At 41.4% G+C, this 143,005-nt stretch overlaps 8 protein-coding genes across 11 annotated transcripts; 3 read left to right on the top strand and 5 right to left on the bottom strand.

Annotated features, from left to right (window-relative positions):
• Positions 1 to 165: 165 nt before the first annotated feature.
• Positions 166 to 1,948, bottom strand: LOC119718826 (15-hydroxyprostaglandin dehydrogenase [NAD(+)]-like). Its single transcript, XM_038188245.1, has 4 exons — positions 1,347 to 1,948; positions 939 to 1,065; positions 685 to 791; positions 166 to 318 (listed from the first exon to the last, which is right to left on the bottom strand). The coding sequence occupies exons 1-4, from the start codon at positions 1,479 to 1,481 to the stop codon at positions 166 to 168; spliced, it is 522 nt and encodes a 173-aa protein (XP_038044173.1). The 5' UTR covers positions 1,482 to 1,948.
• A 7,815-nt stretch (positions 1,949 to 9,763) lies between these two features.
• Positions 9,764 to 16,598, bottom strand: LOC119718740 (15-hydroxyprostaglandin dehydrogenase [NAD(+)]-like). Its single transcript, XM_038188137.1, has 7 exons — positions 16,218 to 16,598; positions 15,647 to 15,773; positions 15,009 to 15,115; positions 14,163 to 14,259; positions 13,306 to 13,382; positions 12,710 to 12,861; positions 9,764 to 10,154 (listed from the first exon to the last, which is right to left on the bottom strand). The coding sequence occupies exons 1-7, from the start codon at positions 16,515 to 16,517 to the stop codon at positions 10,043 to 10,045; spliced, it is 972 nt and encodes a 323-aa protein (XP_038044065.1). The 5' UTR covers positions 16,518 to 16,598; the 3' UTR covers positions 9,764 to 10,042.
• Positions 16,599 to 18,946: 2,348 nt separating this feature from the next.
• On the bottom strand, positions 18,947 to 29,005 carry LOC119744605 (phospholipid scramblase 2-like). Of its 2 annotated transcripts, none has more exons than XM_038220633.1 (9): positions 28,626 to 29,005; positions 25,786 to 25,954; positions 25,176 to 25,253; positions 24,749 to 24,825; positions 23,361 to 23,491; positions 22,993 to 23,113; positions 22,365 to 22,467; positions 19,769 to 19,827; positions 18,947 to 19,614 (listed from the first exon to the last, which is right to left on the bottom strand). In XM_038220633.1, the coding sequence occupies exons 1-9, from the start codon at positions 28,809 to 28,811 to the stop codon at positions 19,555 to 19,557; spliced, it is 984 nt and encodes a 327-aa protein (XP_038076561.1). In that variant the 5' UTR covers positions 28,812 to 29,005; the 3' UTR covers positions 18,947 to 19,554. The 2 variants fall into 2 exon arrangements, with proteins under 2 accessions (XP_038076561.1, XP_038076562.1); XM_038220634.1 differs by having other exon boundaries at positions 28,638 to 29,005.
• A 973-nt stretch (positions 29,006 to 29,978) lies between these two features.
• LOC119744604 (phospholipid scramblase 2-like) lies at positions 29,979 to 48,354 on the bottom strand. 3 transcript variants are annotated; one of them, XM_038220629.1, is made up of 10 exons: positions 48,199 to 48,354; positions 39,334 to 39,578; positions 37,517 to 37,676; positions 36,723 to 36,800; positions 36,398 to 36,474; positions 35,529 to 35,659; positions 34,430 to 34,550; positions 33,571 to 33,673; positions 32,985 to 33,043; positions 29,979 to 31,978 (listed from the first exon to the last, which is right to left on the bottom strand). In XM_038220629.1, exons 2-10 carry the CDS (start codon positions 39,547 to 39,549, stop codon positions 31,934 to 31,936), a joined length of 990 nt encoding a protein of 329 aa, XP_038076557.1. In that variant the 5' UTR covers positions 39,550 to 39,578; positions 48,199 to 48,354; the 3' UTR covers positions 29,979 to 31,933. The 3 variants fall into 3 exon arrangements, with proteins under 3 accessions (XP_038076557.1, XP_038076559.1, XP_038076560.1); XM_038220631.1 differs by lacking the exon at positions 48,199 to 48,354 and adding an exon at positions 43,118 to 43,259; XM_038220632.1 differs by lacking the exons at positions 39,334 to 39,578; positions 48,199 to 48,354 and adding an exon at positions 38,075 to 38,092.
• A 2,790-nt stretch (positions 48,355 to 51,144) lies between these two features.
• On the top strand, positions 51,145 to 56,417 carry LOC119744603 (serine/threonine-protein kinase pink-1, mitochondrial-like). Its single transcript, XM_038220628.1, has 8 exons — positions 51,145 to 51,836; positions 52,275 to 52,718; positions 53,451 to 53,575; positions 53,700 to 53,894; positions 54,150 to 54,316; positions 55,029 to 55,153; positions 55,515 to 55,757; positions 55,967 to 56,417. The coding sequence occupies exons 1-8, from the start codon at positions 51,405 to 51,407 to the stop codon at positions 56,270 to 56,272; spliced, it is 2,037 nt and encodes a 678-aa protein (XP_038076556.1). The 5' UTR covers positions 51,145 to 51,404; the 3' UTR covers positions 56,273 to 56,417.
• Positions 56,418 to 58,449: 2,032 nt separating this feature from the next.
• LOC119744602 (ubiquitin conjugation factor E4 B-like) lies at positions 58,450 to 91,197 on the bottom strand. The gene is made up of 28 exons (XM_038220627.1): positions 91,019 to 91,197; positions 86,631 to 86,898; positions 86,065 to 86,188; positions 80,807 to 80,897; positions 80,383 to 80,512; positions 79,553 to 79,694; positions 77,974 to 78,115; positions 77,055 to 77,155; positions 76,000 to 76,108; positions 74,802 to 74,885; positions 73,906 to 73,962; positions 73,596 to 73,712; positions 73,109 to 73,207; positions 72,716 to 72,829; positions 71,208 to 71,297; positions 70,658 to 70,763; positions 69,674 to 69,912; positions 68,913 to 69,040; positions 68,252 to 68,353; positions 67,269 to 67,386; positions 66,742 to 66,859; positions 66,266 to 66,392; positions 65,798 to 65,942; positions 65,200 to 65,334; positions 64,876 to 65,067; positions 63,544 to 63,712; positions 62,526 to 62,672; positions 58,450 to 61,064 (listed from the first exon to the last, which is right to left on the bottom strand). The coding sequence occupies exons 1-28, from the start codon at positions 91,040 to 91,042 to the stop codon at positions 61,006 to 61,008; spliced, it is 3,477 nt and encodes a 1,158-aa protein (XP_038076555.1). The 5' UTR covers positions 91,043 to 91,197; the 3' UTR covers positions 58,450 to 61,005.
• A 64-nt stretch (positions 91,198 to 91,261) lies between these two features.
• Positions 91,262 to 113,217, top strand: LOC119744601 (beta-mannosidase-like). The gene is made up of 17 exons (XM_038220626.1): positions 91,262 to 91,327; positions 94,262 to 94,421; positions 96,504 to 96,650; positions 97,574 to 97,722; positions 99,087 to 99,289; positions 99,848 to 99,921; positions 100,141 to 100,319; positions 101,257 to 101,416; positions 102,488 to 102,792; positions 103,974 to 104,053; positions 105,426 to 105,616; positions 107,434 to 107,613; positions 108,667 to 108,764; positions 109,475 to 109,619; positions 110,343 to 110,551; positions 111,451 to 111,642; positions 112,479 to 113,217. The coding sequence occupies exons 2-17, from the start codon at positions 94,307 to 94,309 to the stop codon at positions 112,710 to 112,712; spliced, it is 2,661 nt and encodes an 886-aa protein (XP_038076554.1). The 5' UTR covers positions 91,262 to 91,327; positions 94,262 to 94,306; the 3' UTR covers positions 112,713 to 113,217.
• An 8,927-nt stretch (positions 113,218 to 122,144) lies between these two features.
• Positions 122,145 to 133,261, top strand: LOC119746060 (histamine N-methyltransferase-like). The gene is made up of 3 exons (XM_038222832.1): positions 122,145 to 122,572; positions 130,800 to 131,126; positions 131,813 to 133,261. The coding sequence occupies exons 1-3, from the start codon at positions 122,311 to 122,313 to the stop codon at positions 132,181 to 132,183; spliced, it is 960 nt and encodes a 319-aa protein (XP_038078760.1). The 5' UTR covers positions 122,145 to 122,310; the 3' UTR covers positions 132,184 to 133,261.
• Positions 133,262 to 143,005: the final 9,744 nt, after the last annotated feature.

Here is a 143,005-nt window from a genome sequence, read left to right as displayed (position 1 = left end):
GATCGAGGCAGGGCATGTTTAATGTTTGTTGTGGATATTTATTGTCATAACCAAAATGGTGCGGTCGAGGGAGGCGTCGTTCTATACTAAGTCTGATTCCCTAACCAGACTTGTCCTAACGTCCCTTATAAGATCGTATAGGTCAGATAACCGTCACATCTTTTGTCACGAACAGACAAAATCTTTTGGTCTGGGAACCGGACCATGAAATAATAACAAACCTGCAACGGATGCAATGTTGATGATTTTGCCTCCTTTACCGCCCTCTGCCGGGCTCATGTACTTAATGGCGGTGTAGGTCCCATACGCAACCCCGGTCTATGAAAAGCAAAACAATAAACGAACAAACAACACACAAATACAAACAAAACACTACAAGTGCAATGGTCGGCCGACCATCATTTGAAAAACAAACCTAGCTTTTTTTTCCATATTTTGTTTGCAATCAGTTATCCTTCAACGGGTGCAAGCCGGGTTGCCTGGTTCCCCGACCTTACAATTCACCAACAGCTATGAATTGCTCCGTTTCATCTGAATGTAGGTCAGGGAACAAGACAAGAACATGATTTTTTTCCCTTGATATTTTGCCAGCATCTATGCACACAAAACTTTAAACGGCTCGAGGGTCGTGTTGTCGGCCAATTGCGAGTTAGATAAATCATAATTGACCTTAATAATACTTACAACATTTACGTTGATTGTCAGTGCCATGTCTTTCTCGTTGACAATTCCTGCATTGTTTACCATCAAGTTAATGGCGCCGTATTTCTCCTTTGTCTTGGCAAACACGGCTGCATGAAAGTAAAAGGAACATCGGTTGGAGATTCGCTAATAGCAAGAATGAGACCTGTAGAACAGGTTAATACAACTTTCGAATCAATTTTCAACTAAAAATCGAGTGTGATTGTCCTAGACGTCGTCACTACATCGACACTGACCTTCGACCTCCGAAGCCGACGTGACGTCACACTTGACGAAGATGACCCGACCTCCACCAAAATGATCCGAAAATTCCTGAACCGTTTTCAACCCCAGTGGCTCGTTCACGTCCGCAATGCATACACCCTTCAAATCAATAACAGTTGAAATATATCAATAAGCTCTGTTCGTCAAATAAAATTTCAAAAAAAGTAATCCTAACGTAGCTTTTGAAATTAACAATTAAATGGTCCATTACTTTTCGTAAAAAAAAAAAAAAATTTCAAAAAAACAAAATTAGTAGAACAATTGTTGAAGTCAAAAGTCTTTCCCAACTTTGCCTGCACTCCCCCTTTCCCATTCCCAAACCAACGATGATATCGAAAATATCTTGTGATTCAATTATTTCTTGACCTACTCATCTTTACCTTTGCACCCTTTTCCAGCAATCCCTCCGCGAAGCTTTTTCCCAGTCCCTCGGCGGCCCCCGTGACGATAGCGACTGTGTCTGGCGGCAGTTGGGCCCGGCCGATATCGAACGTGTCGGTGCTTGACGATGACATGGTTTAATCCAAACCGTACTGGATCTGGACGATTTGACACGAATGTCGACAACAATTCCGAGCAATTTGTGTGCCAAGTTTAGGCCGTGTGTGCCACTTAATAATTTATGGTAAGATGACAATAGACAAAACTATCTTTACACGAAATTATTCGACTGTTTTTGTGATTACCGTGACTTCAACCACCGAAAATCTGAAAGGTGAATGTTTTGAGTGCAACAGATCGCAAGGGGTGGTAGTATGGTGCCTTAATACTGCTACACTTAGCAAGTCTTCTTCTTTTTCCCCCATCATTTTTGGTCCAATCATGGCACTGGTAGCAAAGTACGCAAAGTAGTACAAACAAAACAGTCACCACTTTGGTAACTGAGTGCTTGGTAAGTCCTGGAGGTCAAAGGAATTGTGAACACACGTTTAATCATTAACCACTTTGGGGGATTGCAGACCTGATGTCAGATCGTTTACATGTATAATCCAAGTGACAGATGGTAAATCAAACAGAACAGAGGGCGCTGTTCAGCAACAGACGCATCCAGGCACGAAAACGAACCAGGCCAACTTCGATGGAGACACCATTGCGATTGAACGATTTGTACTTACGAATTACGAAGTGCCGGATTGTCTGAACAACAGCAATACCATTGCTTTTTTTCCATTGAAGGGGGCATGCTACGTGATAGAATTAATGGCGTGGACGTGGCCATACGGAGCTATCACTGTGCACTCGCAGAGGCCCTCTTTGATGGCGAAAGCCATTGAGCAGCTACTGTTCAGATACTTGTTCAGATACTCCGTCATGCTATTGGTGCTTTGTTCAAAAGCTGGTGCATGTATATGCTTTCTACATCGAGGGGGTCCTCCATTAATGCACATAATGATAGCGTACAATGGTTGTTTGTGTATGGTCGATATCGAGAGAAGTTCGACATTCATCACTTTGGACACCCTTTTGGGTCCAAATCAGCTCGAATTTCGCACACAAATTTCTCTCTACGATAAATAGAATTCCAGAATCTCATGACAGAGTGTTATCCCAAAACGAGGCATTCATAAAGGCTGTTTAATTCAAGTTGGTTGAGGAAAATTGAATTAAGAACAGAAGTCTGAGTGAACCATATAAACACGATTCGCACTCATCGTCCCGTGACGTGCATGCACTAATACTTTTGGTTTCTTACTCTAATAATTCCAATGGAAATAAAGCATGTCGCAGCTCCATTATCACCTATCATTGTCGACAATGTCGGTGCTTTCGCCTTTTTTCTCAAAGACCGTTAAAATTGTCAACAAGATATTTCCATAGATTAAATTGATAGGCCTACAGAGAAATACATTTGTAAAAGTTATAAGATTTTTCTGTGAGTCCATTATTTGCTTTCATAAAAACTAGAAATCAAAGTCTTAAAAAAAGAAAGATCGTCCATCTGAGACCGCCGCAAACGAGAGATACATGCATCTAGACAAGGTAATACAATCCGTCACTGCATTTTGTACAAGAGCTCAGAACAGTCGTTCATCCTTGTGTGCAGGCTCCGTACGTGCAGACACTGGTAGAATTTGACACAAACCAGGTGGGCGGAGCTTAGTGCCGAACCGGAGGGGTCCATTTTGCTTTCTCACAATTCAAAAGGTAACCAAAGATTTATTACACTTCTTTACCCACGGTATGCCCAAACAGTTTAAAACAGATTTTCATTGTTGTGCCCTGCAAATAATACAAATGACTACGTGCATGTACAAATAAATTACGATGCAATTAATACAATACAAAACATTGAAATGAAAGCATGTTTATAAGCAACTATTACAAATATTGTAAAACTTTTACAAATGCATGTAGTCCTACAGTGTGAAAGCAACATCGCTATCAGGCTAATAATAATAATTATAAACCATTCTTGTAAAGCGCATTCCATCAATAAGTCCCCAGTGCGCTGTACAGGCATAATAACATACAGGAGTACAATTAGAGTAAATCTTTCAAATTACAAATTATACACAAAAACACGGCATAATGTAAAACAAAAACCAACACGAGTTGACGAGAATGATTGGCTGGAGAAATGTTCAAAGTCAAAGGATAAGCAGATGGGTTTTGAGTAGAGTCTTAAACATCTCCAGGGATTTTGCATTTCTGGAAGCCGAGTTCGGGAGCTGTATATGAGAATGATCGCTGGCCGCACCTTACTATCAGGTGAATTAAGTGTGAACACAAACCAAATTAGACACATCTTGTAACATCAAAAAAATACATGGCCATATATTCGCTGATTACTTGAGGGCCGAAAACCCCGCCAAAAAAAAAACTTTTGGGAGAAAACACGGTGAAATTCCCATCCGGCTTCTTATTATTATGACAACCAAGTTTGTTAACTCCGTAGATCAGCACAGATTTAGATCCAATCAATAAAGACAGCGAAAACAAAATATTAACATATTTGCAGAAATATTACTGACTGAACGTTTTACGTAGTTCACATTTGAATGGGGTTAGAGAAGTCACGGTTCTCAACTGTACATGCAAATGATTCCATATGATTGTACCAGTTACAGCAAAGTTTGAGGCATAGCATTGTGGGGTTTTTTTGCAAAAGGAATCGTCAGTGCCATGTCAGTGGATTGGTTCGTTTCACGAATCTGGTGTAAACAAATTTGTCATATAAAAAGGAGTAATTTTGATTGTACATGTGAACAAGAATAACCTTATTTATTGTATTAAATAATTTCATAAAAGCTTCCGTATTGGAAATGCTATGAACCAATCATTCAAAGTAATTTTTTTTTTAACAAGTGCATTTTAAGGCCTGTTGGCTTGTACTGTTTCCATGTGCTCGTTTGACAGGTGTTCCGGTCGATTTGGTCAATATTCGTCCCCGAATCAAAGTGGATATACATTTGGAATTGTCCTGGACATAATCACGATACTGACCTTCGACCTCCGCAGCCGACGTGACGTCACACTTGACGAAGATGACCCGATCTCCCCCGAAGCGGTCCGACAGTTCCTGAGCCGTTGTCGAACCCAGCGAATCGTTCACACATGCACACACCCTGGAATATCATGGAAAACAAAGAAACGGTGAGCGTTAAATCTGCCCTAAAGCTATGAAAAACGTTTCAAAAACTTAATAGACACTTAATTTGTGATGGAAATTAAAATGAAGCACTAAAAAGTTTGGGAATTAAAATCGAATGCACAGGCAAATAGGCTTTTCGAAAATAATCTGAAGGGACTTTTGTCATGCAGCTACCACCCCCACACCACACAAAAGACTATGAAATATATATTTAACTTTGACCTTTTAATTCTTGACCTACTCGCCTATTGTAGCAGATCAAGTAAAACACACGTCAACAATTATTAACTTTTCGGAACCCAGCCTAGCCCTCCCTTAATATTTCTTCGAAACAGTTCCTGTGATATATTTCTCATCGCACGTCGGTTCGCGTTACCTTAGCTCCCTTGTCCAGCAAGCCCTCCGCGTAGCCCTTGCCGAGTCCCTCGGCAGCCCCCGTGACGATAGCGACCGTGTCTGGCGGCAGTTTAGCCCGGGCAATATCGAACGTGTCGTTGGTATGGAAGTGTAGATAGGACATGGTTAAAAATAAAACTAATTCGTACGTACGAATTACTAAACCGTACGTACGAATTAATAAATCGTACGTACGAATTACTAAACCGTACGTACGAATTACTAATTCGTACGTACGAATTACTAATTCGTACGTACGAATTACTAAACCGTACGTACGAATTAATAAATCGCACGTACGAATTACTCAGTGGCGTAGCCACAGGAGGGGGGAGGGGCGTGGGTGCAGTGGCGTAGCCAGGAATTTTTCAGTGGGGGGGGGGGGGGGCGCTGGGGGGCTGGAACATTTCATGGGGGGGTATCATTTCAATGATAATTTTTTTAGAAACTCAAAATCTCAGTGGGGGGCGACTTGGGGGGGGGCGACAAGGTTTCATGGGGGGGGGGCTGTCGCAGTGGCGTAGCCACGGGGGGGGGGGGGAGGGGCGCGTGGGGGTGACAGCCCCCCCCCCCCCATGAAACCTTGTCGCCCCCCAGTCGCCCCCCACTGAGATTTTGAGTTTCTAAAAAAGTTATCATTGATCTACATGACACCCCCCCCCCCCATGAAATGTTCCAGCCCCTCAGCGCCCCCCCCCCCCCTGAAAAATTCCTGGCTACGCCACTGCCCCCACGCCCCCCCCCCTCCCGTGGCTACGCCACTGAGTAATTCGTACGTGCGATTTATTAATTCGTACGTACGGTTTAGTACTTCGTACGTACGGTTTAGTAATTCGTACGTACGAATTAGTATTTCGTACGTACGGTTTAGTAATCCGTACGTACGAATTAGTAATTCGTACGTACGAATTAGTATTTCGTACGTACGGTTTAGTAATTCGTACGTACGAATTAGTTTTATTTTTAAGCATGTCCTATCTACACTTCCATACGTTGGTGCTCGGCGAAGACATGGTAGAAAATGATGGCAGACGTAACACGAGCAGACGGCACAGTTTAAATAAACGGCTATCAGCACTGTAGGTACCGAGTAAGTTGTGGTATAACAAAAATGGAGACTGTTAGGAATGTTTTTCAGTGCGACGGAACGGAACAATGACGATCGAATTCGGCCTTGAACTTTAACACTGTCAATCTATTATGCACGTCACGAGAACATTTCTGTTTACCATATACATATAGGCATAGACAGCAAATAGTAAAAAATATTCACTGTGCGTAGGCGGGTCAAGGATTTTTAAAAGGGGGTCCAACCAGGGAAAAATACAAGGGCGTCAATCACTGCTGAAATGGGTGTGTGTGTGTGTGGGGGGGGGGGGGGGTGGCCAATTTTCCGGGACGGACACACCGCGGGCCCAATGCTTTTTGTTTTCATTGAAGGGGGCCTTCGTGATAGAATTGATAGCGTGCCAGGATTGGTCGATATACAACGTACGGAGGACGTCAAGTCGAAAGTGGCAAATTCTGAAAGTGAGTTTATATTTCGCATGGCGTTTAAATCTCACCCTCTTGCACAAAACTAATGAAACTCACTCCATAAAATTTGCCATGCCTTATTTACATGACATACATTTTGGTTTAATTCCATTGGAAAACAACAGAGTTATTTATGATCAAAAGTAGGACTTTTTTTACACGTAGGGTATGTATTGTCAAACTTGGAATCGAGCAAAATGGACTGGTGTTACACTAATGGTCTTTATTTCAAAACCACTAAACCGAATCCAACAAAAAACTTCACACAATAAAGAAAAATGTTTGGGCTCATCATCATCATTCTATTATTGAATTTGAATTTTCTTCATAAATTACGAGAATTCTGAACATTCTTCAGAGGGACATTTTTTTAAGGACCCCCTGTACAGTGACATGAAGTTTCATCCCTCGAACTGCCTGGAACCCCTTGCTACAATGGACTCTTCCATATTTTCTGAGAAACACAACGTTCAAAATGCCATGTTTTTGGGGTGCATGAATTTCACTGCTCTGTTATAGCATCTAAGTACGTAATCGGATTAACTTTGTTTAACAACGGCGACGCTTAGGCCTTCGCAACCACACGACTGTAAAAGCAAAAGGTCACGCGGCAAGCTTTCAGAATCCTTGCGCGACCCGCCTATGGGTCCAGACCAGTAAATAAACTGCCATAAACCTTAGTGTAAGTAACGCGCAAAAAAATACAACTCTCTGAGGTGTTCACGACACGCACTAAATAAAAGCTTATTTCATAATTTTTCATTTTCTGTTTAATTTTTTCGGGTTAACCCATGATATTTGGGGAGAAAATTACATCCAAAGAAGATTACCCCTTAAAGCAGTCCTGAAGCCCATCGCCATTTTGAAAATGGACGCCTACGCTCCTATGCAAAATAGTGCCATTGCAGGGCCTAATTACATCAAAATTTCACATAAATACGAGCTCGCAGCCCTCAAAATGCTCTCCTACCGGATAAATTGAGGGCATGCACATCGTGGTTTGGCCGGCGTAGGCAATTTCGGACCGATTTACTGGTCTGCACCCCTATGGGCATTTTACATTGGGTAGCACCCTCTCACCTTCTATAATTTTTGGCAGAATGATTTCTAACTGTAACCACCCCGAGAAACACTCCGGTCGGAATTTTATCTTGGTATTGTTCAAGTAAAGGGTGCGATCGTCTCAACAGACAATATGTTTTTTCGTAAATACTAACGAGTAATTTAAGTTTATTTGAGAATTTTAGAAGACATCTTGCTCTTCTATTGCACTTGTAGTTGTGACCTAATGACCACCACACATTTCAGAAATTCTCATCTACGCACACCGATTTAGGGGTATATGCATCCGTAAGTTCCACTAGTCTGCATGTTTTTAAGATTTTCGGAAGCGAGAGGTCAATTGTTGGCACGATATTTTTTCCATAAATTGACATGCTATAGTGAACATTTGACGAAGGCCTTTTCTGGGGTTGATTTTCATGAGAAATAAATGAACCAAAAGATAACTGCACATTCTGGCATTTTTGCACTATTCTAGGGTTCCGGAAGCTCGCCACCAGGGTGAACTTTGGGCGAGGCTAATGGCTAAAGTCCGGAGCGGTCCATTTTACTGTTCCCGTCCAGTGTTGGAGCAAAGGCTTTGACCCTCAAGGCCAAGGCTTTGACCCTCAAGGCCAATGCCAAGGCTTTGATCCTCAAGCCTCGAGGCCAAGGCCAAGGCTTAACCCTCAAGGCTAAGGCCAAGGCCAATGCCCTGTTTTATAAAATGACCACTAATATAGAACTAATTATAGTCACATATGACACATCATCACGAATCGCTCATTAAGAAGAACAACTTGTCTTTAATTTCAATCAACATGCTCGCATACACTGTTTTATTACTGCATTGTATCTATTAAAGTATAAGTTCAGGTCTTCATGAATATGGTTTAACTAAAACAAAATAACGATATATTGACGCACACTTCTCCCGAGTGTAACAAAAGGGGGATCCAAGAAACTGATTTGGGAAATTTTTATTTGCTGGGCCAATATGGTCAGAAATATTAGCATTACCTAAAACAGATGTATGCAAATCTTTAGCACTTATCAGGGAGACATATACAACCAATCAGATCTATTCCATAATTGTATACAATTTCAGTGATCATCTCATTAGCCCCACAAGTGTACAGAATATTGTTGCAGCAAATCTACTACAATGGTAACAAAATACGATGCTATAAAAGTGGAAGTGTGCCCAACACACAAATCTATAGGGTGTTTCCCTCCTCCATGGTAACACGATTAAAATGGTAACAGCAAAATTTCAAACAGATTTATCTGAAAAATGCAAAAATCTATGGGCCTTGAAGAGCCTTGACTCAAAATTGCAAGGCACTGATCCCTCAAGGCCAAGGCCAAGGCCAAGGCTTTTGCCCTTAAGCCTCGAGGCCAAGGCGAATTAAGGCCCTAAAGTCCAGCCTTAAGGCAGCCTTAAGGCCAAGGCCCAGCATCAAGGCACTACATCACTGCAATCCCGTCTTTCTCTTTGCTTCACACAATTCAAACGTATGGAGAACAAATAATCCCTAAATTTATAACAAGTAAATAAAGCTGCAACCTAAAACCCTTATAGAACCCAAAGATATACAGGGTGTATTAAAAAAAAAAGGAAACCCAGATGTTAATGTGAATTATTAAAGAATCTAATAAATATTTTCAAATAAGTTCACAATCATTGGAAATGCCAATGTGTCCTCTTTCCAATGAAACCTTGATTGTGTGTCTGTGGCAACGGATGACTAAGCATTCATTGTTATTCTGTCAAGGGTCAAAACCTGTACTGGGCCAAGTTTTATCTGGCAAAGATTGCCGGCTGGTTTGTTATGCAAAGGTTGAAATGGACTAGACTTCGTGCAGAGCTTTGTGTGGGAAGAGGTGGTGGCCACGTTGAAGGCATTGGGCCATGAGGGGTTAACCATGAGAGTGGTGAAATCACTGTCAAAATTGAATAAATTGTTTTAAAGAAAAGGATGTCTTCTTTCTTTAAATTAAGCGTTCCACATGCCCAGAATTCCACTTACCCTTTTGCACAAACTTGGCCCAGTGCAGGTTTGGACCCATGACGTACAGAATAACAATCACTGTGGCCACAGACACACAATCAAGGTATCACACACAATCAAGGTATCATTGGAAAGATGACACATTGGTGTTTCACATGATCTTCAACTTATTTGAAAAGTTTTATTATATTTTTTTTTAATAATTTACATTTACATCTGGGTTTCCTTTGTTTAAACACCCTGTATCATCCATGAATTTAACATGCAGATACAATAATGACTATATAGGAATACATGTAAATCTGTTGTAGCAATATAAGTACGACAAATTTAAAGCGGTTACAATTAGGATTACACTCTTGACCAAGTACAGAATAATACTCCCATTTAGAACTAAATCTCTAGGAAAACTCCATTGACGACAGACATATATTTATAATAGTACCTCTTGAGCTCCTTTTTCAAAGCTAGGAGCCCAAGCATATGAGAGAGCAATTCTTCACTGAGCTAAGGGGTCGAATATGCCCTGCGACCTGTCAACGGCCATGACTTTTCCGCACCAGGAGTCATCGAGGACCAGCCGCAAAAAGGCGTCCCGGATCGTGGAGACGCTGTAAAATCAAAACGTTGCACGAAATGATGATTAGAATATACCAACAAATACATGGCAATTCGAAAGCAAAACTGTGTCCACTCCAACTGAGGTCTGAGAAAAACGCCGACAATCGACGTCATAAAAGAAGGTTTAAACCATAAATGTTGTGTACACTGCGGAAATTGCACTGTTTATCACTCAATATTCACACCAATGGGCCGATTCGGCTTAATGAAACAGTGCGCACCGAGTAAGATCACGACTTTTGGTCAGGAGACTTAACAACAGTTGCTATAGGCGTGTCCGCCATTAGCTCGGTCAAACTCGGCCACATGCGCTGTGAAAAGTGTACGTTGGGCTGAATGGGCTCTGTGGAGCCGCGCACTGTGTTTTCGACATAAAATGTGGCTTCATATGCCCCATCTGTGTACGATTTCTAATAAATGGACAAAATATGCTGCAATGGAACATGTAAATCAGACACCAGGTAGTCCTACCAACATCTACTGAATGAATGATTTTTTTTTTCATTTCCGAAACTTCAAATACATGTTCAGCAAACTTTGAAAATTTTAAATGGTCAAAGCCTGCTGACGTCAAAATAAACAAGGGTTTGCACGTCGTCAGAGTTGTAACGAGTCACTGATTTTTGTGACTCGAGTCGAGTCGAGTCATTTTAAAGAAGTGACTCGAGTCGAGTCGAGTCATTAGAACAACAAGGTCGAGTCGAGTCGAGTCGAGTCACAGAGTGTGGTCGAGTCGAGTCGAGTCGAGTCAAGTATTAGCTCGAGTCAATTCGAGTCACAAATATTTGAACACTAAATTACAATAAAAAGCAACAAACACAAGAGAGAATGAATACAAGGCACCAGTCTATTACGGAAATCCAAAGACATAAAGTATGCTGTATGGTACCCAACCAACAGTTTCCATAGTTAGCTCACGTCACAGATAAGAAGATGTGAAACTTCGGTCTTATAACTGGTTTGGCTTCGGGTCTAGATTTTGTTGTTCGCTGATCGCTGACAACGTTAAAACCTAATTGCATTATACAAAACTGTTTCTGATTATTTAAAGGTGGGCCCGTCCGTATCCATTTTTTTGTGTGAAATCGGGACATGAATTTAGCCAGCGTTCCACCAAGAACTTCAAAATCGCCCGAAACCAATGATGAAACCACGGATTGAGAAATGCGGCGTTTTAAGTCTGGTTCCGGGTTTAGCATTACATGCTATAGAACCACAAGGTGGGAGTCCGCGACACGGTGTATGTTTGTTGTTTCATTATGGAGGAAGGAAACAGACTGCCGCTGTATATAAACGTACATTATTCGCGAACATTAACGTGACGTGAACAAAAACTGGCAACGCGAACGGCGCAGCGTAAGTCATTGCAAATATTTTTCGCAAGTAAGTTTTGCTTTTATTTTGGGACTCGAGTCTTATTAGCCTTCCTCGAGTCGAGTCGAGTCATTCTGATGAGGGACTCGAGTCGAGTCGAGTCATTTGCTCGCAGTGACTCGAGTCGAGTCGAGTCATTTACCCGTCGGGACTCGAGTCGAGTCGCCAAAAAATGTGACTCGAGTCGGACTCGAGTCGAGTCATTGACTCGAGTCATTACAACTCTGCACGTCGTACACAGACACGTTTTTGCATAAATAGCATTGTCGTTGACAAGGGACAGGATATTTATTGTCATTAATTTATCAAAATAAAAGTAGGCCTAGGCAGTATCAGCATGGTCATGTTCAGAACAACCAGGCATAAGGTTAGTAATACGTTTCACCCGAAACTTTTGAGGGATCTGAAGCTAGTGTGAAGGACATAAGCTCTTCTTGATTATGTTTTACGTTTGTCACGGTCCCATACAAGCAATTTATTTCAAAACTTATAATGAGCCCAGAGATACGACTCTAAGAATCTCTTTGTAACTGCTAAGTATTATACACATCTAGCATGGTTTGAGGTGAAGTAGCTGACCTACACCGAGGGACCAGTAATTCCAACTTTTTCCCAGAAATAAACCATGCTGTTTTTGTTTTACTGTACACCTCATAATATTTAGCAGCATCACTGCCTTCTAAGTAGCCTCGCTGCCTGTCAATAACGGCCTTCGTAGATTTTGCGTCTTTATTCAGCACAAGATATTCAAGTTCTTCGTCAGGCAATGAAATAGTCTGGTGCCAACCCTCTTTAATGTGTGTTTACTGCAGTAGTTACAAGGACTACAACAACAGACTGGTTCCGTAAAGATTACACGCGTACGCCACAGACTACATGTCTACGAGGCGGGTTCCAGAGGGAATTTTTTTGTGCTACCAGTAAATTACCGCACGGCAGCGAGCTGAATACTCACCGCCTCACGTGTCACCGGGATGACTAAACCTGGGAGCGTATCATTTTTACTTCCCAGACGCGCGGCAGAATCGGCCAATGACGTGCTCCAATTTGATCATGAATATTTATGAGGTGCAGTAAAAGAGGATACCGTTACGATACTTGTGCACTGAGTCCATCCTCAGCCCTAAGTCTGTTAAGAGGTTCATTAGTGACACTTTTACATCACACTTACTCCATCTTGCCCATGATTTGGGAATTGTCGTCAAATTTTTTCTGGTCCCCTTCCGGGTGTCGAAGCACCAATTTCTCGAGAAGTCTAGTGTCCACAAGACTTGGGCACAACGCGCCGAAAGTTATCCCTTTTTCTTTCAAACGTGGATCAGCCTTAAGGAAGCGAAAACATTAATTTTGATGATTGAAAAAAGAAAGATTTAACACAAACTATAAATGGGACCAGATTAACAAACAGGCATATACCATCTTATATTTTCATATATGGACTTAATTTTTACATCACGTAAAAGAGAAAGGTTCAAGGAACTAAATTTACACACAACCCCTTTGATTTTATCACTCCTTGGCAGTGGAAAGCTGGGTTGGAAAAGTGAGTGTTCGACTTGTGGTCATTTTTACACACTCTAGTGATTTCCGCATGACCGAGCAAACTATTTGGTCCTGAGGAGACATGTCGATAAACAATGTGGTATTATTACTACACTACATGACAGTTCTTTGCTATTGCTCTAACTTACCACGAATGCCTACTTATTTTGTGATTTTATTGTTCAGTGCCCAATGAATTCCAATATCTATTGATAGAAAACTTACCATAAGAGATCTTGTCAAGCCCACGACAGCAAATTTGGAAGCTGTGTACACAGGTACTATTTCAAACGGGTGGAAGCCTATACGCGGTGTAAAAATTAGGGTAGAGAAGCTATGAGCAGTGAATAATTTCGATTGAAACAGAAAGTTTTATGATTTTTGTGTATAGATTTTACGCTGATGTCTGGACCTATACCAGTATACAGGGTGTATAAAATGGTAATCCCAAAACAATAGGTTTATAAGTAAAAGCTCCGAACTTGACTCTTAAAGTGGCTCCATCTTAAAGTGTAGCTCATAAGCTTTCTATATAGATACCTTACTTGCATTTCTGCAGCCACGGATGACCGAGCATCACTCATTTTAAAACAATTAGCCCTAATAAACCGGAACCAATTATTGCAAGTACAAAAAGAAAGTCACCGGTTTGATGTACCCGTCTGTCAGATATTTGGAATAATTTGAAGTCTGTGATTCAACGCATCTAAACTATAGCCTCTTCCTAAATACACACAATATTTGCTTGGATATATAAAGGAGATCTTGTCTGAAAAATAATGAAGCTGCTGCAAACTGCTCACTGACTGGATTGACCTGAAATATGTAAATCAACAAGTTAGAGAGGCCTGATATATTTCGTCTTTAGCAAATACTTCTTCAGAGGCAAATGACACATGGACAAGAAACAAACATGCAGGGAACGTGCACGGACTTCAACTTTAATCCCATTATATAGGTAGAGGGGTACATCTAATCGATTATTTTAGACTTGATGCAAGTGGTTCCGTTTTAGTAGTGTCGAATTTTTAAGTCTTGCCGTACACCTTAGAGGGCGTTCTACATGTATAATCTTTACAAACCCGCAACGGATGCGATGTTGATGATTTTGCCTCCTGTACCGCCCTCTGCCGGGCTCATGTACTTAATGGCGGTGTAGGTCCCATAAGCCACCCCGGTCTATGAAAAAGAAACAAACAACACAAAGATTAAAACTATTATTATCATGTCTAAGACGGGTGATTCTGTTCAAACTCATGTTTCTGACAGCGTGCCAAACTCTTTCAGCTGGAGGCTAGATAGGAGCTCAACAAAAGTATCATGTCTCTCCGTTTGTCCGTTATATAGTTACGCTGACATTGTCTATTGCTCCTACATATTGTGACCGATTTCAAACAAACTTTGTCAAAAGTATCAGTAGCTCAGACCCAACATGCCACATGACCAAACTGGGGTCAAATGTCATCATGGGGTCACTGGGCCAAAATCCAGATTTAAAAAAAAAAAATTTTACCTCAAAACACTACTCCTTCCAGATTACATGGCACAATCACGTGACTCATGCTTGAATACGAATTCGTTGGCCCGTAGCTTTCGAGATCTGATCGAGCTGGTTTTTTTTTTTTTTTTTAAACAACTCACTGTAACAACATTCCATATTTTGTAAATTTCTGGCAGCAAAATACAAGATAACTTTGGAAAAGACTCTTACGCTACACACACAGATTTTGGTTAACTTGACTTAGATCAACCCTTGGCCTTCATTCACGAACTTTCCAACTGAGACCCTATTTTTGAGCGAATGGGGGTCTGATGTTCAATTGGCGATAATCCATTTGCGAGTGAAATTTGAAAAACATCTAGTACACTGACTTGATCCTATGCTGTGCACGTAATTGTGTCACGGTTCAATGAATGTATCTACTCACAACATTTACGTTGATGGTCTGTTCGATCTCTTTCTCGTTACAAAGTCCCGCGTTGTTTACCACGAGATTAATGGCCCCAAATCTCTCTTTTGCCTTTGCAAACACGGCTGCAATAAAGAAAAACAAAAAAACATCGATATGAATTTGGTTTGTGCGAAATGGGACTGGGATGCGATATTCTAGGAAAAATATTTGTTTTTACCAGCGGCGTGATTTTTCCAGTTCTTCGAAAAGAGCAATCGTCTTGGATGATTGAACTGTCCGTCCGTGTAACCATTGCTAATTGCTTGCGATTTGTTTTTTTATTCTATTTTAAATATCAATTGTGTTATCCCCCCCCCTATTTATTATAGGTACTTATTGCTCAATCCTATATGCATTAAAAAAGTATTTACGACATTAAATCATTTTACGTTTACGAATGAAATAAAAGCAAGCTGCTATCGTAAAATTGCAATAAATAATTTTATAAAAGCACCCGTCCGGAAAATTCACTTTTAAGGCCATATACTCTGTCAGTTTGGAATGTTTGTGTGTGTGCTCGGTTGACAGTTGATTTCGGCCGATTTGGTTAAATTGCACGAATCAATGTGGAATTTTAAATTTTGAATTGTTCTCGACATCATCCCGAGACTGACCTTCGACCTGCGCAGCCGACGCGACATCACACTTGACGAAGATGACCCGATCTCTCCCGAAGCGGTCCGACAGTTCCTGAGCCGTTTTCAAACCCAGCGGTTCATTCACGTCCGCAATGCACACACCCTGGCACATGATTGAAAACCAAAGAAACGGTGCGCGTTAAATTTGCCCTTAAGCTATGAAAAACCTTTCAAAAATTTTGACTCTTGTGATGGAAAAGTCTTAAAAATCAAATGAACCGCTAAAATTTTGGGAATCAAAATGGAACGCACAGGCCAATAATATTAAGCTTTTCGAAAACTATCTGACGGGTTATACAGCTCTATGGACGGGACATTTGTCATGCAGCTACCATGCACTCCCCAACCACCCCCACCCCCACCCCCCAAAAAGACTACCAAAAATATCTTACTGTTACCTTTTAATGCTCGACCTTTTGTTGCACGTCAAATGTAACACACGTCAAAATTGATAAGCTTTCAGAACCCAGCCTAGCCCTCCCTTAATATTTCTTCGAAACGGTTCCTGTGATCTATTTCTCATCAGACGTTGCATGGTTCGCTTTACCTTAGCTCCCTTGTCCAGCAAGCCCTCCGCGAAGCCCTTGCCGAGTCCCTCGGCAGCTCCCGTGACGATAGCGACCGTGTCTGGCGGCAGTTTGGCCCGGGCAATATCGAACGAGTAGGTGCTTGGCGAAGCCATGGTAAGGGTAACAATATGCTGGTTATCGTGACATGAGCAGACTGGTCCGATTCTACGACTATCAACACTGTTTAAAGACTGCGTGACTCCGAGTAAGTTGCGGTACAAGTACAGGGCCCTTTGAATGATTGTTATGAGCACAATGTTCATACGTCGGCCTACCATACAATAATGGTTTTGAATCACTGATTGAAGTGGTGAATGTAATTCAATGCGCGTATTTGGAACGGAACAAAAAGCGGCCACGCACCAGGAACAGAGTAGTAGGAACAGGCATTCAACTGATGTTTGGACCCAGAAAATTGCGCCGTTACTACGTTACTGCGCCCTCTTTCGCCAAAAATATGAATCCGGGTCTGTAATTTAACTTCAAGATCGAATCGGATACGTGATGCGGTGGATAAAAAAGCGTAGGCATTTGGTACAACAAGCTGCATTTAACTTTTTTTCAAATTTGGCAGACACAACGGGAGGGGTCTTTGGCTCGGGTAAACTCTGTTCATAGGCGTAGCCAGCGGGGGGGGGGGGGGGGGTATTTAACCCCCCCCCCCACAATATTTTGTAAATTAGACTGCCTTTTTCCATTCAAATGCCCTTTTTCAACGGGCTTACCCCCCCCCCATCATTTTTAAAAAGTGCCTTATTTTTATGAAGTGCCCTTTTTTCTGAACAATTGCTCTTTTTTCTAAAAAGAAGTGGTGCCGTTTTTTGTGGCACCAGCTGTTTTTGGTTCCTTTTACTGAATTTCGCACATGTATGGCCCTGAAAAGCACCATATATTGACAGTTTGAGTGCATAATCGTTGGTTTTGAACAGCGCCCCCCTCGACAGATGGTTCCAGCCCCCCCCCCCCCCCTTCCCGCTTTTTGATTTTACGGAGCCCAACTGTCCGGAGAAAAAAACCCTGTCTACATTTCACCACGGATGTGCAAGGCTTAGTGCCCTTTTCACATTTTTTTTAACCCCTCCCCAATAAAAAATCACCGTGCTACGCCACTGTTTACATTGTATTACGTGTGACACACACACAACGCGACCGTACATTGAATAGACACGGCTGGAAATACGTATGCGTATGCCAAAATGTCCGCCGCGCCGATGGAAACAACCGAGTTTTTTTCTTAATTTTTTCTCGGGAAAGGTATTACATTAGGTTAGTTTCCTTTCAACCAGACCTTTGAAATAGGATAATTAAACCATCCAAAGCATACAATTATCGGTGATTTCAGGTCGTAGTACATCTTTAACAGCAGTCGTCTACACCTCTCTTTTATTTTTTATTTTATTTTTTTTGAATGACACTTGGAAAGGGAGGTTTATTTTTTAATTGTTATTTTCTAGAAATACAAAATTAATGCACATATTTTGTACGAGACATCGACTTTAATAATTATTTACAATTTCCGACTTGTTTACTTTATTTCTTACTGTGCTGGCCGGACCCCGTATAACATAATTTACTATTTCTACTTAGACCCCTTAAAGGTAACAGCTTGTGGACCCAGTTTACGTATGTAGACCTATATTACAACATCTATGCATTGGTTTTGATAACATCATTAAGTTATTTTTAGGTGTTGGGCCTTGATTACAAAAATATCACAGGTGACGTCATAAAATGTGACAGCGCCCACTAGCGGCATGTTGACTAAGTTAAACATGGATTAAAACATGCATTTTGAGTTGATGTATTTGGAAAAGTTTGCGGTAGTCCATGGCCAAAAACCGTGTGGTTGTTCCTACAACCTCTAGTTTGTTTGTTTTGGTATTGTACACAACTAGATTATATTCTTGTTTACCACGACAATTCTATTAAGCCAAATATAATTTCAAGGATTCATTAGACTTTGCTCAACGAAACCCTCATTTTAACCTGGATTTTCTTTCCCAGCATAGAGACAATAATCCATAGAAGTTCCACTGAACGCCAGAATATTTCAGCGATACACTAAGTCAAAATGGACCAGAATTGGACTTTAAGAAAATCAATCAGCAAATTATATGTGGCATTCAATATCGGTAGCAAAATCAATGCATTAAACAAAATTATGTATAACTCAAAACTTGCAAAATTACCAATAAATCCTATTCCTCCTAGAAAAAAAATCCGTACAGCAAAACATTAATGTTCAGTTTGAGTAATGACCAAATATTTACATTCATATTGAACTATCCAAGCTTGATAAATGATTATACAGCTTTGTTCCTGAACTCCAATTGTGAGATTACACTAAATATAACTTATTTATTCCGCCCCCGTAAGATCTCGGCCATCGAGTGACGAAAAATTATAAAACTCGGTACATGCATAGAGCAACTCTTCATAAACATACCCAAGAAATTTCATCACTATAGGTCAAAGGGTTTTGGAATTATGGCCAATTAATTATTCATATGTACGAATGGTAATTCTGGTCTGTGTACACGACGTATACGGGAAAATTCAGTCCTCACGGCGCGTAGCACCGGAAGATTTTTCGCTGCGCGACAACCCCTGGTCCAATTTTTATATTTTTGGTGTCAAAAGATGCGCAAGGCTTGAGGCTAAAAAGTCATAACAGCTTGGGCCGCGAAAAAATTTTTTTAAAGGCTATCGCGGAAAAAGTCGGGGGGGGGGGGCGGATTCCGCCCCGGCCCTTTTAGGGTTAAACAAGAAAACCCGTTCGAAAATCAGTCAGGTTAAATCAATTGCAGTCTACAGACACAACATCCGTAAACTTCAACATAACACGATGGAGTAGGGTAGCAGCCTATACGCATTATTTACAGTGTGGAATATAATATATTTGTGGGCTAATATCTCAATTCACAATGATTTTCTTGATTCAGAAACACTAATATTTGCGCTCTTAAATTCATGCACGCGAACGAAAGCGTTTTTCTATATACACCTGCGAGATCAACTTTATCTAACCTCTCATCGTTTTGATCAATACACCCTTTTAAGATTCAGCTAAAAAAATATTTAAAAAAAAAAAAAAAAAAAAAAGATGTGTTGATCCTCTCTTCAGATCAGCTGATCAATAAGCCAATTGCGCATGTGCACAATGATATAGGGTCACGGGTCATTCGGGATAATCGAAGGCGCGCGGAAACGTCTGCGTAACATCGCGTATCATCACTTCAGCGATTTTATCCCGAATAACCTTTGACCTGGACTACTTCATCGAGATTTCTCTCATATCCGGCTCTATGGCGCCCTCTAGTGGTGGTGATGGTGGTGATCGTCCTGTTGCTGTTGCTCCTCGAAAAACATGAAATCCTGTGGATAGAAAAAGTAAAATGTTAAAAGTCGATAGAAAATGTGACATGGTAAAGCGATAACTATTTACCATTATCGATACTGTTAATCGATTACTTAATCACTTCAATGTTTAAATGGATCGATATTATTATGACAGCATAACGTTACTTACGATTAGGAAGACAGCTCCCAGCATGGTTGCTTTCATTTTGACGTCAAAATCCATGGGAACTGAAAATAAAGATTTAGTAAACGACCTTGATTATTAGAAGTCTTCACATCCTCCGAAAAAGTATAGGGGTGCAGACCAGTAAATCGGTCCGAAATTGCCTGCGCCGGCCAAATTACGATTTGCATGCCCTCAAAATCTTCGGTATTTGGGCATGCTTTGGGCCATGAACTTGAGGGTTTGTAAAAAATATGGGTGGAAGCCGTGCACAGGACTGGGAGCTTGCCGTTCTGTGTAATTTTGATGTAATTTGGACCCTAAAAGCGCTCTATTTTGCAATGGAGTGTAGGCATCGTTTTTCAAAATGGCGATGGGCTTCAGGACTATTTTCAGGGGTGATCATCTTCAGATGGAAATTTCTCCTAAAAGTCATCAGTTGACCCCCCAAAAATTGAAAAGAAAATGAAAGATGATGAAATAAGCTTTAATTTGATGTGCGTCTCGAACACCTTGGAGAGTTATGAGTATTTTTCCCGAATTTTTGAAGTGGGAGCATTTACCATTGGGGTCTATGGAAGTTTATTTACTGGTCTGCTACCTGTATATAGGGTGCAGACCAGTAAATCGGTCCAAAATTGCCTGCGCCGGCCAAATCACGATTTGCATGCCCTCAAAATCTTCGGTATTTGGGCATGCTTTGGGCCATGAACTTGAGGGTTTGTAAAAAATATGGGTGGAAGCCGTGCACAGGACTGGGAGCTTGCCGTTCTGTGTAATTTTGATGTAATTTGGACCCTAAAAGCGCTCTATTTTGCAATGGAGTGTAGGCATCGTTTTTCAAAATGGCGATGGGCTTCAGGACTATTTTCAGGGGTGATCATCTTCAGATGGAAATTTCTCCTAAAAGTCATCAGTTGACCCCCCAAAAATTGAAAAGAAAATGAAAGATGATGAAATAAGCTTTAACCCTTTCCTTACCATGGGCGACTTTTGTCGACAAGAAGTAGCCCCCTGCTGGTTCCCATGGGCGACTTTAGGCGACCAGGAAACCATAAACAAAACACCCTCAACACAGATATATTCACTACTTTTCAGAAAGGCGGCATGTTGATATGTTTGGCCGCCCATACATCAACTATATACCCGCTGAAAGAGTGTTTTCGGATCTTTCTATTGGTGTGGTTTTTTCATAGTGTTACCATACAAAAAATATGAGAAAAGTGCTTCAGAAGTATCCACGCACAATTTGAGGTATGGAGTGCCATTTGGTCATGTGGTGAAATGGCTTGCAGTTTGATAATTGGGACCAGATGAACAAAAAGGCATAACTTTCTTATATTTGCACGTATGGACTTCATTTTGACATCACATAAAAGAATAAGGTTCAAGGAACAAACTTTACACACAACATTTATGATTTTAATCACTCCTTGGCAATGAAAATCTGGGTTGAAAAAAAGTTAGTTTTTGACTTGTGCTCATTTTGTTCACGCTCTAGTGATTTCCGCATGACTGAGCAAACAATTTGGTCCTGGGGAGAGCCTAGTCAATAAACAATGTGGGCATGAAAGGGTTAATTTGTTGTGCGTCTCAAACACCTTGGAGAGTTATGAGTATTTTTCCCGAATTTTTGAAGTGGGAGCATTTACCATTGGGGTCTATGGAAGTTTATTTACTGGTCTGCTACCATAGCTGCATTGGCATTTTGAGACGATAGGTAGACACAACGGAGGCGCTATTTGGTTCAGGTAAACTTTGTAAGCTCTGGCAGGAGCTTCTTCATGTCACTTGGTCGGTCGGTCTGTCTGTCTGTGTGTCTGTCCCCGGAAAATTGACCAAATATAATTGACTATAATTGAGCAAATGCCATGCCGTGGTCACAAAATTGCACTCTTGACGACGGTTTTCGGAACCCCGATTTTATTCGATCGGTGCGCATGCGCGTCTATTTTGCATATGTCCGTTTCCGAAAATTGACCAAAACATGCCCCATCAGTTTTTCCAAAATATAACTGCCAAATTTTAATTTTGAAAAAAAATTGCAAACAAAAGCAAATAAATACTTTACAAAAATTGTTTATAGCGATTCGGAAAGATGACGTTTATGAAAAGTTTGTAAATGGAGGCAAAATATGTGCATAAATGTTATAGTCACGTGGTATTCATCACAAATCGCTATAAATCTAGGTATACATCTGAAGCATGGTGTTCCATTTGTCACATCGGCGTCGCATTTTCGGCGTCGCATGTTTAATATATTTTGATATATCCTGGCATGTCAATTTTATGCGACCCCGTGCGCCAGCCAATCGTAGTGGTCTTTAGAAACTCTGACGTCATTTCGAACAGAAATGTGTACTAAGCTGAGGATGGCCAATTTGGATGCCATGTTTTGTAATGCAACAACGGGTTACTCGTATACGGAAGACCTGATAGAAGTCGCCCGCTGAATGGTCAGAATCTCGAGGTCAAGATGCAGTCTTGTCTAATTAGACGCTGAATCTGCACGCATATCATAGACTCTTGCTGTGTAGGAGGATATTCCATAGACAAGGCAGGTCAGTACAATGATCTAAACCGAATCCATCGATGAACTTACACGAGATGCCGAAATTGTCTGCCTTTGTGAAGTATTCCTTGACCAGTCCAGACCACTGCTTGCTAATCTTTCCAACTTCCTGAGTTTCATCACTGTTCATTATCTGTTCAACAGGGGAAAAAACAACCGATATTTAAAATTCATATTTAAAAGAAATATTTCATTCAAATTGTCTCTTGAGGAGTAGTAGCGCCCTCGGCCGGATGGCTGCCGGGTATGCGGATATTAGCTTCATTTGTACACTGCCTTATTCAAGAATTAGTGATGTACACCAGCGAAGAGCTAGCACTGAGTCTTTGCGGTGAGTGACATCATATCAACAACACTCACACGGGATATAAACAGCATGGAAGTGGTTGGTGGAACATGCACATTGTTTCGTTTTTATTTTAACAAAAGAAAAGGTGTCTCTTCAAACTTTACAATTTCATGCAGAAACCAGAGGCGTGTAAGCTTTAATTGTGCAACATGACCCAGCTATCAAAGGTTCCGAAAATAAGTCAAGTGAAATTACCAAACCCTCGAGCTAAAACAAATACAAGTCTGCGCTGGTATGCAGTACTCAGGAAGACGATCGACAATTAGATGCCTGACTTTAAAGTTCAGTAGTTGTTAAAAGTTAACCCACCACGAACTCCTGGTCTCCCGTACAGAGGGCGCCCTGACATATGCATATGGGACCCTTGATGGAAAGGACATGCTCCTCTTTCTCGTTCAGGACGTTGAACTCTGGCGCCATGAAGCTCGCTCTAGAATTGTCCATGAAAGACAGAAAATAATCAAAGTTCAAAATTAACATCCGTTCGGAAAATTATAAATTAAAAAAAAGGAAAACGAAAATGCGCACGCGCGTCGCAACTCCCTGGATCACCACGCACTTTAAAAGCTCCAGATCAACTAAAGAACACATACACAACGAAAACACATTAGCAGACAAAATAAAAATGGCAGCCCTGATTTTCACCAGCTTACATATGTCGACCAATTGGAACTCACGATTGTTTGACGTAGCCGACCACATGACCCACAGGAGCTTCTATGGAGACTTCCATGGAGCAGGGTTCCGCGCTTGCGAACCAGCAGCAACCTCCAAAGTACTTGAACTCACGATTCACACGTATCACCTCCTGTGAAATATAATACTTTGTGTGGTTAATGATTGTGAATTTGTGATAAATATTGGTTTTATTTCCATTTTAACAGTGAATGATGACACTTATTTGTTCTTGTGAGAGTCAAGGTGGTTGCAGGAGCGAAGTAGACTTGTTTCAAGTGTGGCCTTGTAATTTCTAAAGGAAAGCAACTAATGACCCACATGTATAGAAGAAAGGGTACTGCAACATTTATATGAACAATTTCTTCATAATTATTTTGTTTACTTGGAAGAAAATTTACATATAGCAACTGTAACATTCTATGCACTCTCTACTGTTTAATAATAACATGCGTTCAAAAACTCAGGGATGTAGTAGAGTCCATCACAAGACCTCCAGTCCCAATTCAGCTCACAAGCTATTAAAATGAGCTTTGACAAAGACATTCCTTTGTTATTGTTCATCCAATGTTACTTGTGACTGGACTGGACTTGTGATTATTTGTGACTGGACTTGTGATGGCCTCGATTGCATGCCTACAAAAACTCTTCAGAACTGTTGAATATATTTTTCACCGACAGCTATATACCTTCCCGTGGTGATCCTGTTAAGAAAATACTTCTCGAACTAAAGCTGTCAACCCAGACACCAGCGGGTGCGAACGAGCCGTATAATTATGTGAACTCTGAATACCTCCTGATAGGAACCGTCGGGTCTTTCTTGTATCGGCACTTCCAGAAGTTGCCACTTTAATTTGACCTATTTTATAATGAGGTGCATTTTGCCCTTCACCTACGTAGTTGCACGGATAAGCACCTTATACTCAAGCGCTGTCTGAGAACTAGTGAGAAAGGCTGAAGAACTATCTCGGGAAGAAGTAACAACTCCCCGATGCTAGATTCCGTCAGAATGAGCCCGTTGTTCCCATCCATATTGATGATGTTCCAGAGATGTTGCTACAAACTACGGAGTGTCATATGGCCGGCCTAGCGGTTAAGAACACCGGACTCATGCTCTGGTGTTACAGATGCAACAGTGGCGTGGGTTCGAGCCCGCCGGGTGGACACTTGTGCCCTTGAGCAAGGCACTTAACCATTATTGCTTCGTCCTTCGGATGGGACGTAGAGCCGTAGGTCCCGTGTGTTGTGTAATCCAATGCAAGTAAAAGAACCCAGTGACACTTGTCGCTAAGAGAAGGGGTTTGCCCCGGTGTTTCTGGTCTCCTGTATAAACTCCAACGCGGAGTATTTAGGAGATGAACCAACCAAGAACCAAGAACCAAGAACTTACCGTGTTTTGGTTGTCCGTAACGTGCATGGTGAAACCACGCTTTGGTCCGCAGCACTGCCGCTGGAACGCATCCGATTCTGGACGGGGTATTCGAAAGAAGAACAAATCCTCACAGTCAGACAGAATGTTATTTAGTCACGAGAAAGAACTTTTAATTTTTTTTAATCCGTTCCTTTGGTTTCAGTGGAATTCAAGTCAGTGTTTGTACTTTCAAATCTTACGTTTCATATGTACCGATTTAGTTTCCCAGAATTGATGGAATATGAAGCTGTAGCTTGTCCTTTGTTGTAAGTGGCTCCAAAAACCACCCAAGTATCTTAGCACTGCCATTAGGGCTTCCCTTATTACACAGGGGCATTTTAAAATAAATCTTGTTGCAAAAGTCATTTCAGTTTGTTGTTAGTGTAAAAGCAGAAGCTAGGTTTACCTTCGTGGGCAAAGTACACCTGCTGTCCCAAGCTGTTCTTCACTTGGTACCGGTTTGCAGTTTCCCAGTTGGTGAGAACTGTGTGTGTGTTTAACGAAATGAAAGTGTTTTCGAATTAATAATTGACTTATTCGTTGAAAGCACTGAAACAAAGCGTTGTTTGGGCATCACTAGCAGAACTATCCAGCTACAATAACAAACATAGCAGAGTAGCAAGCACTACGGCAGTATAAGTACGAGCAGCAAAATAATATACTAAAGCAGCAAAACACAAACCAAACCTGAAGCTAATATGGCTGTAGAGCAGGTACATTCCTTACAGTAGTAGAAACATATGAACCGTAAAAGTTTGGGGGAAATGTTACTTATTTGTAACATTATACTAAGAAATTACCTCAAAATTATGTTGGTTAATTCTAATACAAAATGGCCAACTTTTGGGGATGAGTTGCCCAAGAGAGTAAGAGTTATGTTCAGCAACATTGGGCAAAAGACCGAGTTTCCCGAACTATAATGAGGGTGTAACAGCAGTTACATCAACTGCACTACAGCAAGCACCCCCATAAATGACAGAGGGATAGAGTTAACCAGAATGTCCCAGTTGTTCTACCTTCAAACAGCTCCACTTGTTGATGGACCAGTAGTTGGTCGATCTGCGAGAGATACTCCAGACCGGGAGGACAGTTGCTGACGGGTTGAGGGGCGGGCATCCACTGGGCAGGTGCCGGCTGGCCCGGCTGGCCGGGCTGCTGGCCGTACGCTGGCTGCATTTGCACCATCTGAGAAGAAAAATAAGTTGGAACAGATTTCTCTTGATACGTGAGGATAAGTTACACTTGTTGTACTCGAGTTAAGAGATAGCCTACAAGGACATAAAGGTGTAATTTGCACTATAGATTCTGCCAGGAAAACAAGCGAGACAAGATTTGGACAGAAAATGAACTGGCGTGTGATGAAATTGATCATCGGGCTATCTGTACATGACCCCGCAAGACACATTTGTTTTCATCTCGATTTCAGTTGACCCCAGTAGACATGGTCGTCGCCATGATTTGTTTCTAGATGAGGGCAAAGCTAACACCAGAAAGCAGTGAAGGGAAACAACACCGGCCGTGGAGATATCGAAAGGGAAGGGAGTGCTGGACATCACTCGACGCTTTGTACATTGTTCAAGACTACGATACACTGGTAATTCAATATCAGGCCTAGCTGATGCAACGCTATGAGGTACTGTTTTTGTTTTCAGTATTTGGACCCCATAAGACACGCAACCAGATTGAATTTTATGGAAGATTGGAACGACTCCATACAAGCTCAAAATGATAGGCGAGTGTTGGAGAGGTGGATGACCACGAAAAAACCTTTTTCTTCTTCTCAACCCCCAACACCTCCCCCCCCCCCCAAAAAAAGAGGGTTAACAATCAACTTTCTATTGTAAGGGTTACAGCTTACAGGTATGTCATCTTTTTGTTATGTATCATTGCTCTGTAGTCATTTCATGGAAAGTAAAGTTGTGCTTTTATATGGTCGGAAAGTTTCCTGAGTTGCAAATGCAATGTTGCCAAATGAACAAACCGAGGGCAGCCTCCAGAGCTCTTGCACCGCTGGCCATACATGCCAACCGTATATCGGTAACTGTTATCAAAGAAATTGCCTACGTGACGCCGTCGTGACAATGAACGTGAAACCCAACAACCGACGTCACCATCCCAGTCATCAGTAAATAGCGGCAGATGGCCCGACCCAGCAGATAAACACGCGAAGGTCATTTAGTTCAGCACTCACGCGTACTGTCGTCCGGAGATCACCAACATTGTAATCTGTGTTTACTAACAATATTTCAAAAGTCTGAGTCGCAGACAATCCACATAATGCCTAACATAAAGCTGTTGAAAAAAGTCCGACTTGATTACACGCGTATTTTCATGTACTTAAAGGGATATTACGACCTGGAGGCGTCCAATTGGGATACAAAATGTGTTTTAAACGACCCGGTGATATCAAAGGGAAAGAGCATTTAAAAGTAGAATATAAACATCCACACAACCGTCCTTTAAAAGCTGGACGTTTTGTGTTATTCTTGCGAGAACCAAGCGGAGGTCACAATTTTGTCTCCGAAAAATCGAGCTGTTGAGTGCTTGTGAATCCAGCCGCACAGTGGTTCGCATTCTGCGGACGTGTAAGACATAACAATTGCGTGCTGGGTGCTATGTGTGTTTTATAATGGCACACACAACGTGTACGGTACATTGAATGGACACGACTTGAAACGTGGGCCATCATGCTTCAAAATGTCCGTCGCGTCCGATGTCAACAACCAGGATTTTTAGGTGTGTTTTCCCCCGTCTTTTCTCGGGAACGGTAAGACATTAGGTTTGTTTCCTTTCAGTGCCTTTTCGGAAATTTCAGGCCGAACTGCCCCTTTAAGCTGCTATCAACACAATTAAGACTGTTGCTGCATAACGTTTACCAAAGAGACGGTTCACTGTGTTACAACAACAGTGAGAGTAACGTTTGTGAAAACGAAACCACGAAAGCTGAAGTGAAACTATACGTGTTCGTTTGTTGTTAGGATCAAAATGTATTACATTCTTTCGAGCGATAAAATGATTGAATGTTATGTTAGCAAGAAATAGTTGTGTTTGCACTTTCAATTTGTAAATCGTTCCAATCAATATAATTTCATGCATTGGAAAGGCGTTTAAATATCCCAAAACGGCATTTTGCATACTAGTTATACGCGGTATGAGCTTGGATGGTAAACTGGCAAGCTATATACCCAGGCGCTGATCCGGCAAGGGGGGGGGGGGGTCCCCCTGCTCTGACTCACACAGAAATGAATGACAACGGTAATAATAACTACCCATAATGTCCACCTGTCCGCAGAGGCGTAGTCAGTTGGGGTATTGCACACTATCATGAGATTTTAACAGCGCCCATTGGACGGATGGTATCACCCTCTTTTTTGCACAATGAAGACTGGTAATATTGACAAAGGAAATCATGCTGACAATAGTTATGTTCATACAGCAGCATTCTTCATGAGTCATGATTTGAAACATGTACATGTAAACTGATACAGCTAATGTTCATAATTTATCATTTAAAAAAACCCTAGGCCTATTTTTGTGAAACGCCTGCACAAAATGGATGTGTATGCGGCGTGTACGGCAGGCCTTCGCCAGACAAAAGCTGACAAACAAATAATGTTGCTGCGAAAATAATAAACAGCTGTCATGGTTGATTGTTTACAGCCACAAGCGAGGGTAGGAGTTTTGTTTTGTCGAATAATTTGTTCGAGAATTATTATTGCACGACGGCATGTAATTTAAAATCAGGGGCTAAAATGAAAACGAAGTGCCATTGATGAGAACATAATTTCGGTTTTGGGAAATGGTTATACAAATGCTGTATTTAATGTGGGGTGAAGGGATGAGACAATGTAAATACCTCAGGATTTACCGGCATTTGTTGCTGGACTTGTCCGGCAGGGTAGCCGGCGGCTGGTGGGTAGCCACCCCCGGCAGTAGGCGGTGGGTAGCCCGCCCCAGCGCCCGCAGGTGGGTAGCCCTGCTGCGGCTGGCCGTACGCCCCTGGCCACGGCTGGCCCGGCGGTTGAGCTTGACCCTGCTGCATGTTTCCACAACTTCCAAATCCACTCAGCGAACAGGTGTAATCAAAGATGAGGAAAACGCAAAAATACGCTGTCGAAGGGAGACAAAAACACCTCTGTTCGTTTTGCACCGTTACTGAGCCGATATGTTGTACCGTATACCTGAGTCACATTCGCCAGTGAAAAACATCTCCTGCATACCCGCGTACATTATCGTCTGGGTGTCGACACAAACAACGGTCATGTCCAATGGCAAGCTCTGTCAGTGAGTGCGTCATTTTACCGCGGTTAATCATTTGCGGAGAGCTATTTTTTTAATCGAATTAATTTTAAACTTGATAGGCACAGTCAATGCTTGTTGTGGAGGTGCCGTTCCAAAGTTCGACCGGGTCAATTTTATCTGGGTCTCTCTATACTGTCAAAACTTTCAATCATGGCAGAGATAACAGAACATGTTTGGACAAGGAACCTAAAAATACTATGCCTATAAACATTATGTCAACTCGTTTGTTATTTTGTACCAACATCCCCTGAATTTGAAAGCAACCATTCTCAGCTTATGTTGTTTATAACACAGTTTTTATGCAAACTAATTTTAAAGAGTCACAAAGAGCGTGCATGCGGAGTTCCGTTTTGGAACGGAAAGCTCCCAGGCGCATATTCTCGGGCGCATGGAATTTGCAGCTGGTTTTTCTTTTTGTTTTGATTCTTTGCCTCAAAAAAGTTAGTGGGACAGATAGGGGAAATATTTGGGGGAATAAGCCTCTGTACTGATGACGTCACACTTTTTTGTGTACATGTGCACTTTCCTATGGTTCCAGTGGGGGCCACGGTGACGTCATCAGTACAGAGGCTTATTGTGTCTTTGATGAGGTAAACATGCCCTTTGACACACAGAAAGAGTAGGTCATGAAGAAAAGATTTGAATATAGCCTACTGCAGGGCTATTGCAGATTTGTCCTTTGAAAAAAATATATAGGTAAAATACCAATCAATGGCAGCCATTTTGAAAATTTTGAAAACTGCTTGTTACTCTATCCATATTTTTTTTCAAAGGACAAATCTGCGGTGACCCTATGGCCAAACACCTTTCTCATACTCTGTGTGCCAAATTCCATGCTTGTATGGCACAATCCCAAACTGTACCAAAATTGTGATGAAAAAAAAGATAAAACAATCAATATACAATGTGCTATACAGTGTACAAGAACGTTTTATTGAAATGTGACCCGACTACAACAGAATTAGACAATTTTTGTTTTCAAACGCAAATCAACACACTTTTGAGCTGCAAAGAATTGTATATACACACACCAAGTCCTGTTTGAAAAAAAGTACAAACAAATTTGTTAACAGAAGCGTTTAGAAAGTTCTTATCAAATCGTACATTTTCAAAGTCCTACAATAAAATTACAGATTCATACTAACACAGATGTCATGTTTACTTATCCTAGCTTCTACCTTTTTACAAAATGTTGAATAAAAAAGTACACATCTTTGATTAAAATATAGTATTGACTCTAAGTAAGAACGTGGTTAACATTTGGTTTAGAAACGGCTACTGACCCCAAAACAAAAAATATCAAAACTGCCGAAAAAGCTGCTATAATTGAACTCATTTAAATCATCATCCATAATCCTCTCCTACAAGCAATTTCAATACACTTGATACCAATTAGTTCCTTTTCATTAAAAGTTCTTCAATCAAAAACAAAGCGTTGTGAAACTGACAAGAGTCGTAACTGAATTAAAATCACGTGGGTTAAAAAGAGAAAACTGGAAGAAGAAAAACATGTATAAATACTGTATAACGAGTACTCCTTGAATCTTAAATGACTTATGAGAGACATGGGCGTCGCGACGGGGGAGGGGCTTGCCCCCCCCCCCTCCCCCCGACAAGAAAAAAAGGGGGAAAAGGAAAAGATTTGCGAAATCATATTGTTGTTAATTTAATGGGTTGGGGGGGGGGGCAAATGTCCGTGCCGCCCACCCTCGAAAAAGATCTATCGGGAAAAGGCTGGGAAGTATAGGGATTTTTTTGGGGGGGGGGGGGCATTGGCTTTTCCCTCCTCTAGAAAAAAATCCTTGCGACGCCCATGATGAGAGTAACCACACCCAGTTGTATACACTAATGAAAAATGACACACCGATTGTATTTCTTATGGTATACAGAATGTATACATAATGGTTCAATTCCGTATGATTGTTCCATTTTTTCGACGATGAATCAACAATACGACGCTGATTCATAAGGCATTTTAATACAGTGTTGGTTAATTCTTTATCATTGATACTTTTTTTGTTGTTGTAATATGTCAAATGTCGACAAAATGTATGGCGAACGATTTGGTTAATAACAGGTACCGAAGTGCAATACATATCTTGGTAATTATTAAATTGAAAAACACGCGTATAAAACTGGAGAAATGACACACAGTCACTATTGTCTATAAAAATAATACAAAAGGGTAGCACATGCCAAGATGTGTTGATTAACTAAAATAATAAAAACTTCGAAATATGAGCCCTTATCAGCAAAACATGGGAAGATGACCGACATAGAATGCCGACAAGAGGAGTATTACCCTGATGAATCCGAATAATTTTCATTTTGGAATGCATTTTAATAGGCACACACAGCTCCTCTTATCAAAGACGAACATACTAGCTTTTAATTATTTAAACAGTGATCTCTCATACTTTTTTTCACCAACCATTAATTTTGTGGCGTCATACATGTTTTTGCTATCACCCTCTATATACATATTATTGATTGAGAGATCTTACCCTTATGACGTAAGTACTGAAATAAAACACCTTTTAAAAAATGTACATGTATTCCGCATGATCAATTGTCATTGATGTCATTTCTTGAAATAAAAAAACCCAAAAGCAGACATCGATAAAGCTGTGTCTGGCAGTTACTGATACTCATTGTCTTACATTAGATTACTTAACATTAGGTTTAATAAAACTCGATTTGTCAGATCAGGTCATACTTTTTTTTTATCACGAAATCCCGCAAGTTGAACAAAAATGAATACGTTATGTATATATATTTTTCTAATGATAGCTCAATCAGCAGTGACGCATGTGACGTAGGCAGACTTGTGACCTCCTTTCCAGCCGTCCAAACGGGTCACGATTAGTGGTTGTTGTTGTTCTTCGGCTGCTCAAAGAACATGAAGTCCTGCAAAGTGAGAGTGTAGAGGGACAAACAATGATTTCTTGCATCGTAACTCTCCCCACTTAAAGCTCGAGCAGTATCATTAATCTGACTCTTATCCGTACTAAGGTTCCAGACAGATGTCACGGTAATTTAATGTTTGTTTCGAGGCAATTTATAAGGCCGGTGTTTATTTCTGGTTTCCCTGGCATGGAACAAATGAGACAGAATTCTACCCCACATTGCTTTACGGCGGGTATTACACTTGTTTACCTATGGCATGCCCAAACAGTTTCAAACTGGTTTCCATTAGGTACTTGGTTAGTTCTTCTAAATACTCCGCAGGGGAGTTTTAACAGGAGGCCAGAAACACCGGGGCAAACCCCTTCTCTTCAATAGCGATAAGTGTTACTGGGTTTTTTAACGTGCATCACACAACACACGGGACCTATGGCTTTACGTCCCATCCGAAGGACAAAGCAATAATGGTTAAGTGCCTTGCTTAAGGGCACAACCCAGGCCCGAAGCCACATTCTGCTGCCTCTGAAACAACTGAGCATGAGTCCGGTGTGGTGCTCTTAACCGCTAGGTCATGACACTCCATAGCGAACAGTCCATCGCAAGTTACTCTCCTGCTAATGCTGGTATACCCTTTGCAGGTATACTCCAGGATGGAGAGAGGCAATTGGGGTTAAGTGTCATGCCCAAGGACATAACATATATATTGCCCAGCAGGTGGATTCCAACCCCTGACCCTCTGATCATGATAATAGTACCCCTATACAATCGACTATCGTTAGTACGAACACTGTTAATACAAATTCTGGTTATAACAAACATTTTGGCTAGGTCTGATTGAGTTTGTACTTACGAGAGTCAACTGTATTATACCTTGTGTTTTTTACATGTATATGTATATCAAAACCTCAATGGCAGACCATTTCCAAATTTAAGCCATTTAAGCAGAAAGATAGAAAAGTACATTTCGTTTGTCAATTTAAAATAATGACAGATAAATGCTTATACTTACAATTAAGAAGACGGCCCCAAGTAGTGTGGCCTTTACCTTGACGTCAAGATCAGTAGGAACTGAAAATTACAATCACGAATATTATTTTTAAATAAAATAATAAATTTGCGTTTATAGAACATTTTGAGAAAGAAGGTTCTTAAGGCCGTGTCCGAAAGTTGTGGCTGCGGCACGTGCGCCTGTGGAAGTCATTGGCTTGTGGCTACAGCCAATTCCCGTAGACGTGTGTTACTCCCTGCCGCAGCCAGTTGATTCGGGCATATATCCCTAAAGTTAGCATTTGATAAAATCACACAACTTCTAACACATGATGGCGCCATTCATTGTCCAGTTATATTTTGGCTTCTCTTTCGACATCTACCGCCCATATAGGGTTCGTCTATTCCCGTTCCTACCAAGCTTGTATTTTCTCTTCACATACATATAGGATATTAAACATTGACTGGAATCTTCTTTTGTTCCTTTTTAAAAACCTTTTTTTTCGCGATTTTTTTCTATTTGAAAGGTACAGGCGGAAAATGTTGCCCTTCAAACTACATGTAATACGCTGTCCGTGTGTTTTTTTGGTAATACTTCGTGAACTTACAGGAAACGCCAAAGTTGTCGGCGTTGGTGTAGATTTCCTTGACGAATCCGCTCCATTGCTTGCTGACTTTGCCGACTTCGTTAGCCAAATCAGTACTCATGACCTAAGAGGTAAAAAAAATATTTACAATTAAAAGTCATCCATTCAAAACGTCGGTTCTTGACATTAAGAAAATTGTACCTAATAGGGAGACACATTCTAGTACTTTTAGTTGTTTGATATGAGGGGAGGGAGTATTCACAAAAATTGAAAAATTATTGTTTGTGCACAAGTCTATGGTAATGTCTCCGACTGTACCATTTTCGGTAATTATAAATGGCTCTTATCATAGAATTTTAAGACATTAAGGTAATTGACCTTTATCGCCGTTTGCGACTTAGCCACGCCCCTTGAGCCCGGTTCATACTTCATGCGAAAGCGAATGCGAAGCAAATTTGACGTCATGAAACATTCGCTGCGAAATTCGCCCGAGTTGAAATATGTTCAACTTTTACGAATTCGCAGCGCGAATACTTGCCATGACGTCACAAATTCGCGTTCGCTTTCGCTTTCGTGAAGAGCATGAACCGGGCTTTGGACAACCCCATGGAGTTTTTGGACACTAACTTTCGTTTGTCTCGGATTTTGCGGGTTCCGCGTCCATTTGTACATCATGTAATTGGACATTATTTCACAAGCTGCGTTGACGCGATTCTACCGCGATAGGTCAATTGTAACCATTCATAACTTTTGTTACATACTATTAGGTAAAATAATGCACCAATGAAAATAATCACAGAATATCCAAGTCACCCATGCTTAAAACCAACCAATGAGAGCAGATCACTACCTACAATCCACCAATCAGAGAGGCTCTTACATTGAAATTTTGGTCCCACGTGCAGCAGGCGCCCTGGCAGACGCAGCACGGTCCACGGATCTTCAGCACGGGCTCCCTGTTGGCGTTCAGGATGTCATAATGGGGCGACCAACCACTCTGACTAAAAATGGGGGGGGGGAACAAATAACGAAATTTAAAAAGCACTCTACCAAAAGTTGGGGTGAAGGCGTCTTGAATCACTCGATATAATAAATCAATCAGTAAAGTTCTTTTTTTCCAAAAAAAGAAGACATTTCACTCTTTTAAACTTACTCTGTTCAACTGAAACTAGAGACAAGACGATTAATAATTGTGAAATGCATTCAAACGAACAGGTCGAGTTTTCACTCAAGTTTCCGTTAAGGTGATTCTTTGCTAAATTATTTCAATTTAAATTTAGAGTAAATTTCACTGTAAACCGTCAGTTCCTTAGTTTTATTCTTTAGAAGTAAGAACGTAAATTAATATACATTCAATGCTGTGTTAATTTGTCCAGGCAGTTTTCACATGGGTCCAGATCATATATTAAGAACATCTTTCTACTTTTTTTTTTAAATCAGTATTAATGTCAACAAAGAACTGTAACAGAAATGTGTCTTCGAAGTGACAGCTCATTCAAGCATTCTGTTCAATATCGTGCAATGTCTTCAATGGAACGTGGTGGATAGCGTACCAGGCCCATTATACATCATTCGCTACGTGGGTTGATAATGAGGAGCAATCCGTGAAACTCGAATGCTGGATGTGAATCGACTTCTTGAAAGTGCCAATCAAGCTTCCGTTAGTGCGCCAAATCCTCACAAGCATACCAAAATGAAACTTTCAATACGTCTTCAACACAATGTGACTGTGAGACTTAATCTGTATTAAAGGGTTCTACATACTTTACGACAGTGTTAAACAGACTTATGACACTGAAAAAATACTTACGATATATAGGCAGATAAGGCTTACGATATAGGCATACGACTTACTTTGTCGCACGTAAAGCATGCATAATCAAGCGAGACTCTTTTGCGAAAAGACTGTCTAAAACTCGAAACCAGAAGAGTCATTACGCTGAATATAAGACTTATAATGATATGAGCATAAGACTTACGCTTGTCGCACGTATCCCACGACCTGTCCCACAGGCGCCTCTACGGCTACTTCGAAGCCACAGCAATCGACATTGGCACACCAGCAGCAACCGGCACAGCACTTGAACTCACGGCTCACTCGGATGACCTCCTGAAATGACCAATCATAAATACATGTTATATATAAATGCCGAAGTGATTAACAGAAGAGTCATGTTCTGATTGACAAGACTGTAATGGATATGCATAATGTGCGTTTTAGTTAATCACAAGTCTTAGGATCATGACAGCTACCTTCCTGTGGTGATCCTGTTAAGAGAAGACTTCTCGAACTGAAGCTGTTAACCCAGACACTAGTCCATACGAACGAACGAACGAACGAACGAACGAACGAACGAACGAACGAACGAACGAACAAGTCTTGCAGTTTCCATTAGCCCAGCAACGAGTTGTTCAAATTCACTTGACAAAGGTAAGCCAATTCTCCTCGTCATTGGTCGTTCTCGTTTAGTGTGTGATCTTACTCTTGACTGGCTGCGTGATTTCCTGTGCTGAACTCGACTCACTCTGAATTATTATTGCAATAGTCACTATTCACGTTTATGCAGTGTTTTTTTAAGGCAGTGCTTTTAACCCTGTGTATAAACAGGGAATTAGCTAATCGAACGCACCCAAGAACAGTGCCAAGTCACGTGTGAGGGTCGTAGACCATATAAGATCAAGGAGAGCAGATTTCATAGGAGTCCGAATTTTATATGACACCGGCTTTAGCCAATTCGGATGCGGCCTAGCCGACCGTAAGCGGAGAAGTGATGCACTCTCATCATCACGCGTCACGCGAGGGGCCTTTGAAGATTCTATATAATGACCTTTTGAGACACTGACCTACCTGTTGCATGTTGTCTGTAATATGCATGGTGAAGCCACGTTGTGGTCCACAGCACTGCCTCTGGCAAACGTCAGATTCTGTTTGGAACAAAAATATGCAAAATAACTACTTTAAGATTATTTTTGCATGCTGAGCTATTCAAAAACAGCTGTGTCGTTCTATAAATTTTAAACAATATTGTATGCTTTTTTTAAAGTTTAATGACTGGCAACATTCATCAAGACTGTCCAAAACTTTTCCAAAATGTGGTTTAGTATGGAAACATCTTTATTTATTAAAATTTGCCAGCCCCGCTCTAACAGATTTTAATAATAAAAATGCATACCTTCATGAGCGAAGTAGATCTGTTGTCCCACACTGTTCTTGACCTGATATCGGTTAGACGTTTCCCAGTTGGTGAAAACTAAAAGAAAAACCAGTTAAAAAAAAAAAAATAAAGACAATAATTCAATTAACTGATGAATGAATGGTGAACAAAGGAAACTAAAAGCAAGGCACATGATACGACCTGTCAAATAGATAACCAATTAAATTCTTTCTTTCTTTCCAATTCAATGATACAATACAAATTTTCAAACACAGTATCTCAAATAATAACAAACATTATAATAATGAAAAAAAAAGTAACAAGTCTCAATTCAAACAAAATTTGATCAAAAATACAACAAGGTATACATGTACATGTATGTTTTTTAAAAGTAACAAATAATCAATTCAAAATAATGGTAAAAAATATGCAACCGTCGACCAACGTCACTCGAACTCGCGTTACAGTCAACCATAGTTGGATAACTCTGGTAAACTTCATCTATAATTCATGATCGTCCTATCACTGGTTACGAGTGGTCGCGTTCATTATAACGCAGTGCAGGGAACCAGGGTCGAAAAGTTTTGTTAATGAGGTTTAACCGTATTCGGTTGACTCGTGACATTCGCGCGCAGGCGCAAAATTACGTCGAAAATCAAAGACTTTTCATAATCTGCCCTCTCGAACTTGTCCATAATTGGTGCTGTTGTCATCTGAAATTTGCACCCCTATGAAATTTGGCCACTGAGCATGCGCAGTATGACTAATGCGTCCGTATTTCAGAGAGTCCAAATTTTTACAGCACACCGTACCTTCAAAGAGCTCGACCTGTTGGTGGACCAGAAGCTGATCGATCTGCGTCAGATACTCCAGGCCGGGAGGACATCCGGGTATACTTTGAGGGGCGGGCATCCACTGCGTCGGCGCCGGTTGTCCCGGCAACGCACCAGGAACGCCCGGCTGGCCCATGATCTGGCAGGAGAGAAAAGACAAAAGCGCGGGAAATAGGATGAATGTGAAAGTCTTCCTCGAACCGAACATGAGGTCCAAGAAGGCATTTGATGCGAGACAAAAAACGAGACTGCAATTTTAAAGAAATCTTTCACTCCAATCAATGCATATGGATCGGAGTGATTTTGAATACATTTGCTGCAACGTTTTCATTGTGTTCCAATTTGGCGATCCCGTGCAACGAACGTATCAGCTGTTTGCGCTGACCACAGGACATACAATGTAAGCGTCTTAAGTAAAAGGTAAAGGTCCCGTAGCCATTATTGGCCGTCGGGGACAGTGGGATGTTAGAGGTCCAGTGTGTCTTGGGCGCGGCATACGAGTGGCGGTGCCCATCTCCTCTCCTCTCGCCGTCGTACCTTCCCTGAGCGAATCAGGGACCCGTTTTTTTTCACTGCTGGGTCGTCAGAGGGAGTTTTTAGTCCGAATGGGATTCGAACCGCCAACCTTCCACTCCGTAGCTCCGCGCTCTATAACCGCTCGGCTACGAGGCCCCTAAGCGTCTTAGCACAGTCCAAACAAAGTGAGTAGCGCATTCCGCTCATGTTTTGCTCCCGGCTCTACATTTTAAAAAGCCTTTAAAAGCTTTACAAGTTTTCCAAGAAAGCCTTCTTTCCCGATTGAACTGATTGATGGAGATAGAGTGTGTGTCATTCATTAATAGAACTGAAATCGGTTGTGAGCAACAACAGGGTCTAATAACTTAGGATCTAAAATCGATTTCATGGAAATCGACATCGTTGGTACACAATCATGACCAACTGAAATTGACCCTTCTCTTGTCAGTTTACAAATTGGCTATTCCAGCGTTACGTAATGTCCGCGACAGCGCTTTTAATAACTCAGTTATTAACCAGGAAAAGTATTTGTCTACTCACATGCATCCGTCATCTAGTAATGTCCAGGAGATTACAGACTAGGAGTTGTGGCTCATTTCTATGAATCCTTCATTTGATATCCTGGTTAATTGGCTCTATCACGGACATAACACTATATACCCTTTCACAATGATGGAATTGCCCAAATAATGCACAGCGTTGTTTAGGACATTATATTGGGAGAAGCTTTCGGATACAATCAATATGAGGTGACTATTTGTTTAAAACAAAAAAAAAGTAGTTTTGCACACAAACCAGAGGTGTTCAATACATCGACGTTTTATGGATATGCCGACCTTACCGGTATACGCCCAGCACAACTTGCAACTGTTACTGTCCAAGTTCAGTTATCTTCGCTATGGAGAGGTCTATGTTATGTTGGATATGATATCGACCAACATGCCAATTGAGTCCACGAATTTAGATGCTCCTACCCGAACAGAAAACTCACAAGCTTACAAAATCCCGTCTTGCTCCAGAGAATATTACCAGATGTCTTTCTTCCCCCGCACTGTAAGTCAATGGAACAAGCTTCCCGAATAATTGTAGAGGCTTGCAACCCTTCAAAGTTTAAGCAGATTCTAACTACTAATGGGTCTTCAATGTCAAAATAATAGGCTACGCATTCCATCCGCTAGTTGCAAACCCAACAATGTGCCTGAGTCTTCAACATTATGAAGTTGGCGCAGAGCTGATACAACTTCGTTTCCAATTTCAAAAAGGGACATTGTTATACTCACGGGTTGACCGCCAGCATAGCCGGGTGGGGCAGGCGGCTGTCCGTAGCCCGGCTGGGGTTGACCGTAGCCCGGCTGGGGTTGACCGTAGCCCGGCTGAGGTTGACCATAGGCCTGTGGTGGTTGACCGTAGCCTGGCTGCGGTTGCGATTGGTACCCCGGCTGTGGTTGACCGAAAGCTTGCATCGGCTGTCCCGGTTGTCCTGATTTGTCGTCCATAATTTAGCTTGTCTTCTCTGCACACAAATCTGTTGAGGAAGAATGCGAGTCCGAATGAGAAGGCGTTCAAGAGGTAAATCCAGGTAGATCCAAGTATGTTTCGTGCATGCGTTCTGAAATCGTGAAGCGCGTATTCAGTCCTATGATCCAGATCACTGTGTGTATTGCTAAACGATTTCCAACGTTAGAACGTTTGTCAACGTTTGCACAGGTAGGACCGACTGTTTGCTACTAACGTTGGCAAACGTTAACAACGTTGGCAAACGGTCCTCCTGAGTTACGTACATTTTTTTAAATGGCCTATACCCACGCAATGAACGTAACGATTCATATGAAGTTCATGAATATTACTGGGGGGGGGAATTACTTCCAATCACAATAAGTTTTCAAGGATTTTAAAGCTGTTACCCAAGGGCAGATCCAGGGGGAGGGGGCCAAAGGGGCTATTCCCCCCCCCAAAAAAAAAAAACGAAACCATTTTTTTTATGTGACGTCGCAATAAAGGCAGGCAATGAGTACATCACCATCTTTTCCTCAAAAAACCCATTGGTTAAAGTGGTCAGAAAAATGCCTCAGATGGCACCACAGAGCATCTAAATCAAAAAAAAAAAATTCGAACCACGCCGTAATTTTTTTGACCCACTTTTTGGGGATTAAATTTTTTTTGGCCCCCCAAAAAATTGTGTTCTCGATCCACCCTTGCTGTTACCGAAACACAGACACTTCATTTTCAGATTTTCGGTGACATTGTCATTCCACTTCGGGTTGGTACGTTTGCGGGGCCAAGCTAACGAACGCATCGCTAACGTCTTTTTCCAACACGCAGCACTTGTGTACTTCGTCGCATTGTGTGTAGAAGGAGTGCATTTATGGGCTCGGTTTTCCCTGCGATGTATAATGTACTATAAACATTAAAATTTAGTCGCCGTGAGCCACTTTAGTAGCTCATGTAGGCCTCATTAATTATTTTCATGCAAGTAAATGTTGGGAGCTCTATCGTTGACGTCATAGACCAGGTAATTTGTTGTTAAATTAAAGTCCGACGTCCGTATTTCAGAAGCACCAAAATGTATGCCTCGATCAAGGTTCCATTACGCCCACTCGGTAGCGCTCTTTAGTCACTGCAGGATAACACATTTCATTCAATTAATTTCCTTTCCCAGTTTAAGTATCCAAACACGCACTCATGGTGAGACTGATTGAAAATATCCCTTCATAATATTAGATGGAAGAGGCTCAGTTTATGTAAATTTTATATGAAACCATTAGGGTCTTTCTAAGGCGCGTTTATGGTCGCTTGGGGTGGGGCGTATTACAGATTAAAACGTTCAAATGTTAGCACTTTGACTCTAACCTTATTTATACAGACGTATTCAACCAATAAATAAATTGATGAAATGTTTTATGGGAATAGGTTTTACAATGACTTCTTGTGTATTTGGGGGTTTTTTGGGGGGGGGGGGGGGTTGGGTTGGATCAATACTCCTATAATAGACGTCCTCACAGTGATTCATTTTCACATGGGTAAAACGCGTCAGTTTGATTACTTTCCAATGCTACATGTGTCATGACGTCAACCAAATCCGGTAATGCGGTACAACGCACAAAGTGAAAAAATAACAAGTCCCCTTGTCAATGGAATTTTCCATCTGAGAGAATTTTTATTTATTGTTTATTTAAAAAGAAAAGAAAAAAAAAAAGGTTTTTAGAAGGAGGCCTTGAGTTCGAGTCCTATCCGCGTAGGCTTGTCAGTTTTGTCATTGTAATTTGCTCACAGGGATCTCTGAGTTTTAAGTGCTGGTTCTACCGGTTAAACGGTCCATGAGAGTCTGTCACAAGCCAATGTCGCCCATATCAGGCTGGCGTTTCAATATCTCCGGTTTCAGCCTGAGGCCCGAGCATGAGACTACTGAGAATATGTCTATCCCCCTGGATGGGATGCTAGTCCATCGCAGGTTACTCCCCAGCTAATGCCGGGGCCCATTTATACTCCTCATGGGTGGAGAACGGCAAGTGGGGTGAAGTGGCTTGCCCAAGGACACAATTAGCGTAGGACAACAGCTGGATTCGAACCCCTCACCCTCTTAGGCCACTTAGGCTTAGGCTACTTAGGCTTAGGCTATTCCACCATGAAGCTCTGTTCCGTGAAGAATAATGGCCTACACATGTCATTTTTGGCATAACATTTGATGTCATTATGGACGTTTTACAATAAACCTATTTATAGATGTCTATAAAAACATATTGCTCAGTGTCTATAAAGTTATTCAAAAATGACGTTCCAATGTCATCTACCACGTCTACAGTGTAGATCTTCACTGTTCAACCATGGCGGAACGTTACTCCTCTGCGATTCAGAACTTTTGATTTACATCAGCTAAAGCCCCTGTCACACTTGTCCGAATCGTCACTCCGTTCATGTTCCGAGTAAAACATTGTGGATTCGGTGTTTAATCGGTTTGAACTGAACTCAAACGGATTTCCCTCGGTTTTCCAACGCTATATACAATGTACTCGTGTACGTTCGGTGATGCACTGAGGAACTCGGAGAAATTATTGAACCTGTTTAATAATTTCTCCGAATTGTCGCGGCAACCTCAATACGGACGGTATCTGGTATACACACGGAATATGCACGGAATGCACGGAATGCACGGAATACACACTGTACTCATTCGTTGCCATTCGTTGCAATGCGGAATAGGTACGGAAGAGTACGGAACAGGCCTCCGTATGTATTCAGAGTTCATTCCGAACCCACATTGTAATGCCGATCAAAAAACGGACTTTGATGTCACTTTATCCGATGATATACCGCATTACCACGATGTAATACCATATAAATAACGGAGACGAACGGAATATAAACGGAATGTTCGGAAAGCGGTCGGTCTTGAGATCAATGAATTTTTCAAAGTTTGGCATGTCCGGTGATGATCGGAGAGGTTCTGAATATAGACGGATTGCAATCGGAATAGCAACTTATTAGATCCGGAATAAGACCGGATTATGATCGGTGTATTTTCATTTCTGGCTGGTTTTTTGACATTTCTCTCCGAACGTGTCCGAATTAATAATATTTCAGATCGGTTTATGAACGGAATTATAGATTCGGACAAGTGTGACAGGGGCTTTAGAGGGCCTAAAAACTGTCTACGTACCAAGAAGGTTAGCCCCATAAATGTGGCCAATTTACTGGACTACCTCCGTAAATAAAGGCCACACATCCACCATGTACAAAAAACATGTCGAACTTTGTCAAATTTTTAGGCTTAGTTTGTAGTTAATTTTTGCTTTAGAAGCATACTCACCCTCTTTATACGCTAATCAAAAAGTGCTGCCCTTTTCAGATGTCTATTTTTTCGTGAAATTTCATGTTGACATTTTGATACGCAAACGTGTGCAAACGAATCTGGAAATTAGATATGTAGATATTCAATAGCCTACATGCAGGAGATGATAAAATAGCTGCATTGATATTCTTCTCATACTATGGTCAGATAGTCATGAATGTTTTGTCAAGCATTGTTATTATTTGGAATATTAATAAATGAGGATATATACTCACGTTAGGCCTACGTGAAGTTATTGTTCCACAACGATACCAGCGAAACACGGCCGAGGTCAAAACAAATCGGAAATAGTTGACGCAATGCTAGCTCATGGTCACAGTACAATGCAGCCAACACCCAGTGCTTTTACAACATGTACATATACCCAAAGGACCCCCATCGAGCATACAATGCTTATCTTCAAATTTGAGTTTGAAAACATTTGTTGCGTAACCTTAGTGCCGGTCGTTAACGCAGCTTCGCGCATAATCTATTCTGTCAATAATCGTGAGTGGGTCCGGGGCTAGCGAAAGAAAAGAGTTGACTTACGAAACACCGGGCATCGATATAATATACATATATAGCTCTCATAACAAAATAATTAACAAAATAATTAACACGAGGCCAGATGTTGCATGCTCAGCGGATAGCAGACGAGGATCGACTTCCGTGTTCTGAACATTAACAGTAATTTGGAATTCTTTACTCGTTTCAGACAAATACATTCAAATCGAAAGAGATTTTAAAAATAGAATGGTTTTATCTATAAGTTCTATAATCACTATTTTCGTAATGAGTAATTTCTATACAACAAGTGGAAACTTTGATTTGCATTTTCAGAATGTTAATTTGTTTAATGGTTGTGTTTTATATTGCGAGCACCCAAGCGTGCATAATGTTATTTTAATGTATTAAAATTCTGCCCACCGCATATTTTATCATTACGTTTAACCATGTTGTTTTTATTCCTCCATGGTTTAACACATGCAAGGTCGACAGTAAATGTGTAGTTGTGCAATTTTACAGATTCTCGTGATATGCCAAAGAGAAACATCTTATAAAAATGTATTTATTTACAAGGAAATCTGATCACAAATCGTGCCCTATACTAGTCTACATGCATGTATCAATTTTTGATGAACAGAAATTCTCCATTATGAAAGCCATCTCGCCGTAAGCGGTTGATCGCACGGCCAATGTCACCCGAATAGTGAACTACACGTTCCTTGGGAGAGTAAATTCCATCAAATCCTCGTTATTTTTTTCCAAAGGTTGTTGGAAGCAAAATACGATCGTGTCAAAAAAGAGTTTTAGACAAAAAAGCGTATCCGTGTTGTTTTTCCACGAACAATACCATACTGATGCCGGATTGACAAAGGATCTGATATTTCCGAAAGAGAGTATTAGTGGATTCAGCTTTGAGTACAACACTACAGACATGTAAATCGATTCTACAAGCCAACACAAACACTCTGATTTCGGTATGGATACCAGCTAGGAATCGATCCCTGATGCAGACGTAGTGTATAAATAAATTATGTACCATCCAAGGGCGGATCCAGAACACCATTTTTTTTGGGGGGGGGGCCCAAAAAATGTTGTTCCCCAAAAAAGTGGGTCCCAAAAATTACGGCGTGGGGTTCGGGGCCCGCTTAATCCCGCTTGGATTCTACATGCTCTGTGGTGCGATATGAGGCAATTTCTGACCACTTTAACCATATCCTTTTGAGGAAAAGATGGTGGTGTACGCTGTGCCTGCCTTTATTGTGACGTCACTTTAAAAAAAAAATGGGTTCGGGCTTTTTCTTGGGGGGAGGGGGGGCACGGCCCCCGTTGCCCCCCCCCCCCGATCCGCCCTTGGTTGAAGAGCTATACAAAGTCATGTACTTCACTACATTATTAAAAGTGGGTTTTCTTCTTTTTGCACTACCCTGTATAATGCACTCACTCCTTTTTTTTTTGTTAAAAATATTATGGTTACAACGATTTGTACTTTTGATGATTTCATCATCTGATGTCAAAAGGTATTTGCCAACCAAGTCTTAATAAACCATTTAAAATCCAATAGACCGAAAAAATGGTAAATTATTATACGGCTCTTATCTGAGTGAATCGTAAGATCGTCACAGACAAATCAGAAAATAATTATCAACAAGTGATGAAGCTTTCATTTTTTTTTTCATATCTGTGGGGAAAAAAGATTCCGGCTGGCTTTGATCAACCACTTACAAAATTACAAATCATTCAAATGTCAAATGTCGAATGAAAAACAAATCTGGAAAGGCGTACGATTATTGAACTCGTAAACTGTGTTGCTTTAGCGAACTCAAATCAGCGACTTGAATTAAGTCTAGTCAAAACAGCAAGGCCAGAGTACGCGGCTACGCGCTTGATGGTGAATCATAGGCCTACAGACCATACATGTACGCGCAATGGAAAATTCCACAACTTCCAAACATATTGTTATTGGATTTCCACAATTTGAGAAAATGACGTCAAACAGGCATTGTTTTCTTTTTCAGAAATGAGTTAACAATTCCGTTTTGCCATTTCCTTAGAATGTTTTTAAGCTCCAACTTCAAGAATTGTATTCTTTTCTGTGAGTCAAATTCAACTTATAGCGACGTTTTGTCTGCACAAGGTATAAGGAAGTGAGACTGCAACCAGACTATGGCACCGTGTAAACCATCCGTGTGTTGTTGTAACCTCTTAACATCAATCTCAAAAAAATGCCATAGGTTTATGACCAAACTGTTTTTTTCTAAAGCTCCGTCGGGTTTGTTGATCTTTTACATGGCGTTACAAATTCCTCATCTTTTATCGCACTCCGATACTGAAACTCCCGTTTGGTAATAAACTGCGCATTAAAGGTCTAGTGTTTACTATTAGTTTTGAGGGGTTTTTTTTAAACAAAATTAAATATTTAAGCTTGACGTGAAGAGCAATTATAGATATACACGAACTTGTGATAGAGTTTTAAAATTCAGAGAAATGACCCAACCCTCCTAGCCTGTAATCTCCTTAACCATTAGATGACGGATGTATAACATTAATACATTATCAGGTTTATTCACTGTGATCCTAAAGGCTCTGTCAATGGACATTACATAACGCTGGAATTACATATATACGCCGCATTCCTTCCTTCCTTCCTTCCTTACAAGTGCTGCCTTCATCATGGTTGAAGATAAACGCACTGCCAGAAACACACATTCTCGAATTTGTATCCTTGTGGAGACATTTCTTTGCTCTCGTGTAGTAAGGTTTTCGAGTTTGAAAGTGTAGTTTCAAAATGCTCTTATTTTAACCAGCATTAATTTCCTTGGCTGAAATTCGGACTTAATATCCCTGTTCTAAAACTCTTCCATTTCCCACCTTGGAAATTCCTAGTTTTTGAGTAACATCCATATATCTATTTCGTGAAAACCTTGTGGAGACCTATTCATCTATAGAAATTGCCCTGTGGAGACCTATACAATCTTTTGTTCCCTATTGTGGAAATGTCTCCACAAGGATACAAATTTGCGCTCACCGAAGAGACCCTTTCTCTTAGCGATTAGCGTTTGGGTTCTTTAACATGGATTGCACACGGGACCAACGGCTTTACGTCCCATCCGAAGGACGAAGCAATAATGGTTAAGTGTCTTGCTTAAGGACACAAATGTAGAGACCGGGACTCAAACCCACACTCTGCTGATCAGAAACACCAGCAGAGCTTGAGTCCGTGGTGCTCTTAAACGCTCAGCCTAGCCATGACACGCCACTGTACGCCACTGTGAGTGTATAACAAAAATGTTTAATTGTCGGCGAACATGCACTCCCTTGAATGTTCACGTATTTGCATTCTTTTTTGAAACTATATGGTATTTAGTGATTTATATTCAAGCTTATGTGTGGCCAAATCGAAAAGTTGACATTATAACGAAGTCAAGGGGAAAGAGTCAAGGTGAATCTGGCATGGTGAACAAATTCCGTTTTGTGGGGATATCCTTACTTGTTTGTGGTCAGTTCCCATGAAAACATTGAGTTGCAGCAGTAAGAAACAAACTAATTTTGCTTTATCCAATACAATGTAATTGCTCTTTCTGTATCATGCATGGTCATGTACAACGTTGAAACTTCAGCTTAATTCAGATCCTTGGACAAATAGCGAAAACAACGATGGTTTTGTTCGAAATTCGTTAATTTGTTATTTGAGAAGGATCTAGGTGTGGAGCATGTGATGTGGACCAATATATTTGAGAGAATTTGCGTCTGCAGTGAGATAGTGAATCTTATCAGTAAACGACTGGCAATTAGCCTACATCGAATTCAGCACTATAGTAGGGCAGGATACTATAATTATATACAATAGTTATCTGTTTGGTTTTGATCTTTACACTATTTGATAACTACGTCTGAAAATAGGCCTATTGATTTTCAAAGTAAACATGGACTGCAGACTGGCGGGGTATGGCTTTGAGCGAATTAACCTCTATTCAAGTCGTCAAGAATAACTTATGGATGGGAAATACTTTAACATCGTGTTAATTAATTGAGCTAATTACAAGTTAACTTCATTATTATTCCTGGTTTGTGTGCAGATTCACTCTTTTATCATTGTGCATAATCATTGTCGGAGGCCTTTGCTATATAGGGAAAAATGTATACCAGACGCCCGTGTCACTGACCCGATCGAAGTGTTTGCAACACCAACATAGAATATGCAGCTTCAGTCTCGTGTCTTTTTGTAATTTTACTCCTGCATTTTAACCAAACAGTCGAGTCGAGTATTAGGGGCCATGATGGCTGCCACTGCGGCTCTGGCCGAAGTGAGGAAAGATTCCTATATCTGGCGGACCAGATGTACCTGTGTACAAACCCTATGAGATTGGACTGAAAAATTCTAAGTGTTTTCTAAGAAAATGCTTGTATTTTCTCACTGCTCAAATTGACTTTGATGACATGAAATTGCTATCTGGGGGCTCGTTAGTCAGATGAAAATTAGTGAACTTCGTATATGGAAATCTTTCCTTTGTGGCTGCTAATTTCGACTTTTTATGACATATTAATATCACTTTCTGATGGCTGATAGGTCATTGAAGGGGAAAATTATTGATGGCCATTGGCCAGATATGGGAATCTTTCCCGAAGGGATTAAATGCGCTGGCAACTTTGCAAAATGCAACAGATATCAGTCATATCGGTGTGTAAATGATGTAGGGGCCTACACTACAAAAATGTATCGCAAAGTGGCTCCCAACGCTTCTCCAAAGCCCCCGCCCCTTACTGAGCCTCATCAATTTTCACCAAGATAAGAAAATGCCGCTGAGCTTACCTGAGCAGTAAACGCACCGTATCTCAGTAGATGTTTGTCGTCTGCCTGTGAACTGTAACTCCAGGTGCGGACACGGACACGCAAATGGCGCAGCAACGCCGGACTCTTCTTACCGTCACAATGGCGCTTCGGCCGAATGAATATTTGCATAAAGGATGTATTGAACTCCCATTGCTGACGTCACTCTTTGTGGCTATAGTAACGCACCTGTAACCTGGCTGGCGAATTCATCATGCGCATATGTGATCAAAAGGACACGTATCCGTACACACGGAGTACAATGATGCCCTGCATAGTGAAAGTAAACGGCACTTGTTCGGCTGCTGGTTTAGTAGACTTGCAACGAGTCTTTCGTGTGCTTCAACGACGGGTACTTGTAGGCGCTATAGGCTAGGATCCGTGCTTGAGGCAAAAACCTATAAGTCACAATTTCTTTGAGAGTTCGCTTCATTTACCATCACCCACTATCAACCGCTGTTAGTTCTGTTACTGCACTATCGCTTATAAGTTTTCTACTTTTCTTGCAGGACTGCATGGGCCGGCCAGCCAGGGGAGGCACACATTACCCCCCCCCCCCCTCCCCCCCCCTCCCCACCCTCCCCCCCCCCCCCCGCCCGAGAAAAGGACCACATTTAGAGAAGACAAATTCAAGTGAACTCGGGTATTCCTAATACATCGGTTCAAGCAATAAAAAAAAACCTTAAGTGTATAAAAGTGTCTGTGGGTTAAAAAGAATACGGTGCCATTGGACGCCCCCCCCCCCCCCCACTCCACTCGGGGCCTCCCCGTCCTTGGCACCTTGTGCTCGGCATTTGGGGGAAGGCACTTACGATTTTTTCAGCAGTAAAAACTCATTGAGTGCCCGTGTGGAAGGAGATTCTGTACGCCAGGATTATGTCACTCGATCCCCCCACCGGACATAATTATTTCCCTGGTTTTGCCCGGAATAGAGTCTCAAAGTATATATACGACATTTTGTCTTTGAGCTTCTTGACCCCTCCGCTACCTTTCTATGGGCATTTTTCACTGGATTGCCCTTTCTCTTGCTATGATTTTTGACAGAAAAATGTCTAACCGTAATCACCCAAGAAACGTTGATGTTGGCATTTTATATTGGCATTCCACATGAAAAAATGATGATAAATCAATTGGATATTGGTAAAAACGTGTTTTACTAACTTCTTTCATCTCCTCGATCACGTTCGTTTTCACATCGCGTGCGTACTTGCGTGAGAACGAACACGATAACGACGCAAATACTTACCTACCTACACCCGATGCAAGGGCGGATCCAGAACACAATTTTTTTGGGGGGGGGGCAAAAACAAATTTGGACCCTACAAAAAGTGGGTCAAAAAATTACGGCGTGGGGTTCGGGGCCCGCTTAAGGGCCCCGAAAAAATGTTTGATTCTATAGATGCTCTGTGGTGCGATCTGAGGCAATTTCTGACCACTTTAACCAATGTTTTTTTGAGGAAAAGATGGTGGTGTACTCATTGCCTGCCTTTATTGCGATGTCACATAAAAAAAATTGGTTTCGGGGTTTTTTTTTGGGGGGGGGAGCCATGGCCCCCTTTGCCCCCCCCCCCCCCGGATCCGCCCTTGACCCGATGGTTCTAGATTTAGTCAGGCTTGCATGAATACAGTTCTTATCAACGGTCACTTTAGATTTGTTAGTAATTGACAATTATTCTTTAAGTTCATTTGTAACAAAACATTGTGTGTCCCCAAAATATTTTAGTCTCCTATTTGAAGTTTCAGTTTTTTACCCAATGATCACAACGAAAGTATTTCATTGTACGAGTGCTCAGAGTTCCAATAGTCCATATTTATTCTAGATTTTGGGAAGGGAGAGGTCAGTTTTTGGCACAATATTACTTTTTCACCTCGTGCGATTTTTCAGTTTCCATAAACTGTGATGCTAGTAACAATTTTACAAAGGTCATTTCCGAGGGTGATTTCCTTGAGAAATCAATGTATCCAAATAATTTTAAAAACTCCGACTCAAGTTTTACACGTTAATTCGAGGGGTCCGGCCGGCCATGCGCCACCGCACCAGGGGTCAACTATATATTAGGCCGTCTTGCCCAGACAGTTCCTCCAAGGAAATAGTGTACCCCTCTATAATATTCAGTCCTCTACCTCATTCAACGGAGAATTTCCACACGCAAAAAAATAGGTCTAAGGCGGCCAAAATTAATCAAGACCACTACATTTTTTCCCGCAAAATTGTATGATTTTTAAAGTATCAATTATGAAATCAGGACCATCAGAAGGGCATGGCCTGTGTTTGACCTAACAGAGAGGAGACAATTTTTCCTAACGGGGGACAGAACATATCCGGTCCCGGCGGTGGACAGCCATTCCGATCAGACGGAGGAAATTCAAATTCGCGGCAGACTATTTGCAGGGCGGGGGTCGAAATCTCAGGCCACACCCCTCTGGAAAATGTGCACCCTTTCTCCTGCGGTGATCCCTCCTGCCATCCCACCGGCTCCCCCCCCCCCCCTCCCCCCACCCCAGCGGCGTAATTAGGGTTAAACGTCTAGGGCAACCTAGGGGTGCACGTTTCAAGGGGCACTGAAGGCAACTGATAAATTGTTTTTGTTCAATTCAAGATTTTAAATGGGGGGGGGGGGGCACCGGCGGGGATGGACTTCCGCTGGGCCGGGGCACGTGAGTCCCCCCCCCCCCCCCCCCCCCTGTGCCCCACCGTTACGCCACTGCTTCCCCTCCCCAAATGACTCAGTCTAGTCTATCGGAGCCTTACCATGTCCACGAGTTGGTCCACTGTCTTCAAGCCAACACAGGCCTAAATCGAGTAAGGATTGTGAAGCGCATGAGATGTGTCAAAACTTCACCGAACTGACTGGTACGCAAATCTAACTGCTGCTGTCATACCTGAGCACAAGAGGGCGCGCTTTAAGTGATATCATTGCTAAAAATAAATCTTCCTCAGTCAGTTTATTTACGTACGACGTTTCGGTAGGCGGTACGGTGGATGTCAACCATTGAGTGCTCAAACGGAAGAGAGAAACAATCATTCTTCAAAATTTATGGGCCCTTTGGGGCCCGAAAGCTAGCAATTGGCCCGGACAATTTTCTGCTCAATAACCAACCGTCTTTTTACTTATTTTAGAGTTAAATTTCTTTGAAGTCAGAGACCCGTTTCCTGTGAGTTTTTTTGACTGCGTTGAAATTGCATCATGTCGTTCCGCGCTGCCTTCGTTCGACTGAAGCAGCTCGCTGCCGAAGTTCTGGCTCGGAAACGGGTTTTACTCATCACCGGAAAAGCCCACAAGCAGGAGGGACTACTTCAAGCCGCGCCGCGCCCCCTGCCCAGGAAGGACCCAGCAACACCCGTCAACCATCTACAGCGAGTTTTCGTCGGCTACCAGAGCAACAGCGCAAGCTGGGCCGCCCAGCTGCGTCGGAACGCGGCACTGCGTTTGATCCAATCCCGCTCTTTGGTCGGGAGGGGCGTGGGAGGGCGGGGCCGCCTGCCCATTTACGCCTTCCTGGGGCTGACACTGGCGGCCGGGGAGAGGAGCGTGTTGGAAGGAAATGATGGTGCGATGAATGAAAATGAAAAGATGCGGGGTCGGTTGCCATTGGAGACGTGGTGTGAGATTGTGAGGGTAGGCATCCCTGGTTAGAGATTTGAACAGAAGAGGAAAAAAAGGAAAAGAAAAACGACCTCAACTTCAAAAATGTTCCAAAAACATTTTTAAAAAAAAAATATTGTCATTACATTTATTTAAAATTTCCATTTTTATAAACAAACAAGATGTAAATATTGTCAGCTAAATTTTACATTCGCTTAAGAAAGACTGATTTGTTCCGAGTATTTGTTAAGCACAGTTTCATTTTTGGTTCTCGGTTAAATTTGTCACATTTGTCAACTACAGATGCAATACATGAGACAAGTATTTCAGTCTTTTTTTACAATAAAATGTCTTTGGTGAGACTTTGAGAGGGAAAATAACTTGCACTTACAGAGTTTTTGAAAGTTTTCATTTGTATGCATCTAAATGATTAGAATTCCGAATGAGGTTTTTTTTAATTTTTATTTTCAGGGTGTCTTCCAGAATCAAAGGCCTAATGATGAACTTCAGTGTCCTGCTGATGAAGAACCCTTCCCATCAGACACTGCATCCTACGACATCTCGGACCGGCTCCTCGGTAAAGGCACCAGCGCGTCCATCTACGCTGCCCGGCTGACACCACTTCCTTCAACAGAGGGAGCTGTTGACAATGCCATGGGCGCTGAAGAGGATGTCGGCGGAGACGATGGTCTTAGCTTTCAGGAAGATGACAGTGAAGACTGGGAGATGGTTTCCAATGAGACAGAAGAGCGTCTCGAAGAGGATGCTGCTGGTTCGATGGAGTTATCATCTTGGGAGAGTCTTGATGATGTCGCCGATGCAGACGATGATGTTGTGGTTGAGGAGAAGGAGGAATCCAAAGACGGTCATCCTGTAAAGGATGAGGCTGGCGGTGGTTATGACTTGGCACTGAAGGTGGGTATGACTGGTTTGCACCGTGCACGTGAAGTTCTTGAGATTAGATGAACATTATTTCAACTCCACTGTATAGGTCTCTTTCAAAGACGGCCATCTCTGTAAGAGAACGCAATCAGGCACGCATTGGGCAGTGTTGAAAATGTTCCAAACGCTCTCACTTGTTCCCTCAAATGTGTTCTAAATACGATGCAGCAGGTGCACGGAAATGCAAGTTGACACTCAAAATGCCGATGCACGTGGCTGGTCTGTAGGAGATGACATCATTTGAAAGAGACATAAGGCCTACCTAATCTGTTCGTGAGCTGTATCGTAATTCCAGCATCACCACAGTGTTTAACACTAATTTAAAAGATATAGTTCATGTCAAAAATGCCATTCACAAACACTGCAGTCAACATGTGCAAACTGCAAAACAAAACTTGAGGGAAATTGTATAGTTTTGCACAGTTGTGAGCTGTAAACCATTGCGGGCTGAAAGCTGTAATCCTGGGATATTTATATCACTTTCCACACCCCTGTTATTATTAACAGTATTTTTACTAAAATTATGTGTGTCACAACTTCTTTGCTGCCTAAAAGTAAGATTTTTAGGACTCTTGCATGGAACAGTTAAAAGTAAGATTTTACAGAATTTGAGGAACAAAAGACGGAATTTTCTCACATGTAACATTACCATACGTATGTAATTATTGAATTCCTTTGCATTTGTCTTCATTGTTCTTTTTCTAGATGATGTTCAACTATGATATTGCTTCCAATGCCATTGCGATATCCCGTACCTTTGAGAGGGAATACCTGCCTCTATGGCCGAGCCTTGAAAGCGGTTCCTTTGGCGATTTCCGCTGGGAGAATGGGTAAGATACAAGATGAGACATTGCCCTTATCTCAGTGGCTAACTTGATTTTTTGTTGAAATTTATAGAAGGAAAAAAGTACTTCTAATGGTTATTGATTCCCTCCCCCCCCCCCCCCTTCCCAGGCACAGAGCCAAGAAGAAAGATCACCGATTCCTGCCGCCCCACGCGAACATTGCGGTGATCCACCACGTGTTTGTTGCCCCCACGGTGGCCCACGACTTGGAAGAGGCACGGACCCTCTTCCCTGCTGCGCTGCCAGCCAGGCTTCACATTGACGGGATGGGACGGAACCAGACCATGTATCTGGTGATGAAAAGGTAGCTATTGGCTAGTGCCATTTCCGAAACCCTGGCTTCAATTCCAGTTTCGGCTTCAGGCTAGTTGAATTAGTTTTGGGATAAATTATGACTTCAACTTTGGAGAATCCAGCACAATAATGGGTTCATTTTCTCTCACATAAACTTCATATGACACAAAGCAAGAATTTGAAGGTCCGGTACATTCCTTGTACGATTCTTGAAATGAGTCCCACAGCAAGTGACAAGTGCAACCGGCAATTTCCCTAAATCTAGGTACGACATGACTCTTGCTGAGTACAACCGGAGCATCGGCTGCCCCACCCAGCAGGTCGCCATGACGATTATCGCTCAGCTACTGGAGGGCGTGGCCTACCTGGTGCGTCATGGGATAGCTCATCGCGACCTGAAGAGTAACAACATCCTGGTCGAGCTGACTGAAGGTAAGACTGAACTATTCTGACTCAGTGCACAAGCACGCCCTCCTGTGGTGAAAAGGTTTGAACCACATTGGACCACAGCGCCCCATTTTAGTATCCGGTTCGTTACTATAAACGTCATACACGCGCATGCACCTCTGATAACTAGTGCCCATTGGATAAATGCTCGAGTTGCGTTAACTTCCGATTCCATTCGCGCTATGCTACACTGTGTGAAGTACACATGGTTGCATTGAGATGACTTCACACTAACAAACCAGATAGGACACTGCTTGGTATGCAGTCAATGCAGTGCTTATATGATGGTTGTCCATGTTAACCAGCAAGGAAAGAGCCTTTTTTTTCAGGCTGCATCCAAAATACTCAGCTACTGCCAGGCAATTACTCATGTACCTTTGAAACTGACCGAATCCAGATCCCATGCATTTGTTACGTACAGCTGGCAGAATTCCAGCAATTGGGACGCAGCCGTAAACTGGCTCCTCCCCTCTTTCCAAATTTTGAATGGCGGGAAAAGAAAACAACGTTAATTGCCGTTGCTAAAAGAACATTTTTATTGTGATGTCCCTCACAGGCCACCCTTTTTTTTCCTTCAAACTATTGTTTTAGCTTTGATGTCCCTTATGGTTCACCATACAAATGGGACTGAAAAACATAAAAAGAAAAGTGATAGACTAGTCTACAGTAATGTGGACTTTTTTTTCATTGTATGAAGGGAGCCCTCATGTGGTCATCGCTGACTTTGGATGCTGTCTGGCTGATGATGCAGTAGGCCTGCAGCTCCCCTACCCATTAAGACACATGGAGATTGGTGGCAACAGCGCCCTCATGGCTCCAGAGGTGGGTAAAGAAAAAGTGGCTGTCACACTTTGTCTGATTAAGACTCGATTACGGCTATTCAGCATAGAGCATCAATGGCAAAAATTGAAGCCGCAGCAAAAATACCTTTCAGACACATTCTTACTGGAGCATGCAAGTTTTGTTAACAGTAGAAATGACAAGGAAGGTCAATAATGATTTCGCAATGTGCCTCCCGTCCCGAAACCTCTTACCCCTCCCCAACCCCCTCCTCCCTCTCCCCAACCCCCTTTCCCCCCCAAAAAAAATCACCAAAAAGTGACATTGGTTTACTCTGTCTTGACAAATCTGGAAAAATTGTTTTAACCCAAAGCTGGTAATAACATCAAATTTTACTTTCCAGGTCAAGTTAGCAATACCAGGACCGGCCGCAAAAATCAACTACACAAAATCGGATGCATGGGCAGTTGGGGCCATCAGCTTTGAAGTTCTGGGACTTCCCAACCCGTTCTATCGTCACGGCGACAACCATCCAGGGCTGGACAGTGCTCGGTATGAGGACGCGGACCTCCCCGCTATACCGGACAACGTGCACCAAGGACTTGGAAAAATTATCCGCCTTCTACTGAAGAAAGATCCTTCAGAGGTGAGCCCACTTCAATTGCGAGTTAATTTACCTTGGGTCTGATTTTATGATCCAAACCTCACGATTTTTTCACGAGCTTCGTCAATTTTACTGAAACCATAACAATTATACAAGCAGTTCAACTTCAGAGGCGATTTTTGCTGACAAACAAAACTGGCACCATTAAAACATCTAAACACTGCTCTTTGTTGAATTCTTTTTCTCAACAGCGCCCATCAGCTACGGTAGCAGCCAACATGCTCCATTTGTTGCTATGGCAACAGCCGGTTTTTACCGTTGCATCGTGGGAAGGATCCAAACTGGTGCCCGCCATCTCACTCCAGAAGCAGCAGATGGCAACCTGGCTACTGAACCTGTCAGCCCGCGTGCTGAGTCAGAGGTCACCGGGGGGTCAGACGGCCAGTAAAAGTCAAAAGTCATGGCTTGATGACACACAGTACCAGCTGTGTTTGACCTTTCTGTCTCGTGTGACCTCTAGTGACCTTATGACAGCAGCAAGGCGTTTAGTGCCGTAATGTTTTTTCATGGATAACAGACTCGTAAACCAATGCATAGTTGCTTAATAGCGGGATACTCTTGTTGCCAAGTACATACCTACTTTCACTGCAGCAGTTTTTAAGACAATCAGTAAAAGTTACTTGATCCGATCACCAGTTTTCTATTAAAGCTATAGTCCATCATTTGCAGCTATCCGAAAAGTAACTGGCGTAATTACTGTTGAAAACAAACTTGGTTGAAAGATAGTAAGGGGACTAAACTCCCTGTGAAATTATTCTTTCTGGGAAGCTGTCATTTTGAAGTAATCAACGAAAGAAGGCCTTTCCAACGGTGATTCTTAAGAAGCACCGTAGGAAAATATAAATTAGTAGTTCGTTTTGTTATTCAGCGCAGCGCGCACAAGTATTGGAACGACGCACACGCGCGCGCGGTTGTTATAATTTGTCGGATCAGTGCGCGAAGCCGCATATAGCTGCAATTCAAAACAATTCAAAACATGATTCAGTAACTTTTGATTTGAAATTGAGATCTTAGAATGCTGCTTATCTCGGAATGTACAGCTGAAGCTTAGCTGAAACTTCATCAGGTTAGTTGCTCAGTATCCTTCATTAGATTTTGAACACTTTTGTTGCTTCAAACGAACAAAATGCACTAATTACAAATGATGGACTATAGCTTTAACAGATTTATTTTTGAGTAATTATTGCTTTTAGTGAATTAGGACAACACCAAAGTTTTATTTTGCAAAGAATTTCAAGTGTTCTTTGTCATTTAGAGGTTTTTAAGAGTAATTCCAGCACAATGAAAGGAAATGGTCATGACTGCAGGGCTGGATTAAGTGTTCTGTAGGCCCAGGCCCCAGTGTTCAGTAGACCCTACTCCGCCCTATTCACCAGCATCAATTGCATACTGTACTAAGCAAACCAAGCCAAACTGGTAGCTTTAACAGGTAAATTCTGTACGTTACTGTACATGCAGCTAAGCTAAGTCCGCATCAGTTGGTGAAATAGAAAATCCTGAGAGAGACGCTAAAACTTTTAAAAACTTTTCCTGTGTGTGCACGCATACTGAAATTTGTATTCTTGTGGAGACATTTCTTTGTTCTCGTGTAGTAAAGTTTTCGAGTTTGAAAGTGAAGTTTCAAAATGCTGTCATTTTAACCAGAATTAATTTCCTTGGCTGAAATTCGGACTTGATATCCCTTTTCTAAAACTTTTCCATTTGTGACAGATCAACCCACCTTGAAAATTCCTAATTTTTGAGTAAAATCCATATATCCATTTCGTGAAAATCTTGTGGAGACGTATTCATCTATAGAAATTGCCCTGTGGAGACGTATACAATCTTTTGTTCCCCATTGTGTGCATGTCTCCAGAGGGCACAGTGTATCAGATCACATGGGTGCGTTTGTTTTATGGCACACTGCGGTATTTTCATAGGCCCTCAAGTTTTTCGTAGGCCCTAGGCACAGTGCCTGCTGTGCCTATTGGATAATCCGGGCCTGCGTGACAGAGCCAATTTACCGTATTTAATTAACGATTCAGAGAAAATGATCCAAAACGCCTAGTCGGTAATCTCGTTAACCAATGGCCATTACTAGATGATGGATGTATAAGATTTTGAAAACACCGTTTCACGTTTATTCACGGAGCTCTAAAAAGCCGTGTCACGGGCTGGCATTGGCCATCACCTACAAATATTGCAACTGTAAAATTCACCAAGTCTGTAAGTTTCTTTAACCCTAACGTACCTGAATCCATCAAAATCCACACCCCTGTTTCGGGGGATTTCGGCGGATTCAGGATACCTCCATATTGCACAAACTGGGGGATTTTGATGGATTCAGGATTGTAAGCCTAGCGGAACTGCAGGATTTTGATGGATTCAGGATGCCTCCATATTGAGCTGTTGGGGGACTTTGATGGATTCAGGATTGCAACAGATTTACTCCCGGCTAACTGGTGGATTCTGATGGACTCATTGGCCACCAAATTATTTTTGCATGGCAAAATTGATGGATTTTGGCAGATTCAGGATACTTTCTAGTAAATATACCCTAGGGGTTAGGGTTAATAACGTATATTTTTCTAGCACGCTTTAATGCTTAATCATCTTAACCAGTTGAATAAGAATTAGAAGACAAATCAAAGTTTACAGCAAAATGCAAAGAAATAAAAACAGCAAGAAACTAATATTTGTTTTTCACTGTCCACTCTTTTAATATTGACATTAATTTGCATACAACGGATCCTCTTCAACAACTACTAGAGTACAAAAGAGACATTCCTTTCTCTAAAATGCCTTTGTTCTCACAAATATCTTCAAAAATTCAATAATTTAAATACATGTAACTGTTTTGGTAGTCAGTTTTCAGAGCGAGAAACCCATGGCCAGGAAGTCTGAATACGAAGTCAATCATGAAACACAAGGAATGGGAAAATATGTAGAATAGATATGTAGAAAAAGGAGGTGCATGTATTAGATATGTGGGATTTTGAAACAAATAATCTTTAAAGGGATGCATGTCTTTTTGTTTTGAGTGCTGTTTATACAAAATACACCCAAGTACAACACAAATTAAGGGAACTGGCGTGTTGAGCAGTGTTCTTTGTGCTTGCGTTAAAGGAGTGATAATTTAAATGCATTTCAAGTGAAAGCGACAAAACAGCATGTTTATGAAGCAAAGTTTGAATTAAACAACAAGTTCGTGTACAAAAAAATGTGTTGGCACAATTGTCATTGCACTTTGTATTCTGTTATATGTGGGCTAGGAGTACAAAAAGTAAAGAGTTAAAGTGAAACTTGACTTGAAATATTCCAACAAATGAAGACGCCACATTTACGAAATGTCGACAAACTCATCAAAAAAATGGTTGTTTGTAAGTTTCCCAAATTCTGGATGCACACACGAGATAAAGGACCCTGTATAACTGCTTTAAGTCAGTGTTCTTGTTGAGTCCATCACAAGTTCAGTCACAAGTCCAATCACAAGTAAATCGCAAGTCCTTTCCCAAGTCTCTTTACAAGTTACAGTGGACAAACATTATTAGTTATCCCACGAGCACGAGTGGAACATGGAATAATGTAGTGTGTCTGTGTCCCACATGCCACGTTTCCAAAGGCCGAGTGGTATGTGGTACGCACTACATTTTCCATGTTCCACGAGCGCAAGTGGGATAACGAACTTATCTTCAAGCGAACTTGATACGCATTCAAGATGAAACACACATGCTTACACAAACTTTTCAGCGGTTATCCTGTTACACAGGCGTCAAGCGGGAATGGCGCTCGCATCTTGGAATAGTGTGATTCGGGGACTGCGATATGGACCGTGATATTAACTACATCACACTGGTGTTGCCATGGATCGACCAATCAGGATTGAGAATTCAACTATGCTTGAAGATTAAGGCATATAAATCAGTTGCATTTAACCAAACAAGTAAACTACCAAATTATTATTAAATATCATACTGGTACCAAACTGCCCATGAAATTATTCTGTCTGGCTTGCAGTCATTTAGAAGAAATTCAGAAATGTAGGTGTTTTCTAACAATCACTGGATTGATTTTTAATTCGTGATCAAAAGGTTGTGCGTAGTTTTCACAGCTTTCTTGAAGAGTGTAATATCAACTGAGCTGAGACCTTCAACAGGTTAAGTTTTAAATACTCCTCTGTGGATTTGGAGTGGTGTTATTATTGGAAACAAACAAAAATTCCATGAGAAGTAAATGATCCCACGCCTTTGTCACGTTTCGTTTGAATTAGCTTGTGACTTGACTTGGGACAAGATGACTTGTGATTGACATGCGAGGTCTTGTGATGACGTGATGGATTCAACTACATATAAAAACACTGCTTTAAGTACCTTGTGCTCTCAACAACCGAAAAAGTTTCCTCTTATTCCTTACGTGTTCTTGTGGGGAGTCACTGAGTGGACAAAGCTCATTCTTTCACACTGGTGGTGTCCCCCACACTTAAAAATATCACAGTGGAAGTAATCTGATGTGTGTTCAATACAAACAAGAAAAAAGTTTGAACCGTATCTAGCCAACAGATTTTGTCAAACACTTTCTTCTTTTAAACAAATACATGTAAACCCTTCAACTCCCCCCCCCCTCCCATCTGTCAATTTTGAAAAAGATACCCATTTTTCAGTCGCAGCCTATGGTCTGATTATTAAACAATGGCGATCAAAATCATAAATTACTCAAATGTCTGACTGGCCTTTTAAAAGTCCATTAAATAAAGTACATTCTTTCAGTATCCAGAATTGTTAAAAATCCTAATTCATGAAGCGGATTTCAAAAGTTTGCGAGAAATCTCCAGGACGTCTATAATGGACCAAACATCACATCGCACATTTCCCTCAGTTTTTTATTCCTCGAAAACTCCAAAAGTTGTGCTCCCCAAAAGGTACCGGCTGTCAAGCATCTTAGAAAAATACTCTAACTCCAAGTGGCCTGTTTTATATTGGAAATGGGTTCAGGGGCTCCTATTGGACGAGAGTACGGCTGGTACCCTTCAACTGTTCCCAAGCCACTTTGAATATAGTTTTGACATCCAAACTTGTTAGTTTCTCCTTCGTTCCAAAACTCCTAAATAAAGCGCATAATTCTGAGACTGAGAAATACACAAAGCATGTTTTGGAAGAAACTTCTGAAAGAATGGTTGTTGGAAACTTAAAAGGTTTGACGACTAAGACTGGAGGTTTTTTTGAAGGAATGGGGTGTGAACTGGTGAATCTTGTCACAATTTGGTCTTCTTGGCTTGGATCCAATCCACGATTCTTTTCTTGAGATCCGTTGCTATAGAAAAGAAGAAACCAAAAAAGAGTTAAGAACTGTACATGATCAAATGGATTTTTACCTATAAGCCTTTAGGCACGGGTTTTGATGAAAAAAGGGTTGAAAATCTCAACGACTTGAAGTAGAAAAGTTATGGTTTAAAAAAAAAAAAAAGCATTTCCACAGATTAGAAAGACCTTGCCATTTCTATTCTAAAAGAAAACACCGAAGGAATTTCAAATACAGACATTTTGAGCATTGGACACTCGTTTTAATATTAGGGTGATGCATCAAGCACAAAAATTATGCTCAGATCACAGAACAGAGAAATCGTGTGATGGTCGGGGAACACGTCCCATAAGTTGAAATTGTTATACTCTTGCAACTGGTGATGTTTTTGAGCGCCAACTGATGCCGATCGTTTCAATATCGTCGCAGTTACACTCAGGTTGCACAAAATCGGCGACTGAGTTGTTCCCGACGGTCGTAGCTCAGACGCAGCTTTATCCTGAAAAGTTAGTCGCCGACTGATCTGTGTCGTCGCAAGGTCGACCTGCGGCCGGCTTTAGGCTTGAACGGGACTAAATCGTGCGCATAAACCACACATTCAAGGGCTCTAACTCTCTAGCTGCTGTTGTTTAAAGGTCTAGAACGTGGGGTGGGGGGGGGGGGGGGAGGAGGAAGCAAGCCTGTCTCACTTCATTCTTGTTTGGCTGAACCTAGTCTTGGTCAGTGACTAAATGTGACCTGTTCTGTCAAAATCAGACTTTTCTGGGCAGAGATTTTTGCATATTGTTAAAATGTGTTCTGTTTCCTTTTAATAGGTGGTTTAATTTTTTAAACCTGTAATTCCTGGGCATAGTTATGCTATTTTGAAGTTCATTGTGTCGAAAAGTAGAAAACAGAGAAAATGGCCACTAACGTCACAAACCAGTAATTTCTTTAACTGATATACCTTAACAAATCATCAAAAATACTATAATTAGAGATCAAATTAGGGTTTCAAACTTTTATAGTATATTTTAGACATGCTCAGGATTACAAATATGCAAAAATTAGAAAATGGAAAAAAAATCACCCCCACAGCGTTTTTTGGCCCTATCTCAATTTCAACCTCTGCCCAGAAGCGTCTGCTTTTGACAGAACAGGTCACAAATATGCAAAACCCTGCCAGGAACACGGTGTTTGTGCCCTTGGGCAAGACTCTTAACTACAATTGCCCCTCTCCACCCAGGAGTATGAATGGGTTCCTGTGAGGGTAGAGGACTGAATGTGCGCTGATATCAGCTGCTGCGTTGTCTAGTGGCCTGATGAACGGGGGAATAATTGTAAAATTCTAAGGAGTATGAATGGGTACCTGTGAGGGTATATGACCGAATGTGTGCTGCCTTGTGGTCTAGTAGCATGATGAACGGGGAATATTTGTAAAGTGCATTGAGATTGTTGATACGATGGAAAGCACTGCATAAACACTACACCTACCTGGTTCCAGCATGTCACTAGTGAGTTCCTGTCGATTGAAGGGATCGGTCTGAGAGTTGAGCAGATGGCGCTCAATGATCTTCCTCTCCATGATGTGTCCCGAGGGCAGGATGACGGGGTCGTACATGATGGTGTTCATCAGAGGGTCTAAGGATGTTAACATGATGAACACAAATGTAACGCCACAACATGATTGGTTTGTTAGAAAGCAATAAAATGTAATACAATGTAGTACAAAGTAATACAATGTAATACGATGTAGTAGCTCAATGATCTTCCTCTCGATGATGTGGCCCAAGGGCAGGATGACAGGGTCGTACATGATGATGTTCATCAAAGGGTCTAAGGACGGTAACATGATGACCACAAATGTAACACCACAATATTATTGATTTGTCATATATTGAAGTATGCATACCACATACAGTGGAACTTAACATAACGAACACAACGGGGCCCACTACAGATTGCATGGTATAGTGGTATTTTGTTGTAGCAATTCTCTGCCAGCAAAAAAGGAATATTTGTACAGCCAAATGTTCGGCACTGTAGTTTTCATATCACAAGCTCAACCTAATTTTATAAGTGGATCAAAGGATCTTATAAGTGTCCAAGGAGTACATAAGTTGACCAAAAAAAAGCATATGGAGATTTTTTTAAAAGTACACAACTCTTTAGTCCCACTACCGCCCCAGACCGCCCTGCCTATCACTTCCTGCATGGGCCAAAACTCAATGGTTTCATAGATTCTTCAGTGAATAAATACAATGTAATAAAATGTAATACAATGTAATACAGTGTAATACAATGTAATACAATGTAATACAATGTAATACAATGTAATAAAATGTAATACAATGTAATACAATGTAATACAAAGTAATACAATGTAATACAATGCAATACAAAGTAATACAGTGTAATACAGTGTAATACAGTGTAATACAATGTAATACAAAGTAATACAATGTAATACAATGTAGTACAAGTGCCGATGGGTTCAAGCTCAGTATCTGACCTTTGAACTCATCCGGCGCGTCGTCATAGTCCAGCTCCATCTGCTGGTTGCGGGAGGTGATCTCCTGGGCTCGTTCCATCAGACGGGAGAACTGATGAATCTCGGACTGGGTCTTGAGCCGGGATAAGATGTTCAGGGCGTCGCTCACCAGACCAGGCCGAAAGGATCGCTGTGTCATTTTAATGAGAATGAAAAGTGGTCAGACAGGTTTTGTGATTGTGACTATCATTATAATTTTAATACTTCTGGTAACAATTATAATTACAATATGGATTTATAAGTAAGTGTTTTTTTCAGCAAAACGAAAACAATTCCCATACGGATGCATGTGAATTGTTTTCCTTTTGCTGAAAAAAAAAACACTTTCTTTTTTTGTGATCCGTGGACAGAACTTTAAAACTGTTTGTATTCAAAATGCCGTAACTTGGAAAGTACATGAGTGATCTGAATGATTCTTGTACTAAAAGAAAGCTTAATGACTGGGCTTTCATATCCTAGATTTGGAAAGTGCTACAGGCAAAACTTCATTCAAAAGTTGGTCCTGACATTTGGGATGCATTTGTTTAAACTCACCCTGTATAGCCAAAATATTAAACAAGATTAAACAAATTAAACAAACAGGTTATCAATGCGCACTACATCATTATTACCCCTGCTCACCAGGCCACTAAAAACAAAGTGAAGACCATCTCAGCTCCCTGGGGAGTATACAGCTCGACGCTGCCATATAAGTGCAACCGAATATCAAACACATACTTTCTGCCCTCACAGGTACCCGAAAGAAGGTGGCAAGTACATCAATTCCAACTTAAGCGTGAAGCCGAAGTTAGGACGAAGCCCAGATTTGGACAACCGTGTGTCTTAAGCATGTACCCACAGCTGGAGAAGCCATGGCTTCAAAAACACCTTGTTCTCAAAGCCTGGGGCTTAAAATGATTAACCTGAAGCCTGACGTTGAACTAGGGATGAAACCGAGGTTTCAAGAACACCTTGTTCCGCATGACAGGCGCCTAAAATCACGAAAAATGTGAAGCCATGGCTACAAACACACCTGGTTCACCATGTCAGGGACCTGCAATCATGAAACTGGAGCCTGAATCCGAAGCTGAGACAAAGCCAATGTTTGAAAAACACTCTCTGTCTCCTATGTTAGGTGCTGAAAATCACGCAACTGCAGACGAAGCCATGGTTTCAAAAACCCCTAGTCCCCCATGTCAGGCAATTGCAATCATAAAACTGGAGCCCGTAACTGACGCCAAGGCCATTACCATGGTTTACGGACATCCCCAAAATCTTGCTCTGATTGCGTTCCCATTTTGTGTTTGTCTTTACCTCATCATCTGCTAGTGCGATAGCCAGCTCCTCGCTGTCTAGATGCAGGTAGATGGTAGCTAGTTGGTCTAGCATCCGTCGGGGCTGGAAGCCGTACTTCTCCCGGTTCTCCACCTTCAAGTCGCTGCATTTGGGGCCGCACAGCTGCTGCAGGTTGAAGTTGAGCATGGCGGCTAGACGATCGCACAGCTCCTGTCATGCAAATAGAGACGAGACACGAGAGACTGTAAATTGTTGTAGCCAAGTCCACTTTGTATGGACTCCCTAACCCTGAGCCCCCTGGACAATTCCTGAGAAAAGAAAAACATGCTTCCAGCAACTCACCGGTCTGAGGAATGGTTTTTTGATCTCTTTCGTGAGGTAATTGAACATTTCTAGTGTCTCGTTGGCGAGTGTCAGATAGGAGCGACACTGCTTCTCATCCGTAGACAACTGGCGGGCTTTACCCTGTCTTTCCTCCTGTCAAAAACACAAAACAAATACATCAATTACCTGCTTAGCGCAAACCTGGGCCCAATTGCATGGCTCTGCTTACCGTAATAGTGAAAAATCCCTGCTTACTATAGCAGAAAATTCCGTGCTTACAGGTTAACAAGGAATTTTGGCTTCTGTGCATGCGTACATCCTGTAACTAAGGATTCTGTGCTTACAGGGTAAGCACAAACATTTTTCTGCTAGCACTGTTAGCAGAGAATGGTGATTGTAAGCGCGACATTCTGTGTTTAGCAGAGCCACAAAATTGGGCCTAGGTCCAGTGTGTTCAAAACCTCTTTGTTCATCATGGCTTCCTTAAACTTTTCTGCTAACCATCAAGCAATGCCAAATATTTGTCAAGCAAAAAAACCCCAGGTTACCAGCCAAAATGACATAGGTTTAGTATTGAGGGTGACTGGTTCCCAACCAATTCCCGCTAATCGCATACCTGGTCCAGTGCGTTCCAAGCCTCTTTGTTCTTCATGGCCTCCTGGACTTCGTGGATTCTCTTGAGGCAAGCCAGGCTCTCGTCCAGCAGGAAGGTGGTGTCGTTCATCAGCATGTTGATGAAACGTACAAACTCAGTCTGGGACCTGGCAACAGGGAATAGTGGTAATGCACTGAAAGAAGGTAGGGTGCTAATTCCAGAGTTCATACGTGGATCCATTTTTATGTTAAAAATACATAAAAAATAATGTGAACCCCTCCCCCCCCAAAAAAAAAAAACAGGTACAGAGCCAGCTGGGTTACAGGGGTATTTGTACATTATTCTGTAATATAGTGTTCATGATGGTCGGATTTCAACAGCGCCCCCATTGAAAGTATGGTACGAGAGGGGTATTTTAAGAACTCTGTAATTTATTTTATAAAACTGTCTTTTTGAGTGGTTTATCAGTAATCACTGAAATGTACTTACTCGCTGAATGTGATCATGGCGTTGCGATGCATAGGCAGTCTCCATAGCGACTTGAAGATGATACTTATGTGGTAGCGGATGCTGAATTTGTCATAAAACTCGCTGCTGGCTCCTGTCTGTTCAACATCTGGTTCAAAGGAAATTCAAAGGGAAATCAAAATACAAGCTGTGGTAAAACTGGCAAAATATTGCATGCTCACAAATAATGACTTGAGTTCAAGTCTACGAGTTTAAATTTTGCTTGATTCAACAGAAACTGGGGTTGTGTGCAACATAAAGGGTATCTGGAGAACTCTTAAGCCTAGACTCTCCCTCAAGTCTGAGATTGTAGGTTTGCTGACAGACTATTAATAACATTGGATCACCTATATATTTATTTATTATTTACATAATTCTTATTGTAACTGGGTAGCCCAATGCAATATGAAGCTGTTAAAAATTCATCCCCCAATAAATCCATTTCTCGTGGGCCTTACCAGTGTAGAATGTCATGAGTGCGGGCACCAAGTGATTCTGGGCCAGCGGATGATTCTGAATGGCCTCGTAGATCTTGGCCGTTCTTGCCTGGACCACTGGACTCAAGACGAATATTACCTGAAAAAAATAGTGATTTAAAAAGAATGTTTAAACTCTTTCCTGAAAAAAAAAAAAAACTCACAGAGTGGATTTTTCTTCTCCTTTTTAAAAAAATTATTATTATTGTTTTTTGGCCTCCGTTTGTGGAGTGCTTATTAATAAAAGTCACTAGAATCAGTTTTAGGTCGTAATACCTGAGAGAGCACAGCCATATTTTTGTTATAGAATACAACTACATTGGCACTACTGACTGTTTTATTTTTTTTTTTAATTTTGCAGAGTTTTCAAAACGTAACAGGGTCAGGACTAACCCTCCTGCTATTTAAACAGTCACAGACAGTGAAAACTCACTTCCACTTTCCCTGCTATACTTTTAACAAAGGCTAGTCACCAGCAGTCAGATCATATTTTTTTTAAGAACTTTTACCTCGACCATCTTGGCCACCAGGTAGGGATTGCGGATGCAGTGAGCTGAGCAGGCGATGACCACAATGAATAGCACCATGTCCTGCTGGGCGGTGTCTTCAAGAGCCTGAGGGCAGTGTCTGAGAGAAAGCAGCAACGAGAGGACACAAATGAAGAAATGACCAAATTGAAGCATCACTCAAGCAATTCAGACTAGTACAGTGTTAATTCAATGTAATCAACAGCAGATCCTTTGCGCTGCTTTCAGACAGGCGCGGCAGAGTCGTATCGATCACAATACATGGGGCCGTCTATAAAGCATGTATGCATGAAGGTGGAGGAAGGGGGGGTGTTAACATCGTGTACACAATGCGTACAGGGGGAGGAGGCTTCTAAGCCAATATGTACATACGCAGAGCGATAATTAGCATTTAATAATTTGTTTAGAAATCAATGTACTTTGTCATATTTAATACCTACCAGGACCATTTTTTTTAATGCATGGAAAATCATTATAACACTGTACACTTCACTCCTACCATTTAGATTTATCTTCCCAGTGCCGCCGCGCCTGTTGAGGTCATTAAAATTCAGGCGCCGCGACATTACTAAATAATAAGACTGCTTTAACTAGCTGAAAAGCTTAGCGCATTCATAATGCTTTGTAATGTACATGTTCATGTGCATTAAATGTACACCTGAAATGTACAATGTGCATGTATCTTACTTGTATCAATTTATGGAGTACGTACTTGTACAGGGAGGGGGGGGGGGCACTGTGTACGCCACGCGTACGGGGGGGGGGGGGGGGGGGGGGGGGGGACGTACTTTATACTTACTACGTCATGTGTACGTACTTTATGGATGGCCCCCTATTAGGAACGACTCTAGTTAACCCAAACAGATTGTGATAACACACCGGCAAAACTTCAAGGGCGAATTTTCCATTTATTATACCCACAAGTCGTGCCAATAGCCTGAGTGGGGAGAGGGCTGCAAACTTACTGTACGGTGAATAGAATGAATTCGGCAATGTCTTCGATGTAGTGTTCGGGTAACGTGGCAAACTCCATGGGCACTTCCTTGGGCAGAGGTAGACTGATTATCCTTGGGGAAAAGACACACAAAATGAGAATAAACGTTAACTTGGAACGGCTTTTCACTACTGATGACAAAATAAATATCACAAATGTGAGGAGCGGCTTCTGTGCATATGTAGTTTTGATTTCAATGTAAACAAGACTAGTTAGGCCACACAAAAAAAAGTCTCCGGTTTCTGGTATGCGCGCGCGTCGCTGTAGCCATGCGCGTCGGCAAAATGAAAACTTTTTTTTTTCAATGAAAGATGATGTCTCAAAACCGCCAAACTCACTGGTTTGACTGGAATCCTGCTGCTGCACAATTTTAACGTGATTTTAGATTGGGTTATGGTCAAGAATAAGCTTTGTGTGGCCTCTGTGGACTCCCATATATTTGCACTAAGTTTCGTCGGGCACCATTTGCAGTCATCAGCCGACATTTGAAGCAAAAAAATCAGGTAAAAAAAAAAAAAAGCCGCGTCGCCGCACCACTTTTTGGGCAAGCTCCATACCAGAAACCGGAGACTTTTTTGGGGGGGGGGGAGGCCTTAAGGAGTAGGTTTTTTTTTAAGTTGTGGATATCTTACTCTTGGTCCTTGGGCGTGAGTAGCTTGAGTAGCAGGGACATGACAGTGCCGTAGAATTGGAAGCAGTTTCTGAGAAGTGTCTCGTCCAGAAGACCAGCATCGCCACACAGCTTGGCTTTGTCCAGTTTCTGCAAAGCAATATTATCCAGGAGGAGTGGATGAAAAACATGCGGTGTAGGACTCTAAGTTAGGAACTTACTATTAGGAGTGAAGAACCAGTTGTCTATTTAATGACCATGAGTGTTACAGAAGTGATTTGATGTAGACAGAGTTCGACCAACTCCACTCATACGCAGGATGGTTGGGCTACTCAAGTCGACTATTTGTATAGCCTAATCCGGCAACCAGAATTAGAAGCTGTTGATTGATGTCGAGCTGAGTGATGTCACTCTCACGCGCTTGCTGCACACGTTCTTTAAGGCAAGGTGCTCGCCTATTTTGGTTTTTCTACTGGTCGAAGGATCCTGAGGCGCGCGTACTATCTGAGCACGACTCGTGCGAAGCCTAGTGCCACCGCAGAAAATGGCTGTCACCGGTTTAGTCTGTACCAGAGCCCGGGGCACAGTTTCATCGCCGGTTACCAATGCAGCAAGGAGCTAGGATCAATCAGTTTTGTGACAATGTGTTGACCAGCTTTTGACAGAAGGCATTCGTACCCGCCTATTTGTACGCAGGCGTAAGACACGTCACAAACCATTAGTTGACTAATGGTCCTCACCTAAGCTTGCACAAGAATGACAGTAAGAACACAGGAGCCATACCTTGATCTGGGACTTCCATTTGTCCAGCAGCTGGCGGTTCCGTCTCTCGTTGGGCGTTCCTTTCCACAGTTCCTCCGAGGTCTGCAACTCCTCCACCATGCGAGCCAGCTCCCGCATGCCCCGGATGCGCCGGGTGTAGTGACGGCACGCTGGCATGAGGGCCAGGTGCTGGCAGTGCAGGGTCAGGAAGTAACACTGGGTCGGGAACTTGGGCTCCAGCCAGATGGAAGGTTGCTTATCTGGAGAGGATGGGAGAACAAAGATGATGATGGTTAAAGAAGTCGGAGCTGAATTCCTGCAGACAAAATGATGAACTGGATTGGGTGCTAGAAGTTAGTAGTCAGGGGTTAGGAAGTAGCAATGGGTGTGGAACTTGGGCTCCAGCCAGATGGAAGGTTGCTTATCTGGAGAGGATGGGAGAACAAAGATGATGATGATTAAAGAAGTCGGAGCTGAATTCCTGCAGACAAAATGATGAACCGGATTGGGTGCTAGAAGTTAGTAGTCAGGGGTTAGGAAGTAGCAATGGGTGTGGAACTTGGGCTCCAGCCAGATGGAAGGTTGCTTATCTGGAGAGGATGGGAGAACAAAGATGATGATGATTAAAGAAGTCGGAGCTGAATTCCTGCAGGCTAAATGATAAACTGGATTGGGTGCTAGAAGTTGGTAGAAGGGGGGGGGGGGGTTGGGGTGGTTTGGAAGTGGCACTGGGTAAGGAACTTGGGCTCCAGCCAGATGGATGGTTGCTTTCTGGAGAGGAAGGGGGGGGGGTGGGGGGGGGGGGGGGAGATAAAGGTAATGTGGTTAGGTAATGTGGTTAGTCAGAAGGGTGCTCCTGAGATTAGAACTAACATGATGGCTTGGTTGCAAGCTTTGGTGTAACAGGATCAGTTATCTGCTATGCCGACCTTTCCAGACAGCAACTTTTCTAAAAATTGGATAACTGAATTTAGGAGAAGAAAAGAATTTAGGAGTTTGACTTACTGCATTCTTCAACCCACTCGGTCGCTTCCTGCGATGTGGCTTTTAGTCGGGTGTCCTGGGAGATGTCAATGAGAGACTTGGGATGGTGTGGATACATCACATCGACCTGCAGAAACGAAAAGGGGACAAGACTTTAGCGATACATTGGAATACAGACGACACTTAAACTTTAAATTTTAGGTTTGCTCTTCACTGGCATAATTTCATACGCATTGCGCATTCAGTGCCGCACCAGAACCTTTCAGAAAAAAATTTGCTTGCGTGGGACTCGAGCCCACAAACTCCTGCTTACTAGTGCAGTCATCTTAACACTCAACCACCAAGCTTGCCCTGATATAGCCGCAGATAACGCGATAGGTGACAGTTGATGATCATAAAATCTCAACAGTTAGATTCATTATCACACATCACTTCAAGAGCATAGCTGTGATACATATAGCTTCAATAGTTTCCTCACTACAGTGTATAGCACAATGAATGTTTAAAATTGGGTTTATAATTCACATCCCCCCCCAAAAATATACTATATGACAGAGATGAGCACCCTTACCTTGTCTAGTCTTATTTTCATACTCAGTTTCTGTAGCACCACCAGCAGATTCAGCATGAACCCATCGCCGGCTACTAGACTCTCATCAACCTGAGCAACAAAGATTGTACCAACAAAACTTACAAATGTAAACATCAAACACCTTCAGAAAAAAACAAAACTGCTTTACCCATAAAAAGGAACGTGTTTTCAAATCACAGACACACAGCTAGCTGTGTGAACAAAATGTATCTAACGATAAATGTGATCAAATTAGGTTTGCCCTTCACCAACGTTTAAACACTGTATACTCAGTGTGTTACCTCCCGAAATGAAAGTTGGAACAAATCACTCGGGTGGGACTCGAACCCACGACCTCCTGCTCCTCCTGTGATTTTTTTCCAACTTTCACTCGGGAGGTAACACACTGAGTATACAGTGTTTGAACGTTGGTGAAGGGCAAAACCTAATTTGATTTACATCACCCTGGCGCAAAAATTCCATCTTATGATGAATATGATAGAAATGAACCCTTCTTACTGAGCATTATGTTTTTCTTTACCCAAGTGCTTTGTGTGACTGAAGCTTATGCCACAACAACAGTGCAGCTACATGTGCATGCCACACAAAACTTGCAACAGGCTCATGTGATAATTGCCGTGTTACTTAAATAATTATTTTTTGCTGTGCAAAATATTTATAAGAGGGTGTGATTCTAAAACTTGCTTGTAATGGGAACATCAGTGTTTTTACAATGCACGCCACAAAGAAAAGGACATTGGTGGGTTTTTTTTTTGGGGGGGGGGGCGATACAGCAGATTTCTTGTAGTATACAAATACAGCATGGTTTGAGGGGAAGTAGTTGGAATTACTGGTCCCTCGGTGTAGGTCAGCTTGACTACCTCCCGACGCAAAGAGGAGGGAGGTAGTCAAGCTGACCTACACCGACATGACCGAGGGACCAGTAATTCCAACTATTTTCCAGAAATAAACCATGCTGTATTTGTTTTACTACACCTCATAATATTTAGTAGCCTCAGTGCCTTTTTAGTAGCCTCGCTGCCTTGTCCATAACGGCCTTCGTAGGTTTCGCACCTTTATCCAGCACAAGATATTCAAGTTCTTCGTCAGTCAATGAAATAGTCTGGTGCCAACACTCTTTAATGTGCCTTTACTGTAGTAGTTACAAGGACTACAACAACAGACTGGTGCCATAAAGATTACATGCCACAGACTACATGTCTACGAGGCGGGTTCCAGAGGGAATTTTTGGTGCTACCAGAAAACATACCGCAGGGCAGCGAGCTGGATACTCACCTGGATGACGTCACCTGGGCGCGTATCCCGGACGCACGGCGGAATCGGCCAATGACGTGATCCAATTTGATCATGAATATTGATGAGGTGTAGTAATAAAAGTTGTTGACTTCTTAGGTAACTGTGGGTAGGGGTCTAGGGGGGGGGGGGGGGGGGAGTGGGGTCGGGTAAGGGTGTTGTTATCTTTCCAAGTTTCTGGTATGATGCCCTACCTGCATCTGGGCTCGTTTCTGATTCCGTTGGATGACCGTTGCAAAGTACGTGACCATGGCTTCCCTGCTCTCGCTGTTGACTAAGATGCTGTGGATGATCTCATGTAGTTCATTCTGATAAGACAAACATGCACAGGAAGTTGTTCCTTAGAAATGTCAGGCATTCAAATTTAGGGGAGGGGATGCAACAGCGACCTCTAGTGTCAGAAAAATGTATAACACTGCAAATGGCAAAAACATACACTTCACCATTTTGTATACATAAACTCAACACGGTTGTGCATTATTTTTTGCATTTCCTTCAGAAAGAAAAAAATGGGTAAAAACTTCACAAGAAATTTAGTTTGTAGGGTCTTAATTTTGTATTGATAACAGCAAAAAAAGTGGACTTACTCTGACAAAGTGTAGATGGTGCTGCAAGCTGTCGTTAAGGATTCGTACGTTATCCTGCGTCAACATGGGCCCTGAGAAATACTTTTCAACCACTTTTGTCTGCAATATCATCAAAATCCAAAAATAAATATACAGGGTGAGTAAAAAAAACCAAACCCAAATGTCGGGACTATTGTTTTAGTGAAGTTCTGCATGTAGCACTCTTAAAATCTAGGATATGAAAGCCCAATTCATAAGCTTTCTTTCAAATCGAATCATTCAATTCACTTATGTACTTTCCAAGTTACAGAATTGTAAACACAACCACCATTTTAAAGTTCCATCCACTAAGATACCCGATTCTACCCGTAAAGGTACATCACTACATGTAATATTGGTCGATTTAACTTTTTTTTTCATGAATCTTGAATTGAATAAGTGGAGAAACAAATGAACTGAACTGAATTGAACTTGGAAAACCTCAGAGTTACCCTTTGGTTTTACTCACGTTATCTTCAGCAAAGACAGACAGAGACAGGAATGCCCCCAGCAGCGATAGTTTCTCCACTTCTCGACCGACCGCCCCCGTGATGGAATCTGGTAGCCATTGCGGTAGTGAGCTCAACTAAAAAAAAACACGTAATACTTTCCATGTTTTCTGATATCAAAGTTGAAACAAAGAAAGACCATGCAAGGTGTGAGTAAAGAAGGGACGTCAAAGTTTCGAAATGCAATGTGGATTAGATGAGTGGCAGAACCCTCGTACATAATTTAACATGAAACGAAGAGAACTCCAATAAATTTGTGCATGTACTTACTAATTTGCATATTGGTCGGGAGTTTCCTATTTTTATTTTGCACAGCTCATTCATGGCCTGTCAGACAGAAAAAAAAACGCAAATGGTATTATACAAAGTTGTGACACTTAACAGCAGTAAAAGATATGTTAAGAGACTGTAAGGGTGACAAAAAATGAACACTAAGGCCACATAAAAAAAAACATGTTAAACGTCCCCGCTCACTTCCTTTTTGGAGGCCGCCTCCTGGTTTTTTGGGTTTTTTTTAAACCGAACAAATGAGAAATTTTAAACAGTGACATCATTTTCACCTGTTTGTCTGTTGCATCTAGCCCATATAAAGCTGGCATGTCATTTCCAAGTGGCGGCCATTTTAAAAAAAAACGGGCGGCCATCTTGAAAAACAGCACAGTCGGGCAGCCATTTTGGAGGAAAAAAAGGCCACCTCCTTCCTTTTATTAAAAAAGGCAGGATGCTGAACATGTTTTTTTTTTACTTGGCCTAATACACTAATTATCTAAAACAGCAGGCACCATTTCTCAGAACGATTAAGCAGAAAACATTGCATACCTAATTTTCTAACTCAGCAAAAACATGCTGGTTACCAGTCACTTGCAATATACACACATGACATTTTGGCCGGTAACCCAATGTAGCTAAGCACAAATGTTCTGTGCTGAATTCTGTGCACCAAAGCTCAACAAAACTAGACCAATCCATTAAGCTCCTCCCAATAATGTTTTGACCAATCACAAACCGTGATTAATGTCCAACATGCGTATACAAATGCCCGATATGCGTGCACGCGCGTATTACACGCACGGATGGAACATACGGTACTGCATGTGTTCTTGCCCGCGTGCGCAGTGAGCAAAGCCAAACGGATCGGTCTCTCGGCCACTTGATGTTCAACTTACAGACAACGGACCCTTGTAGCTATCACCGTCCAAGGAGCATCGCTGGATATCTTGCACAAGCCCAATGATTAGCGGAGTGAATATCTACGAGGAAGCAAAAACGATTGGCAACATGAATCTCTCTCTGTGATTTGAACATTTGGTAAACATAACAACAGATCCAAATCTAATGATGAATAACGAGGGATATTTGCTGTAAAGTCTGTCCTGTGCAAATACGGCTCATCGGGCCTTCGTTTATCTCCAGTTTCCTTGGAATGAAATGACTATTTCTGTTCACTCTGCATGGGATGCAAGTCCATCACAGGTTATTCCCTAGCTATTTGCAGAACCAAGATATAGTCCTGGGTGGAGAGAGACAAGTGAAAGTAAAGTGGCTTGCCCAAGGGCAGAACACATGGCCAGCGGCAGGATTCAAACCCTTAACCCTCTGATATTGAGTCACAAAAACTACCCACTGATCTCTGTTGTAGACAATCAGAATAGTTTAATAATTAGTAATCACAACAATAACTGGTATTTATAAAGCACCTTGTACCGAAGGACACAAAATGCTAATTATTACCCCTGTTCATCAGGCCATGAGACCATTTTGCTGCAGCAGCTCGAGGTCAGCACAATCTGGTCTGTACCCTCACAGGTACCCAAGTATACTCCCGGGTGGAGAGAGGCAATTGTAGTAAAGTGTCTTGCCCAAGAACACAAGCACCATGTTGGTTACGGCGTTCGACTTGTGTGCCGTGGTACATGGGTTCGAATCCCAACCGTGGGAACATGGTGCTTGTGCTCTTGAGCAAGGCACTTTACCATTATTGCTTCGTCCTTTGGATGGGACGTGAAGCCGTAGGTCCCGTGTGTTGTGTAATGCACGTTAAAGAACCCAGTAACACTTGTCGCTAAGAGAAGGGGTTTGCCCTGGTGTTTCTGGCAGTGGCAGCAATTATGCGCCGCAGCACCTAGCAAAAAGGTGCTACATAATGGGTCTCATATGTTCATATACTTCATTTACCTGTCTTTGGTTGCATTCTCTACCAGCGCTTTGTATCCTCTGGCAAAAAGCGCTATATAAATACAGTTATTATTATTATTATTATTATTCGAACCCATGTACCATGGCACATGGGTCGAACACCGTAGGTATTGGACCACAGTGCTCCACATTTCTACCACATTCCAAGTTTTTGCTAGATCTACTTACTTGACGGAAGCTGGAATCATCCTCCCTGGCAGCTGTGGCCAGCTCCTGAAGGAATCCTCGTGGGAGAGAATGGCTCAGAAGCTGGGGGACTAATAATGAAGTCTGTGACCTGATGGGCAGAACATCAAAAAAATACTGCAAGTAAAACTTGCACTATCCCCCTAGCATCCTGTTAGTTTGTATACATATACATCTACAGGCAGTTAGTAATGACAATTTTCAGTAACGGCCTTAATTGTCCACCCGGCAGGTACCAGTTCTCAGTTGAATGGGAAGTTTGGGTTGAATGGAGAGTTTCGGTGAGACGCCGGACTAACATATGTTAGAGTCATTAGTATCTCTCCAGAGACCTCGTAAATATCCATATTGGAAAGGATTTGAAACATGAATCAGGCTTCGATCAAAAATGAGATTTGGGAGAATATATTAAGCAGTTCGATGGAATTTGCATCATGGAGATGTAAATTTAACATTATTAGATTTCGCTCTTCACTGACATAATTTTTGTGCTGTGCAAGAGCTTGCAACCAAAACAAATTCATCAGCTGGCTGGATAGGACTAGAAAGTAGGAGGTCTTGGGTTCGAGTCACACCCGCGTGATTTTTTTCCAACTTTCGCTTGGGAGGTAACACACTCGGGGAGTCAGGTTGGCGTAGCAGTACATTTCTCACCTTCCACCGCTGTGACCCAGGTTCGAATCCCTCCTGGGTCAATATGTAGATTGGGTTTTCAGTCCCTACCTGATTCCGTGGCTTTTCCCCAGAATATCTTCTGGGCTTTTCCTCCCACCTCTAAAACTGTTATTTCTTCTCACTGTATTCTCTCTAAGTTGGTGTGATGTTTCCCCTGGGATGCTTTGCCGACTATATGATACAGATTCAGATACCGATACATCACCCTGACGCAAATTCCATCTTATGAATAGTTCTGAAACTGTGTTGGTTTTTGTGCACCATGACAGCTGTACTTTCACTGCAGTCTGACTATCCACCCCATGTAAACAGTCACAAGGACAATAGCAGGCTGGGCGTTCTCTGACTAGTTACAAACCTACCCTGTTTGTGTGAAGGCTCCTTGTAGGACTAGCCCAGCGTGGTGCACACACTGTAATCTGGCTGTTGATGCTAGGTTGCTGAAGGGCGGTTGACTGTAGCGCTGTGGTTAACAACACGACAGACAATTGTATTTAAGTGTGTGCAAATTTCATAGCTAACTGCAAACAGGCTTGAACGATAATTATGAATTTATGCTTTTGGCAAGCTTGGAATGTATTAAATCAAATTGTAACACTTTCATTATTGCATAAATTAACAGCTTTGTGTTACATCGGCAAAGAGTTAAATACATATTGATTATTTCATTTTCATAATACGTCCTTGGAGTAAAAACCTAAGTCTATGTAGTAACATGTAGTATTGGCTGAAAAATGATTAATCCTAACCCCCTAGGCCCTCTGGCTAGGATGCAACCTCAATCCTGCAAATTCCCCAATCGCCACCAAGACAAAAATTGGATTCAGACTCAATCCTCCAAAATCATCTGTTATTTCTTGAATTTAGTCTGTGGATGGTGACCACTGCCTCAATCCTGCAAAATCCTCTGCCACTTACTGCTATGGTTTGAAGCAGTGCAAATGGCGTTTAGAAGCAGTGCGGATGAAATACGAGAAAAACACAGGGCTGATTTATGCATGGCTGAACATAACCAATGAAGCATATGGCCTACTGGCTTGACGTAATGCATCCTCCACAAAAAAAGCGATACATCTTTGCCATTCATCCTCAATCCCCTAAAATCATTCAAAACCGGCAGGAGGATTTGGGAGGATTGAGGAGGGTTAGGGTTAATCCCAGATTTTTTCCCAAATTATGAAAAAGCCGGAATTACAGCAATAGCCGGAAAACTGGTATCTCTGCATTAAACTGGGCAATGCTGGTGACCATTTTTCGCCGAGCAAATTTGGTGAGTTGTACCTTGGGGGCAGTGCGTTCCTCGTTCCTAATGCGCTGGTAGCACTGCAGAAGGTAGGACAGCATCTCCGGCTCAGGATTGGCTGGTTGCCCGCTACACTGGTCCCCGGCACTGCTGGGCGATGTGGATGTCTGCTGCGATGAACTGTGAGGAGTAAAGCATTGGCATGAAGAGACTGGAATGCACATTTTTATCAAACTTAATCCCATATAGGATCATTTGCATTTATCCGAAAGGTAACCTGGCAAATTGTAAAAAGGTGATTTGGATTAACCCTGCTATGCCCAGTGCAGTTGGTAAAGAGAATTATCAGACCTTAGAATTATCAAAACATTTTAAATTTGCCTGACCAAAGGGTTTTGAAAGGTGAAATAGTGCTGGAACTTTTCGAAAGGTTTCCAAAGGTGAAGCAACTCTGTGGGCAAATTCAGTAAGTTGCATTTCAATACCATTCGAAAGGAATTGAAAGGTGTGGAAGTGCAGTAACGATAAATTCTGGAGGATTTCAAAAGGTCCAGTATTTTTTTCCCTCCTATTTGCCAGAACCCAGATTTTGAGGTGTTTTGAATGGTCTAACTACAGGAGAGATAATGATTAAAGATTGTACTGGTACTAAAACACCCTGAAATGTTGATGATTTCCAACGATCAGTCAACTGACTGATCATTAGAAATAAAGAGTGCTATTGACGAAATCGTGTTTCGAGATCAAAAACTTGTGCACTGTTTTTCACTGTTTTCTTGAAAAGTGTTATATCCACAGAGCTGAAACCTCAACAGGTTAGGTTTTGAACATACTTCTTTGGATTTTGAGTGGTGCTGTTATTGGAAATGAAAAACCTGTATGACAAGCAGATAATCCTATATGCCTTTTTGTTTCCACTATCCTAACTTCATGAACTTCCCAAGGAATCCACTTATGAACAGTAAATGGCACTTTGTAACTGCTGGTGAGGGCTCCATGTGAAGGATGCACGCATACGGAACGAACTATGCAAGACTTATTTTGTTCTAAATATCTACGAAGTACAAACCCCTATTTGTGTTCGCGCCAGCGCCAGGCATACGGTAGAATTACTTTCAAAAGTCCAATCTAACGATCTCTTTGTAACCGTTGATGAGGTATGTGTGCACACAAGTGTGTATTTGCCTGCAATCGGGGACCCCCTATTGTCCCTCTTTTGTTTGTACTTTTTAGAAAGACCTCCCATATGTTTAGTTCACGATCGTCAATTGGGGACCTTCGGGAATTGGGGATCATATTGTCCTCTATTGTTCAACGTCCTCTATTGAATGCAGAAACAAACTCGCCCAATCCATTCACAAGACTGAATTCAAAAATTTTCAAACTGTTGCTGTACATACTACAGGGCTCTTTGGCAGTGCAGTAGTCTCAACCAACTACACCGGATGACAAAGCCGTCATGATAACCAAAGAATCTACAAGAATCTCAGGCCGTGTCCAAAACAGCCGTTATCTCCAGCTGCAGCTATCAACTGTAACACACCATTGGCGAGCACCAAAGCCACAGCCCCAAACTGCCCGATTCAGATACGGCTTGGAAGTTTTTTATTTGCTAACCTCTGTGGTGAATGGCCCCCGGCCGTGGACACTGCCGGCGGTGTGGTAGCGGACAGGTTAGCGAAGGGGTTACCGGTGCAGGCGTGCTGGGTCAGAACCTCCATCAGGACCTGGTTGATTAGGTCGTCTGTGTTGGAAAATACTGCAATAAAGTGGAGAATACTACAATCAGGACGAGTGAAAGTACTGCAATAACGAAAATATTAAAAATACTACAAAAAGAACGAGAACACCACAATCATACTGAATAAACTACAATCGAGAAAAATGAAAATACTATGATCAAGAATAATTCAAAATACTCCAATCAAGAATTATGAAAAATACTCCAATCAAAAATTACAATCAAGAATAATCAAAATACTATGATCGAGAATAATGAAAATAGTATGATCAAGAATAATGAAAATACTATGATCGAGAATAATGAAAATAGAATGATCAAGAATAATAAAAAATACACCAATCAAGAATAATGAAAATACTACAATCAAGAATAGTGAAAATACTACAATCAAGAATTACAGTCAAGAATAATGAAAATACTATGATCAAGAATAATGAAAATAGAATGATCAAGAATAATAAAAAATACACCAATCAAGAATAATGAAAATACTACAATCAAGAATAGTGAAAATACTACAATGTAGAATTACAGTCAAGAATAATGAAAATACTATGATCGAGAATAATGAAAATACTATGATCGAGAATAATGAAAATAGAAAGATCAAGAATAATGAAAAATATTCCAATCAAGAATAATGAAATAAGCTATGTGACAAATCTCTCGCTTCCATTCACTGGAAAAATATCAGACGACATACCTTGTTCGGGCTCTTCAGCAAATTCTGTTGCCAAGCCAGGGAGATATACAACGTCCCTCCCTTGCTCCTTCCACGAAACGTGGAATACACGGGACACAACCTGCAACAGTTCTGCCTCACTCAGACATTTCTAGAAAAAGAAAGATGATACATTTATTGAGGTCATTTTAGAAAGGGTACAAACAATGACGCTGTTTCGCTACCATTTGCTCACAATTTTCAAATTTTATTGTTATATTAATTTATGGATACAACAACGAATTGATAAAACATTGATGTTATTTCATGATAACAAAATACTTTAATACATTGTTACAATTCACATGGACCAAAATTATATGATTAATAGTTGAGTGAAAAGACTTATCTTACCATTAAAAAAAAAATACCATTTTCTTTTTATTGAGAACAAATGAAGTCTTACCTTTTCGGCAGATGGTTTCTTGCCTTTCTTAACTGTCTCTTCCAGTTCCGGATTCTCGATTCCCGAGTCTACGTCCATCTGGGACAGACTCCTGTTAGGAAAGAGGCAAGAGAAGATCAAATTCAGGACCATCTTCAAAAACGTCTAACCCCCGGAAATTCCTCAAAACCAAGACGCCTTCTCTTCTTTCACCTCGCCAAATCGACCAAAAAAAAATATTAGCTGGGATTATATTTAGGAGCTCGACGCATATGACCAGATCAGGAGATAATTCTTTCGTACAATGACGCTCGAAATTAATTTCACAATCTTCCATTGCTGACACTGGCGGTAATTCCAGAAAATTTATTGCTCGTTAGAGGATCTACTGTAAACCAATTGGGTTGGGGTTGTACACAAAACGTCCTCCATTCCATGAATCACAACCATGTGGTCGAGGTTTGACACATTTACGTGTATCGAATTAGAGGAAATGTAAAAAAAAAAGTGGATCCGTCGTGGCACAAACTCCAAGTTTCCAAGAAACTGTGCGGCGCCGTGCAGCTGCAGTGAAACTGACAGTACAGGTCACATCCCATACCACAGATTTGTACTTTCCTTTGAACTTTTTTTTTTAATGCTTTCAGGTGAATGACAGGAAACGTTCAAGGATGTTTATATACATGGACGTAACTAAATACAAAACCAGGATGGTGGAAGCACGTTCTACACGCATCTCAATTGAGTGTTTGTACTTTCTGTATTTGACCCATTGAGAAGTTCATACATGCTCGTGCACATGTAGGGCCTACATACATGTACATGTATGGCACATTTTTAAGCTCTAGCAGGAGTTCTACATGTCACTTGGTGGTCAGCCGATCGTTCAGTCTGTCTGTATGTCCAAAAAATTGACCCAAAATTAATGACCAAAAATTTTTTGACTAATTGACGAAGTGCCATGCTGTCGTTGTAAAGTACAAAATTAAATTTGCTTAAAGAGCAAACAACAAATTGAATACTGAACAAAAATTGTTTTTAACAATTCGGAAAGATGTTTACGAAAAGTTTGTTAATGGAGGCAAAACATGTGCAGTAATGTTATAGTCACATGGTATTTATCACAAATCACTATCAATCTACACTAGTACATGTAGGTATAAATCTAAAGTATGGTGTTCCACATATGTGCCATCGACGTTGCGTTTGGAGCATCGCATTTTTAAGCTCTGGCAGGAATCATTTTGATAGATTTCATGCAAAACGTTCATGTGGCCAGAGCTTATTGTGCACTCGCACTTGTTAGTTTATACTGTACTACTTTGAAGTTGAAATGATAATGCGCCGAGAACGTACATGTATTTGCAAAAAAACAGTTTGTAGGGATCTACCATGTACATGTACATGTATACAGGGGTGCTTTTAGTTGGAAGAAACAACAAAACAGAAGTAATTTTTTTTTTTAGATCTGAGTTTCTGAATTTCTATAGGGAAAATGTTGTACATGTCGAAAAAGATTTTGAATTCCTGGACCATTTTAAAAATCCAGAGATTTTTCAGAGACATTTTTGCTGACAAAATAATAATTTTGATATTCATGAACACAGTTATCCCCCAAACATTAAAAAAAAACTACATTGGTAAAACTATAAAGAGTCTCTTTGTGAGATTACAAGAACTAGAAAAATAGGTTCCATTATTTCTACAAATTTTCTGAAATGTACAGAAACCGTATACTCTAACTAATAAAAATGTGCTATTGTTCAAGACTTTCCAGAATAATTATTAACATTCCAGAAAATGACAGGATTTTTTTTCAAAATATCTTGAAGAAAATAAGAAACATTTTTAAAAATTTCTGCAATTTGTGGGTTTCGACTGTGCGTAAAAAAAAGTCATACAAAACTCAGCCATCACTGATAATATGAAAAACAGATTTTTACAAGATAATATACTAAACCCAACCACATTTCCTCAAATGTAAATGTCATCTGTCTGCAATTTGGAAAAAACTCCCCCAAGGGTTTGCCCAGGAGTGTTATTGCAAGCACTCGATACACAATTAGGCCTACACATTTACCCAGGCATGCCAGGTAGCCATGCAGTGATTTCAAGCTGAATTTGGCACAATCAGAACTACATTTGTAAAGGTCATCGACGAATTCATCTTGAAATGAGTTCAACATTTTCAAATGGCATTCGTTATCGTAGAAATTGTTTGTATATAATTTTTATGATGAACCTGTCAAAATAAAATGGCATATGGCAATGTTTTTAACAGCATCACATTTTTGCAAGATTTATCGCTTAGCCCATTGGCACTTGTAAATTAAAAAAAAAATGTGCAACACTTAAAGGGAATGTACAACATTTGCTTTTGCTGCAATTTTCAGAAATAAATGGATTTGAAGGATTAGTATGTTATGGCAAATATTGTTAAACTGACTTGTTCACGTTTTGGTTTCGTAGATGCTGGAAAAACCAAGAAACCCAATCATGTTCTTGAGGTCTGGTTCCCTGACCCCTCTTTAGATGAAACGGAACAATTTATAGACCTTGGGGAATTGTATAAGGTCAAAGAACCAGTCTAGCAGGCTTGTACCTCTTCACAGGTGTGTAATCAATTGCAAAGAAAATGCGGAACAACTCAATATGAAAAGTTAGGAGAGGTTTTTGAAAAAAGTCATTTTTCTCCAACGCTGGTCGGCCGATGAGCATTGGAAAAATACAATGTTTCTTGAAAATGTCAGCATAGCAGGAGCCAAGATCTTACAGGATGCTTTAGACTGTCATTCCCTAACAATCCAGTAAGGTATTTCATGATAATTTGAGCATTTCGTTTTTTGATGTTTGCAAATGTTGTATCTTCCCTTGAATTTACTACTCGATGAACCTGTAAAACTATAGAGTGCGGGGGTGGTTTGGGCCGGCATAACGAGTAACAAACACCGAGCTTTGGGAGATACAGAGATTAATGGGATTGGGTTCAAGAGGGGAATATTACCGTTATACATCAAACATTTACAACACATAAATACTTGTCTGAACGAAAACAGATGTGGTCAATCAAATGTTCAAACGCCGTCAATGTGCCTGTGACAGCTTTTAAAGGGCCCCCGTACAATGTAATTTTGTCAAAGCAATCCCACTTAACACTATTTTCACTTTTCTTTTGCCATTTTCCAAGTATTTTGCTGTCTTTTGGGTTTTATGGGGCTAATTCGATTTCCATATATTCATGAGCAAAAGTGTGATGTCATTTCAGGCAGAAATCTCAATGTTACAGCTATTTCAGCACCAAAAGTTGCCAGAATTGTGGGTATTTCCTTGTCGTCAATTTTCTTTTCTTTGGTGATTCGTTGTTGTTTTAGTACATGGCAGCATGCCAATGAGCAAACTTTTCTCACAAATGTTTTCAATAAGCAAATTTTTGGGTTCACATTTTGAACAGAAAACCCTTAAACTGAATATATCATCTTCCTGAAATGACATCACAGCAACAGCGCCCTCAGTTGTCTAGAAAAGCATGGGACATTGTAAATGTTTAAAGAAGTACATGTACACTTTTCAATAAAATTAACAAAAAAGGGGCGTGAAATATTTTGATACATTTAAGAGTAGAAATTTCCACAAAAAAAATGTTCCAGAGAAAAATTCACTTGAAGACCCTTAAAAGGTGGTAGGCCTATCCCCAAGATTTGTCAAATTTTTAAGTTTTTTTTCCCCAAAAGGACTTTTCAAAAAATATGATGTCCATGAATAAATAAATTGGGCTTTTTTACCATTGAGGCAATTGAGGCAAATTAAATTGACAAATTGATAATTTAGCGTAGATCGGTTTTCATTCAATGTTTCATTGGAAAGTCCATTATTTATGCAGGGCTAACACATGATCAATTCCATTTTAAAATTTAATTTTTTAGGGTGCCACGCCCAAACCCTTGATGGATTTTTTTTTTTTGCTGGCAGCTTTTGTGTGTCATTCGCCCTCCGAGACTGGAATTCAAAACTGGCTTTTAAGCTACTTCCCGTTACAATTAAAGGGGCATTACGGCCCGAAATCCCCACAAATATTATGTTTTGGATTGTTTACTTATACTATTTCAAAGGTCTGGTTGAAAGGAAACTAACATAATGTTGCACTGTTCCTGAGAAAAATCCTGGTTGTATACTTCTGATGCGGCGGAAATTTTGTGGCATACGCATACCGGTACGTATTTCCAGCTGTGTCCACGCAGTCGTGTTTTACTATACGCCTGAGGACAACCTATTGTGTTTCCCTTTGTCCCTGTACTTTAACACTTTCCCATAGACTAAGCACACGAACCTACTACAGAGGACCGTTTGGAACAAAAGACCCAACGCCCGAGGACTGAAAGGATCTGTTGTTCTCCCTTTGTGAGTCGGTCCTCGGGGGTTATGTAGAACACGTACACCCAGACTTGTTTCACATACCTAGTGTGGACTTTCCTTTCTTTTCGTGTAGTTAAGGAACACCAGTGGAAAAACTCATTTTTCTCAAACTGTGAAAACTCTTACAACCCAATTTTTTTTCAATGATTCCCTTTAGTGTTTCTCTTCATTCTGCTACCGATAAACCTAACCCAAAAATGCCTCTAAACCTGTTTTCCAGAAATGGGGAAACACTGTGTGGACGTGGGCAAGTCCACACTTCGTCGCTGCTACCTACATTATGTGGACGTCTTTTGTTCGGAAGTCCACACTGCGTATGTAAGACAAGCTCTGTTGTACATGTTGTGTGTGTGACACATAATACACACAGCACCAATACACAAATGTGTATGCAGGAATCACGAACATGTGCAGCAGGAATCATGACTAGCACCCAACAGCTCGATCTTTGAGAGTCAAAATTTTGACCCCCAGAATTGGTTCTCGTGTGGTTCTCGCAAAAAATAACACAAAGACACCCAGTTTATAAAAGGTTGGTTGTGTGGATATTTACAATGTATATCCTACTATTAAATGCTCTTTTCAATTAAGATCATTTGAGCTAACATCAAAACGGGTTTTGTAGCCCAATTGGGTGCATTTAAGGACGTAATGTCCCTTTAAGCAGAGTAAAAGCATACGGCTGATTAGGATGTACATATGTTGCATATCTGCATGTAACATTAACAGATTCAGGAAACCCTAATCGTATTAAATTTGGGGAAATGCGGCTGCCAGAGGATGTGGTACTGGCAACGGAAACAAACCGCTTACTTTTCGCGAAATCATTGTACATTGGTTAACCAAAATTAATTGAATCTGTTTACCCTTGGTCACATGTTTCCGAGTCCATTTCCATGCTGGCTGGGAAGCCGGAGTCTAAGCTGTCGTGGACACTGGGGGCGCTCTCCATAGTTTCCGATGGCTGACTTGGGGTGCTCTGTGAATCATCTGCAATGTGGCAAAGTAGGACCCCAGTTGACTTTTGTCTTCAAGAGGATAGTATAGTATCCATGTAGTGTAAACCCGTACATGAAAATCCTAGGATTATTTTATGAGCTTCTTGAATCTGCCAGAATCTTATACCTGCGTAACCCACTGGGTACCTCAGTGGGTACCTCACAGGATTCCCCTTGGGTGTCTCACTGGAAAGTCCACTGCGTACCTCACTGGGTACCTCACTGGGTACCACATGGGGACCTCACTGAGTACCTCTCTGGGTACCTCATGGGAATAGGACTAGCTGAAAACAGACTACTTGTACACCCTACTGGTGCTCCAATGGGTACCCAAATGGGTACCTCACTGGGTACCTCACTTGGGACCTCATTGGGTACTGTACTGGGTTCTAGGCTTAAAACAGGAAAAATTGGTACATGAACAAGTAACAAACCTGTATCCATCCCGCCCTGGCTTGAAGCCTCCACGGTAACCGCAGCCTTTTGTGATACCGGTACCTCACTGGGCGCCTCACTAGGTGCCTCTTTGGGTACCTCACTGGGTACCTTGGGGGCCAGCTCTGGCACCCCTAGTCTCTTATCCTCATCCCCTTGGCTGGCTGATGGCCCAGGCTGACTGGGCTTTTCTTCACCGGCAGGCGCCGTTGTTGCTGCGCTCGCAAGGGGACTTCTGTCCAGTCGGGCTAGTCGCCTCCTACGCATCTGTCCAATGAAATAAAGAATTTTTTTTAAATTTTATCAATTGCTGAGTGTCTTGGCTTGCTGTAATCTGATGCACCTTTCTTCTAGTGATGAGATTTTAATCTGAAAATCCAAATTCCACTACTCGGTTAAGTCGGTTTCATTTTTGCAAACTCGATATTGGAACCAACCTTCAAAAAATTAAGCCTTCCATTTTTAGTGTATGACACAGGTTAAAGAAAACAACTAGAACATCCCCAAATTTGCTCTATGGTCTCTGATTGTAACTGTATTCACTTGCTAGTGGTCTTCTTGGTAAAGCCTGATCATTTGACTGATCAGATAGCTCCCGTCAATTTTTTTTCAACATTACAGCTCTGGAGTGTTTTTGTAAAGGCCCAGTGGTCATTGAATCATGCAACCTATGTTTAACCAGTTATTGGGGGGGGGGGGCATTTCATGTGGCACCTCACTCGTCACTTTTTGTTGGCATGACTGTGAGCTGGATGGGAACTTCCGGTGAAGTCAGATTTCTTATTCAGTTTGAAAACAAAATTAAGGATTAAACAGGATTTTCAAATCTCTGATTCTCCCACCTCTTTCTACTTGTTTCACATTTCCGTAAGGAACCAGGAACGATATCCAACAGCTACTGCAGCATGAACACAGCTCAATGTAAAAAGATTCAACATACAAAAGTACAGTACAAAAGATTTTTCTCTCTACTCGGATTATAAACAAAACCCAACAGATCCCCCCCCCCCCCCATTGGACCGCATTGGAATGTTTTAACAGAGCCTTGAATAATAACTGTTGGAACAATGAATTTGGAAAATTGTTGTGAGAATTTAAATGTATTAATCCTAACAGAACTCAACCCATCAAACCCCAACAGCATGTTTTGTTGGAATCTGTCGGGATGGGTGCAGTACCCCTAAACTGACAGTCTTTTACATTGGGTTGGCACACCTCCAGAAACAAAGTCAGAAATATATGTATGTGTGTTCAGCTTCCCATATGGTGTTGGAATTTGCCAGGATGGGTATGGTTCCTAGTAAATCATGCTAGGGAGTTAGGGTTATTAGTTTGCTGTCTGGTTGAACAAACTGAAATATTTATAACCGGAATTAATCAGTTGATTGAATATATTTAACGAGCGGACAATTAAAATAAATATGTTTATAGCCAAATAAAATGTAATGTAAATAATTTACAGGATTATCAGAAAGTAGATCACCAAGTTTCAGAATCGTTCCTTTGTATTATTGGATACATGTACCATGTACATTGTATCACAAGTTTGTAAACATCAGAAGAGATAGTGGGTGTAGGCATCTGATTTGTTTAATTGGTGAAGATATCAATCAGCTAAAAATGTTTTGCTGCCTATGCTTTGTTTACAAAAGTTTGATGGCCTTGCAATTTACACTGTCCTGAGATAGTTTGTAAACACACAGGAGGAAAAGTACATGTATCACCCCCTGCCCTCATACATGTAGGACTGTGCATCGGAGCCGGGTACCCGAGTGCCCGACCGCTGATGTCAGGAACCGGTTCCAGATTATGGCATCGGGTACCCGTAACCAACTTTACAAATTACTTAGCAACTTTTCAGACAACGAAAAAGAAAGGTTTTGAATGTCAGTGCGTAAACTTCAGAATGAAAACCAGGCTACATGGAAAAACAAAACAGATTTCACATTAACACCTATGTTTGTTTTACATACTTAGAGTGGACATTCCTTTTTTTTGTGTAGTTACAAGAAAAACCAGTGAAAAAAATTATTTTACTGTGAAAACTCTTTCAACCCACATTTTTTTCTGTGCTTCCCTTTAGTGTTTCTCTTCATTTTGCCACGGATAAACCTACAATGTAACCCAAAATGCCTCTAAACCTGTTTTACAGAGAGGGGGAAACCTTGTGTTCTTTTGTTCGGAAGTCCACACAGTGAATGTAATGCTTGTACACTCACGCACATGACGCAAGCTGCAGTTTTCACCATACATGTAATTGTATCAAGCTCATTGTACACACATGTATCTTGCCGCATTGATGCACCGATGTGGTACAATGCACATGTAGTATGTGGGCCTTTATGCACAATCTGAACAGCAACTTCCAATATTTGGTTGGGATTCTTTAACAGATACCCGGCTACCCGTGTTTTTTAACCGGGTACCCGGTTCTCATACTACCCGTAAATGCACACCGCTACTACATGTATAAGAATTGGAAAAATGGTATCTGGATATTTAGCGGATGATCAATGTATAGTATACATGTATATTCTGCACAGCTTAACTGATTGTACGCATTGTATCCATGTTGCATGTGATTCAAATGACTCATAATGTGATGTGTCATTTAGTTCCTTCCTTTTCCAAAGGAATTTATATAAATCATCTCCGCCAACACAACGATGATTCATCATGTTTTATTCCCGTTCCCTTAAATGAGAAGTGTCAAAAGACTTTGGAAAGGTTTGCAAACATGATACACATTGTATCAAAAGAAAGAGTGCAGTGTCCTGACAAAGTCCATGAAATTTTTCTAGGTATTTTTAATTAATGCAGTAGATATTTAGCCGGATCCAGCTTTCATTTAGTAATTGATATTTTGCCAGATAGGCTGAAAATGCGCAGTGACTGTTTTTGTCCCCGCCCACTTAGTCTGGTTCCGCGCCAACATTGTCATTGTGATTTCCTATTCACGAGATGGAAATCAGACCATTGTACAATTTCTGACTTTATTTCCCTCTAAACAAAATCCTCCAGAGCCACAAATCAGAAAAAGAAAATGTAAAACTCTGCAATTAAATGCTGCAGTCAATTTCAAATTTCTTAATATTTTGGGATGAAAAAAAAATTCAAAAATGTCGCTAGCCAGGAATTCTCACTCATTCATGAGATACACGCGCTATCCACTCGGCCACACATGCAGCACAAACGACGGTGGTAATTTAATACCTTTTACAATGTAGGCCTACTTGTATGTGCGTCAAAGAGGGCGCTGTACAATCAAGCTGACTTAAATATCGCTTACTGAAAGAAAGCTGGCTAAATCTAGCTGGCTGAAAAATATTTAGCCGGCTAGATTTAGCCTGCTTTTTTTTCAGTAAACTATTCTTTCGGAACTGAAAGAAATACATTCTTTCGGAACTGAAAGAAATATTCTTTCGGAAATAAAAGAAAGTATTTCTTTCGGAACTGGGAAAGAACGTTGCAACTTGACACCACTTCAGTGGTTGTGTACAAAGTCAATGGAGAGTCAAGACAATTTTCTAAATATTTCCTAACAAAATTAGAAATGCTTCTCAGTCCCATAAAAAGGCCATATTCATGTCTTATCATCATTTTTGCAATGACTGACCTTCATTGTCCATTTGACAATGTTTGAGATGATTATGTGATTGTGAAGAAAAAACGAAGTGGCTATCGTTACGGCACGCGTTGTTTAGCGCCCTCTACGATACTTTTTTGATACGCACACAGGTATATAATTATTTGTTTCCACACGTTTTAGCAAGCAGTGCGACAGCTCAGCCGATAGAGGGTAGGATTTTGCACCGCGAGGTTGCGGGTTCGAATCTCAGTTTTGCACTCGAATTTTTTTCCTTTTCTAACCTGAAGCTTTGGAGGATTTTTTTAAAAGGGAAATAAAGTCCGAATTTCATAACGTTCAAATTCACTTGTTTCCTTCTAATTTTATATTTTCTTGTCATGTTTTTATAAAAGTTGCAGTCTACCGTAACGATAGAAAATGGGAAATGCGTTACGGCTGCTGTAACAATAGCCACTGCGAAGAAAAAAAAGTGGCGTCAGGTTGCAACATTCTTTCCCACAGTCCACACAATCCCAGAATTTTCATTGTCTTATTTGAACAGGCTTTTTTCCGAATATTTTTTGCATGTGATCGTCGAGTTACAATACAATACAATACATCAAACATGACAATGCATCAGATGAACAATGACAAATCACACTGCACGCATGATGCAGTATGCCAGGGATAACGTCGATAGCGTACAAAACTACAATCAGTGAATGACTGAACAAAATGAGCGATGAGTCCAGATCAGTAGTTGCCGTCCCGACAAAAAGTTTGATTGTATCAAAAAGCCACACAGTATTTGCTTCATACCTCGTCGGGGGTTAATTCACTCATGATTGGAACTATTCCAAAAATTCGGGAAGCGTTTCAAAGCATCCAGGAGAAACAATGTAGACCGGAAAAAGTTCAACAGAACACAAGGATGTTGTTTCTTCTTCCCATAACAGGGCGGCCATATTGTGACGTAGCACCCAGCTGCTTGCGCTTGCGCATTGCTTGTTCTGGTGTGCCTATTTTTAGAAAATAAGAGTTTTGATCACATGACTTGATCAATGTTTACGTTTCAGACCTATTGAGGGCGCTCGTTCACGTGACCGGTCCGTGCGAAGCGGCGATCAGGTAGGAATGGAACAAATTTGCCGTAACTTTTGCACCGCTTTTTTTTTTTTTAGCGAAAGTCAGGTATTGCAAATAAAGGTGTTCATCTTTAGATGAGTACAATTGTTTTTTGCCGAATCAAATTGAATACTTTTTCCAGCTTCGGATCATGATTGCACTGGAGCTCACGTTTCCTTCCATTTCATTTTCATTTGGCGTAACGTTCTACTTCTACTTCTAATGACTGAGACTATGCGGCTACTCGTTTAAAGCCTTTTCAGCAACTTAACGAGGACTGTCATGACTGTGGTGTGCTGTCTCAAATGGTGGACACTTGTGCAGGGTGCTCTGATACATGTATATGCAAAGTTGGTGCAAGTAAAAAGTTAGCTTCTATGAACTAGGTGGGGTGCTGTACTGTGGTCCAATGGTTACGGTGTTCGACTCGTGTGCCTTGGTACACGGGTTCGAATCCTGACCGTGGGAACATGGTGCTTGTGCTCTTGAGCAAGGCACTTTACCACTATTGCTTCGTCCTTCGGATGGGACGTAAAGCCGTAGGTCCCGTGTGTTGTGTAATACACTTTAAAGAACCCAGTAACACTTGTCACTAAGAGAAGGGGTTCGCCCCGGTGTTTCTTGCAGTGGCCGCAGCACCTTGTAAACCCTGGTGCCACATCATGGGTCTCATATCTCTCATGTACTTCATTGATCTAACAATAGACATAAATTCCAGTGCCTTGAGTACCTCAGCACTCCGTTGCGCTAATGCCTGAATAGGTTTCTGCAACGTAGCCATACAGGCGCTGATGGCTCCCTTGAACTGCTCCACAGTGGGCAGCTCAATGATGTCTTGGGAGAGCGCATCCCAGTCCCGCAAAGTTCTTGGAAAGAAGCTTTGCCTGTAGTTGTCAGAACAGGAGCTGAGTCGCATGAATCTATGTTGTTGTTGTTGCCGTGTTGTACGGAGTCTTGGTTGGATGTAGTCTGGGATTGGTACAGAGGTTCAGCGCAGCATACCGCGGCCACACTAGTGGGGCTAGGATTGGTATGGCTATTTGATTATGGACGGCTTTGTAGACCATGGTTAAGGCTTGCCTGTGCCTCTTCTCCAATAGTGGGAGCCCTAGATCTTCTCTCATTCTCGTAACGCTGGCATCACGATGGTAGTTTCCGCATATAAAGCGTACTGCCCTTCTCTGAATTTTTTCGAGATGGTCAATTTGATTTTGTCTGTAGGGATACCAGGTGATGGAGGCGTATTCCAGTTGCGACCTTACCAATGAAGTGTAGGCCTGTTGTTTGATGTGTGATGAGCATTTGCTGATGTTCCTTCTTAGAAAACCCAGTGTTCTCTCTGCTTTAGCTGCTATTGCAGAGATGTGTGGCTTCCAACTAATTTGTTCATGAATTTCCACTCCAAGATATGCTTGACTAGACACAGCTTGCAGGATGTCACCTCCTAAGGTGCAGTTTTGGATGATAGGCTGTTTCTTCCTGTGAATCCTCATAGTGTAGCATTTCTTAGAGTTGAAGTTCATCTGCCATTCTTCTGCCCACGTGCTTAAGCTGTCAAGATCTTTTTGTAACTTAGTAGCATCATCTGTTGAATCATCAGCATAATCGACTGAGACGGGCTGTATCCGGCCGCGGCGGTCTATCCCCTTGCACAGCAAGGGTCTGCGATATGCGAGTAGATTCGGCGATTAATTATGCAAAACATGACTGCGTCTTGACCTCGAGATTCTGGTAATCCTTATCTTTAGGACCGGCCCTGTTCCTATCACACGATGAAAAGACTCACCAAACCAACTGATGACACTCAAATGACACTCAAAAGTGACATTCTGATATTTCTGACATTCTGACACATCTGAACAGTTAGTAATGAAACCTTCTTGAATATCAGCACAGCAGGTGAAATTTTGTGGAAGGAGGGCAGGCCTTTGATTTATTAGGGAAATTAAGGGGTAAAAGACGACAACGACAACCAGAAAACAGACTCAAAAACCAAGATGGCAAACGTGAAAGTTAGATGCAATGAAAAATTTGATGCTGATTGGCTGAGTACTGAGTCCAGTACTTGAGACCATATCATGGGGCCATATCATTAATATCGCAGCTAAGAATTCTATTTTCAAGTTAATGTTTTCTTAATTAATTTACCTATAAATTATGTGATTTGCTGCTGCACCCGATTTCACGAAGCGCTGCGACGCGTCGCAACTCAAGTTACGACGTGTAACACGTCGCAACTCGCGACGCGTCGTATCTTCCATTTCACTAAAGTTGGGATGTGTTGAATGCGTCGTAAGTTCCTTGACAACGGCTTAAAATACGTCGCAAGTCACGACGTGTCTAGTGGTCGTCGCAAAATAAGAAGAGTCATTTCTAAGCCAGTTTTATGCCACAAACATTACATTAACGAGATTATAATACCAAGGCAATGTGTGTAAAGTTGTAAATAGAAAATTCATTGAATAATTATGAATTAGACCGGAATTTTAGAGTTGAAATTTCAAAGTAGCTATACAGTCCAAGGAGAGCTTGTTTTCCTTCAAAATTGCATCGCACGGCCGCCATTTTGTTTTACATTTTAACAAATTTCGAGCCGAGATCCGACGACTCTTTGTTGAATATCAGACGACCATTTACTGTACGCTGACTTAAGACATAAAACAGTCACTGAGTTGTGCTATAAATACACCTACGACGTGTCACACTTTCGATGTGTTTAGTGAAATGGATCGCAGGATGCGTCGCAGCTGCGATGCATCGTAGAGATACGACGCGTCGCAGCACTGCGATGCATCGTAAGTTACGAAGAGTTTGGTGAAATCGGGTGCCGGTGTCTGAGTTTATGTTTTTCTGTGAAGTTGTGTAAACTGTTAACAAATATAACTGAAAACTGAGATATGGAATGTAATAATGGAGACTGTTTCTTCTTTGCCCCAGCATCTTGACACTGACAGTTTACTGCAGTCAGCTTGAACTTTAAAAATGGGTCCTCGTGTTGTCCTGCTGGCGTTGTCTCTTGCACTCTCTGTCCAATGGACTGATGCAGAAACCAGGATTGACCTGGGAGGGAAATGGTCACTCACAAATGGAAATAAAAGTAAGTTTCAATTTGTTAAAGGTATAGTCCATCATTTGTAATTTGTGCATTTTGTTCGTTGGAAGCAACGAAAGTGCTCAAAATCTAAAGAAGGGTGCTGAACAACTAACCTGATGAAGTTTCAGCGCAGCTTCAGCTGTATATTTCAAGAAAAACAACATTCTATGATCTCAATTTCAAATCAAAAGTTGCTGAATCATGTATTGAATTGGGCCTGAATTCAGCGCCCGAGACACATTCTCACTGAGCTGATTGCAAAGTCCTACGCGATATCACACACCGATCCGACAAATTGTAGCAACCATGCGCGCATCTGCGTCGTGTCAACGCTTGCGCGCGCTTCACTGAATAAAAAAAACGAACTAACAAAATTTCCAACGGTGCTTCTTAAGACGCACCATTGGAAAGTCCTTCTTTCATTGATTTCTTAAAAATGACAGCTTGCCAGAAAGAATAATTTCACAGGGAGTTCAGTCCCCTTACTATCTTTCAACCAAGTATTTTTTTTCAACAATATTTACGCCAGTTACTTTTTGGATAGAGCTGCAAATGATGGACTCGGGCTTTAACGCACACTTTACAAAAGAAAATGTAAGGCCATCAACTCCTAGGTTTTTGAACTTGAAGTTTAAAATTTGTTACCACATCAGGTTCCTTTAAAAACTATGCAAAACAGTCATCTACATTTGTGAAGAATCATATGATACAACCTAGTCAATATTACATTCCCACAGCACTTCCAGCAAGCTACACATAATTCACAGCGTATCAATCATCCACTTAAATACACCTTTCTGATCATACCAACTATCAATGTATACAAATACGCCTTTTTTCCCAAGGACTATGTCAGTTTGGAACGGGCTGCCACCATCTGCTGTTCTCATCCCCATCCGTACAGGCCTTCCAAACACCAGCCATCCCTGCCATCAGAGCAATGCAGCCTCTGTATGGCAACATTGTCCTGTAAATTCTTTCTTTTTCGCTTGTAAAAAGTGCACCTTTTATTTCCTTTTCTTTTTGTTTTCACTTATGGCACCTTATTACGGAAGCTTGAATTGCCTTCCGCGATACCGCGTTACCGTGATAATTTATCACAGAAATCCTGAATTCAGAGATAATTCCTTCCGCGATACGCGTTACCGCAATAACTTATCACAGAAATCCGGAATTCAGAGATAATTCCTTCCGCGATACCGCGTTACTGCGATAATTTATCACAGAAATCCAGAAATCAGAGATACCTTTTCCTCGATACCGCGTTACTGTGATAATTTATCACAGAAATCCAGAAATCAGAGATACCTATTCCTCGATACCGCGTTACCGTGATAAAATCGCAGAAATCCGGATTTCTGTGATGATTATCGCGGTAACGCGGTATCAAGGAAGGAATTATCTTTGAATTCCGGATTTCTGTGATAAATTATCGCAGTAACGCGGTATCGCGGAAGGAATTATCTCTGAATTCAGGATTTCTGTGATAAATTATCGCAGTAACGCGGTATCGAGGAAGGATTTATCTTTGAATTCCGGATTTCTGCGATAAATTATCACAGTAACGCGGTATCGCGGAAGGATTTATCTTTGAATTCATGATTTCTGCGATAAATGGCAATTCAAGCTTCCGTACCTTATCCATATGGCTGTTGATTGAACAGTTTAGCCCGAATTGGGTTGCGATGGGATTACTCTACCAAGAAAGCCTATGCTGCATCTAGATGAGGGATGTTGTGCCCCACCCTGTGTGCCCCATCCTCTGTGTCCCACCCTGTGTGCCCCACCCTGTGTGCCCCATCCTGTGTGCCCCACCCTGTGTGCCCCACCCTCTGTGCCCCATCCTCTGTCCCCCGCCCTTTGTGCCCCACCCTCTGTCCCAATTAGAATTTGGAGAAGAAAAAATCTTTGTATCATTTAAAATTATGATCAAAACCATTGAGCAGGCTGTCCAAAAAATGAGCCCCCCCCCCCTCAATTTACCAACCCCATTACGTTTAACCATTCCTTAAAGCTAGGTCTTTCATCTGAGAATTTTTTAGTTCTCTCTTTCTAAAACTGCACAATGTATGATGTGCATTCTAGGTATCACAGTGCCAGCCACAGTACCCGGTGGTGTGTACACTGCACTGATGGCAGCTGACGAGATTGGCAATCCGTACATGGAGAGCAATGACGTCAATTACCGCTGGGTGGCCAACGACAGCTGGACATACTCACGAGACTTCAGCAGTAAGAAAGGAAGACCTATATTATGTGATAATTCTCTTCGTTACCCTGTTTTGGTTTATTGTAATTTTTTTTTAAAATCTGATGTCCATTTCGGCTTTTGAGTCAGTTTTGCAGTGGTACTCTGCTCACCTTCAAATGAGACCCGGGTTCATGTCCTACCCAGGCCAACAGATGGATTGGATTTCCGTCCCTGAAAAAAAAACCCAAGGAATTCCAGGTTGTCCTCCCACAACTAAATGATGAACATTTCTCCATTATTTTATTTCCTAAGATTTTTTTTCAGTGTAAGTACAGGTGCACTCTTTAGAAAACGTTTGGTTTCATTACCAGAAAAACCTCAATAAATTTTAAAAAAAGTTAATTTTTTCTGGGGTTTCAAGCATGCTCATGTTACATGCTGATGTATTTGATAAGGGAATAAATATATGCTTAGCTGGTTTTAAACAAGTACCTTTAAAGCTGGCCAGGGGCCTGGACTTGGTTCATAAAAAACCTTTTAGTCAAAAAGTTGAAACCAGTAAAAAAAGTCACTGTTTTGTTCAACCATTTTAACTCATGTTTTGTGAAACACCCCTCTTGCCATGACTATGGTATGTGCCTCACGCACATAGTGTTAAAAAATCTCCTTTTATGGAGACTGGCGTGTGCACGGCGCATACTGCAAGATGTGGCGTGGAATGCAGCAGTGCAGTAATAAAGTGTTTACAACCAAGTAGTGTTTTATCAATCATTTAAAACCACCCACAGGATGGGCTCTATCTCGACCAAAAGGAATGGGTAAACTGTCTTTTATTTAGGTATTTATAAATTTGGAATCAATAACTGAAAAATCATTGTGCCAACTTGATGATACTAATAATAGCCACGTTATGAGCTTTGTTGAAATATCAACAAAAACATTTGATTTTTTTTTTTTATTTCAGTGACAAAGGAGCAACTGGCTTCCAAGAACATTCTGTTAATCTGCGAGGGCCTGGACACCATATCAACTGTCACAGTCAACGGCAAGACGATTGGAAAATCTGAAAATATGTTTGTTCGCTACGAGTTTGACGTTAAGAACGTCCTTATAGTAAGTACATCTGACCTGGAAATCCATGTACAGTTCCTACACTTTTTTTTCTTTTTTTTTTAATTTTATTTTGGCCCTCCTCAAGAGAACATAAAGCTAGTAGAAAAACCACAGCTAACTTTGTCTATCCATTCTGAATTTAATTATCGAAATGGTCAGGTCCTTTTGGATATTAACCACTTTGCGCCAGGATTATTTTTTGCCGAAAATTTCGATTTTCGCAAAAGGCAAAATTTTCCAGCCAACTTCTGATACACAGCGAAACGCCACAAATACTGATTCGCAAGAGTCATACCAACAGTCTTTGTACGATCTTTCTTGTCGAAACCTCATACGTTTTAATACTCAATAGGCCCTGCACAACAACAGCAATTCAAGATCAACACGCGGTCCGCCTCCACAGACTTCACGGACTTTGTGTGTGTGAACAAAAGAAATGAGAGATTCGCATGTTCAGACGTCACCCGGAGGCGATTCAAGACAATGTTGACATATTAACCCGTCAGCCATGCCTGTGTACAAAAACAGCCAGTGCGTATTATCACATCCTCTGATGCGAACTGCTTAAGCTAGAGAATACTTGTGCAAGGATGGATGCAAGAACCCAAAGTTCTTGTGAAAAAAAAAAAAAAGTTTACCACGGTATCTTGGAAACCCCCCTGACAACATTTGTTTAGTTGCGGTGGTATTTTTAAATCTACTATTTGATGCAATAATAAATCGGCTACGCAATTAATCAAAACAGCAACAGAAAAAAAAATGATCAATCTGTTTAATTGTGGTGGGAGAAACAGAGATTTCTAAATCCGATTGTACTTTTTTTTTTTTCAAACCGAATGGTTATCTGGTTAAACCGGAAGTTTCCATCAGCTCACAGTCATGCCAACAAAAAGTGAGGAGTGAGGTGCCACATGAAATGCCCTACCAGTGACTAGGTTATAGTTTGCAGGATTCAATGACCACTGGGCTTCTACAATGACACTCCAGAGCTGTAATGTTGAAAAAAAAAGGATGGGAACTCTCTGATATTAGTTGAATGGTCAGGCTATATACCAAGAACACCACTGCAAGTAGCAAATGAATGGAATTACAATCCGAGACCATATTACAATCAGAGACCATAGAGCAACATGGGGAATGTTCTGGCAGTGTTTTCTTTAGCTTGTGTCACAAAAAAATGGTCGGCTTACTTTTTTTTCAAGCTCGGTTCCAAATATCCGGTTTCTAAAATCGAAACTGAATAGTGAAAGTGAAACAGAATGCTATAAAAATCCAGATTTAAATCCCACCTCTAATTGAAACAATAATTGCATAGTTGCAGACGTAAAGGATGTTCCAACGCATGCCCTTTTTACCCTATTTAGGAAGGGACAAACTCGATCTCTGTAGCCTTTAGTTCAGCCATGAAGTACGCACTGAGCAAATGGAAGGCCCACACGGCCTACGACGTTCCCCCGGACTGCCCCCCAGATGTCCAGCATGGCATATGCCATCCCAACTTCATCCGCAAGGAGCAGTCTTCCTTTGGGTGGGACTGGGGGCCGGCGTTCGCCCCTCAAGCTATCTGGTAAGGACTAGTGATGATTGAAGCAGAGACAACGTTTGCTTAGTAGAAATAAGAGTTTATCAGCCAAGATGTCATGTGAATGTATGAGTCCCCTAACATGGCACACTTCGACATTTTCGTCGAAGTTCCTCATGCAGTGTTGTTAAACCTTTTTGTTGACAAACTTCAAATTCATTCAGTAAAATACTGGAAGTATTACCTTAACAATGCTTGCTGTTGAACCTTTGTGTATCAGAGTCATGAAATTTTGTCCGAAATTCAAAAACGGTGGGCACAAAATCGGCATAGTGTTCTCTAATATTGGTTCACTCGAACAAATCTCGGTAAATTCCCTTAACATTTCAGAATTTATGTAACATTGACAAATTCAGATAAACCATTATTATCTCCACTCAGGTACCCCAAACAAATTTTTTCTGTTACATAATGGGTAGGTAAACTCAAAATTTAGCATTATGTTCCCCGTCAGGGTAAGAAACCACGTACTATGGCACATGAGTACCGTCACCATTGGACTGCAACTTATTTTTTATTAAAGCAGCATCTTTTTTTTAACAGGAAGGATATTCGAATTGAAACATTTGACTGTGCTGTCATACGAGATGTAGTTGCAACTGCTGTTCCATGGAATAGTATGTATTCCTTCTTTTTTGCAAATAAAAATGATTTGTTATTGGGAATGTGGACATCATATGATTGAAAAGATACATTGTGCAAAATATGTAGGGATGGGTCACGAAATACAGAATAAAAAATGAATTCTGAATATTTAAGACTTCTGAAAAGTCACTGATTTTCCAAAATGCTGAAGTTCCATTCTAATAGAGCATTTTATCTATCTTTCAATGAAGAGAAATTTCAAGTTCAACCGTGGGCCATCAACATCACCACTTATTTTGAGCTCGGCTCGAACACCGGCTGCAAAGGTACAGTTACGGCTGAATTCCCAGAGTTGCACGTATCCCACAACGCAACGGTGGTGCTGACAAAACGACAGACCAGCTTCTCCATGACGTTTCAAGTTCAGAACGTGAGTTTGGGATGTTTGATTGCTTTTCCAGTTTATGATCTGTGACATTCTTTATCTACAGCAGAACATCTTACAAATTGGAAGATGAGGTTACCCTGTGTTAATGTTGCAATTGAGTCAGGCACAAGATAACAAGTCTGGCAAGAAGTAAATTACAAGTTGATTATCTACAGCAGAACATTTTACAAATTGGTAGATGAGGTTGCCCTGTGTTAATGTTGCAATCGAGTCAGGCACAAGTCAAGAAGTCTGGCAAGAAGTAAATTACAAGTCGATTCACGAGTAACATTGGATGAACAATAACAAAGGAAATGCTTTTGTCACGGTTCATTTGAATAGCTTGTGACTTAACTTGGGACTGGAGGACTTGTGACGGACTTGCGATTGATTTGTGATCCATCACAAGTACCCAACTTCAAAATTCCAAAGTAATATTTGGTTTAATATGTAGATGGAGATCATGGTTCTGAATCTTTGCAGAATGTTTCGTTTAATAAGGGAATAAATGTGTGCTTGGCCAGTTTTAAACACTATGTTTAAGATGGGTTGGAGTCTGGATGCTGACTATTGCCCGAGCTAAAGGCAAGGGTAATTGTCAGCATCCAGACTCCGACCAGTCTCAGCAGAGTGTTTAATTCCAACCAAGCACATATTTATTCCCATTCATCAATACCTTTTTAGTGTCTATGTTTTGCGGGCCTAGTGCTACAAATCTCCTTATATGGAAATTGGTGCGCACGCGGCGCGTTACGTACTGCGCACTGGGGTGTAGAACGCAACGGTGTTTTACCAGCAGTTTTAAACCATCCACGTGACAGATTCTCGACCAATAGGAATAAAGCAAACTATGAAACACAATGATAAGAAGTTCAATCAGGAAATTTTAAAGAGGAAAACATGCTGATTGTTGGCAGTCTCAATTTTTTTATTTTTACAGGCAGATACGTGGTGGCCAGCAGGTTTCGGAGCACAGCCTCTGTACGATCTCTACGTCCACTTTCAGAGCAGCGACAGGCCTGCAGAAAACTCCACCAAGTCCCTCAAGTTTGGCTTCCGTAACGTTGAGTTGGTGCAGGAAGAGGTTCCCAATTCAAAAGGTGAGGACAGCATGGCTGCATTCAAAAGTGGATACACTTGAGCTTTCTAATAATGCAAACTTGTTTGGCATTAAAGGTAACATACAACATTTGCAGGCATCAAAAAAAAAAAAACCTACCAAATTATTATTGAATTCTTTGATTGACTGTAAGTGAATAATAGTTTCCATCATCCTGTGATGAAATCATGGCACCTGGTGTGCTGTCATTTTCAAGGAAAGTGGAATTTTTGTATCGGATTCCAATGATGGTCTGTCAACCATCATTAGAAATAAACTGCCTTTTTTCAAACACTGCCCCCAATTTACTAAAATAAGTTAGTCCACATTTTGTTTGCCCTCAGTTACATATCCACGAACGAGTGCAAGCCTGCTAGTCTGATTCCCTGACCTGGCAATTTTTCGATGTCAAAAATCGCTCCGTTTTCGTCTGAAATAGGGTCAGGCCAGGAACCAGAATACAAGAACAGTATATATTTTTCTTGGATTTTCCAGCATCTATGAATGCAAAACTTTAAACAGCAGCATACAATAGTTGCCATAAACTACCAACACCCAAATCCATCCATTTCTGAAAATTACAGCAAAAGCAAATGTCGGTACATGTATATACTACCTTTAAAAGCTTGGGATCGAAAATGTGGAAGAAATGTTTGGCTGTTCTTTCAAATATCCATTTTTCTGGTTAATGTTCTGCACCTGACAACTATGTATCATACTCCACGTTTGAGATATCCCAGACATGTAATTTTTTTCCCCAGAAGGGCAATTGTTTACTTTTTTTCTGGAAATTGCAAGTCAGGATTATCTTCTATTCAATAAAACACCTGCAAACCAAACATTTAGACTAAGAGAAAGATTTAAAGATTAGTATAAACTTTTTTACAAGAAATACAAGAAAAGAAAGAAAAAGTATGTGACTAGGTACTCTAAGTATGGGACTTGGAGCCCAACCTTTGTAAAGTACATGCACACAGATCTGACTATTAGCAAATAATACTATACTTGGCGACTTAGTTCTCATTTATTCAGAGCAGTAATGTTGACGTTCTTTTCTTTGCCCGATCATCAGGCCTATCCTTCTACTTCAAGATCAACACCCGGCCCATCTTCATCAAAGGTGCCAACTGGATCCCGGCCGACGCATTCCAGGAACGCATCGACCGGGACCGTCTGACCAACCTGCTGCAGTCGCTGGTGGACGCCAACATGCACGCCACGCGGGTCTGGGGCGGGGGCGTGTATGAGCAGGACGCTTTCTACGAGATCTGCGACCGGCTGGGGATCATGGTTTGGCAGGACTTCCAGTTTGCCTGCGCCATGTATCCCGTGGGCGAGGCGTTTCTGAGCAGTGTGACTGAGGAGGTTGTACAACAGGTATCTAAAACGTGGCAGAATCCCTTGAAGTACCTAAGGGCATCAATCTCTTCTGAACAGTGGGGGGGGGGGGACATACCTTGATCATCACCAATGCAAGCAAGAGGCGCGAAGCCCTATAACGGCGTGGGGTTCGGGCCCACTTAAGGGCCCCCGAAAAAAATTTGGATTCTAGACACTCTGTGGTGTGATCTGAGGCAATTTCTGATCACTAAACAATTTTTTTGAGCAAAATATTATCTTTTAAACATCATTTGCGAGTGCGGGGGACTTGTTTCCTCATTCCAGCTATTCTGAGCTATAGAATCATTATAGTAGGCTATAATTTTCGGGGATCAAAGAAGTGGACAAACGATATGATATCCCCCCCACTTTAAAAAGTGTGGGGGACTTGGCCCCGTCCCCCACCGATTGACGCCCATCAATAATAGTCACAGGGACTGATTTCATGGAGCTAGGTGGTAAGCACAGAAATATTTGCTTAGTAAAAACATGTTACCATTGTACAATTTTGCTAAGGAAATTTTGCTTAAGCAATTTCTTCTTAAGCAATATTTTCTTTATTACAATTGAGCAAAATTATTAAAGCACGTCCAAGCACAAACTGTGGTTAACCATAGTTCAAGCCCTAACCTGCTGTGTAGGTACAAGCAATGAATGTTTGTGAGTGCAATGGTAAGAATAATTTCATTCGGTGACGAATGGAATGTTCTCTTGTATGAGGCAAAGCCGAGTGGAATGGAATATGCCAACTGTCACCAAATGAAATTATTCCACTGCACGAATGTGAAACATTCATTATTTGTAAAATACTAACACCTGAATAAATCCTTGTTATCTGATTGGTCAGCCCCATCAATCATGTGACCATGCAATGGAACTTCTATTTACCGTGGAATAGAGCTTTTATTTTGCGGTGCCGCTGGTCTGTGGGTTGGGACAAATAATTCAATGACGTGATCAAGCAGCTTTCGGAGCTCCAGGTATATAAATTAAGGCATAGGTCACTGTAAACTCACATGGTCCAAAGTAATGGCAGAAGAATTGTGCCAACTCCATGGTGGTCACTCTGAACACTATCTGGAGCAGTGCTCCTACTATTACTGGGGACTACTGGTGAGAGTACCATAGCACTGTGCCTGGATTCTGAAATGAACTCCCCGTGGCTTCACTCTTTACAGGTGAGGCGTCTGTCCAGCCATCCCTCTGTCATTGCCTGGAGTGCAAACAACGAGAATGAAGTCGCCCTCAGACAGAATTGGTATGTGATTTGCGTAGTTTTGTAGTCACTTTTTCCTTTTTTTTTTTTTTTTTTGGTAGAAAGAAAGACACCAATAGAGATATTATACAAATAATGAATGTTTGTGAGTGCAATGGTACGAATAATTTCATGAGGTGACAGATGAAATGTTCCATTCCACGAGGCGAAGCCGAGTGGAATGGAACATTTCATCTGTCACTGAATGAAATTATTCTGTCCATTGCACGAACGTGAAACATTCATTATTTGTTTTATATAACACCTGAATAAATCCTTGTCATCTGATTGGTTGACTTTTAATAGCCAATTTATTCAGGTTAAAAACTGTTCATCATATTTATATTAATGCAAACTGTTCAACAGGTTGAGAACAATCATATTAAATTTATCTCGACTTAAAACAGCGCCACCACCAGCAGCAGTGACACAGTGCAATGGAAGTTCTATTCACAGTGCAATAGAACTTCCATTGCACTGTGCGCTGCGCGCCACGCGCGCGCTGTGCGTTGGTATGAATAATTCAATGACATGTGATCAATGATCCACCAATCAGATGACGGGGATTTATTCAGGTGTTGTATAAATACCACTGTAGGTACATGCGTGGTACACTTCAAAATCAGTTTTAAAAATATACAACGACGTGCAATAAACTTAATCAAATTCAAAGGACAAAGGGTCAAATAAAAAGCCTGAAAGAGAAATTAAGCAAGAAAATTTGAATATTGGACCAACAAATTTTTTTTATAAAATTCACAGTGGTGAAGGGCAAAATTCCTTCATTTGTAATTATACAGTAAGTAAATGTGTTGTATCAATAGTTGGAAAGCAGAAACCCATCAGAATAAGCCTTTTCGGAGTTCCAACTGCGCATTCATAACCTGTGACAACGCGCATTGTTTGTCTCAAATGGCCTTTGACATCATCGCGCCACTGACTTTACAAAAAGGCTGTTTGTGCATTGTGGGTACTGTCAAAGGGCATTAACAATGTGCGTTGTCACAGGTTACGAATGCGCAGTTGAAACTCCGAAAAGGCTTACTGCTTTCTCAACCAAGAGGTTGTCAATTGTTGGTTTTTTTTGGTATTTTTTGTTATTCCCTGCAATTTGACCTTAGTGATATGTATGTGGCCTATTTTTGAGTAGTATAATAGGGGTGTAAGTGGCGCCACCAATGTCAAAATAGTCCGCCTCCCCCCAAAAAACTCTTTTTTTTTCTGCGGCCAAAATTGTGGGGAAAATTTGGTGAAAACATTTTAACTTCTAAAAATATTTTTTTAAAAAATAGTGAGCCCCCCGAAAGCCAAAGCCACTGATCAGCGTTTATAATGCTTATTTCCATGTCCCTATCCCTTGAACTCTTTTCACAAGGTATGGAACAGCGAAGAATTTCAGTCTATACCAGAAGGACTACGTCACCTTGTACATTGACACTGTCCTGAAGGCACTGAATAAGGAGAACTCCAACCTACCATCTGTCAGCTCTAGCCCTTCCAACGGCCCCGAGTCACAGAAGGAGGGATGGGTAGCGAAGGATCCAGGAGATCCTCACTATGGTGATGGTAAGGGGCAGTAGCCTAGCGAGATCATTTGCAGGGAGTGGGGGGGGGGGAAATTGGGGAGGGGTTGGGGGTGTTGGAGTGGGGGAGGATTGAGGGGGGCGGAGAGGGGGTACAGGTACACCTGTTTCAGGCTTGCATGTGGAGTGCCGTGGTCTAGTGGTTGCAGCGTTCTAGTGGTTACAGTGCTCAATCGTATGGGGTTCCAACCCTGACGGGGAACATGGTTCTTGTGTTCTTGGGCAAGACACTTAACTACAATTGCCTCTCTCCACCAAGGGAGTGTAAATGGGTACCTGGGAATGTAGAGACCAGATTGCGCTGATCTCAGCTGCAGAAAAGTGGTCTGATGGCCTGATGAACGGGTAATAATTGTGAAGCGCTTTGAGACCAACATTTGGTGGAAAGCGACACCCACTATTATTAAGTATATTGTGTGCACAAACAGTAGATAATGCTTTGCGAACACAAGTGGGGAAGACACAACGTGCATGTACTGGTTCATGCGCATATAGCCCAAAATACACCTGACTAATTTTTTTTCTGAATGTACACAGGGCATCTTTGCAAAAGCGTCAGGTGCCATCGGCCTTGCAATCAAAAGTCCCTCCCACTGGTTCCCCAATTCTCCCTTGGGAACCATTGAGAGGTACTTGTGCATAGAGCCCATAGTCCCACTGTAAATTGTTCCCTATTAGATTTGAATCAAGTTCGTCATTTGAAACAGTTTTGAGGGACTGTGTCAGCAGATTGACTGTTGCCATCATTTGGAATGACTTCAGAGTCAGGTCTATAGTAGCCTTTCGCCCAGGCAATCGTGGCTTAGAGTGGCGGAGTTGCGAAGACCCAAAGCGACTGGAGCAAAGATTAAGTCAGCACGCACGAGTGGCAAAGCCACGAAGCCTTTCCCAACTCGATTTTGTTTTTCATGCAAATAAGAAGAGTGCTGAAGGTTAACCAATCACAACGCGGATTTTGCCTAGTCGCTTCCATTTTTTAAAAGAAGGGTGAGTAAGGAAAACGTAAGAGCAATGAAAGTTCAGATGAAAAATAAGTTCATACACTCAAATAATTTCTTGAAATACTTTTATAAGTAAAGTTAAAATAAGATAATGTAAGAACAATTACGCACCACGATCTCGTGGAAAACTAGACTCGCATTTTTTGTTTTTAAATTTTGTGCAAGCATCCGGGCGCATCGACACGTCTGGGTTGTAGCCACGCACGCACAAAAAGGCTGATGATTGGTTGGAATTTTGCTACCCTATTGGGGTAGCAAAAATCGAGATTATAAAGAAAAACATAAGAATTTCTCGACAAGTTAGAAAAGGCCCTCGTGGCTTCGCCACTCGCATGTGTGGTCTCAATCTCCAGTCGCTTCGCGCTTTTCGCCACTTTGAATGCGGGCAAGGTAAGCCACGATGGCCTTGGTGAAAGGCTAGGTCTATCAAGTTTGCCTGTCTGAAACCAGACGGGGGGTGGGGGGGGCATGGTTCTTGTGTTCCTAGGCAAGACACTTTACTACAATTGTCTCTCTCCACAAAGAGAGTGTAAATGGGTACCTGGGAATGTAGAGACCATGGGGGCGCTGTATTGTCACCATTTTTCAGTTTGTACTCAAACCCATACATGTAGCAACTGCACTAGACAAATGCACGTGAGCATTGGCGTCTGGCAACAATTGCACTCGCGTGCCCTCCAGTATAAGCCCTTTGTCATTGTCACCATTGATGAGAGGGCACTCTGCCACGGAGTCCATATGCCTCCACACGACTCAAACCTGGTACAACCTTTCCAGAATCTGTTTATACCCTTTACAGTTCACTACTACAATTACCCTGCCGACTGCTGGGATGTCTCCGTGTTCCCCAAGCCGCGGTTTGCCTCGGAGTACGGCTACCAGTCCTGGCCCTCGTTTGACACGCTGGAGACAGTCTCCCAAATGGGGGACTGGTCGCTGAACAGCAGTTTCAGCCAGCATCGGCAACACCATGCAGACGGTAGGCAACCTTTGAGAGTTTTGCGAAACCATGACTTCATCTTCGGTTTCGTTTCCAGGAGTTTTCAGGCCTCTGACTTAGTTGATGTAGGCTAAATTTGAATCCATGCTCTGCTTCTAGAACATCGCATCCTCAAATATGAAATCATTAGACCAGTATGGGCTCTGTGCGCCAACGAAAGAGGGCGCCCTTTTACCTAGCAACGATGTCCCATGGGTGGGCCATTTCGCTGGTTGACGCCACCGTTTCTTGTGTGTGACGCATATACACCAGGGGATTCAGTTGTACTATGTACACACAGTCAGGCAACAGATGGCGTCGGTCAGTCACCCCCAACTGTACTTTCTTTGCCGGTGAGGGGGTACTTGTGAACGGAGCGGATAGTCTTTATTAGGTTTATTTTTGGCAAACTTTCGAAATGTGATAGATTTGGGTTGAAGGCCTTGGGGCAAATGGGACAGATGCAGCTTGGAATCATTGTGTGTTGTCCTTGAGCAGGATGCCTTGCAACAATACGGGCAATTCCCAATACAGTGCGCCACCAACAGGTTGCCATGGACAGTCCATTTTTCAAGTTTACGGTCTACAAAAACATGGCCGACTTGCCATAATTGGAAATCACAAATGTCATCACAAAAAACTGTCTCACAAAAAACACACCATCTTGATAAAAAGAAACGAAAAGAGAAAAAGATACTCAAATCATACGCTTACGAAACTACCGACCGGACAAACTAACAATTTTAAATGTCCCACACCAATTTGTCGACCATCCCTCACAACGCACTGCGAAAAATTTACTCAATGTGGTAACCTCTTGGTTGTGCACTGTATTTTGAATTGCCTGTATTATAGCATCATGAACTAGGAATTCAATCTGCATTCATAGTTAGCCAATGTGAATTCAGAATGCCATGCGACTGTTCTGTGATGAGAGACAGTTGTCTTAAACATTAGCCCGATAACATCAAAAGTTTCAAAAAAATTTCGGTTTGTGTTGATGGAAGTTTGTTTCTTATCTTGTTTCCAATATTCCCCCTATATCCGTCTTAGGAAATGAGCAAATGATGACACAGATCAAGCGGCATTTTAAAGACAGCACCTCCACAAACACGACACAGAAATTCATAAACAGGATCTATTTGACGCAGGTAAAACTCCGCTTCATCTCCAAACAATATTGAATTAAAAATGTACTTGAATCTAATATTTATAAACTGGGTATCACAACATTATTCAAATTTTGAGAGGTTTACAGTTGCATCATGCGAGGTAACTCTTAAAGGGTCAATGAAGTGAATTTTTTTAGGAACATATTTAATTAAAAATAATATATAGTGGGTACTTTAAAAGCGCAAGTATCCACCAGGACTGGTTGCTCCTTGGCTTACTGCCATTTACTGGCACAACGAATCACCACAGCAAAGAAAATTTATGACGTCAAAATATCCAAAATTTTGGCAACTGTTGGTACTGAAATGACTGATAACATTCAGGTTTCTGCCTGAAAAGACTTCACAATTTTGCTCATGAGTATGCAAATTTTCATTAGCATAAGGCACTAAAATACCCTTAAAAATGGCAAAACAACAAATTTAAAATAGTTAAATTGGACATGATGGTGCATTTTCAAGGATTGCATTAGTAACAGTTACATTGCATGGGCAGAAGGTTCTGAGAAATCCAAATATATTAAAATGACAGTTTATTCCTTATGCTTTGACCATTAAATTTTCCTAGATTTTTCCCAGGTTTTACTTATTACCAGCAATATCTCGGTTTCAATTATCTAATCTCCCTAGCCAAAAATTGATCTAGATCCAAAGAATAAACTATTTTTACACCTTCTGAAAACCTTTAGATATCCCAAGCCTTGTGCTACAAGTTTGAGACTGAGCACTACCGAAGACTGCAGTCGTCCATCGTCAACGGTGAAGGAATGACAATGGGCGCTGTGTACTGGCAGCTCAACGACATCTGGCAGGCTCCGTCGTGGGCTTCTATCGGTAAGAAGCTTCGACTAGAAGCAAGACAGGATTTTTTTGCATTTCTCATGCGACGTGAAACCAAGGAATCTTTAGAAGTGTCTTTGGCACTGTAGCTCACACCTTTAGTGAAAAGTTGTCAAGGGGAATGGTGAAGAAGTGTATAATTATGAAGATGGACCCCAAAACCGAAGATGCATTTTCAGAGATACCCCGAATCAGGGAAAAATATTCACAATTTGCAAGAGTCACTAAGAATTGTTTTTATTTTTCATTTATCTCGACCATGTTTTCTTGTCTTTCCTCTTTGTTTAATTTTTTTAATTAAAAATGTTACTATCTTAACACAAGTACATGTTTATAGTCCAATTAATTTGTGGGTTTTCTTTTCGTGAATTTTGTAACTATCCAACGTGTTTGTAGCATGTTTGAGCAACTGATACCAGTACCCTCACAACTTTTTTTTAATATGAGCCACTAATGGAAACTGACAAATGGGGATTCGCTATTTCCCAGGTCCGCATCATGACTTTGGGCGTGATCCCTGGCTGCATGGCATATACAGATTTTGGCTTCTGACTAGCGCCCTTGAACAAAGATATTGACAAATTGGGGAACGGCCAACATAGGGCTGGATAGCTCAGTTGGAGAGAACACCGGAACGGTAATCCGGAGGTTACAGGTTTAAGCCCCGCTCCAGTCAATCTTTTTGTTCAACTTTTCAACCTTTTTTTTTTCAACTAGAGTACGGAGGCAAGTGGAAGATGCTCCATTACTTCGCCAAGGATTTCTTCGCGCCTCTCCTCGCCTCCGGTGTGGAAGACGATAAAGGAACGCTGTCGGTTTACGTCATCAGCGATGTTGACAGGATCTTTGATGGCATGTTGAACGTGACCGTCTGGTCGTGGGACAGTCAGACACCTTTACAGTCAGTCATCAAAATGTTCAAACAGGTTAGAAAAGAACAACACAAGCATTGTTTTTGTTGGTCTCAGCAGGGCGGCCTAGCGGTCCTCTTTGTGCCTATCTTACTGACCATTGTTGTAGGACATTAGTCCAGGACTCAGACCTGAGTCGGACTCGAGTCACATTTTTCGTGACTTGGACTTGACTCAAGTCCATTGGAAAATGACTCGGACTCATGGGCTCAGGACGCTAAGTATATTTGAGTGTTAAGTTAGTGTCTATAATGTAATCCGGTGAATAAAATTTAAAGCCCCTTGTTTTCGGATGATGCCGCACTTGCAAAAAGACACATGCAGTAGGGGAAGGGGGCCCTCGGGGGGCTTGAGCCCCCCCCCCCCCCCCCGAGGTTTTCAATTTTTTTTTTTTAGTCCCACATTTTGACCTTGGTGATATGTGCGTGACCTATTTTTGAGTAGTATAATAGGGGTGTAAGTGCCGCCACCAACGTCAAATGCCAAAAAATAAACAACTTTTTTCTGCGGCCAAAAAAATTAGGGCAACATTTTTGAAACAAATTGTGAGTCCCCCCCCCCCCCCCCCCCCGGACCAAATCCTTGGTGCACCACTGGACGCGGGTGCAATTTGGTAACACTTTTGGTGCATGGAAGGCGCCTGGAGTTTGTGCGTTAACTTGAGCGTGACTAAAGCGAGCCTTGTGCCACCGCAGTACCACCTCAGATAACAGCTGTTTTAGTCTATAGACCTTATTTACATGACATCACAATGACCGTCTGTAATTGTTAATGTCGTATTGAGTGACAATGCAGTAATTAGCAAAAGTTTTATGCATTTAGTGTGCAGGCACCATTTGCTTCACTGGTCGTCACATTAGCTTGGCCACACACTAAATTTTACATGTCCATTCCTCACTTTTCTGTTTGAACAGTTTAACAAGAGTGCGGAGCCGGTCCTAGTGCGGAAAACGTCAGAGATACTGTCAACGCACTGTGCCAAGCGACAGTCCTGTTACCTGACCTTTCAAGTCACCGGTATCCAGCCTCAGCTGGCGTCCCCTATCAACCCTTTCTTCTTGTCGTCATTCTCTGATGCCGAGGGGATCAAAAAACCTAACATTGAGGTAAAATATTGGGGGGGGGGGGGGCAATACTGAGGTTGGATGGGGGAAGAGTACCATCCTAGCCATGACAATGATTACACACAGATAAACCAAATTTGTGACCTGTTCTGTCAAAAGCAGACGCTTCTGGGCAGAGGTTGAAATTAAGATAGGGCCAAAAAACGCTGAGGGAGTGATTTTGTTCGATTTGCACATTTTTGCATATTTGTAATCCTGAACATGTCTAGAATATACTGTAAAAGTTTGAAACCCTAATTTGAACTCTAAATATAGTATTTTTGATGATTTGTTAAGGGTATATCAGTTAAAGAAATTACTGTTTTGTGACGTTTGTGGCCATTTTCTCCGTTTTCTACTTTTCGACACAATGAACTTCAAAATAGTATAACTTTGCGTAGGAATGACCGGTTTCAAAAATTAAACCACCTATTAAAAGGAAAAAGATCATATTTTAACAATATGCAAAAATCTCATTTTTGACCTTACGCCCAGAAAAGTCTGATTTTGTCAGAACAGGTCACATTTTACTGTTACTTCAATGTTTATCTTTGTATTTATTCCCTTATGAATCCAAGGTAAGTGGAGTGTTGTGGTCTCGTGGTCTGGAGCTTTGAATTTGTGGTCTACTGGTAATTCTGCAGGTTGTGGGTTCGAGTCCAGCCTGCGGCTACGGTGCTTGTGTCCTTGGGCAAGGCACTTTGTCACACATTGCTTCTCATCAATGTAACAGGGACAGGAAAAATGTCATCATTTGGATTCTAATTTGTAGAAGTTGCAAACAGTCGTTGACTTGTTCTGTGTTTTGATTGACTTGTTCTGTCTTTTGATCGACAAAGTTTGACGTCTCAAAGAACGTGAACAACACGTTCAGCATCCAGCTCACGAGTGACGCCACCGCACCCTTTGTCTGGCTGGAGGCCCACGGCATCCGAGGGCGCTTCTCCAACAATGGTTTCCTCATGAACCAGAGGAAGCGCGTCGAGCTGTTCCACGCTTGGGAGAATACGACAGTCGATGCGTTGACTGAGGCTCTGACCGTGTCTTCCCTAATGGACATTTACCAAGACTAGACGACTTGGTACCAGACTTGGTCAGTGGCGACCCAACTTTAAAGGACTAAAGACATTAATTTTACACTGAAGCATATTTTAAGCAAATACCCATCCTCTGAAATGTTAGAAAACCATAAGATATCCCTCTATGGTTAATTTTGTTTTTTTAAATGCCCATGATTTACATGACAACTGAAGTTTCTGCCATGAATGACATCACACTTGGCCTCATGAATGTGGAAATTTGCCATAACATAGAAATAATTTTTAAAAACGGATGTAAAGTACCTTTTAAAGGGAATGTACATCATTGGCTTTTGTTGTAATTTTCAGAAACGAACTATTTTGGGGTTAGTATAATAGATCAAATATTGTTACACTGACATGTTTCAAGTTTTGCATTCAAAAATGCTGGAAAAACCAAGAAAAAACAATGACAATATAAAGCGTAAAAGTAAAGTTAATTGAAAAAAAAATTGTGGATCTTCAAGGACTGCATTAAAAACAAGGCAATTCTCAAACCGCGCGTAGTGATTGCATAGTCTCTTTCCTGAACAAAGACCAGGCGAGTCACAAACAACATCAAACCTTCGAACAGTTTCTGTGTTCAAATGAAGAAAGGCACTTCACAATTAGTGCCGTCACGGTACGTACCAAGAGGTTATCACGCAAAGGCCAATTCTGCAGTGCATTGCAACAAAGCAACCCTATTTTGCTTTTGTTGTCAACAACTGTGGGTTTATTTAAGAGGCCTCCAAATGTATTCTGTTTGTGGTTTGTTACATGTGAACAATGAAGAATGGGTGATTTTATTAAGGGAATAAATGTGTGCTCCGGAGGTTTTTATCACTCTGTTTAAGACCACTTTTAGAGTCTGGGTGCTGATAATTACCCGAGCGTTGTCGCGCAGAACGCACCTGGGACGTTATCAAGAACGATGTTGAATTGGAAAAGTCGCCTTTCCATGGAAACACTAGTGATAGCGTACTGTATTTTGAATTGCTTCTAATTTGCTCCTATAATCGTGGCATCAAAATGTGATTAATGTATCAATCAGATTTTTAATTTTTTTTATGCGAAATGTTTAACTTTAATTCTCTTGCAGCTTATCAGCTGGAAATTTAACCTGTTTAGTATATTCTCAGGAATAAAGTAACAAATTATGGTGAGGGGGCCATTGTTAGTTGACGTCCATTAAAATTGTGAATTTTTTTTTTTTTTTTTTAATGGACATTATTGGAGCAGAATCTTTATTTTGCTTTACAATGTTAACAGTTGTAAAGGCTCCAAAATTGTAAGATCGTTGTTACATTAATTTTCTACCAAAGTCAAGTCTACATACAGGACTCTAAATCAATATTTTCTATGGCAGCTTAATTGATTCCCATGTTTGACCGATTTGGTTCTTGTTTGTATATAAATGAAAATCAGCCATGCGATTATGACTTTTATGTGTAATAAAAAAAATGAGAAAAAAGCTTTAATCTCTGTCATTATTTCATTTCATTTTCCATCCAACTACACACCAACCACATTTTAAAGACATTTTAAATAATAACATCAACTACACGTTAGAAATAAAAACAGTTGTTACGCCACTTGCGACTGAGACTGGACATTAGAGGTGTCCCGAAAAAAATGAGGTAAAATTGTTGAACAAAATTTGAAATTTATATATATTTTATATATTTATTTACTTCGACATTTCTGTCGCGGGTTGTGGAAAAGATTATAAAACCCAAATAAAATCCACAATCGCTTTAAAATATTAAAACAGGAATATTTATATATAAACTAACTAAAATCGGGTGGGCAATAAAAGTATTTGGGTAGAATATAGTAAAAATGAGTTAAAACATAGGCCTACTTCCAAAAATAAAAACCACAAAAGAATACAAAAAAGAATTAAAAATAAAACTTAGAAAATTGAAACAGCAAATGTAAAAAATATGTGTAAATCAAAAACTAAGAAATACAATTACATGTAGTTAAAAGATATATTATAAAATCGTGAACAATGAGAACGGGTACACAATTTAGAAAAAAAACCCGATAACACAGTTTTGAAACCTGGGGCTAAGTTAAAAGATAATCCATCAGTAAGGACTTAAAAAATACTTAAGGAGGCGCTTTGAGTGATATCACCTGGAGTAGCATTCCAATCATTGGCAGTGCGAACAAAATATGAATTCATAAAATAGTCACTTTTAGCGAAGGCCGGGAACCTGGACTTTCAAAGCATGGTCATTTCGGGAAATTCTGTTAAGAGGACTGAATTTACAACGGCTGTCTGCATCAATAAGGTTGTTCATTATTTTATAGGCCATTACAAGTCTCAAGTAATTTCGTCTGTTTTCTAGTGACGTCCATCCTAACTGTTGTAATAAGACATTGTATCCAGATTCCCAGTCCCTGCCAACCATTCTGGCACAACGTTTTTGAACGCGCTCAAGCGTGGCACAGTGGGAACTCCTATAAGGGTCCCAAGCCACGCTACAAAAGTCAAGATGGGGTCGGATTAGTGATTCGTAGAGCCGTGTTTTTGTTTGGCCAGAGCAGTTTGCGAAGGACCTTCTAATAAAACAGTTTATTGCACTTATTGCATACTTCATTACACTGGTCGTTCCAGTTCAATTGCTTGTTTATCATCACTCCCAGGTATTTTTCACGATCTGTCTCCTGCAATGTTTGGCCCTGTAGAAAGTAAACGTAATCGGTGGAATTGCATCTTCATAATTTTGCACTTGGTGATGTTGAAATCAAGCAACCACTTTTTAGACCAATCGCCTAAGACTTTTATATCATACTGGAGAACATTACAATTTTCTAGAGACTTAATTGACCGATAAACAATGCAGTCATCTGCATATAATCTAATAGTAGAATGCACATCCTTAGTAATGTCGTTAATAAAACATTTAAAAAGAATAGGACCAAGGATTGTCCCTTGGGGGACACCTGATTTGACGGCACTCCATTTGGAAAATTCACCATTAAGAATGACTCTCTGCGTTCTAGCTTCAAGAAAATTCATAATCCAATTCACCAAGACACAAACTGTTTAGTTTCTCGCGAAGGAGAATGTGTGAAACGGTATCGAAGGCCTTGGAAAAATCCAAAAGTGCAATGTGAACGCTGGACTCGGATTCTAAGGTGCTACTCCAATCATGGATTGCGTCAAGTAGTAGAGTCTCACATGAGCGTTTCTTTCTAAAGCCATGTTGATTATCATTGAGGAGGTTATTGTCATTCAAATGCTTGGTGAGGTGATTAGAGACGATTCTTTCCAGTAATTTGCTAATGACTGATGTGAGGGAAATAGGTCTGTAGTTAGAAGGGTCATCTTTTTTACCCTTTTTAAAGACTGGACAGATCGCTTTACGCCAGTCTTCGGGAACTTCGCCTGTGGATAAAGACAGATTAAATAACATGCAGAGAGATTGGGCGAGTGGCTCAGCGCCTTTCTTTCAGAATTTTCGGAGCAATGCCGTCAGGCCCCTGTGATTTGTTCACATCGATATTTTTCAGCAGTTTACAGACTTCATAGACACTACAATTGATATCGCTCATAACAGGAATGTCATATCTCTCCGTTGTAGGAATTCTAATAGGGACTTCAGTTCCAAAGACGGAATTGAACTGGTTATTTAGTACCTCCGCTTTCTCTTTCTCATCTGTAATAATATCAACATTTCTTTTGAGACACTCAGCCCTTGTAGTCACATTCTTACAAGTTTTAACATCATTCCAAAACTTTTTAGGATTTTGCTGGACATTAGCAATAGTGCACGCTACGTACTCAGTGTGGCTTTTGTGCAGCCTGTTTTTCACCTCTCGTCTCAAAGAACGGTATTTTTCCCAGTGCGTGATACTATTACTTACTTTAGCACGCTTGAAAAATCTATTTCGTTTTCTCATCAAGCCTCTGATTTCACTATTCATCCATGGTAAATGGTGTTTACAACTGGACTGTTTTTGAGGGATGTTCATATCAGCGATACTCAAAACCATTGGTTTTTCATAAATACCAAGATAGTTCTCGATATTGTTGCTATCGATGATGTCCCTCAATGGAGCAGCGTGTAAGTCAGCACGAAATTGCTCAAAATCAGCTTGGGAAAACTGGTAGATTTTCCTCGCATTGTGCTTTTGCTTTTTAGCACAAGAATGGATTTTAAAAACAATGGCGTCGTGATCGCTAATGCCAGGAATAATATGAACATCTGATACAACATTAGGATGGGTGGTAAAGACAAGATCTAAAATGTTGCTAATGGTAGAGGTGGTTCTGGTGGCTTCCTCCACATGTTGGAACAGGAAATTATTCTCAACAATTTGGAGAAAAGAATCAGTGACCTCATTTACCGTAGCGTTTCTTATAGGCTGACCACCGTCCCATTAATTTGACATAAGGGAAGTTGAAATCGCCTGTAAGAACAACATTGCTTAACTTACGACAACCAGGAAGGTTAAAAAAATCAAGACACTAGGCTAATTCTTTAATAGTGTCAGTGCCACTGGATGGAGGTCTGTAGAATACACCAAGTAAGATAGAATTACCTCTTTTACAACAAACTTCACACCAAAGAATCTCACACTCTGAATCAAGATCTGATCTGTGAATGACAGATAAACTGGATTTATAGGCGATCACAACCCCGCCACCGTGTCTGTTTCTATCTTTCCTTAAGACATTGTAGTGATCTGGAAATATTTCAGAACTGCATGAACATATCGTCATTCAGGTGAGTTTCTGTGATGCAGAGGATGTCAGCATCTTCAAATTCAAGAAGGGATTTAATTTCAGTTACTTTATTCCCTAGGCTACAGGCATTAAGAGAGATACATTTTAGATCCCGGGTGTTAGTTTTCGTTATTGGGATTTCATGACCTTTGACACGAGTTCCAGGTACAGTTTCCAGTCTCGACTTTGAGCGGCTATTGTCTGGTTTGGCAGGGGAGGCGTCATTTTTTTTCCTTTCGTTGTTGGGCTGGCACATCCGAAAATCCTCGTAGTTGCGAGGCTGAGACGAAGGGGAAGGGCCTGCTAGGACACTGGCATAACTGCGCTGGTTAACGCTGTTTGTCTTTGCCGCGTTTCTGGGAACAGATGGTCGGATGTGGAGATGTTTGATGATGTTCTTGGCAAAGGACGCAATGCCGTTTTGCTTAAGATGGACATCATCACGTTCAAGATGGGTGGTAGTGATATTATGGTTGTCGATGAATCCCCAACCAGAACGCTCAGCTACATTTCTCAGACCAGTATTGATGAAGCTAACTTCTGCTCGTCTTCCGCAGTTTTCCTCTCTTCGGTGGATGATTGAGGAAATTGTGATTTTAGCTTGCGAGGTTGTCTGCATGCGTCTACCAACGCACTGGATTTTATCGATCAGGGAGTTTGCATCATCTTTGGTGTTGTTTGTCCCCACATGTAGGATGATTTCATTTGGAGCGTGCTTTAGAACTAAGTTCTGTTCCTTGCTGGCGATGTCATCTACCTTGGCGCCAGGGTAGGAGTAGCAAATGACTTTCTTGGTTCTGCTTAGACGAGGTCCCCTTATCTTCTTTATCATTGAGTCTCCGATCAATAGAACGTCGGCATGGGACTCATATTTAGATTTTTGATCTGTTCTGTATTGTTTAATCTGTTCCGAGAATTTTGCCGGGGTTTCTTTTTGTTCGATCAATTCATTGAAGTAGTGATCTATCACTTCCTCTGCAGATGGTTCTTGCTGGTCTGGTTGTTCATGGTCGGTTAACACAGATAATCGATTTGTGAGGGGGACAAAGGATTCAGGTGATGTAGATTTCGGTGGGGAAGTACTTGGTGAAGACAGTTGTGATTGTCTTTTGTCCTTAATGACTGGCAACGAATGGCTTAGTTGGGGCGATCTAATGCTTTTATTGAGAGTCTTGGAGACGGCAGTGGATTGCGTTGCTATATGACAACAGTACTACTGATGCTTGGCTTCACCGTGCATAAGCAAATCAATGGCGGCCTGAAGGTTATTGCGCTCATTTTCTAGAACCCGGGCTTGTCATCTGTAATCCATACTCTCGGCGAACAGGGTTTTTTAAGGACTATATTTCGTTTCTCAGATCTTGGATGGAATCTTTTAAGTCTTCAATTTGGGAATTTGCAGCATGTGGGACTGTCGATGGGGACAATGGCGCCGCCATTGTTTTGGCAGTCGATCTCTCATTTGCAATTTTCTCTTGGGAATCTTGGGCGAGGGGACATTCACTTCTGAATGATTTTAGCTTCGATGATGAAAACACGCCTTTGGAAACTTTGGCCGTTCATCATTTAGATATGAGTAAAGTTCAAGAATGTGATCACAGCTTCGATCGATCTTCTCGATTTCAATATCCATTGTTCACGTGTACCTTGTGAAGATCGCTCGTCGCCATGTTGCTTTTCCCTATGCTCAATTGGTCGCACACTGGAAGAGGTTGTTCGCTTCTTGTAAAGCATCTAAGCCTACGTTTTGCTGTAACAGTTTCTTGGTCGAGTCGTGTGGCACAGGTCCCATATTCAGGAAGATTTGGCGCCGTATTCATATTTTGAAGGAGAGTCGGAGCAAAAATGTGCGCGTACACACGTGTCGCCATCTCGGCTCAAAGAGAGTTGACCATATTGATGAATTTGAGTAAATATGTACTTGGCCGGTGTTAAACACTTTGTTTAAGACCGGTTGGAGTCTGGATGCTGATATATTACCCTTTGCCTTCGTTCGATTGGGTAGATATCAGCATCGAGACTCCTATATCGGTCTTTTAAACAGAATGTTTAAAATTGGCCAAGTGCACATTTTTAGTTTTAGACAGTCTTGCTTGAATGGTTTGGATTACGTATTCTGGGTCATACCTAAAAAAAAGAGATGGAAAAAGTTGGCACGGTTGCTTAATTTTCTCCACATCATTGGTGGCCGCACGGATCCTAGACACCAGGATAAACGACTGTTCTGATCTCTAGTACAAAATGCACTCAGTGGACTTGCCTTAATTGGTTAGATGCGTGATAACGGACAATAAATATCCGTTGGCTTGTAATCGCGAATTTTCCAGATGTGCCATTGTGTTTGGTGTTTGCACGACATCTAAAACGGAAATATTCATAAAACTATAAGCAAAACTACTTCTTATTTAAAATACAATTGTTCCAATTTTTTTTTTTTTAAATGAATACTTCAGGATATATCAGATGATATGAATTCCTCTGGGGAACTAATTACCCACCGGGCCGGTTTTTATGTGCAACCTCTATGAGAGAACGCGGCGAAAAAAATCATTAAAAACGGGCCTTTTTTCACATCTGTCGCCACTACTTATTATTCGACAGGGTATACCTTAGATCTCACTACAGTGTGACCCTAACAATATACTCTTTCAGAAAATGAAAGAAAAACTGAATAAAACACTGAGTTTCACTCGCGAATTGATGTTAAACATTGCATTTTCAGTCAAAAATCTCCCTGTTTTGTGTGTAAACCACGCGTTCAGCCAAGAACTGGTCCATCAACATCATCATAACGTTAAATAGCGCCACCTGGGAGCTTAGATCTCTCGAGTCATTTTTCTTCGACGCGTCAGCTTTCCAACAATATAACCCTTATTGTGATTGGTTAAGGTTTAGGCTCACGTGTATTCATTTACTAAAGAATTGTACATCTAAACTCCAATAAATTTGCCGTTGCTCAATGGCTCAGCGCGTAGGGTCTGCATATTATGGTGGCCCTGAAGGGACATCGCATTTCGCAAACGTGTGCGCACACGTATGCGATGTCGCGAAATTTATCGCGAATATGTGCGCACACGTATGCGATGTCGTGAAATTAATCGCGAATATGTGCGCACACGTATGCGATGTCGTGAAACAATTCGCGAATATGTGCGCACACGTATGCGAATTTGTTTGCAATGTCGTGAATTTTATTGCATACCTTGTCGCATACCTTTCAGTAAAATTCCTAATGAACTGGGGAGTTGTAGCAGCTAGTCTGGAATCTAGACGTACTGTTAGATATAAATAGGGTCTGACTAATAAATCTTCGCGCGCACGCTGTTCCTCGTGCAATCGTTACTACTAGTACTGTCGAGCGCAAACTTGCTACTTGCGCAACTTTGAAATTTGCGCGCGCAAGTTTCAAACTTGCGCGCGCAAATTTCAAAGTTGCGCAAGTAGCAAGTGCGATATGCGATGTCCCTTCAGGGCCACCATAGTTTATTGTACACGTGCTAGGCAGCGCTACTGTATACACAGAGCCCGGGAGCTCTTATCTCTGTGTGTCCAAGGTCATCTGGCTGTGCGCTTTGGCCAGTTTACATGGGGTCCTTTTGACCACAAAGGATTTGATACGAGGCGGGCGGCGGCGGGCGGCGGCGGGCGGCGGCGGGCGGCGGCGGGCGGCGGCGGGCGGCGGCGGGCGGCGGCGGGCGGCGGCGGGCGGCGGCGGGCGGCGGCGGGCGGCGGCGGGCGGCGGCGGGCGGCGGCGGGCGGCGGCGGGCGGCGGCGGGCGGCGGCGGGCGGCGGCGGGCGGCGGCGGGCGGCGGCGGGCGGCGGCGGGCGGCGGCGGGCGGCGGCGGGCGGCGGCGGGCGGCGGCGGGCGGCGGCGGGGGCGGCGGGCGGCGGCGGGCGGCGGCGGCGGCGGCGGGCGGCGGCGGGCGGCGGCGGGCGGCGGCGGCGGCGGCGGCGGGCGGCGGCGGGCGGCGGCGGGCGGCGGCGGGCGGCGGCGGGCGGCGGCGGGCGGCGGCGGGCGGCGGCGGGCGGCGGCGGGCGGCGGCGGGCGGCGGCGGGCGGCGGCGGGCGGCGGCGGGCGGCGGCGGGCGGCGGCGGGCGGCGGCGGGCGGCGGCGGGCGGCGGCGGGCGGCGGCGGGCGGCGGCGGGCGGCGGCGGGCGGCGGCGGGCGGCGGCGGGCGGCGGCGGGCGGCGGCGGGCGGCGGCGGGCGGCGGCGGGCGGCGGCGGGCGGCGGCGGGCGAAGTGCAGTTTTTGTCGTCATAAATGAAGTATTTACCCGAGAAATTTCAAATTTCGAGGAGAACACCGTTAACCAAAATTTCGTTTTTAATTAGGCTTTTATTAAAAAGTTTTAGAGAGATGTGATGCTGGACCGATGAAACAAAAGCGACATTTCATTGTTCATCTTAAAGCTAAAGATATTGTGCTCGGCATTACCATGGTTATGTAGTTATCAGTTATCAGAATCAAATTAATAAAGCCCAAAAACGTAGACTCATGAATATTCAAAAATTTTATTTGCTGGCGTGGCAGACTTCCAGGCCAGATCGGGCGCAGAGCCTTGCAATTCTGAAAGTCACCGCGCGCAGTGGTCTTTGTTGAAAAGTACATGTATTCATGGTGTATTTGCCCGCCAGTACGGGCCGTTATATATCACGCGTCTAACCAGGAGTTGGGCTGTCCATGGGCTGTCTGAGTCGTTACGTAATCCCGCTTGTGTGTAGGATCCGTGGTGTAGGATCAAGGTTAACCTATGTAGTTTGAGAACATACATGTATTGGTGTGTATCCAGCCACTTCGAAGGGTACATTTCAACTTATTGCAAGCATTGTCAGTGATTCTCGGTATTTTTACATAAGTTACGGAATAGTAATATGGAGGTCCAGTTGGACAGTTCTTTTAGATTTCACCCAACGCTTCCACTGGACGCGGACCACTACCAGAAATGTTACAAGGCTTTCTGTGGGGCTCTGATCTGCTGCGCCACGACAAGCCGCAAGAGCCTTGGCACAGCGATCGACAACAGGCTGCTGGGTGTTGGTGCGATATTGACGGACAAGTTAGGCAGAAGGATGGAGGGGCAGCAACCGCCAATTGATGAGCCACTTCGCCACCTGGGCGTTGGTAGTGGTTCTGGTAAGAAGACTCTTCAAACACCCTCCTGTGACGTACGTCACACTGTTGTTTTTTCTTACCATTATTTTGCACTTCGAATGGAGTACGGCGCTCCATTCATAAATCAGTAATTTTAACAGAATCACAGCAAGACAGTTGTAGGTTTTTGTTCTCCTTTTTCCCCTTTAACATTTGTTTAATGAAAAAAGTTGTTGGAAAAATGGACATACCCTTACAAAAAAGTTCTATAGAATTCTATACGAAAGAATTCTATAGAAATTCTATAAAGCATTCTATAGAATTTTGTCTATAGAAATTTTATAGAGTTTCTTTAGAAGTCTTCTATAAGGTTTTATAGAGATTTTATAGAGATTCTATAGAAAAATGGGCCATAATTCTATACAGCGTTTTATAGAATTTTATAGAAATTATACCTTTTCTATAGAACAATTAACAAAATTTTATAGAAATAAGGCTAGTTATATTTAGAATATTCTATAGAACTCTATAGAAAATTTGGACTTTTTCTATGAAATATTTTATAGAACTCTATAGAATTTCATAGAGGTTTTCTCCAATTTCTATAAAAATATTCTATAGAACTCTATAGAAAATTTGGAACTTTTTCTATAAACTATTTTATAGAACTCTATAGAATTTTATTCAGAATTTCTGTAATTTCTATAAAAATATTATATAGAAATCTATAGAAAATTTGGAACTTTTTCTATAAACTATTTTATAGAACTCTATAGAATTTTATTCAGAATTTCTGTAATTTCTATAAAAATATTATATAGAACTCTATAGAAAATTTGGACATTTTGCTATGAACTATTTTATAGAACTCTATAGAATTGTCTAGAGGTTTCAAATTTCTCTAAAAACGTTTTATAGAACTCTATAGAAATGTGTAGCTTCAAGCTATGTTTTGCAACATTGTATAGACTATAGAACTCTATAAAATTCTATAGAAGTTTGGCCCTTTTCTATAAGCTTCGCTTAATAGAATTCTTTAGAAATATGATAGGTTTTTCTATAAAACATGTAATGCAATTCTTGCAGAAATTTTTACACATTTTCATTGAGAAAAATTTGATTGAAAATTAATAAAGATTTCTGTTAACTTCAAAATGTGACATAACCATGGCGTTACTCTTTATACTAAATAAAATCAGGAAAACAATCATGACACAATTACAGTTGGACAGACATATTCTGTTCTTTTTAAAAAAAAATCTTCTGAATTTACAAATTTGTGCATATAGGGGATGAGCAGATATCTTTCCAGTGCAGCGTATTAAAATCAAAGGCACCAATAATGAACACAGTCTGTACAGTGTACACGGTTAATGTGGTGACAAAAATAGCAGAAGTTGGGCTAAAAAAAAAAAAATAAACACATTTTAATATGAATTGTTTTCCTGAGAGGGATACTATAAATTTGGCAAGAAAGACACATGCATGAATGACTTGTGGTTGCAACAATTCATGCCTATATTCAGTTTGTAAAACCATGCATAGAGCTTTGTTGAAAGGCAATGGTATTCAGACATGTTTGACAACTAAAATTGGAAGTTTGAAGGAAAGTACTGATCGTAATTTCCAATAGTCATTCTATCAAGCTGTGACATACCTGTATATCATTTGCATGTTCATGTGTGTATGTATGGAACAAACTGTACGATAATCTTTTTAAAAGTAGTGTCCATTGTAGTTTCCGGAACTGACATCTTGTAGATTAGGACGATGATTCCAACTGCTTCTTAAGGATGCATGCCGCTGCCTCCAATTTGCAGAGCCGGGGCAGAAGCAGTCAGACAGTCTTTGTCTTGTACATGCACATACTGCAGCTCATCTCGGTAGTTCTTGGTAGATCATATCCATGCATAGCGCAAAGGATCATGGAGACAGGTAGATGTAGAATTCTAGATGTATCACTTGAGGAAGTCTGCAGTGGTGAAAATGAATTGTTCATTTTGTAAATGATAATTTTTACAAAAAAGTGTGATGTTAATGAAATTAATGTCTACTAACAAACATGGCCATGATGACCTAAGAATCTTATTCCTCAATGCTGTTCTTATTCAGAATCTTATTCCTCAAACATGTCAAGTCAGCTGACTCTTATTTGTTGATTCGACCCTATTATATCTATTGATGCACCCCTTAGTTTAGTCATGGAGGAATACTTTCTCCATGGTTTAGGGAAGGAGTTTGGGCAGAAGTAGTCCCACTAACTGGGTCGCTATAACTCCTTTTTGACATTTGGGATGTTGGTCTGTCGTAGCTAAGTACGACAGACCAACATCCCAAATGTCAAAAAGGAGTTATAGCGACCCAGTACGTGGGACTTGGGCAGAAGCTATTTGACCCATATTAAACAAGCATGACCAGTTACATGTACTTTTGTAGTTCGTAAAAATTGATGTTCACTTGCAACTTTGCTGAGGAAGGAATCTGGTGATCACGAACTGTATAATGACCGACATGACTGAGACAACAACATTGACAGTTTGTTATAAAATATTGATATAATGTCACTATTCTATTCTGCAACAAAGGTATCTATTAAGGTGGTTTTAAATCAAATCTTCTCTACTCACCATCAGTCACCATCGTTTTCACCCTTCACGTCTTCCGTAATTCTAGCAGAGTAGTACAGCACCGTGCAAATCATGATCATCCGGAGATGTAGGCAACATTACACACACAGTTAAATCTCCACCAAATGTGTTTCCAAGAACAGCAATTAATTCTTGAAAGTTTCCATAGGCATGCACTTTACTGCCAACATTCATGGTTTGAGCAATTTCGTCTCAAACTTCTTGTATGTAAACAAGTACAATCACTAGAGGTTCGCGTTTGTTGAGTTACAAACGCAGAGTGGTCGGGCTGGCATATTTTCTTGTGTTTACAGTGACTTAATCATAATTGAACTGCACATTACCCCTCCCATTACCCTGCATCCATTACCCTGTGTTTTTCACAAAGAAAATCAAACAACCTGCAGTTGAACTTGTTGCTACCTCGACAAGCCTTGTAGGCCTATCAGGAAGTGCACATCTGGTGCTGCATGGATGGCTACTCAAGCATACAACCAGTTGGGACTATTGGTAGACTTGCCGGAGCCTCTTACGTCGTTGGAGTTTATGCAACATATGCTAGTCATATCATAAAATGGCTTTTATGGGTTTTTTCCCTTTTGCGTGGGCATAATAAAACTCTGCACTGACTTTACGACAGAAAAGTTTGTGGCTACACGCTGTAGAAATATTAATTTTCAGCATTCACATATGAGAGGAAAACTGGTGAAGCGCGATTTCAATCGGTTATGGAAAGAAATCTGGTTTTCCTTTTATTTGAGGCTAATTTCTATATTTTGAATTCACCTAACTTTGACCTTCCGGCAGCCCCGGAAGGAAAGGTCAAACGACTTTGACTTCCGGATGATGACGCCATCACACTGTTTTTGTGTCTGGCATTCCTCACTAAACACTTTTATAATATATGTGTCTGTAGTAAAATGCTTCTGCTTTTGAGCTATATTCAGTTTTTAATGCACTTCCGGTAACACCGGAAGTAAAGGTCAAGCGGTTTTGTGTCTGGGGACAAGAAATGTTCCTCACGGCATAGTCTACAACCTCACGAAAAAACGAACACGATACTCTATTTAGTTCAAAAGATATACGCAACCTATTTTGTCAAAATTCGCCCTTAAATCGCTTGTAATTTGATACCTGATGACGTCATGATGGCGTAACAAAAATTATAACATCTCCGTAACAAGGTACAAGTTCACACAAGGTTTTGTGATCATACCGTGAACCGTTTGGAAGAAATGTTGCTTTGTTTTGATTTCAGGCTAACGACTTCATTTTGAATTCATTTAACTTTGACCTTCCGGTAGACCCAGAAGTAAAGGTCAAGCGAGTTCACGTACACGGCAAAAAATGTTTAGCGATTAATGGTCTATCTGATTACAGAATACAAACATCATTAAATGTTTAGTTCAAGAGTTATAAGTGAAAGTATTTGGTCACTTTTTCAGTTAAAATCACTTGTAATTTGACACCTGATGACATAATCATGACTTCAGAGTAATATGCACCACTTCGGATGAGGGTCGATATATATTGAAAGTTACAAGTTCATACCATATACCGTTTAAGAGAAAACCCGCGGAGAAGTATTGTCCGGAAAAAAATAAAAAGAAAGAAAGAAAGATTAATCGCAACAAATCCAAAGAGTGGTCGGGTTGTGCCCGACCACTCAATGACAATACATGTACATCCTTCCGCCCGTGGCTCCATGGTCCACTTTGGTCCAACTGACTGAATTCAAATCTGCTACACAGACAGTTTCTGGTACTGACTGGTATGCAAGGTCGTGTGTACATGTACATGCCGTGCATGGAACTATAAAACAAGTTGGGTGAGACTGGTTACCAGCGGAAGGCAAAACAAGTGGTTGTAACCTGACCTTGCTTTTAGCAGGTGGTCACTTCTCATTCTGGGTGTGGGGCTGGCCAGAGTTGGGGGGGGGGGTAATTGGATTAGTGTGTAGCCTTCTGTTTATTCTAACTCCTACTAGTTTATCCGGTGCTTCTGAGGCGAGCTGCATAAGGAGGGGTATCCTGACTTGATGATTTTATTGCTATATAAAGTATGATATGTAATGTGATCATTGTGATGTATGCTCTTTTTGAAGGATTAATTACAATAAAAATGCAGATGAAACTTAAGTTTCTTCTTTCACATTCTAAAACTAAATAATTATTTCTGTATGTGCTTGAATAGTTGTAGTTGTAAAAAGAAAAATTTCCTGCGTACGCAATGTTATAGCATGGTTCTAGCTATGCAAATCATGAGTAGTAACTCAAGATCGTGAATACATGTAGCTTGAATGATTAACAAACAACCTCATTTCCTCGCTGGAAATTTATTGATGTATAGCTTCTATTTTTTTTATATTAAATGATAATCTTGTACTTTTCCATAGAAATATAGTTCCCGTCTGCATGGTTAAGAAGCACGGAAACTCGGAAAGTGCATGAACAGAGAACGAAAAAAATGACAATACGTGTACTGTGACGACCTGCAGTCGTCCCTTGTTTATGATGTCATTGTCTTGGTATTGTAACACAAGTTTTTGTTCATAGGTGGTGGTTGTGTACCAGTCCTAGAGTCTTGGTTACATGGAGGTATAGAATGATATGTCTCCTAGTAGCGTACACTGTAGCCGGAGCGGACAAAATCATTAAGTTGAAGACGGAGAAGAAACTTTCACTGAAGGAATAAAACTCGTGACAAGGATTATAGGGTCAGGTGTGTTTATTGAGAGCACCGACTAAAATCGCTTGACAGAGAGAGAGACAGTGAAAGGAGAACAAGGAAAGTTGGAAAGTGAGGACTGAGGGGGAGAGGGGCAAATACAGGAATGGAACATAATGGATTGTGTGTAACTGTAAGTGAATTAAACCAAGGACAGTAAATACTAGGAATCTAGGATGTGGTTTTACAGGTCTACGACCGAGCCCAGTGTGACCACACAAATGGAGACAGGGTGTCTCTGTGGACCACAAAGTAATTTAAAATAATCTTAAAGATATCAACGGGTAATAAGTGGGGATAATGTGATTAAAGCTAATTGCGATTCTAAATCTGGGCTTACATTACTTTCATCAGTGAAAAAGAAAATGTCCTCATTTTCAAAATAATGAGAAAAAAAAATGAAACACAAAGAATAATATTAAAACCATTAAGATACATGTATATTATAGTAAAACTAGAACAAACAAATTAAATGCAACAATGAATAGAGAAGAAAGCTGACAAATCGGGCAAATAATGAGAACACCTTATGTGTGACATTTAAACAAATAAAATAAGTATAAAATAAGCGAAATTGTTACAACCTAATTACTACAGGAACTAACTACAATATAAGGCTTTATAATACAAAACCAAATAGTCATTGTTTCTTTGGCGGATCAATGTGGAAACAACAACAAAATGATAAAATTATTTATACATGTATATAGTTATACAATGTCTAATCAAGCAGACATGTACAACATGAAAAAAGTGAACATAAATGAGGTATACTTGAACTACTGTGAAATACGTTAAGTACATTCTAATAATATGAATCGGTAGACAAACCAAGATGGATAGGGCGGGAGACTATTCGTCCGCTTCTTGTGCGAGTGAGAGGAATACCTATCCCAGGTTTGGGTGAGTGTGGGATGGAGTACTGGGGGGAAGGACGGAGAGGAATCAGTGGGAGGGGTAAGTTGGGTGGGTCAGGAAGGAGGGGTGGTTGGGCAGGGATGTTGGGGTTGGAAGCGGTAGGGAACCAAAGAGTGCAGTGAGCTGAGTATAAGGGTTGAGGGTGGGGTGACATGTGACTTGGCTGGCGATGGTTTGGGAGGCACAGGTTGTATGAATGAAACATCTAAACCAGTGGTCAAAGAACAGTCCGCATAAAAGTGAAAGGTGACTGGCCCTACTCAAGGTCAGTTTGGGGTAAAATACACACAGGACACTCACTCGATCCCGTGCCCATGGTTTCGACACGTGGCCAGCGACCATCTATACTACAATCACGAAAATAATCGGAGGGCGCTGCCATTTTCCCGACCGGTCTCCCGTCCCGCCCGCGCCCGTTGGCCGCGGGGGGTGCGGAACGGGGCCCGGCTATTTCCACCCTATTTCCCATAATTCCCTTCCCCATTTGGGCCGCGCCGGCCGGTGCTGATTCCAAGGGGATATGATTATGACTACGTGTAGATGATAAACCGCTCGGATGACAGCTAGCAAAGGTCTGTTACAATACTCACAGTTTAATGCAAGGTTTTGACAACATTTGGCAAGAAGGGACAGTATAGACCTTTCTGCGCTTGGTTGGCAAACTGCATTTTTGCCAACCACGGCCTGCAAAACTATGAAGAAGAATTATTACAGAACATCAAAATATTATTTGATACTTGAAAATACAACATTTCAACAAAGCTACACAATAATTCCTACACATGCCTTTTTACTTTGTGTTGATGGCGTTATGAGGACTTTTTTGGAAAAATATGTTGCCAACCACGGCTTCAATTAATGCGCTTACGGCAGCCCTTACAAAATGGCGGCAATGTTTACAAACAAAAGAAAGGCCTATAATGTCCCCAAAAATGTCCCCTACTGCGCATGTTCAGCAGATGGTATTTCGTTTCGGGCATTTTTGGCATGATACCTGGCTGTTAACTCTTTCATTACCACATTGTTTATTGACCCCTGGACTCTCACCGGGACAAAGTGTTTGCTCAGTCATGCGGAAATCACTAGCGTGTGAAGAAATGACCACAAGTCCAAAACTCACTTTTTTTCAGCCCAGATTTTCACTGCCAAGGAGGGATTAAAATCATGGTTGTGTGTTAAGTTTTTTCTTTGAACCTTGCTCTATTACGTGATGTAAAAAAGAAGTCCCCCGTGCCTTTTTGTTCATCTGGTCCCATTTATCAAACTGAAAGCCATTTCACCACATGACCAAATGGCACTCCATACCACAAATTGTGCGTGGATACTTCTGAAGCACATTTCTCATTTTTTTGTAACGGTAACGCTATAAATAAACTACACCATTAGAGCGATCCGAAAACACTCTCTCAGCTGGTATAAGGTTGGTGTATGGGCAGCCAAACATGTCCACATGTCAATGTGCCGCCTTTCTGAAAAGTGGTAAATATAATCTGTGTTGAGGGTGTTCTGTGTGTGATGGAAAGAAAAGGGTGAAACATTCGATTTTGTTTTCTCTCTCAGAACGATGTTAATTGAAAATTGTATTTAAAAAAAAATTAACCACAAAAACCTACTTTTCCTCTGAAAAAAAGAAAGAAACAGATTTTTATTTTGCGTTGCTTTTTTGCCTCGTATTAAGTTATAACGCAGAAACGATTACCTGAATGGCGTCAGGTCGCAAATTTTTAAAGTAAAAATTCAATCACATAATGAGTGGATTTCTGTGTTCGAAGTCTCTTTCAAAATGCAAGTAAATTCTTTTGCTCGAAAAATAGCGTTTAAAAGATTGAATTTTCGAGAAGCTCGAAAATTGGTCCCTTTTTTAAAAGTCTTCACAGTCCGGGAACAGGATTCCGCTCATTCACATAAGTCTCTGTCGTCCAATGACAGATTCTATCAACATGATGATGTTAACAAGCAATTGTTTTGTATAAAATCCCCTAAATTCCCGATTTCAGGCCGGATTGAAGGACACCTACTCCAGGTTCTCCTCGGTACATTCAAGCAGATCTACAGCCGTGTTTTGGAACCGAGTGGCGAGTCAATAGCCAGCTACCAGGCTTTGGTGCAAGCGGACCCTTCTCTCGCCGAGGGTGTCGAATTCGACTGGCGACAACAGACGTTGGAGGCCTACCAAGCCAGTGACGACAAAGGGCGCGATGTAAAGTTTGACGTCATCACATCCATGCACTCCATTTACTACGGTGGCCGCATGGAGGACAAAGTGCCCTATTTGTACAACCTGCTGACGGAGGGCGGAGTTCTGCTATTCGAACTCAAATCCGGTATGACAAGGAAATTAAATTACAAGACTACATTTTTCTTCTGTGAAACGCCACTCCAGCTCTGTAACATTACAGACACATTGCCGTACTAAAAGTTGGTCCTCTAATCATTCTACACACTGACTCCCGTGCCGCCGGTTTTGTGCACAAACCTTATCAGACGGACAATCAAACTCAATTGACTTCGGCAAAAACCTCAAGCCTCGATAATGAATAAATTAATACGGAAGTACCGGACCTACTTTAACGAAAATGTGTTCGTAATGAAGGCTGTTTCACCGTGGTTTACAACGCCGAGAGACGTCGAATGATTATCTTTATCAGATAAATACGAAAAGCGGGGAAAAAAAAGAAAAAAAATAACCACATTGTCTTCAAACAATGATCCCCTGATCGTTTATTTTGTGATGAAGTGAGAACATGTACCGGTTAAAAAGGGCCACTTTTTCATCCTTAAAATTTGACAGTAAGCAACTCACAATTTACAAATGCCAGTTAATAATACTGGAGTCTTTTACAGCACACGTACTCGTACCTTGAGCACACGTACTCAAGGTACTCAAGGCGCTGGCAATTATGTCTATTTTTATGAGACAGGTGAATGACAGGTGAATGAAGTTTATGAGTTAATAGAATGTCTCGTGGCGTATCACCTGAATTAAAATTCTTTCCATATTTCTGTACAGAGACCGACGACCTGTCCCAAGTGCAAAGGCATTTCCTTTCTCCAGATATCCCTGGTTACCGCTACTACACCGCACAGAAACTGCAGTCGTTCCTGGATGCCAGCGATATCAAGTACGACCGCGTGGACGGTCCCCGCTACCACATCGACGTTACAGAGTGTTTCGACAACAGGTCGACAGAGGGCGCACTCATTCTGGATTTTCTGTCCCACATGAGGCAGTTCCGGAAAGAGGTTCCGGTGGAGAGGCGGGAAATGTTCCTGGGTCTTTTGCGCCAGAACGCGCGCCCTGTCGGGGACAGGCTCATGCTGACCCACGACACATCAGTAGTGACCGTCCAGCGAACAGCCGGTCAGGAATTCAAGGAGTGAGGGGTTCGATTCCTCCCCAAGTCATTTCACGTTGGTGGGCATTGTGTCGTTGTTTTCTTTAAGTCGATGGGATTATATGTTGATGCTTATTAGCCTTGAATTTCTTAATAGGGGTTTTACATTTTACGAATACTTTTAGGTAAAATCCCCGTCATCTTTCAATTTTTTTTTCGAATGCATTTTCCAAGAATCCGATGAATAGAGCCTGAAAGTAAAATGTCTCGTTGCGAGCTTCTGGACCCCTTGCGTGGCCGGCGGGCCGCCCGCTTACGGGCATTTTACATTAGATTGCCCTTTTCTCGCTTAAATTTTGGACAAAATGATTTTAAGCCGTAATCAGCCCCAAGAAACATTCAAGTTGGAATTTTGTCTCGGTATTCCTAAAGAAAACAAAATGATGCGCTTGAAGATAGAAAAACGAAGTTTAATTACGAACTTCCACATCTGGCATTATCGTTCCTAGGTCTCCTTGTTTGCTCCCGTTTGGTTTTACATAGGGTACTTGCGTAAGAACTAAAAATTTTAGTTCTTACGCAAGTTAATGTATAACGCGAAGATTTACGTACCTACAGCCGATGGGTTCTAGATTTAGTTGGGCTGGTTTAAATGCAGTCCTCATCAGCAGTTTCATCGTTTAACGAGAACACCGAGTACACCGAGTACCAGACTATGGTATTCGAGTCTGCCGAATTCCACTAGTCCACATGTATTTTAGATTTTCGGAAACGAAAGGTCACATTTTGGCACGATATTTCTCTATCACGTCATGCGAGATTTCAGTTTCCATCAATGGAGATGGCTAGTAACAATTTTACAAAGGCCTTTTTCGAGGGTGATTTTCTTGAGGAACCAATACACCAAGCAAATTTGCAAATTCTGGAAATTTCGCACGTTAGTTTTCCTGTTCAAGGGGTCTTAAATATAAGTCACAAAAATAAGAGGGGCACTTAGTGCAAATGTTTCATGAGTACTGCTTAAATATTAACTCTCGTCATATTTAAATGGGGTGTTTTGATGCATGACTGAAGTCATTCAGTGAATACTACCCCTGTATACGCGAAAGGGGTGCATTATTCAGTGGATGCAACGCGCAATGATTCGCAGTAAAAGCTGTATTTTTGTTAGTCCATCGTTCCATTAGGCCTGCAATCGACTGTGAACTGTTCGGTAATTATCCTCGAAATGGGGAAAGTTCGTATATTTTTTCCTGTTCAATAATTTACGGTCTTTTCCCATTTTAGAAGACCGAGCATCACTGCAGCAAATGCTGGCCTATCATATTGTGTTTTCTCGGTATGCGTTTCTTTTTATTTCATCAACCACGCATGGTCCAGACGCAAGTAAGGAGACAATGGCTAATTGGACAGTAGTCAGTGTTTTCCTATGAAAACACCAAAGGAACTTATAATTAGCTTCGATGATTCACAGGCATTCTTACACCACACACAGGTAGATAACAGTCGTGCGCATATTAAAAGTAAACATCTTCATCAACTCAATATTGCCTCGATGTTGGTTAACGAATAAGCAAAATTCACGAGAACAAAAACAGGCCAATATAAACAACGTACTCTGCCTACTTCGCTTAAAAAAGACACCAAAACCTTGATTCGCTTCAATAATCTAATGCAGGCCAATAACTATTATTACCAAAGGCAGCACCCACTGCCTCCAAGCAACGGTTGGCACGTGACCATGGATTGAGGCCTGTCAACCAATCAAGACCTTACATGTGGGACACGCGCAAATTCCTGCCCCATCTGTTACTTTAGCTATGCGGCTGGTGAAAAGCCACAAATTCTGAAGTGTCGGACACATCGTCTGAGTGTTCTTTTCCCGTTCGATTGGCAGATAACTCAGTCATCTCAATCTCCCTGCTCGGCATCTCATCAAGCATTAACATTCTAATTTCCTTGAATCTCGATGCAGCCCGACAATGAATCCTATATTTGCTTTGTTATTCGCTTTGGGTTCCGTCTGTAGCCTTTCTTCGGCTTCAATTTGCCCTCCGAACTGGCAGCAGTACGATGAATCCTGCTATCTGCTGATAACCCAACGCATGGACTGGCACCAGGCAAATCGCACCTGTGTCCAATCCCGAGCGAAACTTGCTATTCCTAATTCGCAAGACGAACAAGAATTCCTGTGGGAGTTTTTCCTCAGTGCATTTGATCAGAATCCCACGGGGGATCTGTGGATCGGCTGTAATGACATGGAGGTGGAAGGGACATGGAAGCACTGTCCGTTGAGAGGCGAACCAAATGCCTACCAAAACTGGCATGTAGGTGAGCCTAATAACCTCGGAGGTGTTGTCGATGCAGATTGTGGCCAGATGTGGACAGCCTACAATGGTAAATGGGACGACAACCGCTGCTCGGCTTCTAATTACGCAGCCTGTGAACGACCAAGCCAGAAAGAAACCACCCTGTTCTGCCCTGAGACCAACCCCGCTGGCCGTCTCGCCTCACCGTGCCTCGTCGATCACATCGTGAAGGAGCTACCGGTGCCTGGCGTGCTGGCGTGCGCTAAGGCCTGCCGATCGGATCCCCGATGCGGCTCCTTCAACCTGCTTGAGATAGGCCCAGGGAAGATGCAGTGTCAACTGAACAACGCGACTCGGCAGGAAGCTGGTGAGCTATATATGAAGGAGATTCCAAACTGCTTCTTTTTCAATCTTTAAGTCTCAAAGATCAATGTTTTTTGTGCTAACAGTTGCGTACGCATGGGTCAGTAAAGCACGAATATTAAAGGAAACGTTTCTATAATTCTTGAAGGACGAATAGCCTACTTAACCCGATGTTTTGGAAACAACAACTTTTGTTAATACATATGTATAAAATTGAATCGCCGTGGAGGGAAAAGCCCCAGCTTCGAATACAATGCTACGAACACTTTTTTTAATGTTCTCACAAATTCATGTTTCCAAATAACATTTAACTTTATAAGGTGAACACGTTTAAAGACATGTCATACACGTTTAAGAGCCAAACATTTGATGCAACTACTTAAATGTTATATTTTAATGTCGAGACGTCGATACTTGTGTGTCGCTAAATATTTTTTAAAAAGGTAGAACATTGCAAATGTCTCTAAAAAGCAAACGTTTTCTATACATTCCGCGATTGTTTTGGTAATGTTCTTGCTTGCCTTGTACGTAATTTTGCTGTGATTTTGTACATGCAAAAATTTGTAAATATTTTGTTTCAATACATCATCAAAAATTTAACAGAACTGCTTTAGGCGTGTTGGTAAACTCGTTCGTTAAAGGGAATGTACATCATTGGCTTTTGCTGTAATTTTTCAGAAATGAACTATTTGAGCGGTTAATATAATAGATCAAATGTTGTTACACTGACATGTGTGAAGTTTTGTGTTAAACAAATGCTGGAAAAACCAAGAAAAACACAAATGTTCAAGTAGTCTGGTTCCCTGACTCCACTAAAGATGAAATAGATCAATTTATAGATGCCGGAAAATTGTAAGGTAAGGGAACCAGTGTAGCTGGCCTGCACCCGTTCATAAACATGAAACCAATAGCAAACAAAATTTGGAATGAAAAAAAAAATCGTAAATTTGGAACAGAAGTTGAAAAATAGTTAGGTTTTTCCAACGGTGGTAGGCCGACCACTGTTGGAAATGCATACAAAATACCACTTTTATTGAAAATGACTTCACACCAGGTGCCATAATTTTACAGGATGCTTTAGACTGTCATTTATCACCATCCTAGTAAGCTATTTTGTAAAAATGTGTTACTTTTGTTTTTCGATGTTTGCAAATGTTGTATATTCCCTTTAAGCAAAATGACGCACCTTGACATTTTATCAGCTCGTTCGCTTTGGTTGGAGAATCGTACGAGCACTTTAATACCACACCAATGATTCCATGCAATCTGTGTTGGAGGCGTCCTAGACGCAATTTAAAAATTAATATACAGTTCCTTCACTGAGTGTGTTAGTAAAAGCATACGCAATTACAGACACAATAACTGTCTTGTTTACGATTAATATGTTAAGTGTATATTCATACTTCAAAATCGAACAATTGGCCAAATTTGTATTTCTTTCATTTTAATCCCTTTTGTAGCTTAAGTTGTTAATCGTAAACATTTAAGTGTTCTGATATAATCAAATTTCTATAAGGCACCTGTAGTTCAATCATTATTGGCGTCACTTTTGTGGTGTAAACTCATCTTTTATTTTTCCTTTTTACTCGCACAAAAAATAAATTAAGCGAAGCTATATAGTGTGTAATATACAGTAGGTAGCTAAGAACTTGCAATACCTTTTTACGAAGCGAAATCCGCATAATTATAAATATGTCTTGCATGGTGTGGTACAGTTATACTTGACTTTTAAGTGTGTTGGAACAATAATAAATTGAAAAGTATTAAAATGGAAAACCCTTGATTCTCCTGCTAGTGTGTACAATACAAGAGGATGACGCTGCCGAACGAACTTGGACATTTGACGACACTTGGTGGCCAAATATAACCGCCAGATGGCGCTGTACCTACTTGGGGAGAAACTCGTAATTTTTCGAGATATTTCCCTTTTTTCCCAATTTTCAATCAAAATCGGCACAACTGATGTACTTATGGCAGTGTTATCATTACTATTTTTCTTTTCCAAAAAGTGCCCGGAACAAAGAAACAATCAGTTTTGCAAAAAATATTTAAAATTCAAAGTGACTCCTTTTTTTTGCGCCAATATCCGCCATATTGGATTCCCAGCATGCATTGTAGTTTGCCATGTGACCATGAACTTTTAAGTAAATACTTCCGCCGATCATTTCAGCTTGAGCTGCATAATTATATGACGTCATCAATCAATATATTTATGTTATGTGGCAGCCAATCAAGACCTGACAAGTAGGATCTGTGCGTAAATTCCTGCACTGCCATCTTTACTTCAGATTTAGCGGGTGAGCCATAATGTATTCAATGTTAGAAGCAATCGTTTGTTCTTTTACCGCTCAATCGCTAGATCACTCAGTTCTCAATATCCCTACTCAGTGTCTCATATGAAGCATTAAGTCTTTGATTCCCCGAATCTTGATACATGCTCGACAATGAATCATATTTTCGCATTGCTATTCGCTTTGGGTTTCGCCTGTGGCCTTTCTTCGGCTTCAATTTGCCCTCCGAACTGGCAACAGTACGATGAATCCTGCTATCTGCTGATAACCCAACCCATGGACTGGTATCAAGCGAATCACACCTGTGCCCAATCCCAAGCGAAACTTGCTGTTCCGAATTTGCAAGACGAACAAGAATTCCTTTTAAAGTTTTTCCTCAGTGAGTTTGATCAGAATCCCACGGGGGATCGGCTGTAATGACATCGAGGTGGGACATGGAAGCACTGTCCGTTGAGAGGCGAACCCAACGCATACCAAAACTGGTATTACACGGAGCCTAATGACAGTGGTGGTCAAGATTGTGGCTATATGCCACATAGTAATGGGAAATGGGATGACGACGGTTGTTCAAATCGAAAATACGCAGCCTGTGAACGACCAATCCAGCAAGAAACCACCCTGTTCTGCATCGAGGCCAACCCCGCTGGCCGTATCGCCTCAGCGTGCCTCGTCGATCACATCGTGGAGGAGCTACCGGTGACTGGCGTGCTGGCGTGCGGTAAGGCCTGCCGATCGGATCCCCGATGCGGCTCCTTCAACCTGCGTGAGATAGGCCCAGGGAAGATGCAGTGTCAACTGAACAACGCAACTCGGGAGGAGGCTGGTGAGCTATATATGAAGGAGATTCAAAACTGCTACTTTTTCAGAACCTATCTCAAAAATCAACGTTTTTGTACAGTCGCGTACGCATGGACCAGTCATGCACCATTAAAGGAAACGTTTCTTTAATTTTTGAAGGACCAATGGCCAACTAATCTCGATGTTTTTGGACAACACAACAGTTATTAATACATTTCTATAAAATTGAATCGTCTTGAAGAAAAACGCCCTGAAAGTGAGTACAATGCTATGAAAACATATTGTAATTTCTTACAAAATGTCATAAGAATATTTTCCCATATAACATTGTATTTTATAAGGTAAAACCGTTGGAAGATATTGTCATACCCGTATAAGAATCATAAATTTGATGCAACTACTTAATTCTAGTGTCAACAGAACGTTGATATGTATTTTTCTCTAACTATTTCAAGATGCGAACATTTTAAATGTTTCTTAAAAGCTAATGCTTTCTAACATAGCACGATTGTTTTAGTTTTGCTCTTGCATGCCCTTCACGACATCCTTATTTTCTGCATTAAAAAAAAAAAGAAATAAAAATATTAGAAGGAGACTGCGCAATTTTGGAAATATTTTTTTCAATCTGTAAGGACCAACATGCAAATAGCCGCGTACAAATTGGAACAGTAAAGGAAATTTTACTGACGGAAATTTTACTGACGTTCAAACTTTGACTATTACTACTCAGATATATACTTTTTTCAATGATGGTAACATTACACAGACATGAAAACAACTGTTAAAGCGTTTTGCTAAATTCCCAGTCGTTTGGTGAACAAAAGGATGAAACCTTGACATTAAACAACTGCGCTTTGGTAAATTTCCAAGTCGTTCAGTGAACAAAAGGACGAGACATTTACCAGCTCGTGAATTTGAGAATTGCAAGGAACCATTTTAATAGCGCACCAGTGATTCCATTCAATCCGTGTTGGAACTATCCTAGACGCAATTTAAAATTGATTAAAGATATTACAATTGCTTCACTCCGCCTGAACGTTCATGCTGACGCTATTCACTACACACTATTGTGTTGCTACCGAGTAATTGGGGTTTTTTTTTCAAGTTACAAACGTTGAATTATACAATCGAGGACCGAATTTCTAACTCTTTTCAAATTCTAAAACTTTAAATTTTTAGATATGTTTAATCAAATATCTATAGGGTACCTATATTTCAGTAATTATCATAATTATCGGTGTCACTAGTATTGGTGAAAGCTCACCATTTATTATTCGTTTTTATTCGTACAAATAAATTAAGCGATTCTAGTCAATGATGGGTAATATTTTCCAGTAGGTAGCTCAGAACGTACAATGCCGTACATTATTTTACGAAGTGAAATGTACATGATTATTTATATAAATATGCCATGCATGATGTGATAAAGCAATAGTTTGCTTTGAAGTATGAAGTAACAATAATAAATGAAATATTAATATAGAAAAGCCTTGATTCTCTTGCTTGCTAACAGAATACAAGAGGATGACGCTGCCAAACAAACTAGGACATTGTACAACACTTGGTGGCAGCAAACTGGGTTTTCATTCTTAATTATGTCGATGTAAAAAAGAATAAATATCCTTGAGGTCAATATTCATCCAATCAAACAACATTTGGCACCCAAAATTTTACCGCTGGCGTACGCTGCATTTACTTTGGGGGCAAATATTTGCGCGATTTTGTCCCAAAATGTTTTGCATTTTTTCGTGCACAAACTATCAGAAAAGCAGGGCAAAAAAAATGGCAATTATGTATATAAAAAAAAATAATTGAAAAAAAAAGAATAAAAGAACTCCTTTTTTGGTGCGTCACGTGGCCTTATAAATTTCCACCATGAATGTTATTGTTGAAGTGACCATGAATTTTAGCCTGGATTCTTGTAACGTTTTGGCAGATGCGCTCCGGAGCTATCACAAGAAATTCCATGAAGGCACAGTTGCCCCCCCCCCACCCCCACCCCTCCGCCCCTGATCGTAGAGGGACGATGACAGAAAAAAGGATACAAATATATCAGAAAAACTGGTTAAGGTTTCTGCAAAATGCACTAGAAGGTTTTATTTTGGTGCAATGTATTTCGTAAAAGAAGAAGCAATGAAGAGGAAACAATCGAACTTGAATAAAAATTAGACTGCTATGTTCTCGAAATACACTGCAACCAAAATGAAACCTACTGGGGCATTTTTCGTTCGCCATCACGGTTTGGTTATTCAATAGATAACCAGGTATGGTCCAAGGCACAGCAATGATACAATAGCCTAGAGCTTTGTTTTGCAAGAAAACATGTCAGTAACCCACAATCTACCATTTACGATGACAGACTGATACGAATATCTTTAATCAGCATTTAATTTAAACTAGCCCGATGTGCTGATATATACCACGTGTGAAATACAGTCCTGCGTATATACAAAACAAATTCCTCTCAGTCAACTCAATATCAAAATTAACCCAGTCATTTTTTATTGAACATTTTCAAAGAAGAAACGTGACAAAAAGCAAAGTTGGCCTGCGTCGCTCAAAAAATATAAAAACAAACAAACACAATACCACCGCTGTTCCATCGTCATTTTGAGATTCACTTTGCAGTATTAATGAGGCAGGGCCTATCTAGGGATGAGTGCTGTTTATTTGTTGACGTTCCCCATAGATCACAACTCACCTATATAGCAGCGGTTGGCACGTGACCATAGATTGAGGACTGTCAGCCAATCACGACCTTACATGTAGGATATATGCGTACATTAATGCGATGCGGCGGGTGAGAAAGCCAGAATTTTCTTCAGTGTCTGAAGAAATCGCCAGTTCGTTTTGTTGTTCGATTTTTACACTGCTCGATTATCTCATGCCCAGTTTCTCATATGAAGCATCAACTCTTAAATTTCCTTGAATCTCGATACACGCTCGACAATGAATCATATTTTTGCACTGTTAGTCGCTTGGGGTTTCGCCTGTGGCCTTTCTTTGGCTTCAATTTGCCCTCCGAACTGGCAACAGTATGATGAATCCTGCTATCTGCTGATAACCCAACCCATGGACTGGCACCAAGCGAATCGCACCTGTGTCCAATCCCGAGCGAAACTTGCTGTTCCTAATTCACAAGACGAACAAGAATTCCTGCTGAAGTTTTTCCTCAGTGGGTTAGATCAGAATCCCACGGGGGGTATGTGGATTGGCTGTAATGACATCGAGGTAGAAGGGACATGGAAGCACTGTCCGTTGAGAGACACAGTAAACGTATACCAAAACTGGAATACCGGTGAGCCTAATGACATAAGGGGTGGAGGGAATGCAGATTGTGGCTATATGTCACATAGGAATGGAAAATGGGACGACAGCGGTTGTTCAAATCTCAAATACGCAGCCTGTGAACGACCAATCCGGAAAGAAACCACCCTGTTCTGCCTTGAGACCAACCCCGCTGGCCGTCTCGCCTCAGCGTGCCTCGTCGATCACATAGTGAAGGAGCTACCGGTGACTGGCGTGCTGGCGTGCGGTAAGGCCTGGCGATCGGATCCTCGATGTGGTTCCTTCAACCTGCTTGAGATAAGCCCAGGGAAGATGCAGTGCCAACTAAACAACGCGACTCGGCAGGAAGCTGGTGAGCTGTATATTAAGGCGATTCAAAACTGCTACTTTTTCAATCTTTAAGAACCTGTCTCAACCATAACGCCGGTACACAATTATGGTAGCAGACCAGTAAATAAACTTCCATAGACCCCAATGGTAAATGCTCCCACTTCAAAAATTCGGGAAAAATACTCACAACTCTCCAAGGTGTTCGAGACGCACATCAAATTAAAGCTTATTTCATCATCTTTCATTTTCTTTTCAATTTTCGGGGGATCAACTGATGACTTTTAGGAGAAATTTCCATCTGAAGATGATCACCCCTGAAAATAGTCCTGAAGCCCATCGCCATTTTGAAAAACGATGCCTACACTCCATTGCAAAATAGAGCGCTTTTAGTGTCCAAATTACATCAAAATTACACAGAACTGCAAGCTCCCAGTCCTGTGCACGGCTTCCACCCATATTTTTTACAAACCCTCAAGTTCATGGCGCAAAGCATGCCCAAATACCGAAGATTTTGAGGGCATGCAAATCGTGATTTGGCCGGCGCAGGCAATTTCGGACCGATTTACTGGTCTGCACCCTTATGGACAACCGATCCGACTACCTACCGTAGTTAATAAGCGAGGCTTGTACTCAAAATTCGTTATAATACTTACGCTAGGGGCGGATCCTGGATTGTTTGCAGGGGGGGGGGTCATCAGCAAATCAAGACTGAAATGTTGACCTCTTTTGCAGAGCATTTGGCACCGCAAAATCAATGAGGTGGGGTGGGGTAGGGAGGGGGCTCGTACCATACTTTGAATGGGGGCGCTGTTCAAATCCGACAATTATTAACACTAAATTACAGGATATGTACAAATACCACAGTAACCAGCAGGCTAGCTCTGTCCTCTCTGTATTTTGTGCACATGCATATATTAATACCAGTATAATGTTTTGGGGTCTCACAGCAGGGGGGTCAGCCTTTTTTTTTGGCATTTCTGTTTAAAAAAAAAATTGACAGAGCTGTGGGGGGGGGGGTTTGACCCCCCGGGATCCGTGTCTGAGTACGTAACCAGAATGGGAAGAGAAAAGCAAACATGAAAAATAGCCTATCTAGATTCTGTTGACACCGTTGACTATTACTGATTCATTGATGTGGTGTTAATATACTGGATAAACCACAGCGCCATCAACACAAAACTGTTCAAGCTAAGTCGTTCGGTGAACAAAAGAACGCACTTTGACATTTTACCAACTTGTTGCTTCGGTTGGAGAATTGCAAGGATCACTTTAGTAGCACACCAGTGATTCCATTCAATCTAAGTTGGAAGCATCCTTGACGTAATTTTAAAATCAATTAAGAAAAGATTACAGTTGTTGCTCAAAGCCTGAAGGTCCCAGGTAATGTAAGCCGTATTTGATCAATACACAATATAGTGTTGCTTAAAGTTAATATTCTTATATACTTAGTGTAAATTCAAATGACAGATTTTAAACAGAATACATAAGC

The sequence above is a fragment of the Patiria miniata genome, unplaced genomic scaffold, assembly GCF_015706575.1.
Source record: "Patiria miniata isolate m_02_andy unplaced genomic scaffold, ASM1570657v1 HiC_scaffold_7, whole genome shotgun sequence".
Classification (NCBI taxonomy): domain Eukaryota; kingdom Metazoa; phylum Echinodermata; class Asteroidea; order Valvatida; family Asterinidae; genus Patiria; species Patiria miniata.
The sequence above is the reverse complement of the archived record's forward strand: the minus strand, read 5'-3'. Positions and strand labels throughout refer to the sequence as shown.

What these genes read in the sequence shown, in the direction of transcription:
- LOC119744601 (XM_038220626.1), top strand. Translation starts at nt 94,307, where the DNA reads ATGGGTCCTCGTGTTGTCCTGCTGGCGTTGTCTCTTGCACTCTCTGTC. An exon ending in ACGTTAAGAACGTCCTTATA is followed by an intron (nt 97,723 to 99,086) that starts GTAAGTACATCT and finishes TACCCTATTTAG; the next exon opens with GAAGGGACAAACTCGATCTC. An exon ending in TCAAAAAACCTAACATTGAG is followed by an intron (nt 111,643 to 112,478) that starts GTAAAATATTGG and finishes TGATCGACAAAG; the next exon opens with TTTGACGTCTCAAAGAACGT.
- LOC119744604 (XM_038220629.1), bottom strand. Translation starts at nt 39,549, where the DNA reads ATGGACGACAAATCAGGACAACCGGGACAGCCGATGCAAGCTTTCGGT. An exon ending in ACAGGTCGAGCTCTTTGAAG is followed by an intron (nt 36,801 to 37,516) that starts GTACGGTGTGCT and finishes TTTTTCTTTTAG; the next exon opens with TTTTCACCAACTGGGAAACG. An exon ending in GATCTACTTCGCTCATGAAG is followed by an intron (nt 36,475 to 36,722) that starts GTATGCATTTTT and finishes TGTTCCAAACAG; the next exon opens with AATCTGACGTTTGCCAGAGG.
- LOC119744602 (XM_038220627.1), bottom strand. Translation starts at nt 91,042, where the DNA reads ATGAGTGAATTAACCCCCGACGAG. An exon ending in TGCTGAAGAGCCCGAACAAG is followed by an intron (nt 79,695 to 80,382) that starts GTATGTCGTCTG and finishes ACTTTATTGCAG; the next exon opens with TATTTTCCAACACAGACGAC. An exon ending in AATGGAAGTCCCAGATCAAG is followed by an intron (nt 69,041 to 69,673) that starts GTATGGCTCCTG and finishes ATTGCTTTGCAG; the next exon opens with AAACTGGACAAAGCCAAGCT.
- LOC119744605 (XM_038220633.1), bottom strand. Translation starts at nt 28,811, where the DNA reads ATGCAGCAGGGTCAAGCTCAACCGCCGGGCCAGCCGTGGCCAGGGGCG. An exon ending in AGACAATTTCGGCATCTCGT is followed by an intron (nt 19,828 to 22,364) that starts GTAAGTTCATCG and finishes CTTTATTTTCAG; the next exon opens with TTCCCATGGATTTTGACGTC. An exon ending in TGGGAGCTGTCTTCCTAATC is followed by an intron (nt 19,615 to 19,768) that starts GTAAGTAACGTT and finishes TTCTATCCACAG; the next exon opens with GATTTCATGTTTTTCGAGGA.
- LOC119746060 (XM_038222832.1), top strand. Translation starts at nt 122,311, where the DNA reads ATGGAGGTCCAGTTGGACAGTTCTTTTAGATTTCACCCAACGCTTCCA. An exon ending in GGGCGTTGGTAGTGGTTCTG is followed by an intron (nt 122,573 to 130,799) that starts GTAAGAAGACTC and finishes TCCCGATTTCAG; the next exon opens with GCCGGATTGAAGGACACCTA. An exon ending in GCTATTCGAACTCAAATCCG is followed by an intron (nt 131,127 to 131,812) that starts GTATGACAAGGA and finishes ATTTCTGTACAG; the next exon opens with AGACCGACGACCTGTCCCAA.
- LOC119718740 (XM_038188137.1), bottom strand. Translation starts at nt 16,517, where the DNA reads ATGGTAGGCCGACGTATGAACATTGTGCTCATAACAATCATTCAAAGG. An exon ending in GTCGGCTGCGCAGGTCGAAG is followed by an intron (nt 15,116 to 15,646) that starts GTCAGTCTCGGG and finishes TCTTTATTGCAG; the next exon opens with CCGTGTTTGCAAAGGCAAAA. An exon ending in CAAATCATGGGCAAGATGGA is followed by an intron (nt 10,155 to 12,709) that starts GTAAGTGTGATG and finishes TTGATTTTACAG; the next exon opens with CGTCTCCACGATCCGGGACG.
- LOC119718826 (XM_038188245.1), bottom strand. Translation starts at nt 1,481, where the DNA reads ATGTCATCGTCAAGCACCGACACGTTCGATATCGGCCGGGCCCAACTG. An exon ending in GTCGGCTTCGGAGGTCGAAG is followed by an intron (nt 792 to 938) that starts GTCAGTGTCGAT and finishes ACTTTCATGCAG; the next exon opens with CCGTGTTTGCCAAGACAAAG. An exon ending in TGACAATCAACGTAAATGTT is followed by an intron (nt 319 to 684) that starts GTAAGTATTATT and finishes TGCTTTTCATAG; the next exon opens with ACCGGGGTTGCGTATGGGAC.
- LOC119744603 (XM_038220628.1), top strand. Translation starts at nt 51,405, where the DNA reads ATGTCGTTCCGCGCTGCCTTCGTTCGACTGAAGCAGCTCGCTGCCGAA. An exon ending in CGTGGTGTGAGATTGTGAGG is followed by an intron (nt 51,837 to 52,274) that starts GTAGGCATCCCT and finishes TTTTATTTTCAG; the next exon opens with GGTGTCTTCCAGAATCAAAG. An exon ending in GCGCCCTCATGGCTCCAGAG is followed by an intron (nt 55,154 to 55,514) that starts GTGGGTAAAGAA and finishes TTTACTTTCCAG; the next exon opens with GTCAAGTTAGCAATACCAGG.